Source organism: Carlito syrichta, unplaced genomic scaffold, assembly GCF_000164805.1.
Source record: "Carlito syrichta isolate Samal-C Ts95f unplaced genomic scaffold, Tarsius_syrichta-2.0.1 Scaffold304259, whole genome shotgun sequence".
Classification (NCBI taxonomy): domain Eukaryota; kingdom Metazoa; phylum Chordata; class Mammalia; order Primates; family Tarsiidae; genus Carlito; species Carlito syrichta.
Genome location: NW_007248355.1, coordinates 351,165 through 495,343, shown reverse-complemented (window position 1 = coordinate 495,343; position 144,179 = coordinate 351,165). Strand labels below are relative to the sequence as shown.

Here is a 144,179-nt window from a genome sequence, read left to right as displayed (position 1 = left end):
CCCACACAGGCTTATGAGTAGACCAATCATTTCACAGGTAGTAAAATAGAATTTCAAATGTTGTACATTATTGGTTTGACACACACCAAGTATGAATTCCACATTTAAAGTTTCTGGCTTTGCCTATGAAAGAAGATGTCATTCGTTGCTGGGTCTTGACCTGTGACCTCTTGATTTTCCCTAACAGCCGCTAAGCAGGATCACAAATCCAGAACCCCTGGCTCAGAAGCTCCAGTTCAGATAAAGATAAAGTAGCCGGAATCAGACTAGCCTCCAACATGACAAATTATTTAAAACCACTATGTGAAAGCAATAGAGAGGCACCAGAAACCAAAGAAGGGAGATGTACTTGGTGACATCATCTTTACACTTTTTAAAACATTGTATTGTATTTTATTATCAGAGGGTACATGTGGATTTGTTCCATGGTATATTGTGTGAAGTTGAGGATTGGGCTTCTGATGAACCCACTACTCCCCGCCACACCAGGTTGTGCATGGTACCTGATGAGTGATTTTGCATCCCTTGTTCCCCCTTCCTACCTCCCCACATTAGCAGCACCCAGTATCTGTTGTTCCCATCCTTGTGCCCAGTGTTTAGTACCTGTTGTGAATGAGAATATGCGGTATTCAGTTTCCTGTTTCTGTGATAATTCTCTTAGATAATGGCCTCCAGTCATGGCCATGTTGCTGCAGATGCCATGATTTTATTCTTTTTTATGGCTGCATAGCATTCCATTGTGTATATGTAACACATTTATTTAGTCCACTGTTTGTGGGCACCTGAGTTTGCTTTATGTTCTTGTTATTATGGTTAGTGCTGTGATAAACATACAAGTGCAAATGTCTTTTTGGTAGAACAATGTATTCTCTTTTGGATATATTCTCAATAGTGGGATTGTTGGGTCAAATGGTAGATCTATGTTTTTCTCCCTCGGGGAGATGTTTATCTAACAGCATAGTGACAACCAGCTAGAACCCAGGCAGAGAGCAGCAGCCTTCTGGATGAGATGTCAGAGGCAGAGTTCAATGAAATGTATACTGTTTTATGTAAATAGTGTGGAAATAAAAAATATTTATACATTTGTCCTGTTAATTGGAATCATATGCCATATGGAAGCATGATCTTTTTATTGTTGACATATCTTTCTTTTTGAATACTGAAAATAGTTAAGAATTATATAGAATATATTTAATTTGTAAATTCAGCTAAATGTATTAGAAGGTGTTTGCTAGCTAACTAAATTTGAAATAATACCAAATATTATTCCTAAAGTACTTTAAAATAATGGTTAAAAGTGGCTAGACTTTAAAATTCCAATAGTAAAATTTGTCAGCTAAAAATCAGAACTTACACTTAAGGAAAAACTAAGTTTTTGAGAAAAATAAATTCTAATTATTGAGCCCCAAATAAACCTCTGCATAGTTTTTCTTTGCAAAAACTCACAAACAAAGAAAAGAAAAGAAGAATCTTCAAAGATACCAGAGATCTACACTGTAAGGGACAAGAGTGTGACTACTACAAAAGGGGACAGGACAGGAGGTTCATGGTGGGCCAGTCAGGGGGTCAGAAGGTCCTGAGGAACCCAGAGAATGAATCTAAATATAGCAATGCAGGAAAGGCCTTCTGAAGTCACCCTTTGTTTTAGCCAGCAAACATAAATATGTGAATGTGTATACATATAGATGAGAGAGAGAAAGAGATAGAGAGTGAGAAAGACAAAGGAAGAGAGAGAGACAGACAGAGAGAAAGAGGGAGAGACTGAGAGAGACAGAGACACAAAGAAAAAGAAAGACAAAGAGAAACAGAGCGAGAGGGAAAGAGGGACAGAAAGACAAAAAGAGAGAGACACAGAGAGAGAGAGACAAAGAGAGGCAGAGTGAGACAGAGCAGAGAGACAGAAAAAGACAGAGAGAGAGAGAGAGAGAGGGAGAGAGAGAATGAGATTGATTCTCTGTGTAGATTTAGATACTTGGGGGAGGAGGCAGTAGCCTGCCCTGTTCTCCTTCTCATGCACAGAAATGTGTAGGGCCCTACAATCTCTCAGCTCATAAAAGAAAGTAGAGGCCACAGGAAAAACTGCACAGGAGTAAGTTGTTAAATCCCTGCAGACCTGGCATCATTCATTCTTAGAAATCAACTATTTCTGTTCCACAGTATAACATTAACCAGAGTTCAGATGATAAAATGAACTCTAAAGTGAAAAAGTGAATACTAGCAATAAGGAGAACCAGGCAACCTACTCAAAAACTTTCCTTGAAAGCCAGGACTCCCAGAACCACTTAGTGTACATGTCTACAAAACACCTCTTCCCCAGAAAGCAGAATCCCCTCTTCTGTTTTGCCATCTCTGACTTCACTGTTTATCCCCAACTCACCCACGCAAAGGAATATAGGTGAGAACCCACTGCAGTAACAGACATGTTTGTTTTAAATCCACCCTGATGTAAAATTTACATTTTTTGCCAAATAATATGGATAATTGAACAATAGATACCTTACTTAAATTATTTTTATCTCAATCTTGAAATAGGTTTCTCTTTACTTTAAAATTTAATTGTTCACCAAGGTGTTTTAGAATTTTCTCAGCTTAATGGAAACTAAAAGAAGACAGATGTGGATTTGCTTTTTCTGATTCCCTTGCACTGCTTGATAAGGCTGGACACTAGGAAGTTCTGGCTTGTCCAAATGATGATGCTTCTGCATCATGGAGTTTCATTCAGGCCCTTCATGATTAACAAAAAGTCAAATGATATTGTCCAGTGGGTCTCAAATGTTTTCTTTCCCTGCACTCCTGAGATGTGTGATACATTCCTATCAGGACCAGGACTCACTATGGCTAAATGAGATGAGGTCAGAATAGATAGATTTAGAAAAGGTATAAAAGTCTTCTAACATTACCCTTTACTCCCCAGTTCCTGAGAATAATCTGTATAGATGTTACTATGGTCTAAATGTGTCCCAAAATATTCAAATTTCATTGGAGACCTAATGCCAATGCAACAGTGTTGGGAGGTGGGGGCTTGCAGAAAATGCTTAGGTTTAAGGGCTTCATTCTCATGAATATATTAATGCCATTATAAAAGGAATTCATAGATGACCTTCAGTCCCTTTTTTTTTTTTTCATTTTTTTCATTCTTTTGCCACGTGAGGATACAGTGGTTCTCCCCTGCAGAGGATGCAGCACCAAGGCATTGTCTTAAAAGCAAAGAGAAGCCCTCACCAAAGAGTCAAACCTGTAGGAGCCTTGGTCTTAAATTTTCCAGACTCCAGAACTATGAGAAATAAACTCTGTTCTTTGTAAATTACCCAGACCCAAGTATTTTTATAAAGCAGCACAAAATGAACTCAGACAAATAAAAAGCAATTTAGGTAAAGAATTCATTTTTAGAAAACAAACCTTCATAGAAACATAAAATAATTCTATTTTTGTCATGAATTCTTCTGATAATGTAGTAAGAACTTGCACTCTTAAGCCAGAATGAAATGTTCTAATCTGGTTGCCACCACTTCTGAGGTGTCTGACATCGAGCCAACTGCTTAAACTCTTCTTCATTGCATAATGCAGAGAAAAACATAATGGTATCAACCTAATAATCTTTGAGGATTCAGTGGGTCAATATCAGCACAGAAATAGAGATTGTTCCTGACAAAAAGAATTCAGTCAGTGTAACTGGTATTGTTTTGGCGGTTAAGAAAATGTAGCCCATTTTAAAAATTATTTTATATGCCTGAAAGCAATAAAGATGTATATTTATGTAATATATATTAGTCTGCTCAGGCTACCATAACAAAATACCAAAGACTGGGTGACTGAAACAACAGAAATTAATTTTCTCACAGTTCTAAAGGCTTGAAGTCCAAGATCAAGATGCTAGCATGTTGAATTTTGGTAAGGGCTTTCTTTCTGGTTTGCAGATGGTACCATCTTACTGTGACCTCACATGGCCTGTCTTCTGTGTACACGCAGAAGGAGATAGAGAGAGAGAGCGAGAGAGATCCCTAGTGTCTCTTCTCCTTATAAAGTCACCAATCCTATCAGATTGGCGCCGCCTCCTTATAATCACATTAAATCTTAATCACCCCTTAAACCCCCTGTCTCTAAGTACACTCACATTGGTGCTTCAACTTCTGAAAATTGGGGAAACACAACTCAATCTAAAACAATATATAATTCAGATTTACTTAACAATTTTAATCAATGTCACCACAATATCCCTCTACCAATTAGTCCACATTAGTTTGACTGAATTAACTCATTAGAAGAACAACTGAATGGCACTTTGAAAAATGCCTAATTCCCAAATCTCTCTAAAAATAACATTTTCGGGTAGAGCCAAATTATTGGAAACTCAAACCCAGTATTTTGCCTCTATCCTAACAATGTGTTTCTCAAGGGAGGGTGAAAGGATGTAGATGGGGACAGAGGTGGGGAACGGTTCTGAGACGGTGTATCATCATTAAATCAGGATTATCACAGGGTGCTTTCTTGAAATATCTGTGCCTTTCTCACATTGTGATTTCCAACCCTGCAAAGCTGCTGTGGGCATCTTTAGGTCCTATTTAAAAATCCCCCCAGATTTCTTCCATGCCTTTCCTCTCTTTTCAGAGGAAAATTATACAACGATTTCCCTGCCAGACCTCTTGGCTGCCAGAGCAGTCAGCCCCCACTTCTCAGTACATATCAAGCACAGTTATTTAGAGCTTTCTAGCAATTGAGCCAGATACCTTTTTATCCTCCATGTCTATGAACCAAATTATTTTGCAAAAAAGAATAAAAATAACTCAGATGGTATCTGATCTATTGATGCAATTTTATTTTAGAAATACTTTCTAAAAATAACTTTAACTTATTTCGTCTTGAGATTATTATTAGTTTTCCATTACTAGTATAAGGTCTCTTTGTTCCTTTTCAAAGCACATTAAGGAAGTGTAATTCTAGAAAAGCAATTTGAATGAAAAGTGCATTGACCATGTTAGCAGATCAAAATTATAATGATTCAAAAAGAAAAAAAAATACATGGACCTATGAGTATTAACTGAGGCTGAGAGAGGACACTATGTACTATGTACTGTTCAATATAACAAGCAGGTTACAAAGGAAACTTTGAGAAAATAGGCATAAATAATAGTGTGTATATATATATATATACATATATATATATATATATAATTAGTGGTGCTGGATGGTATTGGTTTACAAGAACTGATTTATTACAATTTTAAAGTATCTTCTAACTATTTTTTAGACCATGGGTAGCCTGAGATTAACCAACATGGAAGTGTTTCACATCACAGAAATCAGCAAATTCTGTAAATCAGGACTTATTCCCAAAGTGCTGGTTGTTAAACATTTACCAACATACAATTCAATGCAACTTACTCATCCACATGGTTGACTTTAATGATAAACAGGGTACGATGTGAATACCAGACATGTTTCCTGTATCCTCCTCACCTATTTATTCCCAGTTCATTCTAGTTTGTCCATATAGAACTGTTTGAATATTTTTTAAAAGAAAGAAAAAGCTAAACGAAAAGCATACTGGCTTAGTAGGTATATGTTTATTTTGAAGGAGCAACATTATTTCCATCTTCTTTCTATGAGAAGAGGTATACATGCACTGGATCTCTACATCTTAAAATCTGCATCCATAGTTTCTTTGTATAGACAAACTCCTACATGTTTGCAAGCCAGTGCTGTACATAGCACGTGGTATTCTGTAAGTCAATGACTCTTAAGCAGTAATCATCCTAGGAATGACTTGAGTGACCATAAAAACGTCAGATTCTGCCATCTTACTCTCAGAGATAACAAGACCATCAACCTAGGGTAGAACACAGACATCTAATGCTTTAGAGGATGTCAGTGGTTCTGGTGCAAGTGTCCGTGCCCAACACCTGGAAGCATTGTCATGAGGTAGTGTGCAGAATGTCTTCGGTAGTGAGAAGAGTGTCTTCGGCTTTTTACTACCCTGCCCAAAATTATTTTCAACCTCTTTACTCTAAGGAGCTGTGTTTATTTGCTCAATCTCCTCAGGTCACACTTGTATCTCAATGTCCACCTCTTCCAGGAACACTGATCAAATGAATTCATCTTCCAATTTCTCCAGGTAATTCTATCCCAACCCTTTTTTCTCTCTGAAATGTATATTGGACTTGCTAGTTGATAGGGCCTAAACTACAACTGTTGATTTTCTTGGCTAGTGATCAAATTTTTTGTCTAACTTCTAAGTTAAATCGGGGTTTTTCTGACTTGGGATTTTCTCAAACACACTTCCGTAAAAAGTCATAATTCCCAGTTTTCACCCTATTCTTTGGTGCTCCTCAGAAATACCCAACCAGAAACGGTAAGGCTTTTGTTTTTTGTTTTCCTTCTTCTTATTATTTTTTGAGTTGGAGTCTCACCCTGTCACCCAGGCTAGAGTGCAGTAGTACACTCACAGCCACCACAGCCTCGACCTGCTGTGCTCAGGCGATCCTTCTGCCTCAGTCTTCCAAGTAGCTGAAACCACAGGCATACGCCATCCAGCCTAATTTTTTATTTATTGGAGAGACAAGATCTCACCAAGTTGCCCAGGCTGGACTCAAACCCCTGGACTCAGGCAATCCTCTTGTCTCTGCCTCTCAAAGCGCTGTGATTACAGGCATGAGCCACCATGCCTAGTCACAGCGAGGCTTTTGAAAATGCACAAGGGCCTCCTCAAGTCTCCCCCAATGAGTAGGAAAAAAATGTAAACTTTTTACTTCCAATTCGTTATCTTAGGAGTCGTTATTTGCCTCGCAACTCTTAAGAGAGTGACTAGCCCAGCTCATCTATACTTATTTCTGAAATCCTACTGGAACATTGTCTATTGCCATTTTTTAAATATGAATCCTTCATTCAGTTAAACTAAGTGACTTTTGTACCAGTCACTATCATAGGTGTTTCCAGAATGTTTTTTGCAAATGATTTCCATTCACATAGTAACACAATATTTTTATATTTTCCTCTCTGTTTTTGCCTATAAACATACCCTCTCTGAACATGTTTGTGCTCCTAGAAACCTCTTCCTCACCCCAAGACTGCACAGAGACAGGCAGACATGAATCATCTACTACAGAAACATAAGCTCTGAGAACAGTACACAAGAAAGAGAGAAATCAGGAGGCTGTGGCAGAGGAAGTGCTCAATTGGCAGAGTCTATAGAGCAACCAGTGTGGAAGAAGAAATGAGAGAAATGGAGAGACATTATGGGGAAAGAAGAAAATAGTGGAGAATGCACAGGCCCCTGGAAGTTAACTTATTAGTTTGCAGGTATTGTTCACTTTGGTGGTCAGCCAATCTTCCATGTTTCTTTTGGTTTGCATTGACTCTGGTCTAGACAACAGAGGGCACCCAGAGTGAAATCTAGCTCTCTCCTCCCATGTCTCAATCTGCTACCTATTGACAACCCAGAGACAGAATAATCAGGATACTTGAAAGCTTCAAGAAGACAGGGTAAAGAGCTAAGCATCTAATATACTTAGAAAACATGACATGAAATTGTCAGCCCCTGACCAAGAGCACAAGACTAAAAGTACCATGGTTTTGTATTAATTACAGAAAATGCCCCCTCTGAGTGAACAAATATAAAAAGACTTCATTTGTCGACAGAGAAATTATAGAAAGGTGACTTCTGTTGGCAAAGGAATTGCAAAGAGGTACTTAAGGAGTCAGAGCAGCTGGGCTGGACTTCAGAGCCCACCAGTCCCGTGCCAGCTAGCCAGTCATGGTGGAACTAGAAACAACCCGAAACTGTGCATGTCTTTCTGACTGTCCAAATTATCCCCTGCTTACTTTTGATCTTTGAAAATTCCATTCGGACATCACTATAACTACCAAAAATCATCAGTACCCTGTTCTTCAAATACACTTGAATGGTTCTGCCCTCATACTGATGTTAAACGATTATCTTGAAATGACTTCTTTGTTGATCAATTTCTCACTCTAAATTGTAAGTTCAACTAAGGCAAATCACATCACGTTCATCTCAGGGCCCCCAGTGCGTGGCACAGTGCCTGCTATATAGCAGAATCTTCATGAATGTCTATTTAACTGGCTTCCCCTCACAAAGCCATGGCATATTTACAATGGCATTTACTCTTCTGTTAAACATTTCCAAAGAGAAGAGAAAAGCTAACGGTGCAGAGATTTTAGTAACACACACTCCATTCCTCTCTAGATTCAGCCAAGAGTCCTTTTTTAATTAGGCAAGTATAAACGTAGCATTTTGAATTATTAATGCACTATGTCTTTCCTTTAACCTATGCACATATTCAGGTAGCTTCTTAAAAATTATCTTCTCCAAACTTAACCCATCTTATGAAGCTGTGTGTTTCAATGTATTATTTGCAAATAATATGAAGGATAGTAGCTAACTAGCTAACAGTGATTATTTTTAACGTCTACATTTAGAATGCCCATGCAGAGTCTCTGATCATTTTATTCTTAAGTACACAAAATACCATCATTATGATCAGTGGAATGGTATTTCAGTTATGGTGACAGTAATCTTGCATATTAAATGCTTCAATTTATAATTTAGAATACAGTAGTCAATAAACTGCATATTTGAAAAAGTCATTATCATTCTTTGTTCCAAAATGATATGTGTTAAGAATTCCTAGTGAAGCATACTTTGCAACTTCAAGATCTGTAGAAGTCTATAAACCCAGGGATGTGTAGAACCCAGGTCTGTTCTGACATTTGCATGGTGTTTTCAGTTTTTGTAAGTAGTCATTTACATCAAAGGTAATAAAGGATAAAAGCCGTGCAGCGGGCAGCGGTTTCATAAAACTGCCTTAACAATAAAATTAGTAATCTCCTGCACTGTTTGGTGGCATGTCTTTTGCAGATGTTATCTAAATGCAACTTTCAAAACCCTGGGGAAAAAGACATTACATTTTAATTTTACGGGTGAACTGCAGTAGGTTCGGTTGACATTAATTGAAATTCCTGTGAGCTTGGTCAACAAGAGAGCCAATGATTATCCACACTCAAATTTTTTTAACTTGTCTTTGTTTTTTCCTTATACACCAAGGAGAAAAAGAGTGGAAACATTAAGTGTGTGAACAGAAACCTACCTATTAGGACAATCATCAGATTATTGCTTATGTAAGAAAAATGAAAAATATCATACATGCCCTGCAAGAGGACATAGGTTACATAAATTATGGTACAACCATATAATGCAATATACTCTGCAGTCATAAAACAAATACTGCTAAATATATTTATCATCTTAAAGTAGTGTAGTGATGTATTGCTCAGTTTAAAAAACTGGTTTAAGAATATGGGTATTGTAAACTTTGAAAATGTAAAAAAGATTGCAATATGCCTTACAAAAATAGGGCAAAGTTGATTAACAAGAAGCAGGAAAATGTATGTGCACTGACTCCTAATTTTTTACAGCAGTTTTTTTTTTTTTCAGTAAATTTATTTGTCTTAGTAAATTTTTTTAAGTCAAGTCTCATTCTGTTGCTCAAGCTGGAGTATAGTGGCAGGATCATGTCTCACTACAGCCTCAACTTTCTGGACTTAGGCAATCTTCCTACCTCAGCCTTCCGAGTAGCTGGGAAAATAGGCATGCTAATTTTTTTTTTTTTTTAATGGGAAGAGAGACAGAAGGAGACTCACTATGTTGCTCAGGTTGGTCTCAAACTCCTGGGCTAAAGTGACCCTCATGCCTTTGCCTCCCAAAGGGGTAGGATTACAGTTGTGAGCCACCATGCCCAGCCTATTTATCTTAGTAATTCTTAAAATAACTTTAAGGGAAAACTTAATAAGCCTGATTTTTAAATTTTATTTTGTAAAGCAGTTAAAAATAATGATCAGAAAATATGGAATTAATTATGTAAATTTCTCATTTAGGTCTCATGATTATTTAATAGATTTTTTAAGTTAAAGTTTTATGAATGGCATTGTTTGGAAGATATTTCACTTTTATTTTAGAAATCGTGGGCAAAATTTTGCAGGAACAAACTGCATAAAATTTTCTTTTATTAATCCCTTGCTGAAATATTGCCTATTTTTATACTCAAGTCTTTTAAAATCAGGTTTTCTTCTAATGTTTGTAATTCAACTTAAGGTAACATTGTACTGACATGCTGATACACAACGCTTGCTAAAGCAATTAAAGGGATCACAAGATATAATAATTAAACAAATGCACTGTAGAGCATGCGTAAATAGACAGAACTTCAAACTTAACATAAATGAAGAGTTTCACAAAAAGATGGGACCTGAAGTCCTGAGAACAGAGAAGTTTGAAGTCTGTTTAGTTAAGAGGTAGGGGAATCCAGAAATAACTCTGCTAGCAGGAGCCAAATGTTTCTGCCTTTCACTGGAGTAAGAAATGCCTTGATTCATGGATTCTGCCCTTGCTTGGGCTGGAGAAATAAAAAATAGTCTGCAGAGTATGAGCGAGAGATCAGAGATGAAGGAAAGGTAAATCTGGGAAATAAACAGATAAATACATGGAAACAGAATTCTACATCATTTTCATTCAAGGAAAAGTACATGGAGCAATTTCACTGGCACTAAGCATTAATGCCAAACTGTAGAGAGAACTATAAATGGAAAGGAAAATTGGGGTTAGATTATAGCAGAAAAGGAAAGCTAAGTACAGAGGTAGACTTTAACCAGTATGAATAACCTACTAATTTCTAAACTAGACATTGAAAAGTTTTAGATAGTGTAAAATGAACTAGAAGTACAAAAGAGAGAATGAAAAAGCAACCTTTCAAAACAGCCTATGACATTCCAGGCACAGTGCTCAGTCATTTTTCATCTAATATTTATAACAACCTCATGAGACATATATTATAGTTTTCATTTTATAGACGAGGAAATTAGAGCTCAGAGCTGTTAAGTCACATGTCTGTCCATGGTAGGGAAGGAAGGAGACAAGTAAAAGACTGTTCATGAGGCAGGCTTCTGGAATGAGAGCCCTCCAAAAATCCACTCCTCCATAAAAGTTATAAAAACACTGAAAAAATTGTCAAAGTCACCTTTTTCAGAACTCTGGAAATTAACTAAAAGATTGCAAGAATTCAAGGAATGTTTATTTAAGAAAAATGCCTAAATTTTGGTGAGGACAGCAAGCTTCTGCAATGTCTTAGCATACCTTTTTCCCATCCCTTCCTCCCCAATTCTACAGTAGCCATGAAAACCAGCAGCATTGTAACCATGGCAACTGTGAAAAACAGGAGCCTAGCAGCAACTAGGTTTGGAGCACCTTAAAGAGACTCATCCCTTAAGAACTGTTGCTATTTATTCTGTCTGCCATCTCCCTGGAAAATCTCTATTCATAGGGTTTGTCATTATTTGACTTGACTCAAAATTCCTTCAATAGGAAAATCCCTATCCACAGAGCCTTTGTCAAAAGTAATTAGGCACAGTTGCTAACAGTGCAACTGCCTTAAGTGGCAATATCAGTTGGAGAAAAGAGGAAGGCCACAAAACTTAAAAGGAGTATCTGGGGAATTAGATGCCCATAGGAAACTCAGACATATTCCAATATGTTCCTGGGGATGTAAAAGGCCATGTGCACAAGCAAGGAAGGCTGCATACCCAGGAAAAACCCAGAACAGCCCTTATCTGTCACCACTGGCTAATCTTGAGGTCCTGAACAAGAAGGAAGTGAAGACTAAGGCAGAGTTGTAAACTGCCAAAGCACTGAAGGTGCACCCCAACTCAGACAGAGCCCCTTGGCAAAAAGTGAAACTTAGAGGCTAAAGGCACTTGAGAAAATTTCTGTATAATCACTAGCTGACCCTTAAGCAAACTTGGCAATGATTTCAGTAACTGAAGTTGATAGAGAATAAAGAACTGTCCAAGAAAGGCATTTAAAAAAAAAAAAGATCTGGGCTTGGTGGCTCAGCCTGTAATCCCGCGCCTTTGGAAGGATGAGGTGAGTGGATTGCCTGAGCCCGCGGGTTCGAGACCCGCCTGGGCAGTGAGACCTCATCTCTACAATAAATCAAAAAATCAGCCGGGCGTTGGTAGCACATGCCTGTAATTCCGGCTACTCGGAGGGCTGAGGCGGAAGGATCGCCGGATCCCAGCAGGCGAGGCTGTGGTGGCCGGGAGTGGCCACTGCACTCCAGTCTGGGTGACCGAGTGAGACTCCAACTCAAAAAAAAACAGGACCCCTATCTATCCCCATGCACAAAGGTTAACTCCAAATGGATCAGAGACCTAAATGTAAAACCTCAAACCATAAGAACCTTAGAAAATGAAGGAAATACCCTCATGGAAATCGGAACTGGCATCCAATTCCTGAACAAAACCCAAAACCCACAGGTCATAAGAGAGAAGATAGACAAGTGGGACCATATTAAACTGACAAGCTTCTGCAAAGCCAAAGAAACCATCAAGAGAGCAGGAAGACAGCCTACAGACTGGGAAAAAGTATTTGCCAACACCAGGTCAGACAAAGGCTTAACGTCTTTGATATACAAGGAACTCAAACGTGCTGAAAAGAAAAAAAACAAACAACCCCATTATAAAATGGGTAAAAGACATGAACAGACATTTCACAAAGGAAGACATCCGAGCAGCCAACAGACACATGAAGAAATGTTCAACCTTACTAATCATCAGGGAGATGCAAGTCAAAACCACACTGAGATACCACCTAACTCCAGTCAGAATGGCAATTATCAACAACTCAAAGAATAACAGCTGCTGGAGATCAGGTATGGAGAAAGGGAACACTTCTACACTGTTGGTGGGAGTGTAAACTAGTGCAAACTCTGTGGCAAGCAGTGTGGCAATTCCTAAAAGCTTTAAATATCAACCTTCCATACAATTCCGCAATCCCCCTACTGGGAATATATCTGGAAGAACTCAAATCACTCTATAAAAAAGATACCTGCACACGTATGTTTATCGCAGCATTGTTCACAATAGCAAGAACCTGGAAGCAACCATGCTGCCCATCAAAAGAGGACTGGATTTAAAAAATGTGGTACATATACACGATGGAATACTACACAGTCATAATAAAGAACAAAATCATGAATTTCGCAGCAACCTGGATGGAACTAGAGTCTATAGTACTGAGTGACCTCTCACAGAAACAAAGATCCTAGTATCACATGTTCTCACTCATATAATGGACCTTGAACATCCAATGTAATACTATAAGAAAATGACTGACAGTACTGGAAAACTATGGGGTGGGGGAGATGGGATTAACAGTAGCAAATATCTGTCTGGGGACCGGAAACACCTCTGATCAACAGGGTGCCTGAATGGAACGTAATTGTATACCTAACCCTCAACTGTACCCCACAACATCATAATAAAAAATATTAAAAAAAAAAAAAAAAAGAATAAGAACAACAGCAACAACTTTAGTAAACTAGATGATAAGTCAATAGAAATTATCCTGTCTAAGGAATGGGAAAAAATGAATCAAACTTCAGAGATCTATGAGACATCATCTAGCATAGCAAAATGGTCAAAATGGAAGTCTAAGAAGAAAATGAGAGAAAGAGACAGAAAGGATTATTGAAGAAAATAATGGCCAAAAACTTTATGGCCATATGTCAGAAATCAGTTTGCTGAAAAACATCAATCAAAATATTCAAGAAGTTCTACAAACTCTAGTAAAATAAACTACAAAATGCCCAAAAACCAAAGATAAGAGAATATTGAGAACAACTAGAGGAAAATTAAAATCATAGCCAAAGGATCTAAAATAAGTTAAGGAGATGAGTTCTTATCAGAAACCATAGAGAAGAGAAGGAAGTGAGATGACATATTCAAAGTGCTGAAAGAAAAAATATGCCAGCCAAGAATTCCATATGCCTTAAAAGTGACAGAGAAATGGAGATATTGCTAGATAAACAAAAATTGAAAGAATTGTCACTAACATTGCTGTCCCACAAGAAATAATAAAGGGAGTCCTTCAGAATGCAATGAAAGGATCCCAGATGACAACTCAAATCTTCATGAAGAAGTAAAAAGAACCAGTAAAGATAGCTACACAGGTAAATATAAAGGTATTATAACTGTACTCTTGTTTTAATGCTCCTCCATCTATCATCTGTATCTAACTGACTTAAAAGATAACTGCAAACAGAAGTATTTGTAAAGTTATTTTGATAAGCTTGCAATGGATAAAGATGCAATTTTATAACTGTAAAAGCAAAAAGGATTGGAGAGGGAATGAAGCTATATTGGAGCTTTTTTATACTATCAAAATAAGCTGACATCAAACCAAACTGGATTACTTTAAGCTAAGGTGCCAATTCGAAAATCTCTTGACAATCACTAAAAAACAGCTAAAATGACAGTTAACAAGAAAATTAAGCTGATATACTAGAAAATATCTATTTAACACAAAAGAAAATAATAAAGGAGTAAAGAAACAAACAAAAATAAGACAAATAGAAAGTAAATAACAAAATGACCAGTATAAACCCTAGTTTATCAGTAATTGCATTATACTTAAATAGATTGAACTTACCAATTAAAAAAGATCCAATCAAAAGGCAGAGAATGGAAGAATGAATAATGTCCCACCTATAAGGAGCACTTATAGAAACACATTTTACATTTAAATATATAGATTGAAGTGAAAAAATGGAAAAATATTTATTACACAAACAATAACAAAAGAAGAACTGGTGTGGCTATACCAAAATCAGACAAAATAAGAGACAAAAAGGACATTTTATAGTGTTGAATTATCAATCCATTAAAAAGCCATAATAATTATAAATAAATATGTATCTAAAAACAGTGTCCCAAAATAGATGGGAATAAGATTGGCAGCAATTTTTTAAAAATGGGAAGAGAAGAAAAGAAGAAATAGAAAATTTAACAATAAGAGTTGGAAACTCTAATATACCACTTTAAATGCATAGAACATCTCGCAAAAGACTGAAAACAAATAGAAAACTTTAACAACTGTTAAACAAGCTAACTAAATGTAACAGATAGCTATAAAACACTCTCCCAAACAACACTTTCTCCTCAGGTGAACATGGGACATTCTCTAGGATAGATTATACACTGGACCATGAAGCAAGTCTTAATAAATATGCTAGGATTGAAATTTTAAAGATTTTTTTTAGCCTTATTAGAATTAATTTAGAAATAAATAATAGAATTAAATTTAGGGAATTCACAAATATGTGAAAATTAAACCACACAGTACTGTATACGAGTCAAAGATGAAACCACATGGGAAATTTCACTAAAGATGAATAAAAACAAAACCCCAAATACTAAAACATATGATGCAACTAAAGCAGTGTGTAGAGGGAAATTTAATACTACATCTACATTTAAAAATAAAAAAGATCTGTAGATCTCCAATTAATAACCTAATTGTTCATCTTAAGAAACTACAAAAAGCATGGTAAACTAAGCCTGAAACCAAACAGAAGGAAGAAAATAATGAAGAGATCAAAATAAATAAAATAGGCAATAGAGAACATTACAAAAAATAAAGAAAATCAAAAGTCAAGTCTTTGAAAAGATCAGCAAATTTGATAAATTTTTAGTTAGAATAGCCAATAAAAAAGAAAGAAGATTCAAATGACTAAACCAGGATGAAAGAGAAAACATGATTATTAACCTTACAAAAATAAAAGGAATTACAAGCAAACATAGTAAATTATATACCAACAAATTAGATAACTTCCTTTAATTTTTTTAAATTTATTTTAATATAGTCGGGTACAGTTAAGGGTTAGGTATACAAATATTCACTGTGAAGTTACCTTTGTTGATGAGGTGTGCCCCCCCTTTCCCAGGCAGATATCGACTACCATTAATCCCGACTCTCCCCCCAATCCCATAGTTTCCTGTCACTGTCAGTCCTTTTCCTATGGTATTACAGTAATTGTTCAAGGTCCACTTATGAGTGAGAACATGCTATACTCAGGTCTTTGTTTCTGTGAAAGATCACTCAGTATTATAAACTCTAATTCCATCCAGTTTTCTGTGAAATTCATGATTTTGTTCTTCTTTACGGCTGTGTAATATTCCGTGGTGTATATATACCACATTTTTTTTATCCAGTCCTCTTTTGATAGGCATCACAGTTGGTTCCATGGTCTTGCTATTGTGAACAATGCTGCAATAAACATACGTGTCCAGGTATCTTGTTTTATAGAGTGATTTGAGTTCTTCCAGGTATATTCCCAGTAGGGGTATTACGAAGTCATATGGAAGGTCATTTTTAGAACTTTTAGGAATTGCAACACTGATTTCCACAGACGCTGTACTAATTTATACTCCCACCAACAGTGTAGAAGTGCTCCCTTTTCGCCACATCCTCTCCAGCAGCTGTTATTTTTTGAGTTATTGATGATGGCCATTCTGACTAGAGTTAGGGTGGTATCTCAGTGTAGTTTTAATTTGCATCTCCTTGATGACTAGTGAGGCTGAACATTTTTTCATGTAGATAACTTCCTTTAAATGGATAAATTCTGAAAAGACACAAACTATCAAAACTGATTCCAGAAGAAATAGATCAGAATCAACCTATAACAAGTAAATAATTTAAATGGCTAATTTAGAAACCTTCTACAATGAAAATTCTGGGTCTGCATGGCCTCACTGGTAAATTCTACCAAACATGTGAAGAATTAATAAAATATTTCAAAACTCTTCAAAAAAAATTGAAGAGGAGGAAATACTTCCCAACTCATTTTATGAGGCCAATATTACCATAATATCAAAACCAGGTAAAGACTCATAAGGAAAAAAATATAGAAAAGATCCCTTATAAATATAGACCAAAAAATCTCAATGTAATACTAGCAAACTGAATCCAACAACACATAAAAGGGATTATACACCATGACTATTTGGAATTTATCCTGGGAGTAAAAGGTAGGCTTAACATCACAAAATCAATTAATGTTCTACAACATATTGACAGACTAAACAGTAAAACTATATGATCATTTCCATCAATTCAGAAACATCATTTGACAAACTCCAGCACCCTTTTATTAATAAAAACATTCAACAGACTACAAATAGAAGGAAACTTCCTATCTAATAAAAGGAATCTAGGAAAAACCCAAAGCTAACAACATACTTAATGGTGAAAGACTAAAGCTTCCCCCCTAAGTTCAGGAAGATGAAAAGAATATCTGCTCTTGTCACTTCTACTTGACATGTACTGGAGAGCCGAGCCAGGGAAATTAGGCAAGAAAAAAGAATAAAACACATCCAGATTGGAAAGAAAAAAAGTATAACTATCTCTACTAGCAGATGAAGGGATCTTAGCTTGTTGTGGTGGTCGGTGTACAGTTCCATTCAGTTATAGGATGGAGTTTTTTTTTTGCTGGCTTCCATCTGGGGACTGGTTTCACCTCCTCTCATCCCTTGCCACAGGGTTCTCTCCATCTTCAAGCCAACAACAGCATATCAAATCCCCCTCACTCTTGAATCTCTTGACTTCTCCTGTGACAAGCTGAACACAAACTCTGCTTTTAGAAGAGCTCCGGAGAGGAGGTTGGGCCCAACAAGATAATTTTCCTATTTTGAGGTCAACTAACTTGGGATTTTATTGACATCAGTAAAACCCTTCACAGCAGTACCTCGATTTGTGTCTGACCAACTGGAAGAAGGTGTGCATATACCAAGGGCCAGTAATCTGGGGAAGGGAACATCTTAGAATTCTTCCTGGCACATTATGCTTTCAACAAACAGGCTAAACTGTGATATTATTTGACAAATCTGTGTTTAAGAAATTGATCAGGCCGGGCTCGGTGGCTCAGCCTGTAATCCCGCGCCTTTGGGAGGCTGAGGTGAGTGGATTGCCTGAACCCGCGGGTTCGAGACCCGCCTGGGCAGTGAGACCTCATCTCTACAATAAATCAAAAAATCAGCTGGGCATGGTAGCGCATGCCTGTAATTCCAGCTACTTGGAAGGCTGAGACGGAAGGATCGCCGGAGCCCAGCAGGTCGAGGCTGCAGTGGCCGGGAGCGGCCACTGCGCTCCAGTCTGGGCAACAGAGTGAGACTCCAACTCAAAAAAAAAAAAAAAAAGAAAAAGAAAAAAGAAATTGATCAGTAAAAGAACAGAGACAATGAATGCCAAACTGCATAGTGGACATACAAAGATAAAGAACTGATGGCTGTGACAGTATGTCGTATGTGGCTGGAGTATAGCATAAGCAGAATGTGGCTAGAATACAATGTGGAGTGAAAGAGAACAAGCGAAGCCACACAGGTGAATGCCAGACTCCTGAGCTTTATTAAAGAGATTCCACTCCCTTCTGCTGGCAATGGGCAGCAGGAAACAACATCAGTGAGTGCATTGCATGCAGATTACACTGGGAAGAGTAAGGAAGATGAACTCTGTACCCAACAGCCTGGGCTTACATTTCGCCTCTGTTTATTACGAGCTCTGTGATCCTGGGCAAGATATTTAACTTCTCTGCGCTTCAACTCTCTCACACATAAAAAGCAGATAATAAGGTCGCCTGCTATATGGGATTGTCTTGGGAATGATGTGCTTATGGGTAAAGCACAGACAGAGACTGGCTCATGGGACATGCTGCTGAAAAGTCTGCATGTCATTACCATTGAAAGATTGAGATTAGAGATGGGAGAGCACTTGGAAGGCTGTTGCAATAATGCAGACTTGATGAAAGAGCAGTAGTGAAGGCCCAAGCACTCAGAGCAGATGGAGAAACATTAAACGGTAAGCTCGACTGGACTTTGCAATGAAGAATGAGACAAGAGAGGCAGAAATATCTCCAGGCTCCCTGGTTCAGGTGAAGGGGCAAATGTTGTTCTATGAGCCACAGTGGAATAAAAGAAGAACCTATTTGTGACAGGGCTGATGGGGGTGGAGATGAAATCTGAAGGTACAGTTTTAGGAGGCACTGATGTCCATATAGACAGTGGATATATGAGACCATCTAGGAAGAATACAGAACAAGGAATGAGCCCCAGATCAAGGGTGGAAGTTTGGACAGCATTAATGGGATAACAGAAAAGGGAAAACCTACAAAACAAGAGATGGTGGTCAGAGATGTATAGAAACAAGGAGAGGATATTCTCATGAAAGCCAAGGGATTGTGATTTAAACACTTAAAGTGGGCAGCAGTAACAGCAGTCGTGGATGTGGACTACAGTGGCCATGTTTTGAGAGCTGACACTCTTGGTGTCGTCAGCAACCCTGGTGATATCACTAAGGTGGACAGGGAACGAAGCCACTAGCTTAAGTGATGGAACATTAAAATGGTACTTCTGTAGGAAGATTCTAGGGTAAAATCTAAAACCATGACAGACTTTAGACCAAAAAAAGAAAAAAAGAAAGAGAAAGAAAAAGAGCTGTCCTTTGTGTAAGAAAGGAAGTTCAAAAGGTGGGTATTTAATTTGTCTGCCCACTGTAACTTGTCTGCTATGTGAATTATCTAGCATGTAGTACTTAAGACACTCCACAATTACAGTTCAAAGCATTTCTCTAATAACTGAGCATTAACTTCGTGTGAAACACAACCGACCTATCATTCAGATCTACTAGAAGGAAAACAGGCTCAAAAACATAACACTTTTGTCCTAGATCAAAGATTTTTTTTTCTAATATATTTGTTTTGCCCGCGCATGAAACGAATGCTTCCTGCAGCAGTTGGGTGTATCAGAGATTTTTCCTTTGTACAATTACCCCTGGTGCCAAAACTGCTCCAAATATACCTCAAGAATGCTTGGCTCCAACATCATTCCTGCTTGTTCAAGCTAGGAGAGTGTCCCCCGAGGAGTAAAATCTGACGATTATTGGACAGCATATCTACATGGTCTGGACTACCTGCTCTTCATGCATTTGTTCATTGAAGCTTCACGTACCTCAACTGTCAGGAACAATTATTATCTTGATTTGTAGGTGCAGTTTCCATTTAGAGTGGCTAAATAACCTCACTAAGGATACAACTAGGGAGAGGGGTGCCCAGACTGAAGTAGAAATAGTCAATCTGTACAGGATGGTTTGTTCACCCTGGGTTCTTCTCCATGGGCCCACCCTTCATTTACTCTACCAATTTAAGGTTTGGTTAAGAAAATAAATAGATGGTGTTGATAACAGGGTACAAATTTTCAGTCATACAAGAGAAGTCCTGCGATCTACCTTAGAGTATAGTGCCTAGAGCTAACAACGCTGTACTGCAGGCATGTTTAACCCATGGCCCATGGCCACAAATGGCCCAGGACAGCTAATAATGTGGCCCCACAAAATCTTTTAATATCACGTGCTTTTTAGCATTTATTTTTTTCCTGACCTCTATGCATAGTTCTGTTTTTGAAGTTCACAGTCATGTCTTATTCTTGACATCGCTTTTTGGTAACTCATACATTTGTGAGCAGCTATGTTCAATTATGAAGCACACGAAGAGCAACATTTGAACAAACATTTCTGATGAGTACTTTGAGAACTCGCTTTCATTGAACCAGACACTGATAGATTTGTTTTACAAAAACAGAGTCAAATTTCCCACTACTTTTATAGTGTTCTCATTTCTCTAAACTTTATAGTAAAAATTCTTTTAAAAATAAAAGGAGTATTATTATGTATATATACTAACTATACCAGGGTTGCCAAATATATGTGTGTGTGTGTGTGTGTGTGTGTGTGTGTGTGTGTGTGTGTGTACACACACACACACATCCTAAGAGTCGTCATCTATGTACTACTCTTAGTTTGCCATAATCAGAAGTGGCTGGACATCGATGGCAACCATTTGAGCACCTCTTGTAATTGCAGAAGTCAAACTTGACTTGCATTCATCTTTTGTTATCAGTGTGTAGTGAGCATTACAATTTTAATACAGTTTTTTCCTTTCTTAAATGTGTATACATTTTTTGGCACCCTCTGTATTATATAATTTGTGTGTATTAGGAGAATTAATCAAGTCTCTTACTTTCTTTTCTTCCCTCCTGATTATGCCTGCTAGTCACTGCAGGACACATTGATCACCTTTGCCAAATAAAAAAGCAGAAAACAGAAAATGTACACTCAAAGTAGCAAAGTCAGCCTTAAGGAAAACGAAAAAACATGTGTCATCTGTGCTGCCCCAGCCCCTCTCCCCTCTGCCCTCTGTCTGAAGGGAGGAGCAGACAGTGGTTCCCTAAGCCAAGACATCTCTGAGACAGGTCTCGTGGCTTTGATGGCCTTGGGGTTGCTGGGCGAGGCTCCTTCCTCCTCCCAGATTTGTCTCATGCACCTAGCCCGTCGTCATAATCATTCCATCACCAGAACATATGCACAATGCATTGAGTTTCCATGTCCCAAGGGGTTCTTCCATATTCGTGTTTTTTCTTAAACTTTACATATGTATTCTAATAGCTGATATTGTTTAATCCTTTACCCTCTTGTCCTCCGTAGAGGAGTACCTAATCCTTACCTAAGGCTTTGTAGAGGTTTAAAAAAAATTTTTTCTCTCTCTCAAATTTTCAGGTTAAAAATCTCAGCCTATTCAACAAAATAGTAGCACACTGTGTGTCATTTTACAACCGCTAATCACACATACTGCCCCAGAGAGGAGGTGCTAAGTCAGTGTCTTTTTACAACTACCAGAATAAATAAGTTTAAAACACACCTTCCAACGTTGCTTCTAACAACGACAACAAAATGGCCTCTGGAAGGGGGATTTTAAGTCCGGCACAGTCAGGTGGGAGCTATTCCTGAGCAGCTAGGTCTCTTGTGATTCCTCAAATTATACCACGGATGTTGGCTCCTGCCCTGTTTACAAGTGGGGTCATCCCAGCTCAAGCTAAGTCAGTCCTATTTCTTATGAATAACTCTAGAAAGATATTTGTGAGGAGAAATGGATAAATTGGACTGGAAAACACTTTTCCCTCAAATGTCAATGCCATGCAAAAATTCCATCAAGGACATCCTGGACATGAAATCCCATTTTAATTTGGGAGGTATAGCTTTCTGAATTTTTATTTTTTACTTTTAAAATAAAGTTTTATTTTTAAAAAATTTCCAAATATTCATCAAGAAGTCATCACACCCTAGGCACCAGAGACAAAACAGTGAATAAGGAATTTACTTGCTTAATCTCTACCAAGAAAGACAGATATCAAACAAATCATGAAATGCAATGTAAAGAAGTTCAAACTCCTTCAGGAGGAGAGGACAGGAAATCTGAGATTATATTAATGAAGAGGAAAAATTTAGATACTGTTTACTTCTAAATCTACTACATTTTCCATAGTTTATTATTCCTTATATGAAAAATACTACAATAAAATTAATGGGAGTAAAGGAGAACTTAACTGAGGGCTTTTTCTGATTCTTATTTATTTGTAACTACAATTTTAATTATTGAAAATGATTAGAATGTGGGAGTAAGCTTATATATTATATATATAAAAGATTAATCCAGTTTATAATTTTATAGAGACTGAAGTTCAAAGACAGCATAAGTAAAGGTTTTTCAGTATCTTGATAGATCAAGTGGATGATTTTCTCCAAGGCTAGTTCTTAAGTACAAATAAAAGCAGAAGTGATGTTAACTCCTTTTGCCTATGTGCTGGGAAACACTTCTAGAAAGAGAGACACAAATGATGTCTGAGAAAAACCAATAAAAATGTGTCTGGCAAGGCAATTAGGACTCCAAAATTGCTGCCCCATTGTAACTTTTCCAAGCATTGGTGATTCATGGATATAAACCTTTCCATGAAACAATATGTGAGTGATTGAACAGGAAGATACAAAGACCTCTACAGAGAATGGTTTTTACCATTATATAAAAGCGCATGCACGCGCGCACGCACACGAGCACACATATTCCAATTATTTCCCGTCTCCTGTTCATGACAAAGAATAAGTAAACTAAATAATTCTGTGATTCTGTAATAATTCTGTAATTCTGTAATAAATATTTTGATACAGGACCACAGCTAAATGACTTAAAGCACTCAGAAAAGACTATCATTTGTTTTGTGGATCAGTCAATTGTGGCTGTCCAATCTATGGTTTGGGTAAAATCTATTTTCATTTTGGAATGAAAACAACAAAAACCTTACCCAAAACAGTCATCTCATCAAAACAGCCGCCAAGGATTATATCAAGTTACTTCCTTCCTAGAGGTCAAGAAAAAGAAAAGAAAGAAAAGTACTGCCACGGGCCTATTATTTTTCTTTTTCTTTGATAATATCACCAATAAAAAGAGTATAGGCCTTAAAATTAAGTATTTTATTATTTAAGAGTCTTCTTTTATTCTCTAAACCCTAAGGGAAAAAGATCTTTTGACAGCCAGAACTTTGGAAACTCAGTGTAACAGACTATGCTTCAAGCTTAATTATTATTTTTTTTAATGTTTGTGGAAAGAAGTCATTTTCATGGTTAATTTCTAAAAGAGTGATCACAATATGACAGACATTTTTATTGAAATGAAAATAATGCTATGAACATTATAATCATTATAAATAATGCATGATTTAATAGCAAAATTACAAAATAGAAAATAATTCCATCATAAAGACACAAAGGAGGTTAACTCATAGATATCAGTGGTGTGAAGCAGCCTGCACAGTCATCCACAAAACAGAAAGAAAGCTTTATTCTTCAAGGTGCCAGAAGTATACCCCTAATGCACTGAATCACTTTATCTCAAAACTTTTATTTCTCCTCCTTTCTGTGGAGCTGTAAGAAAGCTAGAGAATACACTTGAACATTTTTAGAACTAAAAGATGTGTATAAAAAGCTCCCAAAGTTGCGCTTGTTTGTGCTTTTTAAGTGTCTGCTAGGACTCTGAATGTTCATTTGGGATGGGATTTCGTGAAAATTAATCATAGCTTTGTTAGTTACCTGGTGGTATTTAAAATGAAAACTCACTGGGGCAATGTACACATTTTGGGCTTTTTATGAGATTCCAGTTGAGGAGGGGAGCTTCTGAACTCACTGTACACTCCTCTAATACTAGTATTCAAATAATAAGAAATACTCAAATAACACTAAGCCTAACAGCTATAAGGAAATTCACAAAGTGATCAAACCCTCGTGCCAAAGTTTCAAGTGTATATTTTTTGCTCTGCGAATATTTGTCTATCACTTTATGAGTCTAGATATACAAGAATGAAGCTTAGTGACTGTCTATGAAGCTGGAATACAAAACTCCATTCAGCAGAGAACTATTTATTTAAGACAGTTTCATGCATAGTAATTTAGGCCATCAAAAAATGTATTTTAGGAGTTCCCAGAGTTGGATGAACTACTATATTCAATCACCTTGATGCAAAGATAGTTTCTACAGCCTCTGTACAACTTAATTCAGAAAGCGAAGAATGCTACTCTTAGGCCAAATATAGCCAAGTTGTGTAGACTTTAACATCTAGGTCTCAAAACCAAATACACATCTCAGGTTTTTTGAGTTCAGCTCTCCAGAAAGCTTTGTCAAACAAGTTTTTGATGAAGGAAATGCTATGTTCAAAGCTGTAACAGAATGAAATAGCGCTATGGGCATGTGGATGCAGAGGGAAAGGCCAGGGAAAACAGCCAGGAAGTTCTCTAAAAGAGTGGGGGCTCAAACAAGAACAGAAAAGCAGGATATTTAAATAAAAAACAGGATATTCCAGATATCCTTCTGGAGGCAGAATCCTTCTGGTCATTTCCAAGTATAGGAGAGGCCAAGCATTTACAATAGTGAAGCATTTTGTTGCTGAAGACACTGAGAGGGATGAGGAAAGGACCAATGGCCCATAAAATGAGTGCAACAGAGTCCCAGATCAAAACATACAGCTGTTCCTTATAGGTGAGAAACCTGGAAATCTGACTTGAAATCCCCTTCCAATTTCTTCCCGCTAACATATATATTTTACAGTTTTAGCATGATTCAACTCAACAAACTTTTCTCTGCCCCATGTGTATAAGACACTGTGTACAGAATGGGATGGGAGGCAGTGTTAGAAGACTTGAGAATGAAATAGACCTGAACAAGCAATGTGCTCACAGTATAATTAGAGAGATGAATATCTACCTAATAAATTGAACCACGCTGAGTTCCATAATAGAGATATAAGAGACCATAATCCCAGCATTTGGGGAGGCCAAGGTGGTAGAATCACTTGAGGCCAACCAGGAGTGTAAGACCACCCTGGACAATATAGCCAGAAACTATCTCTACAAAATACACTTTAAAAAATTAGCCAGGCATGATGGTGTATGCATTTAGTTCCAACTATTCAAGAGGCTATGGTGGGAGGATCGCTTGAACTCAGAAATTTGAGGCTGCAGTGAGCTATGATCATGCCACCGCATTCCAGCATGGGTGACAAAGTGTGACTCTGTCTAAAAAATATTGATAATAATAAAATAAAAGTGATATAAGGCAATGAGCTTAGTAGTAGAAAAATTAATTCCCAACTATATTCTCAAAGAAATTCATTAATTACAACTCTATTCTAAATATCCCAAGATGTAGAAACGGATGACTATAAAAATTCACAGACTTATCAGGATACCAGAGTGACTCTGGGATAGTTCCTTAATCTTACTGGATTCAGTTTATTTGTCCAAAAAGTACAGTACCTACTTATATCATCTTAGCTAACTTTTAATTCTAAGACACTTATACTTCTATTTAAGTGCTGTCAGAAGGGAGAAAAGGAGAGCTTGGAGTAAAAACCAGCAATAGGGAAAAACTTCATAGAGATCCCAGATTCTAAAGCTAAGGACAATTGGTTCTATGCATGGATTGATAGAAAATCACTCCAACTCTGCAGCATTTCAGTATGTGTCATGTTTTTCAGGTTATCTACCTTTAAGCTCAAAAGAGACACAACAGGTACTTGCACCAACAACCATTCTCTGGCTGGCATTTAGGTCAGCCTTACGGAAGAGTCACTGTGTACTCAGTGATGAGATGTTAGTAACGGCACAGATGGAGAGATACACTTCCTCTTCCTGGTTACTGATGGACTTCCTTCCGGTTAGCCTTTCATGCCTTAATTTAGCTTACGTTGGAAAAACTAGATTGTAACTTAAAAAGAACCACAGATTTCCTATTTACAGTAGAATCAATTGGTTGGACATGCCTGTGAAAGGAAGTATCCAAGATAAATGTGTGTCAGGCTAGTCCTACAAGCACTGATCTAAGGCTCCTCCAAAATCCTCTGACTTTGTCAGTGCTTAAAATAAACGGGAAGTGAGCTTTCTGATGACCTTAAATGCAAAAAAAGAAATATACGTGTATCAAATATTCACACACACACACACACACACACACACACACACACACATGTATAGATAGGTACCTTAGCTGTTCTTTAAAAACTAACCAACCTCTGCCTAAAACTTGGATGTGGGGAGAAAATTCTGTATTATGGAGCTAATAGGAAAAATTAGATTTTACCTATAAGTTAAACACATGTAAAATTTCAAAAGTATCCAGATGTTTATTCCAAACCACTTAAGTCAAAATTGCTAAGAGGCATGTTGTTTTAAGTGTCTTTTAGTAGGAATGTTCCTAAACTTTACTGATCTCTCCCTTTCAAAATTCTTCTTCGTGGGCTTCTGATACATTATATTTCTATCTTTCTCTCTGTCTTCTAACACTCTAGACTATTTTTCTGCACTTCCAAATAATCAAAGCCCTGCACTCCAAGCTTTTGGAGCAGTCCTGCCCTATGCCAACCTTGATGCATTAGCTAATTCACCCATTTACCCTGAGAAGGTCTATCTATAAATCACTCCAGCACAATTAGACTTGACAACCTTTTCTCTGAAGGTTATAAGAAAAAAGAGCAGGAACTAAATGCAATGGGCACTACATTCACTGATAGCTATAATTGGCTTAAATTCAGAGGAACTATATAAATGTATGTGAAAAAAATCAATATCCAAGTGGCTGATATCGTAATTCTAAGACAATAAGCCTATTTTGTCATGTACCACAACCTAGTTTCTTAAAAAAGTAAAACATTTTACCTTTGTTAACATTTAAACAATCACTCACCAGTCAAGCATAGAAGAAAATATGTGTTATATTTCTTTCAATCCTTTGAGTTCAATATCAATGATAAAATTATTAATCAACCTTTGATGGTATACTATTTATGCCTATGGCCATTAGATACAAAACACTCTGAACTAGCTTGCTCAATAATTAGCTTTCCTCATTTATTTTTATTTTCTCTCCTGAATATAAAGAATCTCATCATCATCTTCAGTAATAGCAATAAATATTTTTTGATCAGCTTCTAACAGCAAAGCTGTGCATTAGAAACTGAAGATGTAAAGATACAATATCTGCCTTCAGAGAGTTTATTTACCTCGAAGAGAACTAAATACATGAAAATACAAATAAAAATGCAAGGCAGTATAAAAACAGCAAATGGGTGTTCTCTATGGTAATATGGAATTGTGAGGTGAAAGAAGATTCCTAATATTAGGACAACAGAAGACAGCAAGGTATAAGAGAGTGGATTTTAAATGCTCTCATCACAGACAAGTGTTTACAGAGGTAGTACATGTGCTAACTGGCTTGATTTGGCCATTCCACAGTGTTGACATATGTGTAGATATCATCTTGTATACTATGAGTATATACAATCTTTGTCAGTTAAAAACTAAATTTTAAAAATTAAGAACTTTTAGAAAGTATTACACAATTTAGTACAAATTGATATAGATTCAAATATTTAATACTCTTATTCAAAGGCTAACTCTCCTGGAGCATGAGATGTGGTTCATGATGACATAGGTGCTTCGTTCTTATATAGACAGTAGTTCTTTCTGACATACTCTTATCCAAAGATCTCCTTGGTGAGTCATTAAGAAGATCAATAAACTAGTGATGGCTGCAGGGAAGAGATCTTGTAAAACACTCATTTAGAAATCACAGAAAGACATTTGTGAAACCAAAGAATGCATAGACCAAAGTGATCACTGGCTCTTCCAAACTAGCCTATAACTGTAATGACACAATCTAATCAAGGGAGGGGTCAGAAAAAGACTAGGACAGGAATGAGAAAATGCAAGTACATTTTTTTTAACTTTAGATGAGATTTAGAAACAATAGGAATGGTGACAGGAGAAAAACATTTATGCAAATTTTAGAAATTCTTTGAGTTTTACTTTCTTCCCTTCCACTAGTTTCAGTAAAATTTTATATTTTTTAGTAAAAACCCAATATCTCTAAAAGCAAAAACATAAACAAAGACCTCCTGACAAAGAAGATGGGACTGAATCCAGCTCCCACTACAAAAGGAGTTAAATCTGGATAACAATGAAATACACATCAATTTACTCAAGAAATGAAGGAAGAGTCTGAGTGTTCTGGACAAAAGAAACACACCGAGAGAGGGACAGGTTATAAGAAAAGCAGTGGATGGTGTGGGAAACCAAAAAACAATCCAACAGCCAGACAAAGCTACTGTGGGCCCTTCTCAGGATCCCTGGGTGTTTATCGCCGGGTATGATATTCACTTGGCCCCACTGGCTTCTGGAACAGCTCTGCTCTTAACATTTGAACAATTTATTGCCTAATTATAGAGTTTGCCCTTTTGAAGAGTCTGTCTGCAGGACACTTTTTGAAAGTGAGTACAGAAAGAGGCCCCTTGGAAAGCCATCCCCCCACTGCATTAAAAGCAAAATAACCTTTTATCAAATGCTTCGTGACCATTTGGAATATTGAATTTGTATTTTAATCATCGAGTTCAACAGGAATATAGCCAGTGGGAAGGACTTAATTACAAATGATGTCTTTCTCATGGTTGTGCCTGCAATCCCAAGGGGTGCTTTAATGACGTTCTGAGCCCTCAGACAAGAAAGGTCAAATGCCTTTCTCCCCCTGCACCTCAGAAAAGCTGATAGATGCACCTTTGTCCTAGCAGATGTTCAACCAGGTATAATATTAGCCTGAGGCAAAAATTCCAGGAACCAAGAGCTCAGAAGGAAGTAATTCTCTGGAATTTGGTGGATAATACAGCAGCTTCTTTTGGAGTTTGAAAAGGAGATGAATTTAGATCATCTCTTTTTGAATATAAATGTATATTTCATTAGGAATGTAATATGCCAGGAGGAATACCATTCTGCCTGGAAATTTATTGTGAGTTAAAGATTCATGATATTTTAGATCGATAGTTTTTAAATGTTGAAAATGTTCCTGCTACATTTATACCAGTTGAAATTGCTCTTTTCGGAAGGTCAAAAAAGGTTGAATATTCTATTTTATCTGGTTCAATGTAATTACTCAATTTGTCTTACAATTACCAAAATTATGCAGTTACATTTCTTAATACTATTTTGGCCTATTTTCATTCTTATAAAATGCTTTTGTTTTATGCTAAACAAGAGCATTTCAAAATGTGCTGATTGATACACATAAGCTCTAAATTTGTGTCTGCTTTTCCAGACATAAATTATTTTAAAAATAAATATAGAAGAAACTTTGGCCTTTCTTGAAACTTAAAAAAGCTGCCTTTCTGGTCTTCCTTCCCAAATTAAAAAACCAACAAAACAAAACAAACCTCAATTTGTAATGAAAGATATCAGTTTCTACATGACTTACTAATGTTAATAAATAGAAGGGATCTTCAAATACAGAATGCTTTTTTGCTATGGTTTGCCTTGAAAAGATACTTGAGTCTTCCGGGTTTTTTTTTTTCTTTTTTACAACTCATAACTTTGAAAAATATTTAAAGGCATGAAAATAGATTCATATTTATTTATTAACTTACTTGATTTTTTTACCCTAGTTTATTATAATGCCTGCTCCCTGATGAAAAATTATGATGGCCAATCAAAGTAATATATACCTCTCTCTATATAGCTGAATATTAATTAGCTAAACACTAAAATCTTTCTTAAAGACCCTTAGTGCTAATTCCGATGTAAATTTCAAATAATTAGTAAACCATGTAAACCCAAAAATGGTTGGAAAATGCATATAATGTTGATTAAATTAAGCATGAATAACACTTAAAACACACACTATTGGCAGGTTAAATATCTGTGATGAAAAGACTGGGATCTGTTAACAAAGACTAGTAACTAGGCAACTGGATGGAGGCTGAAAAGCGGAGGGGAGGAGTGAGAGTGAGAGAGGAGGGAAAGAGTGAGGGAGGAACTCCTCAGGAGCAGCAGAGGTAGGCGGATGTCATTATTCCTGGACTCTATCTCAGGGGCGGGGGCCATGCCTGAAACTGAACAAAATCCTAGTGGCACTCACCGTGGTGTGACTAAGTGGCAAGACAGATTGCCTTGGGTGGCTAATCAATACGTTCTGAAGAGACTATGTTGAAGTCTCTCAAATTCTCTGCTGAAATAGGTGACAGCGCACACCACAAAGAAGGGACGGGAAGGGACGCGTGCCTGCCATGACCGGCTGACCTGAGGGACTCTCAGGTCACCCCAGAAGGGCTTGAGCTGTCTTGAAGGGGGTTTGGAGCCACCAGCAGCAGCCTTGTCCCCAGTATGGCACTCTAGGATACAAATTCTATTTATGTTCGTTGTTTTTGCGTCTAATTCCTTTATGTTCTTTAAAATACACACCACCTCTGAACCTTTACAAGAAACAGCATAAAAACTCTCTCCAGAGTTGAAAAGTAGAGATGAGATGTGCCTTGTTTTTACTGACGATTAAGGTGGCCTACCTACCAGCTGCCTCAATAGCAAGCAATCAACACCACCAAACTGCAAGCTCTGTCGCCTGTTCCCTGCATGGAGAAAACGAGAATTAGGCAGGGGGTGGCGCGCGGGACCTGGGAGCTCCAGCAGGGACTGCACTGCCGGGAGTCCCTTCTCCTTCATGTCCAGCGCGCTGTCCTCTTCAGGGAGGTGCGAGCGTCCAGCTGGTCTCTGGAGCCAAATCTTCCCAAGGTGCGCATGTTCATGTCCCCAAGAAGGAGAGGCACCGCCAGGAAGCAGGAACTTGATGACAGGGGAGGCAGGATGACAGGGGAGGCGGGAAGAAGGACCGGCTGGGCTTTTCCCGGGCTCTCCGGCCACCCCTCCTAGGTCTAGGAGGACGCGGCCGACGCACAGGCTCAGTCTCCAGGACCACGGCGCCGTCGCCGCCCGCGGTCCCCGCCCCACCAGCCACAAGTCATCTGCCCACCAGGCCCCCTTCCCCTTCACCCCTGCCCACGGAAATCCCTGCCTCACCAGCTCATCTGCTCACGATCACCTGCGCACCCAGTCCCCTGACCCTCGTGAGTCAGTCACTAACCCCACCCGCCCCACGGAAGTCCCTGCCCCACCAGCTCATAAGCCCACAACTCCCCTGCCACAGGACGCCCCCCCCCCCGCCCGGGCTCGAGAGGCCGGGTCCTGACGACCCCTAGGCCCCCCGCGGCCCCCGCGCCCACCTCCCGAAGCGGGTGTGCCCACCCCAGCCCAGCCCCGCTCCTCCCTCCTCCCTCCTCCCTCTCATTCCCCTCCTCCACCTCCCCAAAACCCCGCAGCGCCCCTCTCCGCTCCATCAAAGGCGCCTCTGTAGCTGAAACGCGAAGCTACTTCCTCTCCAAACCGCTGGTTACCCAAGGCGGGTCCGCGCCGGGCTCTCCCCCCGTTATAAACACACGTCTGTTTGTCCAAGAGGCGTTCGCCCGCGGGTCCCCTGGTTATTTTGGCAGTGTGTGCGTGTGAGTGTGTATGTGTATATGTGTGCGAATGTGCATGTGTGTGCGCACATTTACATGTGTGTATACGTGTGTGTATGTGTGTCTATATGTGTGAAGTTACGTGTGTATGTGTGTATGTGCGTGTTTGTGTGTATGTATATGTGCGCGTGCGTGTTTATGTGTGTATATGTGTGCCTGTGTGCGCGCTATGTGTGTGTATGTGGGCACGCGTGTGTGTGCGTGTTTTATGTTTGTGCACACACGTGTGTTTATGTGTGAGCATATCTGTGTGTGCCTGCGCGTGTGCATGTGTGTTTATCTTTTGCGTCTGTGTGTGCGTGTGTGCATGCGTGTTTGCGCGCACGTGTGCATATGTGTGTGTGTGTGTGTGTGTGTGTACGCGCGCGCGCGTGCGCGCGCCCTGTGCCATCTGTTTCCAATCCTGGTGTGCATCCACGACCCCACCCAGCCCGCCGCCCTCGCATTCCTCAGTCCATAAATAAATCCAGGTTCCCTAAACTCTGTCATCCAGGATAGAACAACTGCTGTTTGTTAACTCAGATCTAAAACAACACCAATTCTGACCCAGTAAACCAGGAAATCGCTTCTGGCATTTTGGCGGGAAGGACGTCCCCAGTTCGGGCACTGTGTGTGCCCTTATCACCACGTCTGTCTGTTTATCCTGGGAGGGGAAGGCGGCAGAGGCAGGCTCTGTCCTACCCTGGGGTCTTTCCTTTAAGCGGAGGCTCATGTCGTGAGGGGTCTGCTTCCCAGGGAGCGCCCAGATCAGTCCACAGACCCCGACCCGTGCCCTCTGGACGCGCCAGGCGTGACCGGGGTGCTGGGTGGGGCGGGGGCTGTGGCTTGAGCTGTTTTCCCGATCCCGGGACGGTGGGATCGAGCAGAAGGGAAAGCCATCCAAGAGGCTGCTGTTCTCAGGCCGGGCGGGCCCTGCCGCTCCCTTCCTCCTGAAGTTTGCATGAAGCGCACGTTAGGTTGTAATTAGGGGATCTGGGAGGAGAGCTTTCCTGGGGACGCTCTGCTTTTCTTCTACTCTTGGTGAGAAAGTGCCTCCTTCTTCCCAGGATCAGGACCTCTGCCATCCCGCGCCACAAAGAGACCTTCTGCGCGCGCGCGCGCGCACACACACACACACACACACACACACACACACACACACACACTCACCCAGAGACAAACTTAAGGTGAGGAGAAGTCGCCCTGCCTCACTTGGTCTCCAGCCTCCACCTTCAGCAGGACTCCAACGTTTCAACTTCTGGATTTCAGGACAAGGTAAAACTTTCATACTTTTTTCCCCTTCCTCTTTCCGTCATACTTTGGTGCCTTTAAAGAGTTTGGAGAGCAATGCATAGGTAACATGTGTAGACATTAACCGCACTTCTGATTCTCTGAGTTTTTATTTGAGTTCAACATGACATCTCAACTTTTTTTTTAAAGGTTCTTCTTGTCAGATAAAATGTTGCCTTGCAATAAACAAGCTCAGTCTAGCGCTGAGGAGAGAATTAACTCTGGTCTGCCTTTTGCTAGTGGTGCTCTAAATCTGGTGGACTCGTGGATCCAGGTGGTGACTCTGCCATCTGTCTTAGGACCAGCATTTTATAGCACCTGAGATGAGAAAAAAGATAGTTTAGGCTGAAGGAAGTACTGAGAAGTATGAGTGTCCACCCGGATTTATGAGTTTTGTTTTGGGTTTCTGTGAAAAAGAAAGTTACTTTAGTCAGAGTTGATACCTGTTAGATTAATAATCTTTGAAATGTCGCCATTTTGAGCCCAAGCTTCTCTGGCTAATTAGGAAATTAAGATCGTAGAATTTTGATATCGTTCATATTTGGAATGATGTTGATGGATAATTTCAATATGCTGAAAAAAATTAAAGTCATAGCTAAGATTACTTTTAAATGTTGTTTAAAGGAATTATTTATATGTTACCACCTAAAGTAGAATTGAACTCTTTAGGGCTTAGGTTAAGTAGTTTCCTTCCGTTGAATATGACTCTTGTGTTCAAAATAAGATGGTTTATTAATATGAAAATATGTTGTTTTATTTTCATTTATCCCTGGAAAAATACACACGATGGCCAGTACATTTGGGAATTTTTAGGGTGGAAAGTGTTCCTGTACTTGTTCCAGTGTGATGTCATAAAATTAAACATACTGGCTGACTTCTTGGAAGCTAACGGTCCTTAGGAAATGAAGGCTATGAATTAATTTATAAGTGAATGTAATATTCATTCAGTACCAATGTAGTTTCTGGTAACAATTTGTATTTATTTCTGTGTATGAAGTTTGCAGTAATTTTATACACATTTCAATGACTTCTATGCTTTGATGAAGTGGAAATATTGTTCTATCAAAAAGATATCATGGTAGCTCTTGTTGGCTAACTTTTAATGTTATGTTTCTTAATTCTTACATTAGCTATTAACTCAAATTCCATTTATTTAAATGAATGAAAGAAATTTTTCTTTCCATTCAGTAAAATAGAGCGTGTGCCAAAGGACTATTGAACATGTAAGCACCAATCTTTCATCACTTTCATACTATCTGTTGTTAAAATTTTAATTGTTTCAGCTAAGAGAATGAGTTTACATTTTTTTGGTGACCTCCTCACTAAGTTGGAAACAGCTGAGAAATAGGAGAACTAGATAAGTAATTTTATTTAAAGCTTATTAAATGAGCAAGAGAGAAAAGCAGCAACCTCAGCAGTAGACCACTGGTTGCAGGAGGAATGGACCCAGAGGCCAGATTCCAGACCAGAGTGCTGGGGGCCTGGCCTCTCCGTGAGGAACCAGAACCATTATGTTCTTATTTATGAAGTGAGCTATTTACTTTCAGCAGTGCCCTGTCTCTCAGAGGAATGACTGACACTGTAATTTAGAAGTACTGAAGGGACTTTTACAGAGAAGAATCAATTCATTATATCCCTAGTGGTTTCACTTCCTTTTCCTTCCGTTGGGAACAAGTAACACATCCAGGATAAATACATTCAGAGGATGCAGAAAGATACTTTACGAGTGAAGAGTCTACTTAACAATCCTTCCTTTTAGCATCTTGGGTGTAGTAGAGTATTGGTATTTTTCTGAGGCGTTGAAGTCGTTTGAATCATAAGGCAGCACTGCCCTTGTTCGTCTTGTAAAGATGAACAAGAGTTATATTCAGCAAATGACTTCCCTCTTTAGAAAATAGCCCATTTCTTTTAATTTCTTTTTCCCATGTGCACATTTTATTATCCAGGTTACATTTTTAGGGTAATGATATCTCACTAGTTAAAATTTCAACAAGACGCAAGACAAATTTGAAAGTAACTTTATAGAATAGTCTTTTTTTTCTTGCTTCAGATTAATTTTCTGACACCCTGAGTGGTTATTAGTAACAAAAGTCCTCAGTCGACGTCATGTGAATGTATGTAGTCTGTCATTTACAGGGAACAAAATGCTGCTGAGGAAAGGAGGGAAGGATGGAGACCCGAACATACTTAGCATTTTAATCAATAGTGTTTAAGGAGGATTAGAGGAAACAGCTGGTTAAACAATCATTAGGTGTAGAGAAGACGAGATGGTATAAATTAATAATGCATCTCTTTATTTGCACTATGAATGGGAGGGCTGTGGCAGTTGGTGTGCAGCGCAGTCCCTGGGTGCCACCTAGTGGACATATCCGAGAAGGCGTTATCAACAGCCTCAGTACATCCTGAGACTCACTGGTGGTCATTCCTTGAACACTGACTAACGCCAGATGCTGGGGTAGGTACTGAGAGAAGAAAATAAAGCAAGTGACTTTTATGTAACTTAAAAATCAAGGCACAACTTGACAACCGACTAAATTCCCTATGGTCGTATTTAAAATCACTTGACTCTTTATTGGGTACTTTATCATGACTTTTTTTCCTCCACGAGGATGTAGTTTAATAACCACAACTCGCTTCTAATGTAGGAGTTGTTTGTTACAGACATGTCATGGTGTCATTTAAGGAAGAGTGCGGAGAGTTTGACTATCTTGGATTCATCTGGTTCTCAAGCAGAAATAAATTTCTTGAAATTTATTGTTACCGAGTTTAGTTGGGCAGATAACAAATCGTAAAAAGTTAGCACATGGATACACATTTTGTTACTTTGTCTTTAATTTTTCATTAGAAAAAGGATAATAGTAAAGATTCTTTTGGGGTAGTGAGGTGTGCTTTATAAAATATTGCTCTCAAACACTAACACAGCATATATGACAGTTTCATCTGCACCTGGGTTTGTACAGATTTTGAAGCAGGAAGCTGGCTTTCATTAAGTTGACATAATAGAAGAAAATCCTAGTCAAGAACAATTACATGGAAGACCATCGCTTGAAAGAAGCATTGGGATATCCCCAAAGATTCATCTGTACAAGTATTGCCCTGAGAGTTACAAAGAACTTTTCTCTAGGAGCTATATAAATTATTACTCATTCGACTCATTGCGAGCTATATGCCTTAATTGCAACATGTTCAGCATATCAGCATGAATCAAGACAGGTTGTGAAATTCGGATAGGATGGAGTATGCCTTCGTAGAAAAACAAAATGATGAATGTGTCACTTGCACTAAACTAAGGAGTGTAATCCTCAGATCGAATGAGGCCTGCTATTGCGGAATGGAAGATTCCCATGTAGATGCCTTTGGTATTTGGTCCAGCAGCAAAACCTACCCAGTAAAGAAGGAGGGCAGCTCATTAAGTCCGTTTTCATTAATGTCACAAAATTACAGTCTGTGTTGATTGGAGGTGCCGACTGGAATCAACTCCATCAATCATGTAAAATAAGGCAGATTATCGCAATCCTTATTTCCAATAGATCTTTACCTACCAAGAGAAGAGCCGCACTCTGTTAATAATTTCATCTGATCCTCCTGTGGTTCAGACTGTACCACATAGCTAGAAGGGAGAGCTGGAGGAAACCTGCCGAGAGTCGAAGGTTAGTCAGGGACCAGAAAACTGTGTCACAAGAAGTTTTAATGATTTCAGATATCTTCATGGTACTACTAGACAAGAGCAGACTCAGAGAGAAGCCCAGCCAAGTTCTCTGAGATGGTCTGGTGCTACTGGAATCTTGGTCATATTGTCTTATCGCCACATGGCGGCTTCTCCCACCGTGGAGACAGGAAAGGGCATTGCTGGTATTAAGAGTTCTTGACTACTTCCTCAGAGAAAGCCAGAGTTTTTACAAAAAGTATCAAATGTTGCTGGACTGTTTAAAGACTCTATTCTTTGTTTTATAGTTTAACAATGGTTATTTCACACCTAAGATGAGGGTATTGTCAGAAGGCCAGGGGACCATTTACAAAATACAAACAAATATTCACCGAGTAGAAATAATTTAGAAAACTTAAAGTTCAAGAAATTGTTCTCAGTCTGGTCAAGACAAGAGAAACTACCCTTTCTGTTCACCCTAAGAATCTAAATAGAACACAGTTTACTTGATAGATTTCTAAATTCCAATTACTATGAAATCCAATGACATCAATTAATATTCAAATTATTTTTAAGGTCAATCTGGACTTTCCTAAGCTTTTCACAAAGTTGTATGGATAATATCTTGGTTTAGTCTTCATTCATGCTCTGCAAATTTTTAAATGTTTACTGTTACTCTAAATTTGCAGAAATCACTTCATTTAATCACTCATTTGTTCATTCAGCACAAACGTATGGAGGGCTGGATATTTGCCGGGCACTGTGCTAGGGCTGTGTGCTGATCTTTCATGTCTACCATAAACATACATTCTAAAATAATAAGACAGGCTGACCAACATAGTGAGTCCCCATCTCTACAAAAAAAAATAAAATTAGCCAGGTGTGGTGGTGCATGCTGTAGTCCCCGCAGTTTGGAGATCACTTGAACCCAGGAGTTCAAGGTTGCAGTGAGCTATGATTATGCCTCTGCACTCCAGCCTGGACTCTAAAAATATAAACTAATCAGAAAGTCGAATGGATGATAATGGACCTTAAATATTTCCAGATCTTGAAGTACTTTTTGTAACAGAAGCAACCACAAAGTTACCGCCTCATGGTTTTTGTATTAAGATAATTTTTTATCGTGCATTTTAGAAATGATTTTCCCTTGTTTGCCATCGCCTAGCTGAGTGGATAAGAGCTGTGTTTCATGCTTGTGTGGGCACGGATGGGCCTGGGAAGGCAGCGCTGAAACTCTAAAACCCCAGGAGAGCTGGGTGGGGGCGGGTATCCAATAATGTCTTCCTGAATGGACTGGAAAAACAGACATGCATTTGCACCCAGCTGACATCCACCAGTTTGCAAGTGAAATTCAAGTGCAGCAAGTACTGAGTGTTTGCACCAGGCAGGCACCAGGCCAGGTGCAGCACAGTTCTTGGCTCAAGGGCTTACCACCCAGTGGAGGAGACAGAGGCACATGCGATGTGAGTCGCTAATAAGGCTGCTGAGTAGGTGGACACGCCTTGCTCACCTGGGGTCTCCCTGCCTTACCCTCATCCAACCCTTCCCGCCCTCTGCCTCATCAGCTCTCCACCTCTGCACCCCAGAGGGTCTGATGCTTCTCTGGTTTATGGACTTCTTGAGCACATTTCAGCGGGAATGAGGCCTTTTATCTCTTTAAAGTAGATGTTTTGTTTTCTGTAAAAATAATTTGAAACATCTGGGTGTGCTCCCATCTTTACACCAAAGGGCGTCATTAAGCCTAACTCCATTCCTCCAGGTCAACAATCAGTCAGTGATCTCCACCCTTGGCGAGAACAGAGGGCTTCCTCCTGCCAGCTGCCAGAGACTTGAAGGTAGTAGGGTCCTGGTGACTTCTGGCTTCCTTCAGTGGAGCCTGCACAACCTGTTTCCACACCTTCCCATTGCCCTGAGGAGCACCCAGTGCCCATCTATGGGAATATCCCAGCTTGCTCTGCCATAACCCATGTTCCAAGTCCTCTGCCCTTCATGACTGCGCTTCCACAGTGACCCCTGGGCAGGGCAGGAGTACCCATAGCCTCTTCTCGTCTACAGTTTTGAGCTTGCACGTCCCTCCAGATGTCCAGGTCTAAGGGGCGGGAGCAGTGAGGATCCGTATTGAGTCCAAGAACTTCTCAAAGTCATGGACCTGAAGGAAGAAGAAAGATGGGTATAGGAAGAACACGAGATTGGCCACCATCTGGACAAAATGGGTCAATGCCAGCATCTTCTGAAAATACACTCTCAGGTCCTCAAGTTCATTCATACAGTTTGTTTCATAGAAGTTTGGACATGTATGCAAATTTGGATTCTGGAAAACTGTGGGGAAAAAAACAGTGAAAATGCTGCTTTGGCCTTATTAACCAATCATTTGCTTAAATTCTTTCTCATTTCATGCTTAATAGACATGTGGCATAATGATAGTCATATTTTATTAGGTATTCCATTAATTTCTGTAGTTTTTTTAAAAAATTAGATTATGCCACCATAGTTTGGTGCTCTGGTAAGATTCTGCCCTGACCTCAGGGCGTAAGGATGTACTCACAACTTAGTCAATTTCCAGGACTCGTGACCCTAACTTAGAGCAGATTTCTTTCCGTCTTTCTGAAGCCTTGGCTGGGAGACGTGAACTCCTGATATTCAGCAGGTGCCCTATAAGTGTTTACCTCTATTGCTGTCAGCACTCAGCACAATGTAGAACCTGGGCTCCAGGGTCTCCAGCCTCCTACCCCAAGTACCGGTGTTTCCTATGTCTGATGGCTCCCAAGCCCAGGCCATCCCTGGCTTTATCTTGGCTTCCTCCTCAGTCTTCTTCCTACCCATCACTGTTGTTAAAGTTATACACTCTTCTAAGATTTAATTGATAACCATTGTAGCACAAAATTAGTTACACAAATAAAATAGTTAATTTAAATAAATGTCTACATTTAAGGAAAGCAAAACTCGAGGCAGGAAAGTAGCCTGGGGCCTTTGAGATGGTGTGGGCGGGATCTGACAAGGGTGCTTCCACTGGATGTGGAAAAGCAGACAAGCACGGTGACTGCTTCAAAGGGTGAGGGGTTGCGTGATTACAGGAGGTGGATGCAGTTGACAAAGATTGGGAATACTGGGTGAGTCGACGTTTCAGGGAGCAAATGATGAGTCTAAGTTAGGTGGTACCCAGAGTACAGCCAAGAACCCCAGAAGCTGGGAGTCCGTGTGTTAGCACAGGGGAGGAGTCATGGCTGGAAACAGAGACCTGGAAGTCTCTGGCATGAAAATGATCATTGACAGACCCTCATCTGGAAGAAAGGAGATCATCCCAAGGAAAAAGCAAAGGGAGAAACAGTTGACCAAGAGCTGAAACCCAGAGGGTGAAAGGGGTAGGAAGGAGTTTTGCCATCATTTGTACATGATTTTAATCTTTATTTTATCAGCTGTAAATGTTTATTGAGTTGGATAACAGCAATGTTTTATTGATCTTTGTGTCTCACAGTCCCAGACAGTCCTCTGCATATAGAAGGTGCTAGACATGTTTGTTGAATTAACTGAAATTAAAATGGTATTTCCGAGCCTTGATGCGCTAATGACAGATTTTCATAATGATAACCCTGGGTAAGACCCCAGAATGTCTGAATTGCAGCTATTTATTCAATTTTATCCAATACCATGCTAACCTTTAAATATATGTTGTTGCAGTTTGTTGTTTAAAAATCGGTAATCAATGTGTGGTATAGATGGTAATTCAACAGAGTACTTGATTAACCCATGTTGTTTAGCTTAACATATAAATGAGTTCGCCGCAGAATGTAGACTAATTCAAGTCATTCATGATTATTTCCCTAGTTCTTTGATTCTGAAGACTTCTAAATCTTAAGTCAGATTTGGAGTCTGTAATCCTGAAATTCTCTTGTCTTCTTGGCTACTTGCTTTTTTTTTTTTTTTTCTTTCAGGTTCTCCCTCTTCCCCACAATAAGATTTCCAGATAAAGTACAAAAGTTGCATAATTTTAGTATAAATATGTCCCCAATACTTCATAATTATACCAGTAAAATTCTTCTTTATCTAAAGTTCAAACTTGTAGGAATTTTGAACTTTGTATTGGCTAAATTTGGCAACCCTACCTCTTACTTGAACTCACTGTAACTAGATTATGACAAGCAAAAATCTCTTCATGAGATTTCTGAACAGTCTTTTTCTAAAGGTTAATGAATAAAGTTACAGATTTTATTTTAACTAGTAACTTAAATATATTAAAAATATGGTCTGAATAAAATTGTCTAGCTAAAATATGTTAATCAAGATGTATGTATAGAGTATGTATACCTATTGTATTATATACTCTAGTAGTTATCCTAAGAATCCTAATAGTTGTCCTAAGAATTCATTAGTGTATATTTACAATCATGTTTTTATATTCTTGCTAAAACATTTGGAAATAATGTACATATCAGAAAATTAAAACTTTTAAAATCTCCATTTGCAAGTTGGCAATAATGATAAAACAAAAAATAATCATTTTCAAATGATGAACCATATATTCAGAAAAAATATATAATGTACCAGGTAGAAGTTCAAAGTGCAGAATAGCTGAAAGGGATATTGTCCTTTAATTACGTTATATTGTGGTTGCGCTGCCACCTTGTGGCACTTTGAAGAATTACCCAATATAACTCAATATATTAATATGTCCAACCTGACCACTTGGCCAACGGTAAAATTTTTAAACACGTGATTAATATTTTCATTCTACCCCAAGTTCCTTATACTTTAACATTGAAAGAGTACTGCCAAGCAGGCAATGCAAATATTTTCTGAGTTCATTTGTCCGCAAATCAGTACACTGTTCTTAAGACAATCGCTAAAGTATAAATTATCCAGTCCCAGGTGAAATTATGTTTGATGGATGACCTTGATTGCAACAGTATGCGTGTTCAGGTTACTTGACCTTTCACCTGAATTTTTCATAAGCTTCATGAACTTACATTTCTGAAACTGAACTCAATATTTTCCTTCAACCAGGGCTGTTCATGTCATCTGTCTCCGTATCAAGGCCGTATATTTCATTAGTCAACCAGGACGCTAATGAGAGGAGGAGGGGGACCTGACTAATTACGATAACCAAAAAGATATAAACAAAGACTGTCCCAAACAAACCGGTCACTTATGTAAAAGTTACAAGTCATCATAATCCCAAACTAAAATGTGTGTGGTGCTCAAATGCTGGTGGAGGGAGCTGATCTGGGGTCTCCAGTGAGACTTTCTACCTTCCTCCTTCGTGGTCATTCCTTTCTGTCTCCTCTTCCTTCTCCATTGTCCATCCTGCCTGCCAACATTCTCAATGTTGTCCTTGTTAGCAAAGGGATCCACCAGACAAATCCTGTAAAGCTAACTGCCTACTCCCTCTACACTTGCTGTCATCTCTGGAAATCAGGGGAAGGATTCACATCACCCCATGGGACGGGGCAACCACACAATTTTAGGGATCCGACGTCAGCTGGTCTTCAGCTGTGTGGTAGTTCTGCCTTGTTTTTTCAAAGTCCTTTGCTTTTCACACTCCTTGTTGTGGATATCCACACCATGGTAATTCAGACACTGAGCGTGGATGCCGCCTGCGGGACCCTCTCTGTGCTGCCACCACCATTGGCCTTGGGCCTGTACCCCATGTCCTCTCTCTCTTTCTTTCAGTTAGGGTAATACTTTTTAAAAATTCTCCTTTACCTCTGAGAGCCTAGGGCAGATGTTGTGCCCTGAACTCTGGATTCTGTGTCCTCATCGTCCCAGAGAACTCCCTGCTTATTGGGCTATTTTTCTCTCATGCATTCCACTCTCCCACTCTGGCCATTTCTTCCTGTTGGCATTTAGTCACGACCGAATCTTTCTGGCCTTGAAAATGTAACCCTTACCCTCGTCTGGCTTGCATCCTGCCATCCATCTCCTCTTCCCCTGGAAGTCACCCCCATGACTCTCGGGTCCCTCTGCCCCTTCCCCCTCCTATCCTCTGTCACTGTCATGTGCTTTTCCCCACAGTGGCTCCGCCCAAGTGATCCTCAGCAAGGCCACCAGTGACGTGTCTTCTGTGGGTCCTTAGTAGCATTTATTACCAATGACTGTGTTCCCGTCTCACACTCTCCCTTCCTGGCTTGGTGGCACACACTTTTCTGGATTTCCAGACTTGGTCGGTGATTCTATCCCTGCCTCCATTCAGGCTTCTAAGACAAGTCCACCTGTCCCGTGGCTGTCTTTGTTCCAGTGGCTTCTGCCCATGACGTGTGTCCTCCCTCTGCGTGTCCTCCCTGCCCACCTCTGTCTACTCTGTGCACTACACCATGCTCAGCCACGTGCTGGTGCCTCCCTGATCTTCCTGTCTATCCAGGTGTTCCTTGTGAGTGTCTACACCACCTCCACAAGGAGCACTCACAAACATCTCAAAGTCCACAAGTCCATAATGTACTCTTTTTCCTTCTCCCCAGTTGAACCTTCCTCAGATTTATCTAGTTTAGTAAATGGCACTTTTTCCTTACTCAGTTTTCAAAAAACAGAAACATGGGAGTCATCCTCTGAATTCTGTCCATAAATCTCTCTTTAGTAGACCCACCGTCTTCTGTCTCCATTGGTATAAATCTTACCCCTCATCATGATCCTCTCTGGCTGGGATTCCTGTAAACCTCACCCGTTGGCCTCTGTCTCCAGTCTTGTTCCTCCCAATGCCTTCCCTCATATAGAGGCTAGAGTTATCCTTCTAAGGTAAAAATATGAAAATATTTCCCCTCTTAAAGCTCTTCAGTGCCTTTCCATTGAGGGGACAATGAGATCCAAATTATGTAACATGATTTGCAAGGTTCTCAGATTCTCAGTGACCTGACTCTCTCTTACCTATCCAACCTCATCTAAAATGACTCAGCACACCAACTGACATGATTGGATGCCCAAAAAGTCAAGATATAGGAATAGATTAGTAGAGATCTAAATGTTAGTTATCAGACATAGATTTTAGTGATAAATATGTTTCATAAATTAGATATTAAGATAGATAATTTGGGCCCCGGCACAGTGGTTCGTGCCTATAATCCCAGCACTTCTGAAGGCCAGGGTGGGAGGATGGCTTGAGCCCAGGAGTTTGAGACCAGCCTAGGCACATAGTGAAACCTCATCACTACCAAAAAAAAAAAAAATCCAAAAATGAGCCAGGCATGGTGGCATGTGCCTGCACTCGCAGCTGATCAAGAGGATCACTTTAGTCCAGGAGGTCAAGGGTTTGGTGAGCCATAAAAATGCCAATGGCCCAGCCTGGGTGGCAGAGTGAAACTCTGATTTAAAAAGAAAAAAGTAAAAAAATTTTTAAGTTAGTTTAGCTACTTTTATTGAATTCACAATTTAGGAAATTCACTATGCAACCATGCAGGATGCCCAAGAGAACCACTCAGCCAGCACCATGTACTTATTTATTTTTTATTTTAAAGATGCGGGGTACAAGTCAGGATTGGATCCTGGTTTACACAGAGGTGAAGCTTGGACCTCCCGCTGGACCTCACTTCGCCTGGATTAGGATCAGTCACCCTTATGTGCCCCCTCCTGGCAGTGTCCCGCTACTGCCCATTCCTTTCTTGCAGTATTATTATGTTAGATGTTCAGGGTCCACTAATGAGTGAACACATGTGGTATTCAGTTATTGGTTTCTGTGACAGATCACTGAGTATGACAGACTCTAAATCCACCCAAGTTGCTGAAAACTCCATAATTTTGTCCTTCTTTCTGGCTGCATAATATTCCATTGTGTATATGTATCACTTTTTTTTTTTTTAATCCAGTTCACTTTTGATGGACAGCACGATTGGTTCCATGTTTTTGCTATTGTGAATAGTGCTGCAATAAACATGAGGACACAGGTATCTTTTTTGTAGAATGATTTGAGCTCCTCCGAGTACATTCCCAGAACAGGATTGCTGGTTTGTATGGAAGGTCAATTTCTAGTTCTTTTAGAAATCAACACTCTGTTCTCCATCGAAGTTGAACTAGCTTTCATTCCCACCAACAGTGTAGAAGCATTTCCTTTTATCTGCATCTTCTCCAGCATCTGTTGTCTTTTGTTTTATTAATGATGGCCTTCCTGACTGGAGTTAGGTGGTAACTCAGTGTGGTTTTGATTTGCATTTCAAAAGAAAGGATGTTAACAAAGAACCAAAAACTACCCAAAAATGATTCAAATACAAATTCTAGGCCTAAAAAAAAGTCATGACTATAATTAAAAATTCAATACACAAGTTTAGAAAAACTTAAATGGATTGAGAAGGTAATTAGTAAACTGGAAAAGACATCAGAAAAAAATAACCAGACTGAAACCTTAGAGAAAATGATGAACGTTCTTGGTGGCAGGTGGAGTGGGTAGTAAAAGACATGCGGGATATAGACATTGGCATCTCAAAAAAAGAAAAAGCAAATAGGACAGAGCCGATCTTTTGGAAATAATGACTGTGGCTGCCCAACAAGTCACAGATTCTAGAAAGATTGCAACACCCCAGGAGGATAAACACGAGAAAGAAAAAAACTCCACACAGGCATGACATAGGAAAACTGTTCACAAAAAAACAAAGAGAGAATATTAAAGACACTAGACAGACTAATGAGTAGCAAAATTAGTTAGTTGGGAAATGTGTTTTTCTTTCTACTTTAGGAAATGCCAGAATTCAGAGGGTGACTTGACTGCATTCTGGGAAGCTCTAGGCGGCTTGGTTGGCTTTCTGGAGAGAACAGAGTCTTCCCGCCTAGCGGCATATCAGTGAGCCTTGCTCCCTAAGGGTGCTGGCTGAGACACATTTTAGGGGTGACTGTGTCCTTGCAATCTCTTTTCAGATGCTGTACAGTCTTGTGGCTAGCTAGAGAATATTGTGGAAGCAGTTTCAGATGTTCATATCCATCTTTATCCCTATCTGGTGTATTTTAAACTGCAAAGAGAAAATAAATAAAAGGATTGAGAAGTTTATGTTACACCTATTTGTTTAAGTCACTGAAAGGCAGGTCTTGGTGACCAAAGTCAATGCAAATTTAGTACAAACATTCCAAAAATTAAAATCTCTCGGAATATCTGTCTTCTCTTCCCAAACATGCATGCGGTTCTCCTCCTCAGCTTCTCTCAAGTAGGGCTTCCTTCCCACTTCATCCCTGGCACCCAGAGCACAGGTCCCAGCAGGATCCTGAATCTAACACTCCCTCCAGCAACCTAGTATAGTGCCATCGGTTAGAATTAGCCACGTCTTCCTCAGTTCTCGCTTCCTGTTTTATTTGTACCACCATTACTTCATGCACTTTTCTATGTGCTGTCCTGTACTCGACTGCAGGAATGTCTTTCTTTTATTAATTTATCGTGTCCTTGCTAGTGGGTTGTTTTATCCATCCTTATGTCCTTCAAGATTCTGAGCTGAAAGGTAGGATTTGAAATTATAGAGTGCAAAGAACCTAGTGTGCTCCCACCCACAATGGAACCCCCTGGGTACTACAGGTGACAGATGTTTGTTGATCGGCTTAACACCTGCAGAGGCGGAAAGCTGGATGCATTCCACAGGGCAGTTTATTTCACTGTCAGATGGCTTGCCAGGAAGCTCCTCCTGACAATGTGCAAGATCAGATTCCCAGACTCCCTCCACTTGGTCCAGTTCTGCTTTGTGAAGCTACGTGAAAGGAGTATAATTTTTTTCCCATATTTGGGCAATTTATTTCTAAATGCAAAGTGTTTTTTTCTGTCAAATTTTGTTATCTGGGGCACATCGCTTCAAATTCTGCAGATGGTTCTATTTCTCCTAGCATTCAAGTCACGTTGCAATTATTCTAGTATTAACTCAACAGCCCATCTATAAGCTTTGCACCTTAAAACTATGAAACTAAAAAAAATTATCATTTATATTAACATCACTTGAAAAGCAAACTTCTTGAATGATCATGTAACAGAATTATGGAAATGAATAAGATAAATGTCCTTGTCACTGGAAAGGTCTCCTTTTATTAAACAAATAGCAAGTGAGGCAAAGAAATGGAAGATAAATGTCAGTGCAGAGTTGAAAACCTCTATTTTGAAAATAGAAGGTATTGATGGTCTGCACTCTTTTATTGTGTCCTTATTTCATTTTGTATGGTTACTATTTCAGACTAGAATAATCTTCAGAAAACAGAATGAGAAGGGCCTTGCACTGTCATTCAGTGCCTGCATTCTTAGACTGACGGGTCATAAGGAAAATGGAAATCTGGCTTGATCTAATAGTTGTTATGAATGGTAATGCATTGACTGCCTAAGGGCAAAGCAAAATTGTGTGAAGAGTTGGAGATCTAAGCAGTAAAAGAAAACACCGATCTGCTGTAACTGATGTAAAGCAAAACATGATCTTCATCTACATTACTATACATTCTTTGCAAATATGCATCTCTCCCCGCCCCCTTCATCCCTCCCTGCCTGTCATGACACTATCCACACTGAGGATGGGGGGAGCAGTATGTGCTTTCTGCATGGTCACATCCTAAATTCTGAATGGTGCTGGTGTTGTTATAGACCAGTAAGTCACCTCAAACCCATGGGCACGAAGAGAGTCTTTCAGGATGAGACATCGGCAGTAATTAGAATGCCATGGTTTCTATTTTTAAAGTCTTGATTCCTAAGCAGTATAGACAGTAGATGAGTAAGTTTTAAATAAAACCTTTGTTTCAACCTACTAGAAAGGGGTGCTTCAGCATCCTGCTCTTAATATTAAAGTAGAAGCGGCCAGGAGCAGTGACTCAAGCCTGTAATCCCAGCACATTGGGACAAGAGGATTGCCTGAGCCTGGGACTTTGAGACCAACCTGGGCAACTTGGTGAGACCTCGTCTCTACAATATATCAAAAAATCAGCTGGGCATGGCAGCACGTGCCTGTAGTTCCAGCTACGCTGGGGTGACCGTGAGCATGCCACTGCACTCCAGCCTGGGCAACAGAGTGAGACTCCTTCTCAAAAAAAAAGTAGAAGCGTCCTGAGCTTCATGCTCTCATTAGTATCAACATTTTAATTGGTTGTTAATAAGTTGTGTGATCAGAAACTATGGAACAAGATGGTTGAATATTAAATATATCAGAAATCAGTTATTTCTGTGTTTACATGTTTCATTAATGTAACAGAATGTTCCCATGAATCACAAATCTGAATTTTGGGTGAATGTGTGAACAGGTCAGAAAGCTTAAGTATGAATGGGCAGTAAAAATATGCTTCATCATCTGGGCCCTGATACATAACTGAAAAAAATATCCAAGCATATGTAAAATGCCTTACAATATAAACACTGCAAATTGTAAATCTTAACATAATACACTCATGCTCTGGGAAATGTTTATAAGTCTTTGATTAAGACTCTCAGAAGCAGAGCAGCTCTCTACCTAACCCATCAGATTTCTGCCAGAAGTAAAACAAAGGCATCCTGGGGTTCGATAATTTTCAAACTGAAATGTACATTTGCTTCCTAAGGACATCTACTGGAGAATTGTCATTCAGCGGCAGCAGTGTCTATGCAAGTTGCATAAGAGAGTCTCTATATAGTTTTAACAAAATTTGTGGACACATCTAATAAAAAATAATCTCCTTCAGTAGTTGATTGATGGCAAAGGACATTGCATTGAATGTTTTACATTTGTTTGGTGATTTAATAGTTTTCAAAATCTCCTTATTTTACATACTCTCTGACTGACAAAGTTTACTTTTTACTGACTTAGCACTTTAAAAAAAAATCAGTGGTCAATAATTTATATACAACAGTGAATTTGATTCTTTATGTCTAGTATAACATGGGAATTGAAATTTTATTTACTAAATTTTTAAAATTTGAAGTAGCATATTCTCAGCTAAAATATCATATTTCCACTTAATCAAGAAGTGAACATCATGTATGAGGTACTTTGTTAGAAAAGTTTTGGGAAAACCTTTTATATTCATGCTGATGAAATTCACATTTAATTCAATTATTTTAGAGCTTAAGCTATGGAGTCAGGTAGACCTGGATTTAAAGCCCAATTAAGATTTTTGCTATGAACCAGTTCTGTACCTTGTGCAAATTACTTAATCTCTGAATTTCATTATTTATTATAAAATTTAATTATTGATGGTATTTGCTTCACAGTGTCTGTAGTTCTAAGAATCTACCGAGATAGTATATGTAACGCACCATAAAAAGTAGTGAAAAATTGGTAGCTATTTATAGTAGTTTAAACTACTAAAGGAACTATAGGTGAATATTTATATAATAATAATGGTAGAAATCATTGAGAAAACACTGATAATTTAGTTACATAAGTATTCACAAATTTTATACATTAAAAAAACTGTTAACCAAAATAAAGGCAAATTTTTTCAGTGTATACCTCAGACAAAAAAGCAGTATTCTTAATATGCATAGAGTTCTTAAAAACCAATAGCAGATTTTTGACGTGTACCAAGAAAATTCAATGGAGAAAGCATACTTTTTCAACAAAAGATGCTGGAGCAACTGAGTAACTATATACATAGAATGAAGTCAGATCCTACATCATTCCATACATATAAATTAAATCAAAATGGGTCAAAGATATAAATGTAAGAGCTAAAACTATAAAACTCTTATAAGAAAACACAAGTATAAATATTCACAACCTTAAATTAGGCAATCATTTCCTAGATATGACTTCAAAAACCAAGCAACCAAAAAAATGATAAATTAGACTTCATCAGAGCTTTAGAGGTCAATATCAAGAAAAAAATTTTTAAATCCCACAAGCTGGGAAAAAAATATTTGCAAATCATATACTAATAAGTGTCTGGTATCCAGAATATATAAAGAACTCTTATCACTCAACAACTAAAAATAAATAACCCAACTACAAAAGGGACAAAAATCTGAATAGACATTTCTCCCAAAAAGGTATACAAATGGTCAATAAGCACATCAAAAGATGCTCAACCTTATTTTGTTACTAGGGAGATGATATATTACTCAAAGTAATATATCACTTTACGCTCATTAGGATGGCTATAATGAAAAAGATGTATAATAGCAAGTGCTGGGGAAGTCATGGAGAAATCAGAACCCTCACACATGGTTGCATGGAAGTAAAACAGAACTTTGGTAAACAGTTTGGCAGTCTCTAAAATTTAGTATACAGTTAGCACAGGATTCAGAAATTCCATTGCTAGATACATACTCCCACCAATTCAAAAAATATGTTCACACAAATACTTGTACATGGATGTTCATAGCATCTTACTATTACAGCCAAAAAAGTGAGAATGATACAATTGTCTGTTAACTGATAAATGGATTTTATACACACACACATGTGCACGAGCACACACACACACACACACACACACACACACACACACACAAACACACAAATATATATATATTTCTATCCACACAATGTAAAGTATTCAGTCATAAAAAGAATGAGTTCTGATACATGCTACAGATTAAACCTTGAAAACATTATGCTAGCCGGGCTCGGTGGCTCAGTCTGTAATCCCGCGCCTTTGGGAGGCTGAGGTGAGTGGATTGCCTGAGCCCGCGGGTTCGAGACCCGCCTGGGCAGCAAGACCTCATCTCTACAATAAATCAAAAAATCAGCCGGGCGTGGTAGCACGTGCCTGTAATTCCGGCTACTCGGAAGGCTGAAGCGGAAGGATCGCTGGAGCCCAGCAGGTCGAGGTTGCGGTGGCCGGGAGCGGCCACTGCACTCCAATCTGGGCGACAGAGTGAGACTCCAACTCAAAAAAAAAAAAAAAAAAAAGAAAGAAAGAAAACATTATGCTAAGTGAAAGAAGTCAGGCATAAAAGGACCACATATTGCATAATTTTGCTTATATGAAATGTCTAGAACAAGCAAATCTATAGAAATAGAAAGTAGATTAGTTGTTGCTTAGAGGGAGGACAGAATGGGGAGCAACCATTCATTTTATAGGATTATTACCCCTAATTAAACAGGATTTATGTAAAATAAATAAATGACTATTTAGGGGATGATGGAAATTTTCTAGAATTAGACAGTGGTAGGGGTTGAACAACTTTGTAAATATAGTAAAAAAAAAAACAAGCCCACTGAATTGTTTGCTTAAAAGCGTGAATTTTATGGTATATAAATTACATTGACTTTTAAATGTTTAAAAGCTCAAAAGCAACTAATGGGCAGGGGTTAAAACATGGCAATTCACAAAAGGAGAGCTTTATATATGTATCTGTTAATTTTATGTATTTATTTTGAGTCAGGGGTCTCACTTTATTACCTAGGCTGGAAAGCAGTGGCACAATCATGGCTTACCACATCCTCGACCTCCTGGGCCCAGACAATCCTCCTACCTCAGTCTCCCAGGTAGCTGGGACTTCAGAAGAGCACCATTATGCCTGGCTAATTTTTTTATTTTTATTTTTTATAGTGACTAGTTCTTGCTATATTTGTCTAGGCTGGTCTCAAACTCCTGGGCTCACCAGTCCTCCTGCCGCCATCTCTCAAAGGGATTACAGGCGTGAGCCACTGTGCCTGGCCAAGGGAGAAATTTAAATGGCTGGTAAGCATAGGCAAAAATTTTTTCTGTCATTTGTAATTAGAGAAAAGCAAATGAATACAAGCATTAGCTTCCTAACTTTTTTGTCTATCAAATATATTTTTAATAAAATTATACATGTCAGGCAGGAGTAAAAAATGGGAAAATTTTGAAGAGCAATTTAGCCAGATATACCAAATACTTTAAAAAATTGTATATCTGAAGCCGGGCTTGATGGCTCAGCCTGTAATCCCGCGCCTTTGGGAGGCTGAGGTGAGTGGATTGCCTGAGCCCGTGGGTTCGAGACCCTCCTGGGCAGTGAGAGCTCATCTCCACAATAAATCAAAAAATCAGCCGGGCGTGGTAGCGCGTGCCTGTAATTCTGGCTACTTGGAAGGCTGAGGCAGAAGGATCACCAGAGCCCAGCAGGTCGAGGCTGCAGTGGTCGGCAGCAGCCACTGCACTCCAGTCTGGGCGACAGAGTGAGACTCCAACTCAAAAAAAAAAAAAATTGTATATCTGATCTATTTGTCTATCCCAATGCAAATATCATCTTTTTGTTTGTTTTGCTTTGTTTTGTTTGAATTGAAGTCTTACTCTGCCTGCCGCCTAGAGTACAGTAGCATTCTCACAGCCACTGTAGTCTCGAACTCCTGGGTTCAGGCAAACTTTCCACCTCAGCCTTCTAAATTATATCACTGTTCTTAATTACTAAACCTTTATAAAAATCTTACTCCTCCAACTTTGTTCTTTCTTTTCTAAATTTTTTGTCTACTCCAGGTAAGTTGCATTTCCATATGAATTTTAGAGTCACCATGTACATTTTCACACAACACACAAAAATGTGAGCTAGGATTTTGATCGGAATGCATTGAATCGATAGATCAATTTGGGGAGAATTAATCTTGTCATGATATTGTGTCTTCTGTGCCATGAACGCACCATGTCTTGCCATTTATTTCTCAATTTATCAGAACAATGGTTAGTATTTTCAGACTGAAAGTTTTGCATATCTGTTGGATATTTCTTCCTAAGTGCTTTGATGCTATGGTAAATGATATTCTTTACTTTTTAATTTTGGATTATTCATTGCCAGAATATAGAAATAGAATCGATGTTTACACACGGATCTCATATCCAGCAACCTTTCTAAACTCAGTTATATGTTATAGTTTTTTTTTGTAGAGTTTGTATACTTTCTCAGTGTTCATAATCATGTGGTCTGTAAATAAAGTTTTAATGATTCCTTTCCAATCCATAAATCTTCTATTTCTTTTACTTGCCTTAATTCACTCTCTGGAAACCTTCAGAACAATATTTAAAGTAAGTGGAAAAACATAAATGATTGCCTTATTTCTGATTTTAGAAATAAAAGAATTATCTATCACCATTAAGTATAATGTTAGCTGTGAGTTGTACATAGATACCCTTTATCAGATTGAGGAAGTTCCTTTCTAGTGCTTGTTTGTTGAGAGTTTTTAGTAGGAATGGATATCGGATTTCTTCAAATGCTTTTCCTGTGTCTGTTGAGATAATTATATATTTATATATCTACATATATACGACGGGGGACCCAGAAAAGCCAGAATTTATTTATAAAAAATTGTGTATTTATTTGTGCATGTTTAAACTTCACATGTTTGAACTTCAGTCACTCTCAAAGTACTGGATGCAATATACTTATCGAGATGCTTTTTCCACTAATCAAAACAGTTTTTGAACTTGTCAATTTTGGTGCCTTTTAGTGCTTCTGCCATTTTTTGTTTCACCTCTTCCCCATCGACAAAATGCTTCCCTTTGAGCACTTTTTTCATTGGGGAAACAAACAAACAAAAAGTCACTTGGAGTAAGATCCGGTGAATAGGGAGGGTGAGGCATGGGGGTTATGCTGTTTTGGGTCAAAAACTGCTGAACACTCAGTGTAGCGTGGGCAGGTGCACTCATAAAACACCCATCATTAAATGAGCGAACAAGTTAAAAGAATCTCAAAAAAAAAAAAATGCCACTGAAGCTGAGCGCAACATCTCACAACAATGCTAGCAGGTGCATGAATGCCAATGGGTTCCTAAAACACTCATCTAGCAGGGAAAGCCTGTACTACAAGGGGTCTGCCCTCAAGATAATTCTGGGTTTTGGGAAGTCCTCCTCTTATATCTGTATATTTATTTATCTATCTATCATCTAGCTATCTATCAATCAGCTGTCTGTTAATATAGTGAATTGCATTGGTTGACTTTCTAATGTAAAATAAACCTTGAATTTCTGGAATAAATCCTATCTTGTATATTCATTTTATAGATTGTTGGGTTAGATTTACTACAATTTTCAGATTGTTTGCATCTATATTCATGAAGAGTAGCTGCTCTATAATTTACTTTTCCTGTAATGCTTTTGTCCAATTTTGGTATTAGAGTAATACTGGCCTCATAAAATGAACTGGGAAGTGTATCTCCTTCAGTTTTTTCCAAATTTTACAGTTTTGTGTAAAGTTTTTTTTGTGTGTGTTTTTTTTTAAATGATTGGTGGAATTCACTGGTGATGGCACCTGGGCCAGGCACTGGCTTTTTTGGTTTGTTTTTGTTGTTCTTCCTGGGAATGCGTTTGACTACAAATTTTTTGTTTTTAATAGATACGATTCAGTTATTTATCCTTTTTTCTTGTGTGACCTTTGGCAATTTGTAGCTTTCAAGGAATCTGATTCTTTTATTTAATGCATTGAATTTATTAGAACACAATTTCATAATATTTCCTTATCTTGTTTATGCCTATGGAATTGGCAGATATATTACCCCTTTCATTTATGATATTGATTATTTATATATTTTATCCTTTATCAGATTACCCTACAGAGTTTTATCAATTTTATTAATTTTTTTCACAGAACCATCTTTTGTATTCATTGGTTTCTATTTTTATATTATTTTCTTTCTTCTGCTTACATTGAGTTTCAACTGATCTTCTTCTTCTAGTTTCTCACGGTGGAATCTGAAGTGAATAATTTGAAACTCTTCTTTTTTTCTAATATTTGCTTAGGGGTATCCTTTTTAAAGCAAATACTACTTCACTGCATCTCAAAAATTTTGAAAGCTATATTTTTATTTGTATTCGGTTTCAAAACAATTTTAATGATCCTTTTGATTTCTTCTTTGACCTTTTATTTATTTAGAATTTTGTGGTTTCGTTTCCTAATGGGTAGAGATATTCCTCATATCTTTTTGTTACTGATTTCCAACTTAATTCTGTAGTCAGAGAATGTAATTTGCATGACTTAAATCCCTTTATCCTCACTGAAAACTGTTTTAAGACCCAGAATATATTTATCATGGCAAATGGTGATGTGCATTGGAAAAAAATGTATATTTGTTCTTGTCAGATAGAATGTTCTAAAAAATATCAGTTAGGTGAGGTTGGTTTATAGTATTCAATTATTCTTATATTTATTGATTTTTCTTTGTATTTGTTTTATCAATTCCTGATAAGGAGTGTTCTTAATATTTTCTTATGTCTATCATTTTTACTTCATTTATTTTGAACCTCTACTATTAGGAGCACACATTTTTAACACTGTAATGTTCTCTTAATGATTTGACCACTTTATCATAATACCATTTTTTTCTTTGCCATTATTTTTTGTTCTAAAATCTACTGTGTTTGATTTTGATCTAGTCCCTCCATCTTCCTTTTGATTAGTGTAATATGTTATATATTTTACTGTGCTTTTACTTATAGCTTCATGCCTTTTTAAATTTAAACTAAATATATTTTATTAAGCTACATGTATTTGGGGTTTTTCTTTCAAATCCAATCTGACAATGTCTGCCTTTCAATTGGAGTTTATGGATGATTCACATGTAATGTAAATATGATATGGTTGGTTCTGAATCTATCATCTTGCTAACTGTCTTATTTGACTCTTTTTCATTCCCTTCCTTCCTCTTTGTCTATATTTTTTCTGATAATTTGAGTATTTTTGAAAGGTTCTTTCTAGCTCCTTGTTGACTTATTAGCCTTGGATAATTTTTCTTGTTGCTTTAGTGTTTGAGGATACACTTTCATTTATCACAATCTACTTGATATTATACCACATCATTCCCCCTTTGTGTGCTATTTCACTTTCGGTCAACCTCAGTCAGCCATGTTTCAAAAATAGGTGAGTATAGTACAATACAATTTTTTGAGAGATAGAGAGTTAGCTTGAGAGAGATCATATTCATATAATTTTTAGTAGTGTATTATTATAATTGTTCTATTTTATTATCATTGCTAATCTCTTACTGTGCCTAATTTATAAATTAAACTTTATCATTGGTATGTATAGGAGAAAACCAAGTATGAATAGGGTTCAGTACTATCATCTGTTTTGGGTTATCCACTGAGGGTCTTGGAACAAATGCTTCACAGATAGGAGGGGACTACTGTACTTCAAGTAGAGTATAAGATCCTGGCAATTATATATTTTTAGATACCTGGAACTGGTCTTTGTACAAATGTTATCATGCATCTTACTTCTATGTGTTTAAAACCTCACCATACATTGATGTCATTTTTGCACCAATTATCTTTTGAAAACATTTGCATAATAAGGAAAACATCTTTATGTAGTTACATTTTCAGTGCACTTTATTCTTTGTGTAGATTCAGATTACCATCTGATGTCATCTTTCCTCTGCCTGAAGAACTTCTTTAAATATTTATTGTTGTGTAGACTGTTGATGATTTATTTTAGCTTTGTATTTCTGACAGCCTTTGTTTTGCCTTTGTTTGTTTTTGACAGCTATTTTGGCAGGGTAACGAATTCTAGATTGACAGCTACTTTGTTTCAATTCTCTAAAGACCATGTTCCACACTTCTTGCTTGCTTTGTCTCAGACAAGAAATCTGCCTTTATCTTTACCTTTATTCCTCTGTAAATAATATGTCTTTTTCCCCTGTGTTTCAGATTTTCTGTTTTTCGCTGGTTTTAAGAAATGTGATTATTATATGTCCTGGTTTAATTTTCTTTATGTTTCTGGTGCTTGGAATTTGCTGAGCTTCTTGACTTTATAAGTTTATAGTTTTTACCAAACTTGAATTTTTCAGTCATTACTCTACATTTTTGTGGGTTTCTTTTTTTTCCCTCCTTCTCCTCTTTCCTTTTGAGACTCCAATTACATATTTATTTGGTCACTTAAGTTTTTTCACAGTTTAGCAATGCTCTTTTTCTTTTTCTTTTTGTGTCTTTTTTTAAATCTCTGTTGCATTTTGGACAGTTTTGATTGCAACATATTCAATGTCACTAATATTTTATCCGGAATTTTTTAACCTGCCATTAATCTCATTCAGTAAAATACTTTCATCTCAGACATTGTCATTTCAACTCTAAATGTTTTATATGGATCTTTTGTAAATGTATTTTCCATGCTTCTATTTAACATGTTCAACAATTCTTCTAGCATCTTGAGCATTTGGAATATAAACACAATAGCATTTTAATGTTCTTATCTTTTATTTCTATCATCTATAACTACTAATTCTATCATCTGTGTCTTTTCTGAGTCAGTTCATTGACTAACTTTTGTCTTCTTTATCTTGTATTTTCCTGCTTCTGTGCATGACTAGTAGCTTTCTATTGGCTGCCATAAATTTTGAATTCTACCTTATGTAAGGCTAGATACTTTTTATTCCTACAAATAGTACTATACATTGCTCAGAGATAGTCTTAAGGTACCTAGAAACTGATTCTTTCAGGTCACTCTTTCAAGCTTTGTTAGGTGTTCTTAGAGCTGAGTTGAATTTAGTTTAGTATAACTTCCCACTCCTTCCCTTCCACCTCACCCTTTCCCTCTGCTATTGAATAGAAATTCTTCTAAAAATTCTAAATCAATTCCCCAGGAATTTTGAGGCTTTCACTCTGCCTATTGGTACTATTGTTAGTGCTGTGTGATGGCTAATCCTGTAGGATATTTTTTATTTCCTGGACTTAGGTAAATTAATCATACTTATACACTGATCAGTCCTCAACAAAATACTCCAAAGGAAAACTCTCTAAATATCCCAGCTTCTCTCTGTGTGTCACTCTCTCCTCTTCACTCATCTCCCTTCTTCTACCTTGTGATACCCAGCAGTCTTGGGCTTCCAGAACTCCTAGTTCCATTCCTCATCTCAAGTTGTCCAATGGGCTCTGAGTATGGTCCTTCTTCCTGTACTGAGAAACGTCCTTTAGGCAATGAACTGGGAGAACTGTGTGACTCACCTCATTTATTTCCTATTGATCAGAAGTTACTATTCTTTGTTTGGTGCTCAATATTTTGAGTGTTGTTTTTTTTCCTATATTTTGTTCATTTTCATTTTAGTTGTTTTAGACAGGAGAGAAAATCCTACCTCTCTTACTCCATTGTGATCAAAAGCAAAAGTCATGGGTGGTTTTATTTGCATATTTTTTGCTTTTCTTCATTTTTCTAGTTTATCTAAAATAATACACACATGCATATAAAACTTGTGATAATAAAAATATGTGGCTTATTCTAATAAAATAGGTAAGATAGTATTAAAAGACTTCATTTGGTAATTAATCATAATAGCATGCCCAAATAGTTATTAAATAGTTATATAAATAATTTTCAACTTCTTTATCAGCATTCAAATTGTATCATATATTTTTCCCTAAAGTGTAGAAAGTCAGGGGCACACAAATGTCATAATTTAACAGATAAAAATGGAAAGGCCTCATTTGAAAAGAAAGATGTGTGACTATTCAAATCTATAAAACTCGTATATAAAACTCATATTAATAAACCCCAGCATGTCACAATGAAACCTGTCAAAATTGCATTACCAAGACTCTAAATAGAAATTACCCCAAATCTTACTTATTCTAGATTCCAATGTATTTCTCAAACATTTGCTCATAAAACCATTTAGTCCCATTTACAGATGTTTCTTCCATGACCAGATAGCTGATGAGAATTCCATGGCATAAATACTCCACTCTGAATAACATTTTACACTTTGTCTAGACTCAGATTCATCCCATGACTGAAAACCTGTTTCTACATCTGTAAATTTGGCTTTTATGATCTCCTTGGGTGGCTTGTTTCCTCCTGGAGCTTCCAAACCCCAGATTATGAAGCAATCTCTCCGAAAGAGGTATCAGAAGTTCTTAACTATTTTTTTTACTTTGATTGTTTCAGGGGAAAAAAGAAAAGCCCAGAGTACTTTCAGTATTTAAGGTTGTCCCTTACAGCATATACTGCACAAACAATATGGTAGAGTGCTGATGCCAGTAATGTGTCCTGTACAACCCTTCCATCTAAGTAAGCTGAAGATTGCTTCCTCAATTAGTTGTAACTTCTGGGTGGTCTTTTGAAAAATAGCTCTTTGAGAAAAGCAGTGTACTAATAATACTGTAAATGTAAAATAACATTAATTCTTTAGCTCTGAGGCTAAGAAAGAATGAATAATAATTCAGAATTTTTGTTTATTCCTTTAGAATTTCCTATCTCTGACTTTTAAGAGGGAAAAATTGTATATAAATCCAATGGGAAAAAAATTTTAAGTGTATACATTTAGGCTTAGAATTAGCCAAGTTTAATTAATTTAGAGTGTGTATAAACTACCTGATTTGTTTACTTTTATATGTAAATAGATGCATACACACACATACTACCTTCTATATTGAAATCACTGTATAATAGATTTGAAGTATCTCGGGGTATGTAGTAAATAAAAAACTCTCTCTATGTCTGAGAAAGTTGGCCGTTTCTTAGCCTAGTCTGCACATTTGATTTCACTTTCAGGCTTAAAATCACTCCTGTGTGTTCTCTTGATGTTAGCACTACACTGCAGCTTGCCTCAAGCAAAATACCAACATTGCTGAAGTTAGTTTTGTGGGAACTCCAGTCCCTCCCAGAGACTCCTTTTTCCCTTTTACTTTTCTTGCCTGGGCAGTGAAAAAAAAAATGTCACTTGTTTATGAGGCCTTTTGTTGCCCTGAAAATGTTTATTTAGGCAGCTGTCCATTCCAGGGAAACATAGGACAAGCTGGCCATGTTGGTAATCTTCATTTCACAAATGTCTATAACTGTAATTTTTATTCATACACTGCCTTTGTGTATGTAGCAGTGCGATAGTCAGCATTTAGATGCTCAGAATGTTCAGTTTTGGTCTCAATAAATCCATTGGTCCCTAACCCTCCCCACTCCACTCTTCCAAATAGGAAGCTGTCACAGTAATTTGTCATAAAAAAAAAATCTCCTACAAATAGAGGCCTAAAAATTGGGATTTATTGGCCAGTGAACTGAGCAAATTTAAGTAAGGCAGATTATGTACTGACTGTTGACATTGCAAATCCTCTAGGCAACTTCATTCTCAATGGCATATGTTGACTGTGTAGACACAATGCCTGTGCTAAGAATTGTCCTTGAGTCGCCTGCACGGAGCGTGCATTTAAGTTCCCTTCATCCCAATGAATCAAACGTACATTGTTGGCAAATGAATATTGCATGGCCTTCAGCTTAGTTTTCTCTGTTTGTGGTTTTATTAGGAAAATTATTATTAGCTATTTCTCACTGTACATAAGCAGCGAGTGATAGAAGAAGTTTCCTCTTCTGTCTGCCTTTCTCTGAATGCATCATTTTCTAACGTCATTGTCTCCTCTCTCCTCTGTCTATATTAATGTCTCCCATTTAAATAAGTGTTCCTCAAATACTCATTCTCCAAAGGGGAAAAAAAGACTCAAAGTTGCATTTGGCAAATACGAGCACAGGAAATTTTCCAAAATTGTGAATGCCCACAAAAGAGGTCAACATCCATTTGCTTTTCATGTGCATTTCATTATTGGAGAGAATTTGGCTTGGCAATGATGCTAGTATTTTGAAGCAATTTCATTTTACAATTGAGAATGAGGACTTCTTAAAGTGGGAACTGTGCCAGTGAGCTCGTGCCAGATCTATTGTGGGTACTGAAAAGTTTAACTTGTTAGGAGAACTGAAGAGAGAATGGCAGACTCCCTGCCACTGCTCATGATGCATGTAGCCTGGTGCCTCGTGAGAGGCAGTGAAGAGGATGATGTGTTAGTGATCCCAAGGTGATGACTCCTTGGACAAAATCCCTCTCCCATGACCTAAAATGTTTACTATGGAAGACAAACCTTGAGATCAAAGGCAATTAGAGAAGCAAGAGATTAACAGAAGACTAAAGACAGAGGAAGTGTTGATTTTGATGGAAGAGGACCAGAGCCGCCATGGGGATCTGTAGTAATCCTGGAAGTGCAAATGCATTGCCAGAACCTCTCCAACACCAGATCTGGAGAGAGAAAGAAAAAGATGGAGACAAAGGAAGGCATAGGCGGACATGAAAGCTAATTTACTTCTTGTCACGTGGCCCATTTTGAGACATAGAAATTCTTGTCTGCCCATTGTCCTAAGAAAACCAAGGAGGTAAAAGCAGTCTTTTGATGTTTCAGCAACAGAACAAGAACTGGGAATGTTCTATATCCATGCATTTCCAGAATTTTAAAATTCTAACTCCAAACAGCAAAAATGAAAGAGATAATCAGTCTCCTTGATGCTGGCTTTTTTTCTTCCCACTAGATGTATGAAGGACTAGGATGGGTCAAAACATTGAAATCCACAGGTATAACTTGCAAAATAATCATGAGGACATTTTCCCAGCCTCCATGCTGTCAACACAAGGATTCTTGATACAATGTGGACTTTGCTTGGATCTAGGCAGTTGCATTCTAGTTAGTGGTCTCCTCTCTCCTCTGTCCAATAAAATCTGTTGGGAATTAAAGAGGTCATTGCTGGTTTAGATCTCATAGTGGTGAGAGATATTTGGGGATGTGGATCGTGATTTTTATACTTGCTCCTAAAATATTGTTGAATGAATGCTTTGAATAGGATGCCAGCAAGCAGCTATTTATTCCGTTTATGCACATGGCTGAACGGAAATGTATGTTCTTGCTGAGAGGATTTTTTGAAAAGATCTTTCTAAACTATCACTAGAATATGCAAATTGTGGTCAAGAGTGCAGGCTGTGTTGTTTTCCTCTGTTGAGGACCAGCAGGTGCAGCCTTGGGCCATTCACGACATATGGAGAGGATGCCACTTTTTGGCATTTCTTAAAATTGATTTTGACTACACCAGCATTGATGTTAGTTATTCAGATGAGATCATTTTATTTTTCTTTTTTCCTGTGGGTTTTTTGCTTTATGACCATCGGTTGCTTTTTTCTTATACCAGTTTTGTTGTACATATTTCTTAATTTTTAGGTGCATTTCCTTTTGGTTTATACTCCAAAATACCTGTCACCTTAACATTCAAACAGTCAACTTTACCTATTAGCCTCTTTTGTTGTTGTTTATTTTTAACAATTATGTTTTTACAGAATAAAATTCTTCCCTTGAAATCAGGAATGAGAAAAACAACACACCCTTCCAGATGTAGAGGAAATAAACCTTATCCTGCTCTTGAATGCCTTGGAATTTAAGTGACCTTCCTTTGTTTTCTGTCACTTTGACCCACCTGTTTTACTGTCCACTCCCACTCCTTGACCCAACAGGGTGGACTTAGAGAGCTTTCCTAAATAACTTGCTGGCTATCTCCAAAATGGCAGACAGTGGAGGATGGGGTGAAGTGAGGGAAGTGGGGCACTGGCTTGTGTTTGCGTTGAATCTGTCTGAGGTATCATGTTTTGGTCTACACTGGCAGAATGAAAATATGGCATGGTCTCTGAGTCAAATCACTGCTAGAACTTGCAATCTGAATTCCAACCATGCCTTCTCACCTGACTGTTGTTGTAACTGTTGCCAACCAGATGAAGACTGACCCCACATGGATTTCACTATCTGTATGTCTCAGCTGAGCCGAGGAAGGCTTCTCTAAGACTGGCTGGACAGGACAAGCGGAGGCCAGAAAGCCTTCTTGATGGGATTGTATTTGACAGATTGGTTGTTCCCTCCTCTACCTTTTCAACTAGCAACAGCTGTGTCTTTGTTTACCTGTCATGGTTTTCCCTTTCTAAGATGGAAGTCAGCTAATCATGCAAGGAGTGGATCAAAGGACACATTCTTTGAGCAGATTTTAAGTTAGAAGGTGGGAGGAAATGAGATGAATCATTTGGCTTCAAGTTGTGTCCTTTCCTTTTCTATTTCTTTCTTTTCTTTTTGGCTAAATTTTATATCTCTAATTTTCGTTTTCACTCTGTTATTGGTAGCAGTGCAATTCTACAATCTCCAGTGTGCAACGTATTCAGTGGAGAAGTGAGGCTGGTGGATGCTGGTGAAAATCCATCATACTCACATGAAGCATCCGATAGCTTGCATATTTTTTTTCTATCCATGTGAGACTATCCCACCAAGCTGGTGGACCTGGCCATAGAGGTAGTGGAATCAGCAACAAGAGCTCATGTAATCACTTTAAAAGCTCATGTGCCTTTTTTTCTTTAAGTCAGGGTCTCATTCTGCCACCCAAGTTGAAGAGCAGTGGCACGATCATGACAATCACAGCTCACTGTAGCTTTGACTCCTGGGCTCAGGCGATTCTTCCACCTCAGCCTTCCAAGTAACTGGGACTACAGGCATGCATCACCACTCCCAGATAATTTTTTTTTCATTTTTGTAGAGATGAGTTTTTGCTATGTTGCTCAAGCTATTCTCAAACTCCTAGACTCTAGCGATCCTCCCTCCTCAGCCTCCCCAAAGTGTTGGGATTATGGGCATGCACCATTATGCCCAGTCTCTTCCTTTGTGTTTCCTACAAACAAACTTCAAGAACTCATGTGGAAATGCTTTCAGGAAGGTACAGACAGTCATATGTTCTTGGCCAAAAAATAGCTCTTTTCTATCACTGTAGCTTATTCTCAAATGAGCAGCAAACCTTGGAAGATTTGCCTAAGCCAGGTTCAGGTGAGGCACCAACAGGCCAGAAAAGGTCACACCAGTCAACACCAATAAAAGTACTATTGGTGGGGATGCAAACTAGTGCAACTTCTTTGGAAAACAGTGTGGAGATTTCTAAAAGAAGCAGACATTGACCTTCCATATGACCCAACAATCCCCCTACTGGGAATATACCTGGAGGAACTCAAATCATTCTACAAAAAAGATACTTTCACACACATGTTTACTGTAGCACTATTCATAATAGCAAAAACATGGAACAAACCATGCTGCCCATCAAAATTGGACTGGATAAAAAAAATGTGGTATCACATTTGCACAATGGAATATCATGCAGCCATAAAGAAGCACAAACATATGGACTTCGCACCAACTTGGATAGATTTAGACTCTGTCATACTCAGTGATCTATCACAGAAACAAAGAACGAAGTACCACATGTTCTCATTCATAAGCAGACCCTGACCCTGAACATTTACCATAATACTATAAGAAAGGAATTAGCAATAGTGGGATACTTTCAGGGTGGGGAGGAGACACAACAACAATAAAGGTAACTGATCTCAAACCAGGTAAAGTGGGGACCAACGGGAGGCTCAAACTTTACCTGTACAATGATCACTTATATACCTAATCCTGAATTGTGCCCCACATCTTTAAAATAAATAAATAAATAAAAAGTTTGGGTGCTAAAAAGAAAAAAGAGAGAGAGAGAGTAACTAAGTCACTCTGGTAACTTCTTTAGTTCTCTCCAGGTAACCCTCAGAACCAGCTGTGTTCAGAAGTGCCAATCTCCTTTACTAACTGAATGCTTACTAAAAACTCAGAGGTAGAAAGCTAATAAAGCCAGGAATATAGAGACTAATACAATATGCTCCTTGTCTTCAGGAAGTTTACATTTTTGTAACATTAGCATTTAGTTAGCTACTTCATTCACAGTTTGAAAATATATGCTTGTTTTTTAACATTTGTGAGAAATGTGATGTACTCAATAAGCAAATTGTGTGGGGAGTGGGTGTGTGCTGTCTAATATCTGGAACATTGCAACATATGGTGGTGCAGGTTGTACACTGTACAATGCTGAGGACTGCTTCTCATCCTGCTGTGTGCAGTGCAAAGTCAGCAGAGCCGCCCACTGCACCACTGAGATGCTACTGCCGTCCTGGAACTCACATTCTAGTAGTTCATAAAGCAGGAGGCCAGATTCTGCTCTCAAATCCCTTAAGACATTCCTGCTACCACTTTAGAGGGTGTGACCTGACAATCTTTGATATAACCCAGCCAGTCCATGATGATGACCACTTTTGGTATGTTCCATGAAGACACTGATCGTGGAATTCATAACAACAGCTTGTTCGTCTGGCCTGGCTAAAGAGTAAGTGAGGAACCAGCAACTAAGGGTCAGCCCGTTGTCTTTGGAAGACTTTACATTTTATTCTTGTAGAAAGTTGGAAATTTTTAAAAGTGTGTTGTATGTGCATCATCCCTAGTAAGGGGGGTACACATTTCATGACTGAAAAGATCCCTCTTTTGTACAGTGCCTGCACAGTTATGCTTTGGGGTCTTCTTGGGAGATCTGAGGAGATATGATAGGTGACCTATAGTGGTGGTCACATGGCTTAGAGTACCCATGGATGTCAGGATGCATTCCCGTTAGCTTGATGGACAAGACTTCCTGTCCCTGGCCTAACAGCCTGTCACTCCTCACCTCCAACCAGGTCATGAAAATCACCCACTCTTCAGTCACAGGAGTAGGCCACCCTCCCCCACTGCTTGTGTCTCTGCATGTGACATTCCAGTAGGCAGCAGTGTCCCTTCCCCTTTTCTTTGTCTGTCTGTCTTCCTGTCCAACCAAGCAGTTATCTTCTTTGTGCCACCATCCCTGTTCCCTGTCAGTTGGGTAGATGCCTATCAAGGCTGCTGCTTCGCATAGCTCTGGAACAAGGCGGGGTGTGGGGGGAGTACTCCCACTGCATGCTGGGAGTCTCCTTTTTTCCAGGTCTCCTTTGTAGGTCTCCATGCCTCTGTCGTACTGTTCCATTGTCCTGCCTCACGGTCTCTCTTGAGGTGCTTGTTTTGGGACCTGGCACCAAGGCTTGTTTCTGTTTGCCTGCATTCTGTGGTTGTGCGGTAGATAATGATTTGAATGAATTGTGGCTTCAAGGGGCATCAAAACCCCTGAGAGGTAATGCTGGGAGGCAGCTCTCAGAATCAACCCAGATAACTATCTGGCCCAGCTGATAGTTTTCCCCCATGACAATGTCTGTCGTTCAAGTTGTTTCTCCCATTTCCAGTGGCCGTGCTGCTGGTCCTTTGTCAGGTTTCTACTAGCACTAAGCACGAGGCTACTCCTCTTCCTTGCTACTCCTCTCCCTTCCCCTCCTCCTCCACTTCCTCTTCCTCTTCCTCCTCCTCCTTCTTTGTCTCTCATTCCTTTCTGCTTGCTTCTCAGAGGTGGGGGCTTTGCTATGAAACAATTGCCCACTGAGAACACTTTTTCTTAGAAGTCACTCTCAAGTTGGTCACCTACATAACACTTCTCATGGCATTCGTCTCATTAGTTCTCTCTGTGTTTGCAGGACTGTGTGCACTAACCTGCTTTCCAGGTGTGCAGCTCCTGCCAGCCTCTGAGGCTCATGACTGATGACTGTGCCTGTGAGGGTTCTCTACAGTTTGGAGACAGCAGGGTTTTTTTGAAGATTTGTGCAGTGTTACCATGTCCCTTGCTCCCAGGCTCTGCATTCCCAGGATCACACTTCCTTCTGTAGTATATGCATGCACATATGCCAAGATATAAATGCATCTGTGTCCCCGCCACAGTCACCAAGACATGAGCACCTATTGAGAGATCAGCATAAGCAATCCTCAACTGGTATTCGCCCAACAGACTACTCTAGACTCCAAAGACATCATAGTGTCATAGTGTGTAGCTTTCTTTTATGAAAATCAGTGGCATTTAAGACTCATTTTAAATGAGTTGATGAGATTGTAGGTCTCTTATGTAAGTGTTCATAGAACTCCCCATTGCTTTCTATGAAGATTGTGAAAGACAGAAACATATTTCTTTGTGGTTGCCCTGTCTTCTTAGCTTTGTTTGTGCCCCCAGAACTTTGTGCCCCACACTGCTCTCACTACCAAAATATTTCACAAAACCATGACCATGTTTGAAATGGAAAAACACAGAGAACTTTGCATCAGTAACTCTACTGGTAAGAATTTAGAACCAGGTTGTGGGTAGGGGTTGTTAGAAGGTATTGGGCTGAGCCGGGCTCGGTAGCTCAGCCTGTAATCCCGCGCCTTTGGGAGGCTGAGGTGAGTGGATTGCCTGAGCCCGCAGGTTCGAGACCCGCCTGGGCAGCGAGACCTCATCTCTACAATAAATCAAAAAATCAGCCGGGCGTGGTAGCGCATGCCTGTAATTCCGGCTACTCGGAAGACTGAGGTGGAAAGATCGCCGGAGCCCAGCAGGTCGAGGCTGCGGTGGCTGGGAGCGGCCACTGCACTCCAGTCTGGGCGACAGAGTGAGACTCCAACTCAGAAAAAAAAAAAAAAAAGAAGGTATCGGGCTGGTAATTCCATAGTATCGAGAACATGGGAAAACCTTAGAGCAAGCGTGTCCAACCTGTGGCCCACAAGCTGCTTATGACCCAGGACAGCTAGTAATGTGGCCTCAAAAAATCTTTTAACATCATTTGTTTCTGTGTACTTATTTTCTTCTTGACCCCAAGAATATTTCCAATTCTGAAGTTTACAATCTCTCCTTATTCGTGGCATCACTTTTTGGCAGCATATATATGTGTGAGCTACTGTTTTCAACTATGAAGAACAAAATTTGAACAAACTTTTCTGATGAGCACCTTGAGAACTCACTAAGAATTGCAGCTACTTCCATCAAACCAGACACTGGTAGATTAGTTTTACACAAACAAGGTCAAATTTCCCACTAGTTTTATATTGTTCTTATTTTTCTAAACTTTATGATAAAAATATTTTAAAAGTATAGAAGTCTTAGTATATATGCACATTAACTATATTATATAATTTCTGTGCAGTCCAAGCCAATTCCTCTTTACTCACTGCAACCCAGGGAAGCCAAAAGGTTAGACACCACTGCCTTAGAGACAAGTGTACCCAACTTTAACTTCCCCATGTCTTAGGCTAATACTGCCCATATCATTGTGTGTTATACTCATTTACAATTATTTAGTTCTCAGTTGATGGCAAGTCTAATAATTACATGAGTTTTAAATGCCACTGATCTTCATAAAAGAAAGCTACACACTATGAAGATGTCTTTGGAACCTAGAGTAGTCAGTTCTAACTGACTATGCGTCAGTGCCAATAAAGAAAGTTGGTTAAGTAATTGTAGCTGTTTTCAGAATGAACAAATTCCTCAGCTAAAGAAGTTTTAAATGAGAATTACTTAATTTTAAAGGCTTAAAAAAACACCTTCAGAGATCACTATAACTTAAAAATCTGTTAAAATAAATTCTTGGGCTACCTCCTCCATTGCAAAACCTATTTGGAAGCTCAGTTTAATGTGCTTAGCTGTTAATATTTGTCAAGTTAATTGAAAAATGTTGTATTTTCCCTGTTCGGTGCTGTATAGACACAGTCTTTTTGGCTGGAACAGACTTTGTTACTTACAAACCAATGAACTGAATTCTGATGAGGTCATGTTTTGATGTAAGATGTGAACCAATAGTAAACCCATTCAGTGTCTTGGAAGATATCTTAAAAGTGGCAGCCAAAGTGAGGGGACTGACTGCACCAAGTGGCAGAGAGAAGAGAAGTTTCTTCCATTTATAGATTTATTTGTATTTTTATCATGACTTTGTATGATTAGATACCACAATAAATCATTGACCATACATTAATTGTATATAGTCAAAAGTCAGAACTGACTTGTTTTAAATCTTCTTACACCATCTCGGAGCCTGATCCTCATTTAAAAGTTGCCTGATTCCTGTTTGCCAACTACTGTAGAACTCTGTGTGGGAGGTAGTGATGAGCCCGGGGCTGGATTTTGCAATATGTAGAAAACTGTTACTGTCACATCTGTGATGGCACCAAAGCTGTCATGTAGACGATTTGCAGTTGTATTTTTTAATCCAGAGTTAATGCAATGTTTAACTGACAGTTATGAAAATGTTAAGCTTTTAAAGAGACGTTAAGATGCTAAATCAAATGGAGGCTTAAAATACTGTTTTCTAGCTCAATTGGAAACACTTTCAAAATGAATGTAGTTGAAAGTGATGCTATGATCAATTTTCTACCCATATAAACTCTACTTCTAAACATCTTATTTTAGAAACTTTTGTCTCAAACGATAAAACTTATAACTAAGAGGTTCGTATTCATTTAGTTGTATGGAGTCCTAAAACTTCTTAATTTTATTCATATTTGCACATTATAATATGAAGAGGAGATGTTTCCATGTTTTGGAAAAGACATAAAAGAGTAATTTAAAATGGAAGTTGGTTAGATTTTATTTGCTTTTGTCCATTTTGGATTTGTGTTTTATAGTTAGGAAACAATGAGACAGTAATCTAAGCTGTTAATAGTTTCTAGAACATTATTTTAGACTCTTTCAGAAAAAAAACTATCCATCGTTGGTTAAAAGGGGCCTTCTTGTTTCTTTAAAATGACTTTGTGTAAGTGCTATTGAAAATGCAGTTCATTAAGAAATAAGTCATGTCTACCTTTGTAAAGATCTTAATTTAGAGCTAAATTCTTTGTCAGTGTTCAAAAATCACTTACTATTCCTGATAATGATAATGAATCATTTGATCCTATATTTAAAAGAAATAGTTTTAAAGGCTATTTTTATATTATTCAACATAGTACTTTGTTGTTGATGCTACTGAGATTTTTTATCATAAGACCAACAACGAGTGAATCTATGGACCAATGCCTTTCCTGTAGTGGCCTCAGAAGCACATCTAGTAAAGGGTATTTATTATAAGGCCGATGTACCATAGCAGCATTTAGTACAGTAAACTACAAGAAGTTATGAGTTAGCCTAAGTGCAGCACTACTAGTTTATATTCAGACAGATTTAATTGTCTTTTAGGAATTTGTTCATGAGATGATTTGTTTTCTGATGACTGTATATGTAACAATAAAATATTAATGTTTTCTTCTGCAGCCTATGAAGGATGAATTTTGAATAACATTACAAAATAACACTCATATTGGTTGTTGTCTAGTTCTTTATGTTCTGTGGTAAAATTATGATTTCATAGCAGAACAAATAGGATAAATTTCCCAGAGATAAAAACAGGGGAAGATAAGAGGTTTATTTTCTTACAGTGACACTGTCGTCATCAACATGTATTGCTTAACATATGTTTACTGACTTCCTCTGCTAATAGTTCAAAACCAGACTATTAATGATGAAAACCAGACCCCAGTGAAACCTAGGAATCTCATATAACTGAAAAATGTTTGAGTAGACACTGAGAACCCCTGCAGATAGTATCTAACCAGAGCTCACAGAAACATGCCGGAGCTATGATAGTTACTTCTTATGTTCCTAGGGACCAGAATCTCCTGTCTACCAATGATAACATTGTTTCTCCAACAGATTGTGAATTCTCCCCTAGATGAACAGAGAATAATGAACCATATTGGGAACATCGCTAGAATTCCCTGTGCGTGACCTTGTTGACTGCCCAGGAAACATCTAGGGAAAAAGACATTTTAAGTTTCTAATGTGAGAATGAATTGGTGTTTCCGTGACATATGCCACCTCACCTCTGACATGTGGCAACACATGCAAAAGACACTAAGAACACAAATTGATCATAACATCCAATTTTGGTTTAGTCACAATTTGTAATCTTTCCTACCTATCATATGATTAGGATTTGACAACTACCTCTCCACTGGTATTGTCCCATTTCAAAAGCTTCCTGGTTGAAGAAAACACGCTGCAAAAAGTGGAGAGATGTCATTTTTTGTCCCTGTACCTTTCATACTAGAGAAATGAGTCAAATATGATATAAAATAAATATACATCACTATCTTCATTATATCTGTGAATTCCTTCCCCAACCTCAAGATGAATTGAGTTAGAGAATACAATTCCTACTTAAGGTATTGCATGCAAATAAACTTTGAATGAAATGTTCAAAACTTTTAGGAATCACTTTAGAAAAAGTTTAAAGTTTCACAGAGTTTATTACCTGACCACCAAAATCATGCTATATGTACTTCATTCATTGAGTCATTCATTCATTCAGCAATTCTAGACGTTTAGTTTCTCAGAAAGAAGAAAATGTGGTTCCTTCCCTTGTCTAAATACATACTGCTTCCCCACCTACCCTAAATATTCAAGAAAAGGTAGGCTTGAACATTACAAATACCAAATACAATCTGTGCTTTTATCCAGATAAGCCTATTATATTTGTTTTAAAAAATTTCTAAACAAAACCACTGTAGAACCCATTCAAAAAGCTGGTGTGGGAGATGTCTGGCCCCTACTTCAAGGGTCATGTAAAGCATCTTCTGATGGCCCATGAGCAGCTGGAGCAAATGTACTTGGATGAAGGGAAGGGTTGCTGAGTTTGTCCCAGCTCTGCCAATATTCTCTGAGACAGCTGGCCAAGAGCAGTCAGCCAAACACAGTGAGTAGACTGAATTGCTACTTAAACAAGCATTATTGAGACCATCCCTGTAAAATCCATGAATTTATTTGCTGATGAAAACAGTCCTAAAAAGCAATATGAGTAGAATGAAAGGTCTGATAGCCTCAGGAAGAAAAGAATAAATAATAACAACAAATATAGGCTTTGATATCAACTATTTCAATGGATGGAGAGAAAAACTTGCTTCTGAAACAGTTGAATGACTTTTTCAGCGGTCGTATAGCTGAAGAGAAGTAGAGCAGGAATGAAACTAACTTCTGCCCTTCCTCTACTGTGCCTACACCATGCCTCCCCATTTCCCCAGGACATCCCGAGGGACATGCTTTCATACTGCCCATATAGTTAGAAATGGTTCTGTTTGCTTTGTTCCTGGCTCAGATGGTATATAATTCTGTGACCATGTCAAATATCAAATGATGTAGTCATAAAAAACGTAGAAAAAGAGAAGAGATGATCTAAGAGTGAGTAGGAACAATTTGGAGGTGGTGAATAGAGAAATGTAAGGGAAAAAGTGAAACAGGAGAAAGGATCGAAAGACAGGAGAAATGTTAGGGAGAAAAACAAGATAGAAACAGGTTGATTTCAAATTACAGGAAAGGAAAAGAAAGAGATGATTCCTAAATTTTATTTTGTTATGTGAGGTCTCACTCTTTGAGTCAAAGTCTCGCTCAGTTGCCCAGGCTGGAGTGTAGTAGTAGGATTACAGCTCACCATAACCTCAACCTCCCGGGCTCAGGCAATCCTCCTTCCTCAGCCTTCCAAGCAGCTGGAACTACAGGTGTGCACCACCACACCTAGCTAATTTTCTGATTTCTTATAGAGATGAGGTCTTGCTATGTTGCCCAGGTTAGTCTCGAATTCCCAGGTTCAAGCAATCCACTCACCGTTGCCTCTCAAAGTGCTAGGATTACGGTGTGAGCCATTGCACTGGTCAATTTATAAATTTTTAAAATGCAAGTGTCCAAGTCATGGGTATCTGAGGTTCAACCTCCAATTTGTGTGGCACAAATCCATAATTCACTACTTCTGAGATCTTTAACTCGGAAAGACACCATAAGTAAATTGTGGAAACATCCAGAACTAAGTGATATTCAATAAAACAGACATTTTGAAATGATTTGCTCTAAACCTAAGCTGTTTCTCTGTAAGGGCTGAGGGGTGCTTAGATGTGCTCTTAGCAATAACTGCAGCCATTGACAAGTCTAATAACTACTAAATTGAAAAGTGTGGGCTTATATTATTCAAATATGTTGGTATATATCATTCAAATAGAACACTGGGAAGTCCGTGAACACCTTATTCACTTCTGTTTTTCACAGTGGATCATTTTCCTCCAACTTGACATTAAACTCTGTAAAAAATCTTGTCTTAGAGAAGCCATGTTGAGAAACTCTTAGATCTAGGAACTAGTTCAGGATGTATTTTGCTGTGACTTTTTATTTCCTTAAGCTTAGAGGCAGTGTATCAAATAGTCATCATGTCTTACTCCTCTGCTGTCTCTGGTGCCTTTCCTCTTGCTTTTGAGTGGACTTTCCCTTCCTCTTTCTCTTCCCATAATGTTCCCTCACAGCTTCCTCCTGTTTTCCGCTCCCTTTCTACCCACTTTCCATTGTTGGATATGAGCCTGCAAGAGCAGCCGTGTTGGCTTTGGAGAGGAGCACTGGGCCAGATGCTTTGAGGAAACTGCACCATCAGACCTGCTGAGGTACCCAGAGTCCCCAGCCAGACTGAGATGGGTCAGAGACTGCTTCGGTAAAATGAATATCAGTTATCCTCAGCTTCCAGAAGATAAACCTTGGCAAACAATACTTCTGCATGACACACATTTTTTAAATTGCTAAATATTTTTGAATGAGAATCTTTCCAAATTGATTATACAATTTTTGCCTTAATTTTTATAAACATAGCAACAATATAAATAGTTTGTGAAATAAGAAGAAAATACCCACTCATCGTCTGCAATTTTAAGATAATAATATGCTCTTTGTATTCCTTTCTAATGTTCTCAAGTAACACTTTTTATTTTTAAAAAAACGCACTGTAGAAAAAAAGAAAAGTGAGAAAAAGTAGAGAGAAAAATGAACATAGGCCCAGGTTTATTTCTGGAAACTGACAAGTCTCAGAAGCCCAACCTCCCCAGTTGAAGGACACCTGGTAAACTCACAAGCTTAGACAGGAGGTTTTCAAATCTGAGAATCACGCAAGGGGGCGGGGCTTGTGAAGCACTGCCCGCATGACCCACGAGTGTTTCTGCTTCAGTATATCCGGGTGGGAACCAAGAATTTGCGTTTCTAACAGTTTCCAGGGCTGCTGCTGCTGCTGGGGTTTGACTCCTGAACTTACTTTAAATAGTGGATTTACAGGAGGATTCATCCGCCCTGAGACAAAGATATCTTTGGTTTGCTATTTTCCTTGCATTCATCCATAAAAAGCAATCAAGTTTAAGGTAGGCCATACTGATTTGATACGGTAACAATACCTTAGTCTTTGTAGTTTCTGTACGTTTTTCTTCTTCCTTTTTTTTAGTTTTATTTTTTGAGTTGGAGTCTTACTCTGTCGCCCTAGCTGGAGTGCAGTGACCCGCTCATGGCCACCACAGCCTCGACCTGCTGCACTTAGGTGATCCTTTGGCTGGATCCTTTGGCTGGAACTACATATGCACACCACCATGCCTGGCTAGTTTGCGTGTGTGTGTGGGGGGGGTTTATTGTAGAGATGAGGTCTCACCAAGATGCCCAGGCTAGTCTCGAACCCCCGAGACTCAGGCAATCCTCTTGCCTCCCAAACTGCTGGGATTACAGGCTGAGCCACTGTGCCCAACCTACACTTTTTTCAAAAACGCTTTTCAACTGGGGAGAAGTTGTTTTATTCCTGTTTTGTGGGTGAAGAAACTGAGGCCTAACGTTATCAATATAAGACCTAGAACAGAGCTCACATTTTCTTCCTTCTGATCCATGGCTTTTTCCCATTCATCAGAGTGCCCAAGGACCATGCCAATGGTGAGGGAGCAACAGACTGCAGTGGTGGCATGGAAGGGTTACCATGGGGAGAGGGTTCATTCTGGGCATCTATTCTAGGGTGTCAGAAATGCTTTGTAGCTGCCTCGCACTTTCACGGAATTGTCGATATGTTAGGGAAATGCTCAGTTCACCTGCAAGTTTATCCAGGCTCACTCTCAGAGGGAGATATTATTGCTTAGTTGAATGAAGTGTTTTTTGTTTGTTTGTTGTTCCCTTTCACCCACTCTTGAACCTTGGATTTGTTCCATGCAGTTCTGCATTGTGTGCAGTAAATCTTGGGACTTAGATAAAAATCTTATTATTAGCCTTATGAACATTAGTTGTGGTTCCCTCCACACACTTGAGTCCATATGCGTTCCTACTCTGAGTCTGTCGGCCATTGCTGAAGCCAGTGGTCTAACATCTGAATCTCATATACTTCTAGTGTCTGAGCAGGAAACAGAACCCACCACCAATGAAACAGACAAGGGTTAGCATAAGGTTGCCATTTTTTAAAAAAAAGTTGCTAAATAAGAATGTTTTAAAATCTACACTTTGAAAAAATGTTTTACTTTGATTAGTGAAAGATTTACCTATATTTAAACATTAATACAAATGCCAGTAAAAACACTAATACTTTTATTTCCCCACCAAAAAATTTCATATTGCTGTTTTCTTAAAATATTTTTTTAATAATTTTAATAGTTATAATATTTTATTTAACATTTAACCCCATGAGAAATTCTTTCTAAATGAGAGAAATTTTCAAAACAAATTTTGTAAATCATTTATTTAAGAATTACAGTGTATACACCAAATATCAGAAAGCTGATTTAGATTTAATATTGCACCACTTCTCTTAAAATGAACTCTTGCAATTGAATGTTCTTGGTATTTCATTAGCATATGTGTTATATTTGCATACATTATGAACCACAGAATACAATAAGTTTTCTTTCAAACCGTGTATTTTTTTTAAATCAAGAACGAAAATAAAGTCTTTTATATTTAAAAAAAGAAAAGCCTAAAATGCCATGAAATGCCTAGAATTCCATGAACAGCAGAAAGATAAGAAAGGTTACTTCAGAAAAAAGAACAGTTTTTAAAAATGAATTAGCTTCACCTATTTTCTTTTTCATTTCAGTATCTAGCAACCTTTGCGTCAATTCCCATAACTTTAAAACCAAATTTCAAACGCTAAATAGAAGCCTGTTTTTTTAAAATATCTTCAATGGAGGAAATAAGTACTTTCTCACTCCCTTTCATTTAATGACACCTGTAAACTTCCTTTTTTTATTTTTTTAATCAATATTTTTTATTTTGATATTGTGGGGTACAGTTAAGGGTTAGGCATACAAATATGTTTCAGGCACCCTTGTTGATAAGGGGTGTCTCCCTGTCCCCAGACAGATATTGACTACCATTAATCCCACCTCCCTTCCCCTCCATAGTTTCCCACCACTGTCAGTCCTTTTCTTATAGTATTACATGGATGTTCAAGGTCCGCTATATGAGTGAAAACATGTGATTCTCAGATCTTTGTTTCTGTGAGAAGTCACTCAATATTATTGACTCTAGTTCCATCCAGATTGCTGCGAAGTTCATGATTTTGTTCTTTTTTATGGCTGCATAGTATTCCATCGTGTATATGTACCACATTTTTTTAATCCAGTCTTCTTTTGATGGACAGTATGGTTGATTCCAGGTTCTTGCTATTGTGAACAATGCTGCGATAAACATACTGTACCTGTAAACTTCTAAGCAGTGAGAAATGTCCCTTCTGTCCTAGCTCTTTTAGTACTTCTCACTGTTTTCTTGAAGTCCCTGCTTCCCATCTGTTCTGTCTCAGCACACAGCTCTGACACCAGGATGTGGTGAGAATATCAGACCTTAGAGGCGAATGTGGCACGTGCTGAACCCTGACCTTGTGAGAGGGAAGAGGATGGCATTCCAGCCTGAGAGAGAACTTAGATAGCTGTGAGACTAGCTGGGGCACAGCAAGGCCAGGCAGAACACCCCAGTGGTGGCTGAGAGAGCAGTACTTAGGGTCACTCTGCCAGACCCCAGCTCTTCCTGCATACGTGGGCACCTCCCCACTCTCTAAGACTCCACTTCCAGAACTAAAAGATGCGCCTAACAACACAATCTCAGTTAAATGTTTCTGAGAAATAGCAGCTACCTGGAAGAAACTCCAGGGACATGCCTGGCGTGTGATCATGGTTCAGGTGATATGTAGAGTTATCATATTTTATGTAGAGTCAGCAGTCTTCTGCTTGGTTTTATTTCCTACCTACCCAGTACAATAATGTTAATGCAGTTGGTGCTTAAGAAACAGCAATTTGGCCACTTTGGTATTAGACTGTTGGCATGAGTGTATCTCCAATTCTCTCAAACTATTGAGCTTTTACATTGGAGAGGGAATATAACTTCCAAGTCATGGTTTAGCAATCATTAGAGAGTCTGTAAAATGGCATTCCTCTTACCTACCTTTGACTAGGAACATTGACTTTTAGTCTAGAAGTGTCACGACAGCAAGGCTTGGCTGCCATGACAAGAGATGGTCTGTGTGTGAACCACAGATGAACCGGCAGTGCTAATTCTGGGTTGGCAATGGCTGGCTGAATAGAAGTCCTCAGATTGCCTAAACTTTTCTCATATCAGAAACATAAAAGTTTTGCCTCACATACTTGGACATTCAGAGGAAACATGATGACAGAATGCCAATAAGCAAAATGTAGACTCATTTGCCCCCAACCACTTGCCCATCCAAGGAGTGCCCTTCCCTGGGGACCAGCATACAGACGTGACACAGCCTCAGTCTGGTGTGCAGCACTATGTATCCCTCATCGTGTTGCTTGAAGGTTGTGTTACTAAAGTTTGCTTTTCCAGTTTTGCATCTGCCAGTGAGAGAGTTGTTTTCACCCCCTCCTGCCCTTGTTGCATTGATGGCAATGTGGGCAGCTCAGAGACTATGCTGTCCCGAGCCTCCATTCTCATCACGAGGTCCTGCAGAGTATGACAGACCAGGCTTTTCAAAGTAGGTATGTGTGTATCTTTGTGTGTATGTGTATACCTGTAGATGTCAGTGCACATGTGAGCCACTGAGGCAGGGTTCATGGGGGCAGGGCTATAAAAACGAATAAAATCATGTCCTCTGCAGCAACATGGATGGAGCTGGAGGCCATTATCCTAAGTGAACAGGCTCAGAAACAGAAACCCAAACACCATATGTTATCACATTAAGTGGGAGCTCACCGGCAGGTATATATGGACACACAGAGGGTCTGACAGGCACTGGGGACTTCAAAAGTGAGGAAGGAGGAAGTGGATGATGGCTGAGGGGTTGCCTGTTGGATACAGTGTTCCCCGTTTGAATGATGGGTACACTAGATGCCCAAATCCCACCAGCGCACAGTATATCCGTGTAACAAACCTGTGAATGTACCCCTTGAATTCATAAAAATAAAAACATTTAATTTAAAAAAATAAACAAGGCAGTGCAAATCATGTTAAGAAAAGTACCATTCAACTGCCTTCTCATATGTGAGCCTTGGAAAAGATGTTTATATTCACATATAACATGAGTCAAGGTTTTAAGATCACAGTCATTTTAAGTTAAGGAGCATGAATAAAAAAGATAACACAACAAACAACAAAGTAAATTTGCTTGAAAGCAAATTCAAATGTGGCTACTCATTGAGTGACCTTCAGCACAGTAACTGTCTCCTGGGAAATGGAAATCTGTCATGGAGACTGCTCGAGCCATTGTGTGACTCATTGTGTCTTGCTTAGCGTAAGCCTTGGCAGATAGTAGGCATTCAAATAACAGAAATTGTTGTTATTATTATGTATCCTACCCCACCACACACAGGATGTTTGCATTTTAAAATTGGATTGTTGGACAGTCAATTCCTTAATTCATCAGAGTGAACCTTTAGTGATATAATTTTAAATACTATGGTATGGTGTGGAATTAAAGAGCTATATAGACATGTGAGTAATGTATTTGTTTGGTTTTTTTTTTTTTTTTTTTTGAGTTGGAGTCTCACTCTGTCACCCAGACTGGAGTACAGTGGCCGCTCCCGGCCACTGCAGCCTCGACCTGCTGGGCTCCGGCGATCCTTCCGCCTCAGCCTTCCAAGTAGCCGGAATTACAGACATGCGCTACCACGCCCAGCCAATTTTTTGATTTATTGTAGAGATGAGGTCTCGCTGCCCAGGTGGGTATCGAACCTGCGGGCTCAGGCAATCCACTCACCTCAGCCTCCCAAAGGCACGGGATTACAGGCTGAGCCACCGAGCCCGGCTTGTGAGTAATGTATTTTAGGTAAAAAGTCAATGAAATTCAAGGTGATTTCAGGGGTGGGATACACAACTCTAACCTGTGTGCTTGTGTGTGTGTATGTGTGGACACAACTCCCTATAGTCATACTATAGTCATACTATGACCACACTAATGTGAAAACTAATGTAGCAAATTCTCTGCCTTTGCCCATTGTGTCCCCTTACTAGAATGTTCCTTTCTTGGTCTGTTGGGATTACCTGCTATCTTCATACCTTCTCCTCCACAGCGCCCCCCCACATCCCCCCCCCCGAGTCCTGCGACAGGCAGAGAGCACCTCACAATTCTGGTGTGTTTGCCTGTTGTTTGATGTTTGTGTGTATAATTAGTTCGTTCTATTCCAAATTCCAAAAGGTCACCTTCATATAGTTGTTCACCCAAATCACAGTTCTGGGCTGGAAATAGGTAATATTTGTTCACTGTCATCTTATGGACAAAAGTCTATGACTACAAAAAAATAATCATTTCAAAAAAGTCCTTAGAAGAACAAGCAGGTAAACATCTGAATACAAGATAGTTACGGCAGGCATAATTTTGAAGGTAACATTCTTAGTTTCCCTTGCAAGTCAGTTTCACAATTTCCTTGCCAATCCATCATCTTTTTTCTATGACATCATGAAGAAAAAGAAAAGGTTTCAAGCAAACAGGAGAGCCTGAACTCCTCAGCATCAGAGCAGTGCTGATTTTGAGGGGGCCAAGGGCAGAGATTTGCCAGTCCCAGGGGATGCTGGGAGCGTTGGATCTTAGTGAGCAGGCTCTGAAGTGAAGCCGGCCTGCGAGGGCCTCCAAGTTTAATAAGTATTCCAGGGAGTCAGGCTTTCTTGGAAAAAACAAATTAGTGTGAGAAACCAGTACTGTGCAATTTCAGTTTTAAAAATAGCCAATATTGTTAAGGCGGCCACATGCACCAGAGAAAAAGTCCTTGTCAGTGTGTGCCTGCGTTTTCGCATGGAAACAGGAGCCTTGCTGACTTTCTTGCCTGGCAGATACCGCAGAGGGCATGAGGTTGGTATCACTGAGGATTACTTTTGGTCCTTCCCAGGGTACACATGGTGGCTAGGAGGTTGTGCCCCCTTTTATCAAGTTGGTCTTTCTGTGGGGAACAAGTGAGCAGTGACTCTGCTCTGTGACTTGGGACCTGCCTCCCTGTCAGTTCAGCTCTTAATTTGGCTAATTACTCTGTGAGGCTGGCAGGGATGTCCCTGTCCCCTGCAACCATGGCTCTGCTGACTGCAGAGACCCTACCTGGCGCTCTGAGTGGGTGCGTCAGCATTTGAGGTGGAAATGAATGGAAAATCAATCAGGGTGACTGCAGTGGTGGCTGCACAAGCCCAGCCCAGTTTGTTGATAATTTTCCACATTTCCCACAGACCCAGGCAGTATTAAGATGGTAAGTGAATCTGTAACAAATGAGCTGCTTCTGCCTCACTGTGCACTTTTTCTGTGTCCTCTTTCCTATTTAGAACAAGCAAATCTAATCTGCTGAGGAAGCCGCATGTAAAATGAATGATGATGTCAAGTTTCGCACAAATATTCTTTATGTGCCCTGATTTTGGATTCAGTTCCTAATTAGATGGAGTGATGCCTATTCATATGTAGATATAGCACACTGCTGTTTTAGTAACTTACGCTCCAGAGTCAGAGGCTGAAAATGTTTTAAGGGTCTGTTTATGTCCTTGCTGCCTCTCTTTGTTACTTGCTGTAACTCTCTGTATCACAACTACAGTGTTTTAAGTCTCTAGGTTTACAATTCTGCAAAGATAGAGTTAAACACTGTTTGCACTCTGACTGGAATTGCTCAAAGCCGCCCGCTTCAGCTCTCAGAGACAGTCACAGTAACTTTCTGAACAGATTGGGTTAAATATTTTTACAGACCCACTCTGCAATGATAAGGCGGCAATAAGTTGTGCAGTGCAACACTCCAAAGGGTTCCCCATCTCATTAGCCTCTCTGTGTGTGATGCTTTCGCAGTGGAGAAGATTCCCTGGGCTATAAAGATGAAGAGTCTACTTCTTCTGGTGCTGATCTCAATCTGCTGGGCTGATCACCACTCAGAAAACTATCCTCTGGGTCATGACAGCGTTATCCACATCCAAGGTAAGGAGAGGCAGGCTCTCGGATGAAAGTCAAATTCATTGTAAGTTCCTTGGAGTTGCCAGGCTGAACTGATGTTTCTTAATTTTATTTCTGCAGCACTGACTTTTTCTTTCTCTTTCTGCTAATTGGTGAACATGCTTCCTGGCTTTTGAATTTTATTGCATGACAGGAGAATTAAGAACTTGGGACAAAGTTAAATGTGTTGAGAACAACCAACTGCAATGAGTTGATGTAAACCGGTCAGTGCTTTTTAGTGCAGTTGCTACCTTCAAGAAAAATGGAGGGCATAGAGTTAATTTCTATTCAAGGCAGAGGGAAGACATGGGAAGCAAAACTTCAGAGGTAAGGTCACCAGAGTAACTGTTTATTCATTGGGAGGAACAATGTAACTACAATGAACATTCATGGAACTATGGTCCAGGGAAAAGCAGCTTACCCCATGGTAACCTCCCTCAGTAAATCTCTGGTTCCTATGGACCAGCACATCGCCCTGCCTGTTTCTGTTCAACTCAGCTGAATCCTCAGCCCCAGAGCTGTGAAGGCTGCAGCACAATGCAGCTATTTCCTAGGTCCCAGCTCCGGATAAGGGCAGCCTGCGTTAGGAAAGACTTATGCAATAAGGAAAGATAGCGCTCACGGCTGCAGTTCCTCTCCTTTTCCTTACATGCTGAATAACTAAAGTAAGAATCATAGAATTTAACAGTTTAAACACATGATGATGTTCATTTTAGATAAACTCATTTGGGAGGGGACCAGAGTCATTATAAGTTTGCTAAAAGACATAAAATACCAAGTTACATCTTCAAGGTCAAAAATGTGGTCTCAGAAAATTGCATTCACTGTTGAAAAGTATGACTTGTGAAGGTCAAATGATAGTGTGAATCTGTCTGGAAGTGTTTTCCTGTGCGTATTATGACTGCCAAAATAGAATTCTGAATCTGTCTGTGTCTAGCTGTTTTAGACACATCTCTTTTGGTTTTATTTGCTTCCAACAGCTTTATTTATTTTTTTCACTGTTACACTGTGGAAAGAAATTACAGAATCATAAATTTCACTCTGCGAGTTGCTGACTCGGCTGTTTCTTTAATGTACATAGTAGAGCCAGAACAATTTCCCAAGGACTGTAAGGCATTTACACACAGAGGTTTCTGATGAGGAATAGCATTCTTTTAACTTCTAGTCACAGAATTCAATTTAGCTCAAATGGTAATGATTGGTCATTATTAATAACAACACTTTTAAGTCCAATGTAAAATAAACTTCAGCTGTGGTTTCAAGTTATTAGTAGACAGATACCCAAGTTACAGTCTAAACTACGTACCAAGCATTTAGTCTAAATTTCACTCAGAGTATGAAAATAGTATTTTTTAAATGTTAGTACATTTTAATTAATCCTGTAAGTCAGACTCAAGTTATCTCTGCAAGGAAAATGTCTCTTCTTCCAGCCTTCCCATTGCTGTCTCCTCTGCTGAAATTTAGTACAAAGGAATTCCTGGCCCAAGGCATCAGAATTTTCCAGATTATTTGCATATACTGTCCAATTTTTTTTAAAGCTTGATAGTCCACTTCATTTTACTTGTAAATTCATATTCTTAGAAAGTACAGACTTGCCTTCAACAGTTGCTAAAGAGCTTTCAAGTAATAGATCTACAAAGTCTATATTTGGCTTTGGAAATTAACGCTGAAATGTGATTTAGGTCATAGGATTAAAATGTTATGTACGTAAACCAGAATTTATTTTTAAAATTGTTCCAAATATCTGTTCTCATTACTTTTTTCTCAACAATGTGTTTTTAGTGATTGCGCTAATATTGAATTTTCAGATTTCATAGTCTTTCAGAGAAACTGCTTCTGAGTGATCTAGCAGGATTCCAGTTGTCTTTGACAATGCAAAATAAACCATATAGCACAGTAGAGAGTCAACAAAGCAGATTATGTACTTACTTCATTAATTCCTGAAAACTGTATATTTTCTCATATTCAAAACTTTTATTTATCAAACGTGACTCAGAAGGAATTCAGGGACGCTGAAACCCTCACAAAAATTCTTAGGAATTTTCAGTCAGATGATTGCATCTGCAATCTCAATCTCAAATTCTTGAATTGCACTGATAAACACCATGAGCCTCTGTCAGTGATAGAAAATAGTTCAAAACTCAACTTCCTGTAAAAACACCTTTCTTTTTTCTCCCATTTTAAAAATTGCATTTCTATTTTTTTTAATTCTTAAGTTCCCTGGGCCTAAATAATATTAACACACACCATCTTCAAATTCTTCTTGGCTGCCTTGATACAGATATCCAACATTTAAATAATAGTCATGAGTTCTAATTATTTTTCTGAAGGCTTCCTCTCAGTTCTGTTGGAGGAGATTTTATGGAGATATGGATACAAAAGCATTTAATCTGGATTTTTTTTTAAAAGAAAAGACAGATGGTCAAGAAAGAAAATGGCAAGTGGAGCCCCCTATGCAAAGTCCTAGTGAGGGACTTTTTTTTGGTTATGAAAAAGAAAACTCTCCCAGGTTCTCAAGGAGAAAGACATAACTTTAGATACAGTTTCACATTAACTAATTCATTTTCTTTAATTTTTCATTGAATTAATTTTGTTGCACAAGAAAGCAAACTCTACTTGTCCACAAAGTCTACCAAAAATGTGCAATCAATATATTAGTTTGTATGTAACAGACTGTCCTCGGGGTAGGGGACAGTAATTCTCTCAGATACTTCTTCAGGAAGAGGGTTTGCTGTTCCTATCATCTCTGTAATACTTGCAACTAAAGATTATATTCCTCACATCATGATGTACCTAGTCACACTACTTTTAAATCCTTTGAAACTTGAAATCATTAGGAAGAATTTTGTATGGAGTACCAAATCACACAAAAGAACCGTTTGAGACATGAAGAGAGGCACCCCAAAAAACAGAAGGTATTTATTTTTAAAATGTGTATTTATTCTTACATATTTAAACTTCAGTCACCTCCAAAGTACTCTCTGGTTATTGCAATGAATGGAGCTATCAAGACGCTTTTTCCACTGTTCAGAACAATTTTGAACTCGTCAATTTGGATGCCTTTTAGTGCTTCTGTCATTTTTGTTTCACTCTTCCACATTAGCAAAACATTTCCCTTTGAGGATTTTTTCATCTGGGGAAACAAAAAAAAAGTCACTCAGGGTAAGACTGGTTGAATAGGGCATGGAGGGCATGGAGGGCATGCCATTTTGGGTCAAAAACTGCTGAACAATTAGTGTGATATGTGCAGGTGTCCTCGTAAGTCATCCATTGTGAAATGGGCAAACACGTTAAAAGAATCTCAAAAAAAAAAAAATTCACTGAAGCCAAACACAACCTCTTACAACAACACTAGCTGGCACACTGATGCCTATGATTTCCTAAAACACTTACCTAGTGGAGAAAGCATGTACTACAAGAGGCCCACCCTCAAAAGATAATTCTGATTGGGAGGGGGTGTCCTCCCTTGTTTTTGTATCAGGTCCAAAACTCTTTGCAAAGACTTTCAATTACGAGTAGAATTTCAGAGATAATGAATATACTTTTTAAAATGCAGCTTTTAAGAAGACATTACATATATAACAGAGAAATGTTATGACCGTTTTCCCATTAACCAATGTAAAAAGCAAAACAGTTACAGTTAAACTATATACATAACTGCTTGACCTTATCAAGGTCATAGAGTCAGTGCTTCCTGCATCTAGTGTTCCAAATCTAGTGTTCAAAAGGTTTTTTGATGATAAGTTTGAGTCATTCCCCTAAACACCACTTACTAGCTCAGACCTTGGAAAATTTATTTAATCTTTCCAAGTCTCAGTTATTACATCTGTAAAACTGGGCCTAATCTGTCAGATGTATAGAGCTTTGTAAAATTTAAATGAGATAATACTTAGAAAAGAGCTTAGTACAGTACCGGCTCCCAGTAGTTATCCTGGTGGTTGTTACTGGTATGTCTATTTCTTTCTCTCTTTTAAATAGAAAATGGACCACAAATACTGGTGGGAAAAGTTCATGCTTTTCAAAACATGTTTATTAACAGAACCATAATTTCACCTCAATTCTAATGAAGTAAACACATTGCAAGTTGTCTGCTTTGCCCTCTTTAATTTCAGTTTAAAATTTCCCCAACAGTATTTAGCATTATTTGATCATTTTTGCTTTTCTTATAAAAATTGAAGCTTTTTTGGTAATACCCTCTCTTAATTTACTTATTATGTGAACACAGATAAAACTGCTTTATATTTGTAATAAAGAATGACAGGAGGAACTCTCAGAAATTAAAACTATCCCCTTCTACTTACTAAGTAAAAGTTGTCACCTTTCTCAAACGATAAAATAATTCAATTTTTCTAAAGAAGGAATTACTCAAAGTTCATCTCTGCAAGTAGCAAAAGTAATGTCTATCCGAAACCCGTGGAAGTGGATGCTCTGTATTGTTGGCTCCTCCTTCCTTTGAGCATCCTGATCATCACCTCACCTTCTTCCCACCTGGGCTCCATTCTCTCACAGCTTAGTGAGTGTCACTTTTTGCTAACATGCCCCCCTCCCTCATGAGACTGCCCCCCTTGTATCTCTAACTACATAGCAGAGTCCAGCACATAGTAGGTGCTTAACAGCTAGTTGAATGAATGCAATAAAATACTTCCAAATTGCCACTATCATAATTAGCATTTCTTAAGCACTGTGACATCCAAAGCACTTAGTGGTACATGATATGTCGTGTGAACTCAGTAAACATGAACTAGATGTCTGCCCTCACTCTGTCATGTTGACTTAAACTGAGCCACAGTGTGTGAAATTTAAGAATATGGAAGGACTTCTATAGACAGTCTACACCTATCTCCCAGTGTACAAATGAGGAAATCAAGACCCAGAGTCTTGGTGTGCTTGTTCCAGGTCTTCTGGATGATGAGGGGCAATTTATCTTGGCAAATCTCCTCCCCTTCTTCAACTCTGGGCTCATTCCTCACCTTTTTAATGAACTCATCCTGACTACTACACTCTGACTCCCTCAGCACCCTCATCTTTTCCTTTTCTCTGTGGAACTGGCTGTAGATTCTATTATTTGTATGTAATTGTTTGTCATCTGTCTTTGCCACAAGAACATACAACAGCTCTATAAGGTCAGGGCCCCTTGTCTGATGTGTCCCAGTCATCTACTCCCAATAATTCACAGGCGATCAGTGTGTTTGTTATATAAACCCAGAACCAAAATCCAGTTATATTTCTTAATCAAGTTCTAATCCAGTTTTTCTAAATCTCAGGGAAATCTTCTTAATTTGGGGAATGAAAAGCAGCAGAGGAACTAGAGGTTTATGAATGTGGGTGGCAAAGTCTGTCTTGTCGTGTGCGAGGCCCCTGCCCTGCACACAGCGTCTTCTACTCTGTAAGGGTCCACAAGAGGCCAGATGCAGCAAGACTCCCAACACATGGGTGCAGCTCGAAGAGTATTGGATTTACATCCAGTGTTCTGCAATGCTATCCTGTTCCTTATGTAATAACTGCAGAGTTGGGATCTGGTGGTACAGACTGGATCAGAAGCAGTGGGGTGACTTAATAATGTATGACCACAAACCATCTGCAGAGCCAAAGTTTAATGGGAGAACTAGGCAAGGGTTACTCTAGCTTAATGTCCTCTCTCTCAGCAAAAACTCATTTGAACTCTGAATCTGTTATAAAAATTTAGATAATTCACTTTTGTTTGGGACAGAGAGTAAGTTATTTGCAACCATAAATGCAAAATCTAAAAATACCAGCAATAATATCCATGATTATTTTCCAAATCACATTTAGATAAATATATACAGTGTTAATAATTCTATCTAGAAATTTGTAGGTATAAAATATCAGAAAAATCTCACCATAGAATTATGAAAGTTAGCACATCATCAATATTAGATGACTAATTCTAAGATTTCCTGTTTATAGAGCATGAAGCAAAAAATTATATTGAGAAGCTACTACATTAAACACAGGCTTGCCATTTGATCAAACTACAAATATTGTCATATTAATATAATAAATGGGCCCAAGAGAAAAGAACAAAAATGTATATATAGGAAAATGCATACATGTGTAAAAATACTCATATACCACACACATATGTATATATACCTGAAGACCACTCTTTTATCCAACAAATATATCGAACATCTACATATAGGCATTGGGGACACAATGATCAACAAAACACATGAACCCTGGCTTCATTGAGCTTATTAGTTTAGTAAGAGAGACAGTCATTACTATGAATGTAAAGTTGTTGTCTACAGTAACAGAAATATGTTTTCATACCAACTTTGCTTCTGCCAACATGGATAAGTGCTAGCCCATGACTGGTATCTTTTTGAGAAAATCTACTTTTCAAGTATTTGTCAAATATTGGTCTCCTTTGTGCAAAACACTGGGTTATCCTCAATGAGCTTACTGACAATAATATCAGGCTGTAGGCAAGAAAGAATGAATAAAATAAGTGTTCGATAAAGGTGGAAATGTAGACAAAAGAGTAACTAGTTACCAAAAGAAAGAGAGAGAGAGAGAGAGAGAGAGAGAGAGAAAGGGAGGAAGGGAGGGAGGGAGGGAGGAAGGAAGGAAGGAAGGAAGGAAGGAAGGAAGGAAGGAAGGAAGGAAGGAAGGAAAGAAGGAAGGAAGGAAGGAAATAGAACTTTGAACCATACTCATGAAAGTTTTTTATCACTTAGCGGAGTTAAATACATAAAAGACATTAAGAATACTTGAGAATACTTCTAAACTTGATGTTGAATAATCTAGAATGCTGAACTCTATGTTAATCTGTAAAGTATCTGTTAAAACAATACAGTTTAATGATATTTCCAAGTATAAAAGTTAATATTTAATAATCTTTTCAGGTAGCAGCAAATTCACACTGACCAGCCATTGCTTTCTCTGTTTCATCCTTGGTGCTGAAATGAGCAAACTGTATGGGAAGCCAGTAATTATTTAGAAACTCTCCCAAATACCAAAAAAAACCCCATTAAATAGTGAAGGCTTTCCCTTTGGTGGCAGCTCTGCAAGAATTCATGTTGACTCTGCTGAAATACTGACCTGTAGCTGTACGACTTCATGTTAATGTCATTAGGCATACTGGGTCGCCAATTTTACTAAATATTAATAAATAAAAGATTCAATTTTTTTTTTTTTGAGTTGGAGTCTCACTCTGTCACCCAGACTGGAGTGCAGTGTCCGTTCCCGGCCACCGCAGCCTCGACCTGCTGGGCTCCAGCGATCCTTCTGCCTCAGCCTTCCAAATAGCTGGAACTACAGGTGCACACTACCACGCCCGGCTGGTGGCTCAGCCTGTAATCCCAAGCCTTGGGAGGCTGAGGTAAGTAGGATTGCCTGAGCCCGCGTGTTCAAGACCCACCTGGGCAACTTGGCGAGACCTCATCTCTACAATAAATCAAAAAGACTCAACTTTTTAAATTGATTCATCTCCTTATTTAAATGCGAAGTGGAAAATCACCACTTTAAGAGAGTCTTTCAGAATACAAAAATCTACCAAAGCTGGGTGCAGTGACTCAAACCTGTAATCCCAGAACTTTGAGAGACCGAGGTGAGAGGATTGCCTAAGCTCAGGGGTTCAAGACCAGCCTGGTCAACTTGATGAGACTTCATCTCCACAATAAATAAAAAAATAAGCTGAGCATGGTAGCGCATGCCTGTAGTTCCAGCCACTTGGAAGGCTGAGGCAGAAGGATCGCCTTAACCCAGCAGGTCGAGGCTGAGGTGGCCGTGAGCATGCCACAGCACTCCAGCCTGGGCAATAGGGTGAGACTCTGACTCAATAAATAAAAATAAAAACTACCAAAATGCTAAGAAATTAAAATATTAAATCAAGAGTTTATCAAACTAATAGTATCTAGGGAAAACATGAAATCTTTATTATGGAAGTATTCTTATTTCAAAATGAAGACACCAAAAATATAAGAAACCTAATAGTTCCATAAGATTACTTCAAAAATATTCTGCGTATTTTGTGTTACTGCAATGTAGTGGCATAAACATGTCTTCCCTCAAGAATGGGCATCAAACAATCAGTAGAGATGGTGCTGTGTAACCCTTAGTTTAATTAAACATGTTGGTAACTTGACTTCATTGTTAGTGGCTTATCACCACATGTCTGAGCTATGCATGGTATGTTTTCACATGCTCAAGAGTTGTGCTGTGGAGTGTTGAACAAAATAATTTACATAAAAATAATCCCTACCTTTTCCAAACACTGTCTACTCAAAAGGGAACAGATATTATGGATGAAAAATTCAGACAGGCCATCATTTGTCACGTAAAAAACTGACAAGGTACGTTAGAACAAGCAGCATTTCACTGTCGTCTAGTGTGTAGATTAGGTGGAGGGGCTGGGAAGCAGCAAAGTACTATCTTGTTTCTAAAGAGTGATTAAAGTTTAAAATAAAGCCACTGTTGAAAACATACCCTTGCAGTGAGAGATTTCCACTTCTAGATAGACTGAGTGGAGACAAGTAGATTTGAGCTCTACCCTTTTACCACATCAAGGTACATTTCCAATCATTGAGGCGTGTGTGGATAATTACAGCCTAATGATGAAGAAGGATTCGTGTTAATGTTTTAATTTCTCCACATTCTTTGAAACAGATTATTACAGTTAAAACCCTGGAAAATATGCTTATATTAAGAATACCATTCAACATATTAATAAAACATTCCAATTGTATTTTTCTGTGTTCTTTAATTTGTCTATAATTATGATAACTTGCTTTTTTCTAAATCTAAAAGAATAAGAATTAAATGCTAGTTCTTGATCCATAAATCTTTGATAACATGAATAAATTTAAATTCTGAAAATTATTAACCAGAGCAGAGAACCCAAGTTGCCAAACTTACTAAGATTGTTTCTACTTAGAGAACAACTTACATGAGAATTAACACTTGCAAAATTAGTAATGAGTTAATATCAGCACTTAAAATCTCTTACTATGTGTGTTCCTCATAACAAAATGTCATTATCTGGGTCATGCCCTTGAATTCTTATCACAAAGCGTGTGAATATATTAAATCTCACTGAAGAGGGAAGTTAAGTAGTTTGATGCAGATCACATGATTGTGAAGCAGTAAGGCTGAGGTTAAACTCAGGCAGGCTGGTTCTTGTGCTCTAAACCCATAAACAAACCATACGCGGTTCATCAAAGCCTTTGTAGCACCACTTGGTGACAAATAGGGAAAAATTATCCCTGTTTTATTCTGTTTAATGTATGTAACAGTGTTCAGAAGAAATCAAATTGCTATGGAAAAAAAAATTGCTCTTGGGATTCAGAGAAACTTTTCCCATAGGCCATCATGGTGATTGGCTGCAAATATACTCATTCCATACTCACTCCAAGTAGATCCCTAGTGAAATAGAGAAGACCCCCCCAGGGAAATGGAGGAGGGGGCAGACAGAAATTGCATGATATAAATATAGAGGCCGGGTTCGGTGGCTCAACCTGTAACCCCAGCATTTTGGGAGGCCAAGGCAAGTAGATTGCCTGAACCTATGGGTTTAAGACCAGCTCAGACAACTTGGCAAGACTTTGACTCTACAATAAATCAAAAATTAGCCAGGTATGTGAGCACACACCTGTAGTTCCGGCTACTTGGAAGGCTTAGGCAGATGGATCGCCAGAGCCCAGCAGGTTGACGCTGGGGTGACTGTGAGCATGCCACTGCACTCTAGCCTGACAGACAGAGTGAGACTCCAACTCAAAATAAATAAATAAATATTCAAATACATAAAGATAGATATGGAAATTGATATAGATATGGACATAGATATATAGACATGGATACAGATATAAGCATAGACATAGACATGAATATAGACAGACATGGATATGGACATGGACATAGACATGCATATAGACATAGACATGGACATGGACATGGATATAGACATAGACATGGACATGTATGTAGACATGGACATAGACATAGACAAAGACATGAATATATACATAGATGTGGACATAGACATTGACATAGATATAGATACAGACATGGATATAGTCATAGACATAGGCATAGACATGGACATGGACATAGACATAGATATAAGCATAGACATAAACATAGGTACAAACAGGGATATACACATAGACACAGACATAGACATAAACGTAGACGTAAACATGGATAAAGACAGGCATAGACATGGACATTGGCATAGGCACAGACATAGACATGGACATAAATGTAGACATAGACAAGCTGTTATCCATACCTGGCACACTTTGGACATTCAGTGAATGTATGCTAGTGACAGTCAACATTAGCTGGGAACTCACTGTAGCAGACACAAGGCTCAAGTCTCAGTGTGTGTCGCCTCATTTAACCCTCACAAGAACATTGGGACAAAAATGACAACTCCATTTTACTGTTGAGGAAACTGAGGCACAGAAAGGTTAAGTGACACAATGTAAGAGGCATAGACTGTGTCCCTAGCCAATACCTTATAAATGCTTATCAGCAGATCAGAGCTAAACTCCCTTCTACCCTTCACTTCTTCCTAGTGGAAAAGGGTGAGGAAAAGGGAATTAGGAAGAGACAGAATATTTATCAGGATATTAACAGAGTTTCAAGGGTACATCTTGAACAGTGATTTTTTAAGTGTGTTCAGTTGACTCCCAGAGCTTCCTGGGATCTCTTAATGCCCATTCAAGCATAAAATCCCACCCTTATCAGATTTATATGGAAAAAGTTAATCTTAGACATCCTTTGGGTGTGAGAAGGGAATTTCACTGTCCTTGAGAAAAGCTTTTCTTTTTAATATTGTCATAGGAAAATCTCCAAGCTCCAAAATAGTGATAGAATTTATCCTTATGTTTTACTAAGACTCCTGGGTATAGCAATAACATAGTACTCATCCAAGATCAGCATCACCCAATTGGGTAGTTTCCCATTCCAAAATCAATTTAGCTGTAAGGAAAGGGACAGTGATGGATCTGGTCAATACCTGAGAGATGCTCTGTAGCACATCACCTCAGATAATACAGATCGCAACGGGAAGGATATATTCTGTATTAGTCCATTGCTGTAAAGGAATACCTGAAGCTGGTAATTTAAAAAGACAAGAGTTTTATTTTGGCTCATAGTTCTTCATGGTACCAGCATCTACTCAGCTTCTGATGAGGCCTCAGGAAGCGACAATCATGGCAGAAAGTAAAGGGGAGCCAGCGGGTCACATGGCGAGAAAGGAAGCAAGCGAGATGGGAAGAAGTGTCAACCTCTTTTAAACCACCAGCTCTCAGGCGAACTAATACAGTGAGAATTCACTCATTACCAAAAGAACAGCACCAAGTCACTCGTGCATTAGGATTTGGTGGAGATAAACATTCAAACTATATCATATGCCACTTGAGAAATTGTCAAAACACAATTCTAGGCAATTTAGTTTAGTTCTAGATGGGTGGGAAAGATCAAGACACAAAAAAATACACAGCAATTAGAGAGAAAGTAGCCCCTGGCAGGGCTGGGAGCCAGTCCAGAAGGGAAGAATAGGATCTTGTAAACCATAAGACTGAAAGGCAGGGTCACAAATGATGAAAAACCAATCACTTCATATAAAAGAACGATATTCACTTATATGATTTCCAAAATTATTTCCTTTAGAGTGCAAAGCTAGACCACAGTATCTTTGACAACATTATCTGTAAACAAAAAAGGAAAATTAGATTAAAACTTTCATGTTTTAAACACGTTTAAAGATAACATTTTTTATAGCAATACAGAGGACGACAGTACTGAGAAAAAGTAATCCTTCAATTGCAATAATAGACTACAGTGATGGCTACCAGCTTTTTGTGTGTATTTCCAGAGATTCTAGACAAAGTTTATTCTTGCTTATTTGTTGATCAATTTCCTTAAACTCTAAAATGTATCTGTATACCATTTTTACTTTGTTTGTGCATAGATGACATATCCATATGGTTCAACAAGTTTTCAATATGGAAGTGAACACAGCAAAACTCTCCTAAGCATTCCTCTACCCAGACTTCCACTATGACTTACACAGTCTGCCAAAGTTATTAGTTTCTTATGAATCCTTTCAGGTATAGTTTATACAAAATAATACAAACGTTTGAATTCTCACACATAGTAGGAAGCACGAGAACTCTCGCATATCTTTAGATCAAAATCTGAACTCCAGATGGAAGAAAAAATGGGTCAGGGAAAAATGCAAAAAGATTTCAAACTCAAATCAAGTAGGTGAGGGCATGGGACAGGAATGAGATCATTTTTTTACTGGCCTCTTCAGATCTGCCCTTCAACAGGCTCAAAATCCTTTGCATGGTGGCTCACATCTATAGTCCTGGGTATGGTGGCTCACATCTATGTAGTCCCAGCACTTTGGGAAGCCAAGGCGGGAGCGTGATTTGATGCCAGGAGTTCAAGACCAGTCTGGCCGACATAGCAAAACTCTATCTCTACAAAAAAAAATTTTTTAATCAGTCAGTTATGGTGTCTCATGCCTGTAGTCCCAGCTACTCAGGAAGCTGAGGCAGGAGGATCCCTTGAGTCCAGGAGTGCAAGGCTGCAGTAAGCCATGATCATACCACTGCACTCTAACCTGGGCAATAGAGTGAGACCCTCTCTAAAACAAAATTTTAAAAAATGAGTAGCTGGAGAAGCAAGATTAGACTTTGACTCTAACAAATTTAAGTAATACGCCCTCTGAGAGCGCAGTAAAGGTTGACTGGAGGGGATGAGGGGAGAGGGCCAGCAGGGATGGGGGACCTGGAAAAATTTCTGATGTCCTCAACTAGACACATCAAAATCATGACCTAAGGGTGGTTGCTTCTAACTCCTGGTGAGCAGTTTCAGGAAAGATTAGATTCATTCTGATCCAAAGGAAACAAAGTAATTATAAGCAATTCAAGGTTAATGAGTAGGGTATTTATTCTTTAACTTTCCTAAACTCTGTATTCTGTTCAGATGTAATGTGTAAGATCCAATGAGAAACAAATGTCTAAATCATGTATTCTACTTAAATATTGCGCTTTTAATGTATATAACTATTTTGATTAAAAATTTTCACTGTAGAGCTCTAGAAGGGTATAAAGCCAGCCCACTGTTTATGTCTACCACCATCACTACGCACAGGCACTAGGCATCACTAGGACACTTCCATCCATGTTTAGACACTGACTGTATGTCAGCCATGATGCTGATGCTGGAGAAACAACATAAATAGGACAGAGGGATAGCTTTCAATAGACCATAGTCAGCACGAAGATAAGGATACAAATACACCCTGTTCCTTCTTTGCTGTATGCTTTGGCTACCAGAGGAGAAATCACAGCTTCCATTGTGTCAGTCATTCTTACACATCCATATCTACTAAAGTGTTAGTTAACATGCGTCACAAAAGCAGGAAGTGTTTTTAAACCTTGTACATTGTTTTTTCAAATGACTTATTGTGGAGCTGACAATTGAGTCCATGTCTGTTGGTTTAGGATGTTAGGGAGAAATGATTTTTCTGCTTTGGGTGGTGAAAAGGTTTTCGAAAGAGCTGGTAGTGATGGCCGCACAACAACATTAAGGTAATTGATGACAATGAATTGGTTAAAATAGCAAATTGTTTAATATATACTGTACCACATAAAAAATTAAATGATGGGGGTAGAGCTTTTCCTAGGAGACATATTTTTAAATGTCCATATCTAGTACTTTATGTAGACATCTTACATTCCCCCGTTGAGTTTTCTTCATTATAATTATTGATCTAGAAGATCCAAAGGTCTTAAACCTCCTCCAACTATATACATCAATGGAGAAAGTAACTAACAACCAAGACTGATGATCTTACACGATCCACAGTTCACTTTGAAAAGACAGACTTTGGTCCATAGCAACTTCTTCTTTTTTCTGTTACCTAGGTTCTTTGGGTATGAACTGACCTCAAAAAAATACACTTTTAATAGAACTAAGAACAATTGGTAGTGGTCCAATACCATATTTCTAAGTTTCTTTTCTGCAATTGTTTTAGTCCTCTTGTTTGAAAGACTTTATCTGAATTTCATAGCAAGTACAGAGACCTGTTGTTTGGTCACACTACTGTGTTCACTGCTTGGTAAAACCAGACAACATCCTCCAGATCACAGCAGAACCTGTAAAGTAATAACAAGGCCCAGCGGTCCCCATTAGCATCTCTCCAGGCCCTGCTGTTTTCCCTGGAATCAACTCTGAGCTTTGAAGGGCATCCAATCTTTCAAGTCATTGTCACTGACCCTCATGGATACAAATGGGAAGTTTTTGTACTTGTAAATTGCTCTTTAAAAAAAATGTAGTCCTGGCCAGGCACAGTAGCTCATACCTGTAATCCCAGCACTTTGGGAGGTCGAGGCAGGAGGATTGCTTGAACCCAAGAGTTCCAGACCAGTCTGGGCAATATAGGGAGAACTTGTCTCCAAAAACAAAAAGAAAGAAAGAAAGAAAAGAAAAGATAAAGAAATCAAAAAATTAGCCACGTGTGGTAGCACACACTTGTAGTCCCAGCTACTCAGGATGCTGAGGTGGAAGGATCACCTAAGTCCAGGTGGTTGAGGCTGCAGTGAGCCATGATAGTGCCATGCACTCCAGCCTGGGCAACAGAGAAACACCTTGACTCAAAAAAAAAGAAAAGAAAACATCCCATCCCGCACTGGACATCTTCAACATCAGTTAGCCAAATGTTTTCAATATGCAGCTTGTGTGTAGACGCTGGACTGAGGTCTTCCAAAGTGTGCTCAGGGGTTCATGAGCATCTTTCACATGGGCAGGAAAAGGGGAATGAACACTGGTGTGCTGCCCAGTTTTATTTGTTCTTTCATGTTCTTTAAAAAGAAAAACAAGCAATACTAATCTTAATGATCAAGTCTTATTTTTATCACTTGCATTTTAATTGCTGTGCAGGAGCCCTGATGATCAAACAATTTTAAGCATTCATTTCAGACTCTCTCCAGGCAAGAGTGTGCAGGGTTTGTAGTCGGTGCTCATGGGTCCCTTTCTGTGGTCTTTGTCCCTTTCCTTTCCTCTGTGATATGGAGCCCAATAAGGATTGCAAGCGCAAGGGTCTCATGACGTGGACTTGTCAGAGCCCAACAGCTGAGACATGTGCTCAGGGATCCCAACTTGCTGGCCAGGGCTCACCCCTCCATATCTCACCTGTCCTGCAGCAGGCCACTCCCTACTGTAGCGCTTGGTGCTGTGTCATCCCCAGTGTAGATTTAAACACAAGCAAACAGACAAAATATGATTTCGAGGCCATGGTTGGGGGTTAGATCAGTGAATGTGAGTGGCCCTTGGTCTCCAGATGTGCTTCACGGCTTTCCAAGGGTTCTTTGAATTTCAGCTAGAGACTTCTGTCATCTATTACCTCGATATCTCCAACCCCAAATAAGAAATAAGAATGGTTAGAATTTTATACATTGCAGCAGGCTTGTTAGAAGAATTATTTTATGTAAAGTCAGTAGATTTTCTTTTCTTTTTTTTTTTTTTGAGTTGGAGTTTCACTCTGTCGCCCAGACTGCAGTGCAGTGGCCGCTTCCGACCACCGCAGCCTCGACCTGCTGGGCTCCAGCGATCCTTCCACCTCAGCCTTCCAAGTAGCTGGAACTACAAGCGTGCGCTACCATGCCTGGTTGATTTTTGATTTATTGTAGAGATGAGGTCTCGCCAAGTTGCCCAGGCGGGTCTCAAACCCGCGGGCTCAGGCAATCCTCTCGCCTCAGCCTTCTAAAGGCACGGGATTATAGGCTGAGCCACCGAGCCCGGCAGTCAGTGGATTTTCAATGACTGCTCAGTTTTCAATGTTATGCCACATGAGTTGTCCTCTACTCACGGTGCTGGAATAGAAGTCAAACAAAAACAAAAATCAGAAGCCTGCACTTCTTTTCCAAAATATGACAAGATAGTTTACAGTAAACCACAGAAAAGTTAAGGCTTTAATGCCTTAACTTATAAAACATTTGGATCCTGTTTTCATTCTGGAACAGTTTATGATTTACTGAACTGCACCAATTTGCAAGTCTCCTGTATGACACAGGTGGCATTTTGCATATTTACTTCTTACTCAACATGGTTCAAAATATTCTAAGTAAGTGAAACTATGGAAGATTAGTATATGGCGAGATTATGGTCAATATTGGGCAGTATCATATTTGAGAAATGCTGCATAAAATCTATACAGTAGGAACAGTTGACAGTGCACACTTACTAGTGGCCAGTGACTATTCTATGTGCTTTACGTGTATTCAGTTAATTTTAATACCGTAGGTATTACTATCCCTAATTCTACTGGACTTAGAGGTTGCATAACTTGCCCCAGGCTATAGAGCTAGTGAATTGAGGAGGTGAGGTTAGACCTAGGTCTATATTACATTAAAGCCCTCGTCCTTGACTACTGTCATATCTTCTCTCCCAGTACATGTTGGCATTAATTTTGACTTTAAACTAAACAACTTGAAAGAATCATGAATCTGAGACCTCATGCAGCAATGTCATATGTAAACACATGTCCCAGCATGGGAAGGCCATCTTCCAGGTGCCCTGTCACCCCAAGATACTGAGTAAGAAATATTCCCTGTGGCTCTTGGACACAAATGAGCACAATTATTCAACAGTACCTTTTCCTCCTCCCAGAAAGATGACACTAGAGATGCTTAGGTAGAACCAGGATGCAGTCATCAGGGAAAAAGTATGTGTAGGGTAGACTTGGATAGATTTATCTTTTCTCTGTTGAGATTCTATGGTACTAAATAAGAAGATAAAGACTGTACAGGAAATGTGTGATGAGCTAGATTTGTGATTTCACAAATATGGCAGGAAGCTGTTATCTTTTTGTTTCATTATCTGTTCAAAGGTGAGAGCATCAATGTCTTGGTTCAGCTTTTCAATTTTTGAGGCTTGGGCTCACTTATAAATGAAAGGATATACTCATTTTAAAATATTAGTTGATTGCTAAAAATATAAATACTGTGTCTATTTTTTGACACTTTCTATTTTAAAATCTGAATCCTATGTATGCCATTAAATAACTGTATCTCTAAGTAAGTAGCTACTCTTCCCGGTAATTTGTACACCTCAAATGATTCATGTTCAAGGACAATTCAATACCTACCTGCCCAGGGTGGGAGATCTGTAGACCCGCATGACAGTCAGCCCTGGCAGCTTTTGAAAGCTGTGTAAGAACACATAGGTATGTGTCCCCAAAAGTTTTTATATCACTTTCTCATTTCCAAAGTATTGCGCATCCTCATGAGACGTTGTCAAGGTGAAGAGCAGAATGTACTAACCTGGGGGAAACCCCAGAGAAAGCCAAGATCTGAAAATAACAGCTGGTCTCTAGAAGGCAACAGCCCTGCTGACTTGGCAGACTCAGGATATTGTGGTGTTCTTTGGAAGGCGATGCAGTCCTTGGCAGGGATGGGAGGAGATGAAAGGAAGGACAGGTAGAAGGGATAAGACAATCATAACACCAGACACAGCAGAAAGAAGTGAGTGGGAGGATATTTAAGGAAATAAAGAAGCAAATAGTATTCAGTTAATTAGAAAACAAGTCAATCTTTGGATACATTTTTAATATTCAAATTTGAGGAATATATTTCAAAATCTTCTGAAGTTTGTCAAAAAGCATTCACTGAAAATGCCTTTCTGAAATCTGGTTTGAGTGCAAATCTGAAATCTATACATGTTGTTTTGCATGCCTCAGGAGAGACTAGCACAGGCATATTTGAATAGAAGGCGAATGAAAAGGAGTTTTTGAGTTCTTGGGCCAGGACAGAACAAAGAGAGTGGATCATGTTGCTCCATATTTTGCCTGTAAGAGCTATGCAAAGATATGTAGTAGATAGCTGTGCTGGGCTTACCAGACCTTGAAAGGTTTTGGGTTACGCTTATGAATAGTCAGGGCACTCTGTCACTTCTCCTAGTCTTGTTTCTACATTTTGGCTATTTTAATGTAGAAGAAAATTGGAAACAGAAAAATAGATTCTATTGTTAAATCATTGACCTTCAAGTGACATTGGAGTCTTGGATCCAATATTTCTTATTAATTATAATGTACATTCTTCCCTCTGGAATTTAAGACTTGACTACCTTATAGATGCCTTCTAATTCCTAGAGCTGCCTACCTACTTGATTCAAAAAAGATTGTGTAAGGAGCAAATCACCCACAACTATTCTTCAACAGGCATCCAGTCTACGTAGCATATTCCATTTTACAACAAAGTTGAAAGCATATTAATGGCTATTATTTCTTTTTCAATTATAGCAGAAAATGGCCCCCGTCTACTCGTGGAAGCTGAACATGCCAAAGTATTCTCACACAGAGGTGGCAATGTCACACTGCCATGTAAATTTTACCGAGACCCTACAGCATTTGGCTCAGGAATCCACAAAATTCGAATTAAGTGGACCAAGCTAACTTCCGATTACCTCAAAGAAGTGGATGTCTTCGTTTCCATGGGCTACCACAAGAAGAGCTACGGAAGCTACCAGGGCAGAGTGTTCCTGAAGGGGGGTGGCGAGAACGACGCTTCCCTGATCATCACAGACCTCACCCTGGATGATTACGGGAGGTACAAGTGTGAGGTGATCGAAGGACTGGAAGACGACACTGCCGTGGTGGCACTAGATTTGCAAGGTAGGCATCTGTGGGCCACACTCAACTTGGAAATGATCATTAATCTTGGCTTTTTGTTTCCATGAGGAACCGTGCCTAGTGGTTACCATAGAAATGAAGTGAGAAACCCAAAGTCCATGCCTAGTGTGTTTTTATATTCCTTTGTACTTTGCAATGCTATTCAAAATTTAAATCCCATGATGCGGATATTGAGAAATTCAGATTGTATGCTTTTTCATTGTATGCTTCTAAAATTATCTCAGTTTCAAAATAATGGCAAGTTTTATAAAGGACATCTGCTAACTAAAATATGTCATTATATTCTGTAGAATGACTGCAAGAACTTAATTTGACAAAATGCAACCTCTAGATTTATTTAAAAATTCTTGTAAAGAAGCAGGTTTTTTTAATGGTCCAAAGTCTCCTTGGCATTGAATACCAAATGGCCAAGGAATTTGGGGGGTAATTGTTTTTTAAATATGTAAAGCAGTAGGTTCAAAAACCAACATATGTACAAAGCTAGACAACAAAAAGTGTCCTTGCCATCCCACCTCCCCCAATTCAATGTCTACCCTCCAGGGAATCTCCTCTCCTTAGTTCCTGACTTGTCACAGAACATCTTGTGTTTTGTAAATTTCAGTCTTACTCTACACTGAAGGGTGAATTTTGGCAGCATTGATAGAATTTTTCTTATTGCATGAAACTATAAGCATGTGGCTGCTGGAAGCTTCCTTTACCTCCTAAAACAGATTTTGAAAAGATATCTGTTTGTCCGCCAGCACATCACTGAGTATTTGACCTTCAGAGTCTCACGGAACCACACCTCATGTATGGAGATATTTTTTCATTGCACATCTAACAATTTGTACAGTGTTGTGAAGTGCATTTTGTGACCTTTCCTTGTCTATTGTAAAAAGTTCTTCACATAAAGCTACCTCGTGCTTTATGTTCTTATTGAGTCACATTAATATCCATGAAAATAGGCATTATTCAGGGTGGAAGAAGTAGTTGCCTTAGAGAAGATGGTCCAATATCAAATATTAAGAATTGATTTTCTTTATCAAAGGAGCATTAGAGGACGGACAGAGCCTTGAACTGGTGGTATCAGGAGGCTTATGTTATCCCAGTTCTGCCAGTATCAGTTTTGTGACAGGAGAAAGTCACTTATCTTTGCAGTACTCTGGCTTCTCTGTTTATGAGATAAGAATTTTAACTACATTATGTGTTAATTTTTCTTCTGAAACCCTATGTTTAAATGACACAATAATTCCTACAATTTAAGTAAATCACACGCACACTTACTCCCTATATTTATTTTACAAAATGAAATTTTAAATAATAAACCAGTAAAACTTGCCAGAAATAGGAGGAAGTCATAAAAATAAATACAATGAAAGTAAGATATTTCTAAATTCTACCTGGATATCACTGCTTGGTAGTGGCATTGAGCATGAAGCTTGCCTCCTCATTGTTTGAAAGGAGATTTAGCAAGTGTTGGCTCAAACCAAGACTTCATGGTCCAGATCAAGTGTCGTCAAGGCACGATTAAAGGTGCTGACAGGAGACTATAAAAAAAAAAAAACTTTCTTTCCTAGGCCTAGCACCATCTCAGATCTCTGAATTCTCCATGCTTTGGGGCACTTACCTACATAGAACACATTTGTGTATAAGCCAAGTAAATGTGGTCCAAGAAACCAATTTAGCTGACAAATGTGTTTACGTGCTGTTTTAGTGCCATGAAATACAAATAATTCCATGTCTTTCCTCTTTTCATTCAACAATCTTACAGTCTATTGAATATTCTAAGATTTTGTTTAATAATTTTTTTTTTATTTTGATTCAGGGGTTACCTGTGTAGGTTTGTTGCATGAGTTATGGTAAGGTCTGGACTTTGATTGAGCCCATCACCCAAATAGGTAGTTTTTCAACTCTTGTCCTTGCCTCCAACCCTATCCCCTTTATGAATCCCCAGTGTCTGTTGTTCACACCCTTATGCTCATGTGTACCCAGGGTTCAGCTCCCACTTAGAAGTGAAGACATGTGGTATTTGTTTTTCAGTTTCTGTAGTAACTTGCTTAGAAAATGGCCTCCACCTTCACCCATATTGCTGCAAAGGACATGATTTTGTTCTTTTTTATGGCTGCATAGTATTCCATGGCATATATGCACCGCATTTTCTTTGTCCAGTACACCATCGATGGGTACCTAAGCTGGTTCCATGTATTTGGTATCCTAAAAAATTTCATGAAATAAGGCAGAAGTCAGTAAAATAAGTAGGTGCAAACTAATTACTGTAATCATATGCACTGTTAGAGTGTGCCTGTTTTCAATAAATTCTCTTTATAGATGGAGCTTAAGAGTTTAGGACAATCACCTTTTTTAAGGTGATCACACGACTGGCTCTAGAAAGAGTTAGAGCTGGAAATTGAGTCTAAGGGCATTGGGAGAAGCTTTTGTTCTTATCCACTATGATCTGGGGGTCCCTAAAAGAGAGAAATTTCTGTTGGAGGAAGAAGAGAGGCTTTACAAAGGCAGCAGCATACAGAAACTTCAGGCTTCAGAAGATTCCTGAAAGCCTAACACTATTGGAGAGATACCCAAGGACTGTCCTGTGCTTGTGGTAGCTGTAAATTACCCCCCATGATGGTCTCATAGCACCTTATATAGACGTCCACTACATCCCTAATTCCGTTTTGTTTTGTAAATATTTACAAACTTGCCCATGTCCACCTGCTAACCATGATCTACTTGAAGACACTCAAGTGCCAAGAACAAAGTTAGTGCTCGGTACATAGTTCACAAGTGAGTAAATGTCTGACATGAAGAGGATAAACTTTCAAATAAAAAAAAAAATGTGCATGCAGTAGGGAGTTATGGGAAGAACTCTTAAGGAAAAGAGACTTGGTGTGGATCATGACCGGTGACCCTCTCAAAGGGTAGAGAGCATGGAAAAGCAGGAGCGGGGCAGCATGTGTGAGAGAGAGAAATTCCTCAAAACAAAAGTTTGAGTAGTAGATGCTACTACACACAGAAACCAGTCTGCCTGCGTGAGGCTCAGCATGGCGACTGGTAGGTTAAAATGTTCAATTTTTTACTGAGTTAGTTTCACATATTTGGAAAAGTAGAGTGACTACTATAATGAATCCTCAGATATCATCATCCAGCTTCAAAAAGTACCATGATTTAGCTAATCTTATTTTACCTTGCTTTCCTTTCTCCCACTGACCAATTTAAAAAAAAAAAAAAAACTCAGGATACAATTTAACCTAAATATGCTTCAGTATAAGGATGTATATCTTAAAGTAAAATTACAATAGCAACTTAAGACAACCACAAGAATAAAGTAAATTCCATAAAAATACAATTCGAGACAACTTGATTGACAAGCTGAGAGCAATTTCCACACGATTTGAATTAGATAAGCAAAGTTCAGCAGATTAGATGCACTGGCATTTGAAATTCATGGCAAACTATACATGGCAAGAAACATGGCTTGTGGTTATCATTACTGAGTTCTTGTTCCTGTTTCAGACCTCTTTGATTATCAATTACATGGGATCATATACCAATCAGCAAGTTTCACTCAGGTTTCCTCTCATCCTTGTAACCTTCATCCAATGGTGGGGGGTTGTGGGGAATACAAATCATTTCAGATGTCATGACTAGTTCTTCTCCAACTGTGATTATACGTTGTCTTTATGTTGGACCTTTATTGCCAGATTAAATGCTATTCTCACCAAAGAATTTTACCAATCAGACAAAAATTGTCTTCCATGATGCCTAAATTGTGTGGTTCCTTTTTGTATTACAAGCTATTGTTCTGCCCTGGTTTAAACCGTGTGTGTGTACATATATCCTATATACTTCCTGCATATGTATATGCATTCATATCCTATGTATACACACATATATACACACACATATACACACACACACACACACACTCACACATACACATCATACATATATATAGCCTGTCAAATTGTAGATTCTCTACAGGACATGACCATGCCCTTACCTGTATCCTGGACAACCAAGCACATGCCTTGCTCCCAGTTGTGGCTTAAGAACTCTTTGTAGAAACATATTGCACAAAGAAATGTGTGAGTCCTCATGAAAGACTCACTTCCATGTAACTTAGCATCAGCTGCAGAAACACAACTATTTTCTTATAGAATCTTGGATAGGATTAAGTCCTCTGAATGCTCCCAATTACCTACCTAGAAGTAGCATCCAACAAAGAAACAAACCTTATACAAATATAACAAAGAGAGTGTCACAAGAAATTGAGTAAACTGTTGGGCTACAGAATTCATCTCAGCAACTAATAGATATGCAAATAATAATATGAAAACACAACACTGAAGTTTCCATTGAGATAGTTTTCCATTGGTGAAAAGGGGAGTGAATATACAAAATTATAATCTGAGAACTTTCCAGTCAAATAATAATTTCAGACATGTGTATAGTACTAATGGGTATTATGAAAGGCACCACGAAGGTGAAATTATTTAAACATGGTCTGTGCCTGTTTACTCCCAGAAAAAATTAATTTATGTAGTTGTTGAAACTTCCTTTACCTTTTATAGGTACCAGAATATGAAAACCCTCCACATGTCTAACAAATTGATAATTGCCTACAGCTAAGATGAATTGGGTTGTGCAGTTATCAATCTTAAAGAATATATTTCAGCTGACAACTCCTTATACCATTTGCTATTTTCTCCATGTAATGTATCCTTCTTCTTCACCACTTTGTAATGATACATACCAACCCTTCATGGAAAAGTGAAGAGTTTTTTACTATATTTTGACATTTATTCCACATAAGGGATAAATGAGTCAGATATTCCCTGAAAAATAATCATACATCCTTCTTTTATGCCCGTAAAAGTTTAACTTTTCTATTTTGCAACACTGGATGAAAGCAACTATTTGCTCCATAATTCAGCTGTAGAAGTTGCAAGTTTTTCCACAGAACCAAGAAGGTTTCTATAATTGGATGTTGAAATCTTAACTGGCGAGAAGTATAATGAATAAATAAACAAAATACTAACAAATATGTAGTTTCAGAAATGCCCCTGCTTATAAGAAACATCTGATTGTTGAAATGTGTGCATGAAACATGTAGAATACAGTGAATTTTTGAAAACTCTGAGTAAGGCATAGAACTTGACTTTGCTTCACTTGGAATATGTTCTTTCCTGTACCACCAAACATTAATCAAAAATTTGTTCAGTAACTCTTTAGTTGATAAAACAGTAAGTTGACCGTTTATTCCTATGATTAAAAAATACTAAAATTTTTACATGTCACTTTGACTTTAAAAAATCTTATGAAATTATGTAAAATTTGAAAGCAACTCAAGTAAAAATACATTACACTGGGTTTGGAACTATATCCATCATATTTCAGCAACATTCAGTGTCTAATAAAGAATAAAATACTAGAGGAAAATTTGTCGTAATGTTTAGAAGAGTCCACCAAAATACTCTACAGTGAATTTAAACCTGAAGGGTTTTCCAGGTCTTTAAAATTACTATGCATTAAAATATCCCACATGCTTCACTATTGACAATCTTGAGCTGCTTGTGAAAATGGAAGTCAGCCCAACTGGTTTTTCTCGTCTCAGGTTGAGATACCTTGAGGATTTCTCTCTTTGAGATCTAGCTGCCAAGGGAATCTCTACTGACATGTTGAATATTTTCCTTTTCATCTGCATTTCCAGAGTTGTTGAGGAAAGAGGATAGAAGACACAAGGGACAGGGAGCACACTATAATAGTTCCTCACCCATGCTCACTGGGTCAGTCAAGTGCCTGGGCGGAACCCGCCTTAGACAAAACCATCTCCAGGCCTTCCCTCCAGCTCTCCACAGGAATCAGTGTAACCAAGAGAGGCTTTTCCTTCTTCCTTTTGGCCCTGATTCAGCCTATAGATCCCTCAGCCAAGAACCTGAGAAGGCAGAATGAGCTCAGGAAGCCTTCTTGGATTTCTGCCTTTTGTGGATGGTGCCAGCTGGACTGCCCTAGAGAGACAAATGTGTCCTACAGAGGCCTTCAGTGGACGTGACTTGATTTAAGGCCATTGAAATTTCTCCTTGTAAAGTTTCCTAGGACAACTTATAAAAGAAAATATTTCCTGTGCACTGGTTATGCTATTAGTGAATTGCACATCATCTTCAATAGGGTCTACAGTCTCATAAAACAGCACATGTGTTATAGCTCACCAAATTACTGTGTCAGTGGGACAATTGTTTGTATTCCATGTGCTAAAATACTAATAATTTCTAATTATATTAAAAAATTCAAGGGAAGTCCTTGACTAATCACTCTAAATTAGTTATGTTTGAATAACTATAAAAGAGATACTTTGACACAATGGTTTTTCTTAAAGTCCAGCAAATGATACAACTTTACTTTCCTATCTAGACATCTTTATCTATCTTTTAAAGAAACTGTGCAGAAGGTTGTAAGACAGCTCAATCACCTCCCATCATTATTTTACCAAAAGAAATGCTTTTGGGAAACCATTGCATCTTGCCAGGCAAAGTCAAGTGCCAAGTCACACTGTTGACATTTACTAAGGGATTTTTGTCCTCTAAAATATCTAACTTAATTCTTTGGCATTAATCAGTCAATCAACGGACGTCTATTCTGTACCTACCTTTTTTTTTTTTTTTTTGAGTTGAAGTCTTTCTGTCACCCAGACTGGAGTGCAGCGGCCACTCCCGGCCACCGCAGCCTCGATCTGCTGGGCTCCGGCAATCCTTTCGCTTCAGCCTTCCAAGTAGCCGGAATTACAGGCATGCGCTACCACACCCGGCTGATTTTTTGTTGTTGTTGTTATTGCAGAGATGAGGTCTTGCTGCCCAGGCGGGTCTCGAACCCGCAGGCTCAGGCAATCCACTCACCTCAGCCTCCCAAAGACGCGGGATTACAGGCTGAGCCACCGAGCCCAGCTCTGTACCTACCTTTTATTGGACATGCTTCGGGACATTTTTTTCCCCAATTTGTAATATAAATGTTTTTAAAAGCTTAGTTTCAGCTTGAGTACATAAATTTAGAAGTTGAAAATAATAATGGAAATATTGTCAAATGAAAGCTTCTGTTTCAGTTCTGCTATTCAAGGGCAGAAAAAAAGTAAGATTATAGACTCATTGAAAGTTGAAGCCGATAAGGGTACCACAGTGCTTTTATGGTGGTATACCTCAATGTACAGAATATGAAATGCAACTGTTTATTTAGGTTTTTGTTACATATGCCAAGGAATTCACTTTAGGGTTTCTCCAAATAAAAAACTCCTTAAATGAAAATGATTTATCTGCAAGTTATTAAGAGCACATATCAGAGCAGGAATATAGCTACATTTGAATCATGTGTTAACATATTTCTTTATACATGTGAAAGACTAAATACAACTAAATTGTAATTATAGAATCATTACTAAGTGAAATGTTGTGAATTTTGATAAATACAGTCTTTAAACACTACCTTCCTTACCAACATAGTATTCAATATTGACTATATCCACATCCCCTACCAACTCTTAGTATTCAACATTGACTATTTACACATCCTCTACAAACACTTAGTATTTAATGTTGACTATTTCCACATCCCCAGCCAACTCCTAGTATTCAACGTCAACTATTTCCACATCCCCAACTGACTCTTAGTATTCAATTTTGACTTTTCCATAAGTGAAAGTGCTTGGTAGTAATCTGTTACAGGGTTAGTGACCAGTAATGGAAGACAAGTTATCAGAGACAGCTATTTGGAAACTACAATCTGCAGACAGATATCTTTAGAAAGGAGAATTTTAAGGCATGCGCTGAACTGGTAACAAAAGAGGCAAATCCCTGAAGTCATCAAACAAAAAAACTAACTGGGAGGTACTGGGGATTGGGAGGCTGTTTAGGAGAAAGGGACCATGAAGAACTGCTGCTGGTTGACTAAAAGTCACTCCCTCCTCTCACGAGATGCTATGGTATGCTCTACCAGTCGAGTGGGCCATGCTCAGGTTTGATACCTTTGGTGTCTCAACTGACCCCTTGCCTCTCCTTGGACAGGTGTGGTGTTCCCTTACTTCCCACGCCTGGGGCGCTACAATCTCAACTTCCACGAGGCGCAGCAGGCCTGTCTGGACCAGGATGCGGTGATGGCCTCCTTTGAGCAGCTCTATGATGCCTGGCGGGGTGGCCTGGACTGGTGCAACGCAGGCTGGCTCAGCGATGGCTCTGTGCAGTACCCCATCACCAAGCCCAGAGAGCCCTGTGGGGGCCAGAACACTGTGCCCGGCGTCAGGAACTACGGGTTTTGGGATAAGGATAAGAGCAGATATGATGTTTTCTGTTTTACATCCAACTTCAATGGTAAGATGTAAACTGTGTTGCCTTCTTGCCATCCTGGAGACCAATCCACATATTTCATCACACTTGGCTTTTATCTTATCTACTTAAGGACACAAAAAGAGCTTTGAAATATTACTCTAGTTTAAGAAGATATACAGAGTTCTTGAATGTCATTATTTTTAAAATATCCACATAAGTCAAGCAATAGTGCATATTTGTAAGACTCCTGGGTTTTATTGCATCCAAGTTTTATCGTAAAATAGTTAACACGTCACGTGATAGGAAGTCTGTCTCTTATTGTTAAAGTTGGTGCTGCCACAGTGTGCCCTCTGTAGCATGTGACTCTCCCAAGTTCATGTCCAGATGTCTTTGATAGCACCCCAGCTCTCCCTCTCTCAACAACAATATGTGTTTATTCATATATGACCAGCATAGCTCAGGACAAAGGGAGACGTGAGTTAGAAATATAGAGTAGGACTAACACTGGAGGAAAATAGCAGAATGAAAGTTGGCATCAGTGATGGTAAGGATTTGTTGTGGCCTGACAACTCCCAGCCCTTCTCTTGCCCCATCATTTTTGGGGCCCAGGGAAAAATAAAAATGTGAGACTCCTTGTTCAAAAATGTTAAGAATATCAAAATGGCAACAGTAGAACCTTAAATCAAACAAGGGGCACTCTACATGTGGAGCCCTATTGCATCACACACCCATGATGCAAGCCCTTGGTTCATCTTTTTATAGTTTAGGTCCTTGGTGCTTTGGGGAAAGTAGAAAAAAGATCATGGGGCAACAACCTGTCTCTATAAAGGGCCAGAAAGTAGATATTTTGTACTCTGCCAGTCATGTGGTGTCTGTTGCAACTACTCCACATAGATGTGTATGTTGTAGCACAAAAACAACCATACTAGACATACCAAACAAATGGATATGACTGTATTCCAATAAAATGTCATTTACAAAAATAGGTAGGAGGCCAAATTTGACTCGTGCTGTAGTTTGCTGACCTCTGGTATAGATGCTAGAACCAACCCCCTAGTTAATGTTTCATGGCTTCCACCCTTTCTGTAAATGACATCATCTCAGTTAAGAAAGAACTGGCAAGCAGGTCAGCCTGGATAGCATAGCAAAATCTCATCTCTACCAAAAATACAAAAAACAGCTGGGTGTAGTGGCACATGCCTGTAGTCCCAACTAGTCCAGAGGCTGAAGCAGTACATAAAACTAAGGGGAATCACTTGAGCCCGGGAGTTCAAGACCAGCCTGAGCAACATAGAGAGACCTCATCCCTACAAAAAAACAAACAGATGAGTAAGTCAGGCATGGTGCTGCATACCTGTAGTCCCAGCTGCTCTGGAAGCTGAGGCAGGAGAATTGCTTGAGCACAGGAGGTTGAGGCTGCAGTGAGCTATGATTACACTACTGCACTCCAGCCTGGGTGACAGAGCAAGACCCCGTCTCGAAAATAAAGGAACCACCAAGCACTCATTTGTACTTCAGTAACCTCTAATTAATGGGGGTCAGGAGATACCACATCACAATATCTAATCCAATGAGGGAGTCTGATTAGTTCTACCTAAAACTCCAGGATGGCTGAGAAAATCTCCAGTCAGTGTGTATCACTTTCCACCATTTGATGTCATATTTTATGCATTTTATACATATTTAATACATGTTAAAGGAATCTCAGTAAGGAACACTATTCAATAAGCGGTTGGGACTAACTTGTCTTTCTCTGAAATGAAGAAATGGTCAGGTATTAAGCTCCAACAGATGGAAGTGGAAAAAAATAAACATTCATCTTAACTAGTGAGTGATCACAGACGAAGTTTATATTCCAAGTACGTATTATTTGTGGCAAGTGACTTCCTGTACTCTATGCATTTTCATACTGTAGTCTTTGAATGGGAATAATGTCTTATTGATACCTGTAATGAAAAGGACTTGAGGGCTTTTGATTTTCTTTAAATGGACTTTTATGTCAGGAATGGTTTTTGATCCTTTCACATTCAAATTTTGCCTCTCCAGAAACTTGTGCTGGAGTTCAGTCTTGCTACAGCTAGAATTTCAATAGCTCTTGCTTTTGACATGGAGTTCTGTCTTTGGTGCCACAGAAGGGCTCTTTTAGTCACTAATTAGCTAACAGAAACTGCATCTGTCACTTCCCTTTTCTGTTTAAGGCTACAAAAGGGCATGTCTGGACACGTATTAAGGGGCAAGGGAAAAACTGATTGAATGAAGAGCGATCTAGGGACCCTACATCTAACTGACAGTCCCGTCTTCCAGAAACCTCACAGACACAGCCCTCTCTCCCCTGTCCTTGAGAAACGCTCCTTCCCACTGTGGGTGGCTCAGAGGCAGACAGGCCCACTGACCCTGTGCCCCTCTCCCCGCAGGCCGCTTCTACTACCTGATCCACCCCACCAAGCTGACCTACGACGAAGCGGTGCAAGCCTGCCTCAACGACGGTGCTCAGATTGCCAAGGTGGGCCAGATATTTGTTGCCTGGAAGCTTCTGGGTTACGACCGATGCGACGCGGGCTGGCTGGCGGATGGCAGCGTGCGCTACCCCATCTCCAGGCCCCGGCGGCGCTGCAGCCCCACGGAGGCCGCTGTGCGCTTCGTGGGCTTCCCAGACAAGAAGCACAAGCTGTACGGGGTCTACTGCTTCAGGGCCTACAACTGAGGGCCCGGGCGGCGGTCTCCAGTCACTACGAACATGTGAAAGGTGGTTTTTCAATACGAACTCGCGCAAGTTACCAAAACTGTGATAACCCTTTTTTTACTTACTGTAAAGAGTCATTTTCATAAAGACCAATTCATTGATTTGTTTTTGTAAAGCTATCATTCAATAGATAATATAAATTAATATAATTTTAAGGAAAGCTCTACATCAAGGGGCTTTCGGGCCCAACCATTTAACTCTGTCAACCCAAGTACCTTTCCATGAACGGGCATGCCGTCATCGCTTGAGGATTGCTAGGACTAAATTCAGGAAAGTAAAGCTACTCAGAGCAGCAGCTTCTACAAGCACACGTTTTACACATTTGTACAATTTTGAAGTGCACTACAATAAGCCAATTAGAGCAACAGATTTGAAATACAGGCCTCTTCACAGAAACTGGGGGGTCAAACGAAACTCAGTTTCACAAGGGAACAATCTACACTTTTCTAAAAGTTAATATTTCAGGTCTCCAATAGACATACTATTTTACTCTTTAAAATTCTACCTTTTTGACCAAAAACAAAAAAATTCATACAGACTCGAGTGCATAGTAATAAGCACAGTGGAAACTCCTTAATAATCCCGTTTATATGAAGTATGAGACTTAAGTAAGCAGATAATATTTAACCGATGAAAAACTTCTACCTTCTTATAATCAAAATTACACATGTCTGAGAAGAACTGTTTTATCTTTTGAGTAGCTTTACTGAGTTATATTTAAATTCTAAGGGCCATTTGCTAAGCAGCATTTAGCATCTACTCAGGGCAGTTATATAGAGAAACTGCTGGACAGAAAAATTGTAAAATTTAGCAGCTTGATTTTATGTTAGCCTATGAAATGTTATTGTCCTATAAAATAACTTTAAACTATTTAATATTTTTCTTATTTACATTACATGAAAAATTGCTTCATAAAAGGAATAAATAACTATACATTTGCCTCACCAAGAAACAAAGACCTGACTTTCAAATTTCTTATTATTCCTATTTGTATATTCACTAGAAAGCCCACCTGGTGCCTGTGTTTGGGGAAAAAAAATCAATGATGTAGTTCCAAACCTTCTTCCAAATAGAAAATGTGGTCAGTAATGTCACTTCCCTTGCTGGTCCTCATTGGGATTAAATAAAATGCTGAAGCTGTCATCAAAGAGTTTACACTAAAATCTTCAGGGCTTTAAATGAAAGTTTAAATTCAATTACAAAAAACAACTTTGCACATTAGCAGTTCCAATCTTAAATAAAGCTCTGTTTTCCTATATTTTTATGACTGCTGAGACCCTACAGGGACCAATATTTGTATTCAAATTACATTTCATGGTTTCCCATTGTTTTGCAATGAGTTCTAATAAATGGGATTTATTTTAATAACCCAAGTATGACATAGCTGGTATGCTTTTATGAATGTTTTTATGTAGACTTTCCTCCCATGAACATGAGTAAATAAATCTGTTTCCTGAATTTATTGTGGTTGCATTTAAAGCTCTGTAATAAATCTAATAAATTTACTCTATAAATGTAGAGTTATGTGTGTGGAAGGTATAGAACAATTGGAAGTCCATGAAACCATAACTATATTCATATATTATCTAGACAAAATATTGTAAATAAAAGTAGAACCCTTCTTTCATCAAAACATACCTGGAAATTTTCAGATGCTTTAATATTAAAAGATGACAATGTATGCATGCACATTTCTAAGTTAGGATGGATATGCAAATTGTACAAAACTATAAATCCAAAGAGATTGTGAGGTTTAAACCCAAACACTGGTGGCATAAACAGAACTTGCACTTCTAAATTAATGAGACCCGAACGGCCTAGGATCATATGAATATGTTATTTAAAGAGGGGACTAGCTCCAAAATAATTCTAACACCTCAAATATGGGGGCTAGCTCACTGGAAGAAATCCATACTTGAACTGTTATTACCTATGTTACATGTATTTTTTTTGGAATTTTAAGTGGGAACATATTTCTATGGAAGCAGGAGTATAATTTTCAGTTACTATTGCAGAACTCTACCTTAATAATGTTAAACATGTAACGTTTCTTAACTTTTGAATACTTATTAGTATAGGAATTGGTGCTGATCAAAATCTCTGGAGTGACTGTTAGCTGATTAAAATCTGTATCAGTTACACACCATTTTTCCATTCTTGTAAAAAACAAAAACCTTAACACGATAAATACTGCTGAGCAGAATTTTTATCTTCTGACTTTGCCCAAAGGATCAGAATTTCCATGCCCTTTAGACTCCTACTTTAATGAGTCTTTTTACTGTTCTCATTTTGCTGTTTTTCCACCAAATGTCTATTTTCTACTTCATTCCCAAAGATATCTCACTGAGAATGTCTGAAAAAGGAAAGTTATTCTGGTACAATTCCTAACAGAAAGTTGATACAATACTGGCTAATTCAGAAATTTCTCCTCAGACTTGGATCCCAAAAGTATCAGAAGGAGAAAAGAGGCTGGACCAGGATATCTTGTTTTGATGATTTTGCCCATAATTAACACTTGTGACCATGTGAGAACAAAGTAGATCTGCAAACCTGACTGAAACACTTACATTTAAAAATCCAGACAAAAATAAATTAGTATAAAAAGACATCATAGGAATGAAAACAAGTTGGTCACATGAACACTGGAAGCCATCTTTGAATGATTGCTGCCATGGTTCATCACAGTAATTTCTAGCCAAATATGGTATTTGTCAATTTAAATTTTCTCTCATAGGAAGGGGGCCGGTACCTGTTAAGTATTATTTTATGCAATAATTTAGTTGCTTATTATTTTGGCAATTAGAAGTAGACTCAAAGGAGATTCCAATTTGGTTGCTGGCAGCCACACTGAGTTTCTCAATTTTAGCACTCCAAGCAATATGGTGGTCTAATGGAGTAGCTGACCACTGTATAGGGGAGGATTAAAAGGGAATCGCTTAGCAGTTTTTAGCATGGAATGCATAAAGAAAGATCAGTGGAGAACTGGCATAGTTTTGTTGAAAAGTTAATTCTATCATAGCTCATTACTGCCAAAGCAGCAATGTATGTACAACAAAAGAAATGGAAATGCAAAATAATTAAGCCACCTGATTAAAATAAAATCAATATTTAATAAATACTGAGTATAAATTTTGAGGAGAAGAACCAATCTGTATTACAAAAAAAAATGTTTTCATTTTCTGTAAGATACAATGAACTGGTAAACATTAAAAGCAATTTTATGTTATTGCAGTATCTTTTGATTCTTCTGAGTTATAGTGTAACAGCTATTTTTCTTTGTGTCAAACTCTGTAAATACATTATTTCAAAAAAAGACATTTCATCTATCCTTGTTCTGATACATTTAACTTCAAATTGTAAACACATAACAATTTCCACCTCGTAGTATTTTGGTAAAGTTAACAACAACAAAAAAAGTATCTATGGTATCACTAAATCAGCAATAGTACTATCCCAAATCTGTTGGCTTTTTCCTCTTTATATATGATTTAAAGCATAATTTATTTCGCTTACTAGGTTAGCAATCTCATAAATCTGTGATGCTGTTTATTAGAACAATACACTGGAAATGCTTGATGAGTTAATTATGAGTATGGAATTAAAAGAAAGGTTTTTATTTTCATAATTAAGTCCTTCTTTCTAACCCTTTACAGTTCAATAACAAGGAATTTTTTAATATTTTCATCCCTATCCTGAATTTTCAATATTAAAAACTTTTTTGGGATTTGTTCTGGTATATAGAAATAAACTATTGGGTGCAAGGGTCTACTGCTGGTGCCATGACTTAAATGGAAATACATTTAAATGAGTTTGAGTTATTGATATTTTAAAAAAAAAAAAAGGCAGCATACTTTTTTTCCATACAACTGGGTCCAGTCACTCACACCTACAACCCTAATATTTGGGAGGCCAACGCGGAAGGATCTCTTGAGACCAGAAGTCCAAGACCAGCCTGGGCAACATGGCAAGACCCTAGCTCTAAAAAAAAAAAAAAAAAAAAAAAAAAAAAAAGACTTTTTCCATACTTATTTGGAATACATTTAACAACTTTGGAAAAGATAAAAGTTCAAAGGATATGAAATTAAATCATCTTCTTTTTGTGTTTAAGTTCTTACACAAATGGAAGATATCATATTCACTTTGCCGATAGTTTTCATATGTGATTACAGCCTGGTCAGATGCAAAACCTTCTTGGCACTAATATTGAAGGGTCTTTCAGTGTTTCATAATGCTGAAATAACAAGCAAACTGCTAGGGTGTGATTCCTTAGTTTCCTCCCCAATGATAGGAATTAATATGAAGACTATTCTTGAGCTGAATGGCACTGTTCATGATGGTCAGATATGTAAGGAGAGTAATAACAGCAAAGGATTATTGAAGAGAAGCATGGGAAATACGTGAACCAAGCAGAAGCTGACACTAGAAGGGTACGAGCAGGGTATTTTCTTTCCTACCTCAATTTCTTGGGCCCTCTGTTTAGGATTATTTGCAGGCATGTCTTAAGATGGATCTGTGGTCTCTGCTTCTCACCAGGTGGAGCATTCTGGAAGCTCACAGCTTTGTGTCTCAGCCATGAAAAGATGGGTTTTTTTATTTAGTTGGTTCTGAGGGCAGCCTGAGCTGCATTTATTCAGAAGAGGTCCCCAGGGTTGAGAGAAAACTCACATTCTCCATGACTCAACAATGGAGGCATTGACTTTATCCTCAAATGTAAAATTCTTAGATGGCAACAGAGTTCTAAGAATATTGCATCCCTATATTTTTTCTTTCAAAGCAAGGAACCCAACAGCCAGCTCTTCATCCTGTTTGACATAGCTGGGGTTTTGAGGAGGAGGCACGTTTTAAAAATGTGTCTCTCTTTGATTTTAATCAATGAAAATTCTACCTGCCAAAAGTTATATACGTAAAAAGCAGAGAAAGATAAAAAGCAAGAGAGTCTGAGGTTTTGGAGGTATGAAAGCTCCTTCTTTGAAGATGCTGAGAATCTTACATATGAATCTAAAGACAAAACCACTATTTATTATTCTAATAAATAAACATGTCCTCCTGTAATGATTGCAGCAAGCCTGGAGAAAAGATAAATCATCTCCTCTGTGGTTCTTCCTGTGCTCAAGTTCTGCCAAATTGAGCATCCTTACTCCATGGGAGCCAAACTTCAGGTGACTGAGAAGCAGACTCTGCTCTTTTAATTGGAGGCTTTTGACAAGCCAAGCTTTCGGTTCAATGTAAATGAACATCCAGAAATCTGCTAAGGCAGTTGTACTCAGCATATTGGAATTATTTGAGGAACTGTAAAAAAAACACTGAGGCCCAAGTCTGTCCCCCACAGACTAAAACCAAGGATGTAGCCTGGATATCAGAATTTTTAACCAGTCTATCCCTCATTAATTATAATGTACAACCAGGGTTGAAAAGCACTGGTCTCGACAATTTAGAAGCGAAAATCAACGTCATTCTGTCAATATGTGATTAGGTAGATGTTTATAGGTCACAACTTTGAATACTTTTTTTTTTTTTTTTTTTAATTTGGAGTCTCACTCTGTTGCCCAGACTGGAGTACAGTGGCCGCTCCCGGCCACCGCAGCCTCAACCTGCTGGGCTCCAGAAATCCTTCCGGCTCAGCCTTCCAAGTAGCCGGAATTACAGGCATGCGCTACTACGTCCGGCTGATTTTTTTATTTATTGTAGAGATGAGGTCTTGCTGCCCAGGCGGGTCTCGAACCCGTGGGCTCAGGCAATCCACTCACCTCAGCCTTCCAAAGGCGCGGGGTTACAGGCTGAGCCACCGAGCCCGGCTTGAATATCTTTTTAAAACCATATAATTGGTGCCTTTGATTTGTTCTTTGTCTTCTAGTGATAGTTCCCATCACATTAGCAAATATATATCTAACAAGTCATCTGCCTGCTTTATTATGGTTATTCCTTCTATAAAAACTATTTTAAACTATTGATATATTATCCTGACATCAAACTTGTTCCCATCTAAAGTACCACAAGGACTAAAATAACAATTGTGTAAGATATTTTGGAGGAAAACAGAGAGAGAGAGGAGAGAAAGAATTCTACACTCACCCTCAGTAAGGATATAGGGTTAATTAAATTGGTTTGCCAAATATCAGAGACAACTTATACTAAAAATTCTAACAGTATATGTTAAAATAGAAAAGTGCTGCTGTTTTCCAAAGGCATAATATTTATTTGATGGTATCATGCATATTGAAAACGTGCACTCCTTATTAATTATCAGTAATCTACTCATAAAGTGAAAGATAATGAGCTGTTAATAATGGGAAGCACACTAGAGTGGTTCACAGGGTAGACACTAGAGCCATGATGCCACAGTTTAAAATGAGCTTTTCCACATACTGTCTTTGGGCAGATCATTTAGTATTTCTTGGCCTTGGTTTCTCCATCTAAAAGTAGAAATATTAATATTAATGATATCATTAATGCCTGCCTGACAGAATTATAAAATTTGAATGAGTTAATATATTTTGGTAATACCTAACACAATATGCCCCATTGTGCTAAATATTTTACATGTACAATTTATTTAATCCACTTAACACCCTGTATGATAGGTATTATACCTTTATTTTCTAAAAAAAAAAATTTCATGTTTAAATGAGAAAATCAAAGTCCAGTGAGATTAAATGACTTTCCCAAGGTCACACATCTTCTTGTAAGTAGCAAAAGGAAGATTTCAGTCAAGCAGAAGATTCAGAGGATGTTTCTCTGAACATCTACATCATATATAACCTCATGTAAAATCATGGAACAGTTCCTGGCACATAATAAACACTTTATAACTAGTTGTTTCATTATAATCTGAACACAGATTTGCAAATCAAACAGAAAAATGGGCCTCAGTTTTTTTATCCAAGCAAAAGGTACTAACAATACAAAATTTAATTTCTAATAATTAAATAAAATTATTTAAAGATGTAAAGTTCATTATCACTCATGATTTCATACTACACATTTTGTTTGATAATATCATATTTACTTATGTATGTAAATAGGTCATGGTTTTAAATGCAAATTAGATCATAATGCCAACAGTTCAATTATATTTTTATTAATGACATAGTTTTTTGCATTCTATGTTATCTAGAGTTGATTAATTAATGTAGCAAGTGTTGAATGAACCTTGGGTATGACATGGCTATCTGAGTCTGCCATAACTCATCTTGTTATGAGAGACATGAACCATGTGATCCAATCATAAACTAGCTTGAAATGTTGGACTATCCCACCAGGAGGGACAGCCTAGAATTGCCTCCTGCCATGCTGAACACCCTCATGCAGTGGCTCCCCAGACAGTACAGAGGCATAGGCATGGCCTGGAAATGGCACCAAGGGACCATTTCCCTTGGTCTGCCCCTTCCTACCCCTCCTTCTGAGTACACAGAGAAGATGGGTGGCCAAAGACACAGAAGCTTCCTACCAGCATGCCTCCCATGCAAAATAAGGAATAAAATTCTACTTTGTGTCTTCTCCACCAGAAAGAAGAATTCTAAATTCTAAAGAAAAGAATGATAACTCATTATCCAATGAAATTTAAAAAAATAAATATTAATTTAAAATGTGCACTAATACCATAGGCAACACTCATTTGTCACCAGATAGATACAGAAAACTGCCAGAGTGAGATAAATTCATGGAGAATGAACACCAATTCAAGGATAAGGCAAGAAAGCTCAGACATAAGGGTTTTGAAGGTTTGGAGGGAGAGCACTGCTCAGAATGTCTTTGGGAGGCCTGGTAGCATGTGGGTTGGGAAGCAGTCTAACAGAGCCTGGAGATGACTGCTGAACATTCTAGAAAGTCAAAACAGAGGAATCGTGAGAAGCTCAAGGGAAGAGACAACCAGGTCCACGCACTTCTGTGACATTCCTCAAGGTCAACCTTTTACTGATGCTATTCGAGTATAGAAGCCATGAGCTACATGGAATTCCCAAAGAAGCAATTCCCTCAGTTATTTCTGTTCACTCAGCAGTCAGAGCCAAGGGCACACAGGCCCAAGCCATGCCACTGTCAGTCAATATTACAAGTCATATATGAAAGTATACTTCATCAATATGTAACTGCTTTAGATTAAACATTCCACAACCAACAATGTGACACTGCACATCAAGAGAAAAAGGATAGGAGGAAGAGTGAACAAACCTGTCTAGGAAGGGTGATGTGGACAAAAGCAGCGCCCTGGCCTGGCCCAGAAGGTCCATCAGAGTCTTGCAAGAAAGAGTCTTTGATGTAGGCAGAGCCTTCAGTGGTAGATCCCAGGTGCTTATCATGAATAACAGTGAGACAGTGTGTGTTAAGGCAGCCGTGTGGAGCTGATGAAGTCCTGTCTTTTTACAACCACAGAGTCCCCTGATGAAGACTGGGAGAGGAAAGGCTTATGTTTGATTATGCCCTTTTCTGGTTGGCTGTAGTCTTTATTATGAGGCAAAACATCTGATCCCTTGGCACGGTGCCTTTTGAACTGTAAGATCGAGTCTTTTTCTAAGATGGAGTCACTTATGTCAAGGGGGCTCTCTACAGGCTATCTCTATGACAACCAGTTCATAGAAATATCAACATCTGATTCATGTAAGGGTGAAAAGTTGTGATACCTTTCTTCACCCATGATAAGGCTCGTGGCTGACATTCTTGTAACAAGAGGACAGCGTAATGACTTTGTTTAATCAAAGCTTTATGTGACATTAGAGCCTTCAGAAATGAAGACCCAAAGACCTAGGGAAAGCTGATTGCAAGCTTGGGTTTGGTAAAGAAGGGATGGCCATGTAGAAATGTGACTAGACAGAAGGCTATGTTCCAATGGGAATAGACTGAGGGAAACCCCCCAATGTCTGTCTGTCCAGATTCTTCTTGGTCTCTCCGTGCAGTACTCCTTATTACCAGGTATGAGCAGGACACTCCAGAATGAGGGTCTTTAGGGGAGAAGGAAAAGCATGATCATTCCAGGTTTTATAGCTTGCTTTGGGGGGAAGAAGTTCTATTTTCTATGAGATACCTTGCTAAAGAGGAATTTGGTTTCTATAACTTGCTTCAGAGGAGACAGGAAGGCAAGAAGAAAGGGACTTTGCTGCTGAGGCCCTCCAGCTTCCTCTAGTCCGAGTACTCAGCAGGCCAAAGTGCCACTCCATGGGGTATCATTTTTTAATCTCCAACATGAAATAAAGCATTACTTCACAAGTCAGTTCTAACACGTTGTATAAATAAACTCCCTCCGATCTTGTTTAGAATAATGCAAAGATAAATAGAACACTGAAAATATAATTAAAGCATATTTCTTTAAATATGTAAAGAGATGTAAATATTTAATGACTCTTTGCATCTAGAAACTTTAAAAAACTCCAAAATTTACAAGCATACAGTATTGACCCGAGGCTCTGAAAGATTCCATTCTAATGCAAATAATCAAAAATAGCAACTTAAAAATGGATGTTATAAAAAAAGTACATTGACTTTATGATTTCAATTCCATGCAATAAATTAATTAACATGTCTGGAAGGAAATGCATCCATGTATTTGTAGGGGTTCCCTTTTCTCCTCTACTTCTAAAGTTTCTAAAGAAGTATTAAACAATTATTTAACAAATTAATGCACCCCAATATTAGTACCTCCTCAACAAAGCCAAAATTTTTCAAACATGTGGGGAAAATATTCTAGATTTGAATCTATCAGTCCTTCCCCATGACATCATTCTCTGTTCCAACTCTATCATTGGGAAGCCACCCTAGAGTCACTTGGCAAGAGCCTGAATCGTCTTTAAGGTTTCTCAGGGAGAGCCATGAGCACCTCAGGTGGGGTGTTTCTCTACCAAGAGGGACTGTCTCAGTTTTCCAGACCCTCCACTTCCCTCACCCCTGTGACTGCTCCAGTGATTCTTCAATTCCTGTCACCATAACAACTCAAAACATACCACATGCCTTTCCTCACATCTCCGAGGTAGGAAACAAACTGATTCTGTCTAAATTTTTATCACTAGGTGAATGGTGAAAGGAACTGAAGAAGCCGTGATGCAACCTGGTAGAGTTTGTTAGTCTGCCGTGAGGTGTCCCCAACCAAGTTTCTGCCTTAACGTACCAGGGCTGCCTGGTGAACTCAGGGTTTCATCAAGGTAATCTCCAGGAAGTGCTTGGATACTCCAGCTAACTTTAATCTCTTAGTTATCTGCAGTCCTTTTATGAGTGCCAGGGATTAAGAGAAAAACCAGCTCATCTCAGCTACTACACTGGTTATTTGCTGATTAAATTCATTAACATGTGCAAATGCTTCTAAGAGTGCCTGGCATGTGGGTAAAGACTTCTATATATGCTGTTCATCAGCAAGCGTCAGTCATCGTCATCATAATCATTATAATCTTCATCACCTTCATTATTTGTTATTTCCTTTGCAATCACAGTATATCAGATAGGACTTTTGTCCCCAGCCCAAGGCTGGGAGCTTGTAATAATGATCCTTAAGTCTACCAAATATCATGCTCTGTGTAAAGCAAGGCATTCCTTCTTCAATATGGTGATCAGTTTCAAACCTAGACAGTTTTTGCTCAATGTCAACATTCGAGTTATTGTAAGTTGTACCCACAATTCTCCTAGGCACAATGATTATCTCCCTAGCAATACATTTTTCAAAAAAATGACCAAAATTGTTTTACAAGCACCTATTAAGTTGCAAAAGAAAATGCAATATAAATTTCATATCACATATGTTCCTTTGAAAATGTTCTGCCTTGGCTAGATTAGTTGACGTTTTTAAAAAATACAAGACCAGTAACATTTGAACTGAAAATATTTTCTTTCTGGTTTAGCAAATCCTCTTGTACCAATACCAGGTTGTTTGGATTATTGTAGCTTTATAATAATGTTTAAAGTCTGGGAGTGTGATACCTCCTGCTTTGTTTTTTGTTGTTGTTGTTTTTGTTTGTTTTTTGCTGAGGATTGTTTTGGCGATTCTTGGTTGTTTATATTTCCATATAAATTCCTATACTGTCATTTCCAGGTCTGAGAAGAATGCTGCTGATAATTTAATGGGTATTGCATTAAATCTGCCTTGGGTAGGATGGAAATTGACTATGTCATAAAAAAAACTACCTACAAATAAAAGCCCTAGACTTGATGGCTTTCCAGCAGATTCTACAAAACATACAAGGAAAAACTGATACCAATCCTATTGAAAGTATTAAGAAAAATGGAGCTCTCCCGAAATCATTTTATGAAGCTAACATCACATTGTTACCCAAGTCAAGTAAAGATCCAACATAGTAAGGGAACTGAGGCCAATATCCTTAATGAACATAGATGCTAAAGTTCTCAACAAGATCCTAGCAAACCATATTCAACAACACATATCAAAAATCATCCACCATGACCAAGTAGGCTTCATTCCCAGGATGCAAGACTGGTTCAAAATTCTTAAGACCATAAACGTAATTAAATAAATCAACAGACATAAAGACAAAAACTACATGATTATATCATCAGTGGCAGAAGAACCTTTTGATAAAATCCAGCACCCCTTCTTGATAAAAACCCTTGACCATCTAGGCATAAATGGAACATACCTCAAAATAGTAAGAACCATCTATAAGAAACCCACAGCCAGCATACTGCTAAACAGACAGCAATTTGAACTATTTCCCCTGAAAACTGGAATAAGACAAGGATGCTCACTCTCATCCCCTCCTGTTCAACATGGTTTTCGAAGTCCTAGCTAGAGCAATCAGACAAGAGAAGGCAATCAGGGGTATCCAAATAGGAAAGAGGAAATCATTATTCCTCTTTGCAGATGACATGATTCTATATATTGAAAACCCAAGAGAATCTGTCAAAAACCTCCTTGCACTGATAAAGGACATTGGCAAAGTCTCAGGGTATAAAATAAATGTACAAAAGACAATCGCATTTCTGTACACCAATAATAAACAAACAGAAACACAAATAAAAAGCACAATTCCATTCACAATAGCCACAAAAAAAAACAATGAAATACCTTGGTATCTTCTTAACCAGAGACGTGGAAAACCTTTACAATGAAAACTACAAAACACTGCTCCACGGAATCAAAGATGACACATCAAGTGGAAAAATATTACATGCTCATAGATTGGAAGAATCAACATTGTTAAGATTTCCATTCTACCTAAGGCAATCTGCAGATTTAACTCAATATCTATCAAATTACTAGCAACATTCTTCTCAGACCTAGAAACAACAATACAGGAATTCATATGGAAACATAAACGACCACGAATAGCCAAAATAATACTCAGCAAAAAAAAAAAAAAACAAAGCAGGAGTTATCATACTCCCAGACTTTAAACTTTATTATAAAGCTACAATAATCAAAACAACCTGGTATTGGTACAAGAACAGGCATATAGACCATATGGAATAGAATTGAGATTCCAAGCCGGGTTCGGTGACTCAGCCTATAATCCCGCGCCTTTGGGAGGCTGAGGTGAGTGGATTGCCTGAGCCCATGGGTTGGGGACCTACCTGGGCAGCAAGACCTCCTCTCTACAATAAATCAATAAATCAGCCGGGCGTGGTAGCACATGCCTGTAATTCCAGCTATTTGGAAGGCTGCAGGTCGAAGCTGCAGTGGCCAGGAGCGGCCACTGCACTCCAGTCTGGGCCACAGAGTGAGACTCCAACTCAAAAAAAAAAAAAAAAAAAGAATTGAGATTCCAGAAGCAAAACCTCAATTTCTCAACAAACTCATCTTCGACAAAGTCTCCACCACCAACCACCGGGGAGAGGAGAACCTATTCAGTAAATGGTGCTGGGAAAACTGGCTAAACACATGCAGAAGATTGAAACAGGATCCCTGCCTATCCCCATACACAAAAATCAACTCTAAATGGATCAGAGACCTAAACGTAAAACTCAAACTATAAGAACCTTAGAAAATGCAGGAGATACTCTTATGGAAATTGGAACTGGCAACCAATTTGATCAAAACCCCAAGTGCCCATGCCATAAAAGAAAAGATAGGCAAGTGGGACCTCATCAAACTGACAAGTTTCTGCAAAGCCAAAGAAACCATCAAGACAGCAGGGAGAAAGACTACAGATGGGAAAAAATATTTGCCAACTCTATCTGACAAAGGCCTAACATCTAGAATCTATAAGGAACTCAAATGTGCTGAAAAGACAAAAACAGTTTTTGCCCATTACAAAGTGGGCAACAGATATGAATAGGCACTTCTCAAAAGAAGACATACAAGCAGCCAACAGATTCATAAAAAAATGTTCAGCCTCACTAGTCATCAAAGAAATTCAAATTAAAACTACACTGAGATACCATCTAACTCTAGTCAGAATGGCCATCATCAATAATTCAAAAAATAATAGATACTGGAGAGGATGTGGTGAAAAGGGAACACTTCTACACTGTTGGTGGGAGTGTAAAACAGTGTGGCAAACAGTATGGAAAACAGTGTGGCAATTCCAAAAAGTTCTAAAAATCAACCTTCCATATGACCCCGCAATCCCCCTACTGGGAATATACCCGGAAGAACTCAAATAACTCTGTAAAAAAGATACCTGCACATGTATCTTTATTGCAGCATTGTTCACAATAGCGAGAACATGGAACCAACAGTACTGCCCATCAAAAGAGGACTGGATTTAAAAAAATGTGGTACATATACACAATAGAATATTACATAAAGAAGAACAAAATCATGAACTTCACCTCTACCTAGATGGACTTAGAGTCTATAATACTGAGTGCTCTTTCACAGAAACAAAGAACTGAGTATCACATGTTCCCATTCATAAGTGGACCTTGAACAACTATTGAAATACTATAAGAAAAGGATTGACAGTAGTAGGAAACTGTGGGAGTTGGATGGGGGGGTAGTTGGATTTTGCAGTAGTGGGAATCTGCCTGGGGAAGGGGAGGCACTCCTCATCAACAAGGTACCTGCACAATGAATATTTCCATACCTAAACCTGAATTGTACCCCACAATTTTAAAATAAAAAATTTAAAAGTTAAAAAAAATACAAGACCAGTAACATTTGATCTGAAAATATTCCTGGTTTAGCAAATCCTCTGGCAGCAAGTGAAGTTTTTTTTTTCCACCAATCTAAGGCCTTTTCCTTGAAATCCAAAATTAGAGTCAATATCTCACAATTATTCACTGTCAATTCATGTGAAGTGTTTGAGACCTCCTTGAATAATAATCCTGGAACACAGCACAAGCCTGCATTGGTATAGACTGCAGTCCCTTAGTGAAAGGGAATGCAGTTTTGGTAATTAATGAGGCAGTGGGGAAGGGGGGTGATATTCATATTAATAATTTAAACAACATCTAAAATTGGCATTTGCTGTACAACTGTCATAAACTGAAGGCCAGCTGTGTTCTAGCATAGGACTTTGTTGCCTGCATCCTGACTCATGACATCTCTGACATAGAAACATGCTAGTTTCTTGAGATCAAATATTGTACACAGTTCTCCATGTCCTGAGTAGTGCCAGCCACGTGCACTTCTGTTCATCCTGCTCTCAATCCTTCCGATAATAGCAGCCTAACAGCTGGACACATGTGTCTGCCAGGATGATCAAAATAACTCCACAAACAAAAATTAGGTTGGTCGATCTCTAGTGTTGAGTCCCTTTGCAGGAGCTTCCTTTACACAAGAATATCACCACTGATAACTTTTCCCTGCCAACTGGACAACAGAAAAATCACTCACAACGTATTTATTTTATTTTTATTTTATTTTTTGCTTTTTTTTTCTAACTAACTCGGACTGAAAGACTGTTTGGATTAATTAAAACATATTTTATGGATAGAAGGGAAAGCAGTTTTTATTCAGTAATTAAGAAATTTTGCATCCTTTTAGTTTTCTCTAAAAGAAAGTATTAAAAGTAATGTGGATCAAAAGGCTCAATGTAGATCTATTCATTAGCCTTTGCTGCATATCTGTGTATAGTTTGAGTTACCACATTTTATGTCCCAATTTAAAAGTCATTCAAGTCCACATTTTTATCAGCTGCAAATATGTCCAGGATCCCTGGGGAATTTGTAACTGAACCACATGGCTGGCAGACATGCAGAGTTCTACCTAATGTAACTTTTTAATCTTAAAATAGTTGAGTTTCTCCTCTTCACATAACCTTCGATGGAGTAAACTGTGTAGGGAGAAAACATTGTTGGTACTGGCTCATGAATTACTAGGTGATTTATTATGAGCCAGACTTGGTGAATATGACAGAAATTGGGGTCATAAGATAAATCTCCAGGTCCGCAAGGTATACCTTGCATAAATGGTTATTAAGTGGAACTTGGGTGAGCCCACAAAGTTTCCAGGTTTGACTGAATTATTTTCTGATTGGTCTAGTCAAGCAGTGTTGTATATTTCAGCAATTCTAAAACTATTTTCTGCCAATTCACAAACAACAAGCAATAAAGAGGTTCACAGTGTGGTGCAGTGATATTTTGAAGTGTCATTTTGCATCGTTCCTAAGAATGCTGAGTTTGTTCACCCATTCCCTGAGGGCATCCTCTCTTCTAAGAGCTCAAGGGCAGACATGAGTCACCCACGTGGAGCCTAAAAAGTAAAGCTAAGATGCTTACCTCTTCCACAGCTTCTAGTCTAACTGGAGGCTGAGCTTCAGATGCACGCCTGCAGAGGGTAACTACTGCTCTCCAGAACTAGCAAAACAATGTGTAGGTGAGAGCACAGAGAATAGGGCATGCCATATGGACAGGAGAGTGGAGGAGAGAGAACCAGGAAGGCTCTGCAAGTAGTCACCCCATCAGCACCAGGAAGTAGGTTGAGTGCTAAGTGTGGAATTGATGCTCTGTAAGGACCACCAACTGCCAGCATCAGCCCACTGCCTATTGTCAGGAGTGGCGTGGGGTCAGAGACAACCAGGTCCACGTACCTGGTTGTTAACCATAAAACCAAGTTTTAAACCATAAAAGCCTCAAGCTATGTGGGGTTGTCAAGGAGGCAATGGCCCTTGGCACTACCCATACACTCAACAGTCAGAGCCGCAGACACACAGACCCAAGCCATACTACAATTAGCCAGTATTCGAGCCATACATGATAGTATACCTGATAGCATACTTAGTCTATATATAAAGCTATAGATTAAACAATCCACAATAAACGAAGGACATTGACCATCAAGAAAAAAGGGATAGGAGGAAGGGTTAACAGGCCATCCAGAAAGAAGTGAGATGAGCAGTTTTCCTGGGCCATCTTAGACAGCATGTCAGAAGTCTTACAGGCCAGGAATAATAGCTAGTGCCTGTAGTCCCAGCAATTTGGAACACTGAGGTAGGAGGATTGCTTGAGTCCAGGAGTTCCAGACCAGCCTGGGCAACATAGCAAGACCTCATCTTTACAAAAAAAAGAAGAAAAAAATAGCCACATGTGGTGGTGCATACCTATTGTCCCAGTTACTCGGGAGGTTGAGGAAGGAGGATGACCTGAGTCCAAGGAGGTCGAGGCCACAATGAGCGGTGACCGTGCCACTGCACTGCAGTCTGAACAACAAAGTAAGACTCTGACTAAAAAAAAAATGTTTAAAAAGTTTTGCAAAGAAGAGTCTTTGATGTGGGCAAAGCCTCTGGTTGCTGATGCCAGGTGCTTATCATGAGTGACAGCAAGATGCTGTCTGTTAAGATGATGTTGAGCTTGTGAAATCCTGTCTTTCTATGGTCATAGAGTCCTCTCTTAAAGACTGAGCATAGAAGAATATGCTTGGTTATGTCCTTCTCTGGTTGGCTGCAGTCCTTATTGATGAGACAAAACATCTGGTCCCTGCTGGCATGATGGCTTTTGAAATATAAGATGGAGCTTTTTCTAAGATGGAGTCACTTATGTCAAGGGTGCTCTATATACTCTCTATCAACTATGGTTTGTAACCCAAGACTCTTCCCAGCCCCTGACCTGACTTATCCAGAACAGAGAGGACTTGTATGCTTTTTGGGAAGGGGGAAACACCCCTTCTCTGAGCAATAAGGGACTGAACAGAATTGGACTGTGAAGGAACACACAGCCCCATTTTACTCTCTCTCTCCATGTACACATGGAGTTAAAAACACACAGCAGAAGCTTATTCACCATGTGCCAGTTAGGAAGGCTTAGAATGTGATGACTGTGAATGATGCCCACTTTGGAATTCATGGAATTCTGCACACGTTTTGTTTTGTTTTGATTTTTTGCTTTTTGTTTTTTGTTTTTTACAAATTCAATCCAATCCAATTCAATTCAGTAAGCATCTTTGAGTTTCTACTATATGCCAACAGCCTAAGGATGCTACTGTAGTTATGATACCTGGAACAGAAACCCACTGCCACAGACTTCAACTGCCTTTCAGTCAATATTTATGAATATTAGTGATTAGAAACCGTGACACTGTCTCCAAAACTCTAAGTCTCCAAATGGTCCTTGTCAGCAGAAACACCCAAAGAATCAGAAAAATGACTCCTTCCCTACTTTCATCCTTCACATCTCTTCACTGAAACCTAAATCATGGAGCATAACTTCATGATATAGGGGTCTTGGAAATGTATCTTTAATAAAAAAAAAATCCTTCCAGCTTCTGCTATACATGAAGCAACACAGATGGCATTTGATGTCAGTAGTGAGTACCAACCCATCCCAGCCAAACTGACCTTCCTTTCTCCTACTCAACCTACACACATACGCTACTAATTCTATTTAGGCTTCTAAACGAATCCACAACATGCTCCCCCAGCAGCTCACTGGCCTGCAGCACCTTTCCATTCTCCTATCTCTTACTGGTCACGATTCACCCGATGAGGCATGAACAATCTGAGAAGTAGAAGTAGAAACTCATATTTCACTTTAGGAAGACTAAACTATCTTCTCATGCCCCGGCCTCTGAACTTCTACTACTCCATTGCAGTGGCAGGTCTCTGGTGTGTGTGTGTGTGTGTGTGTGTGTGTGTGTGTGTGTGTGTGTGTGTGTGTGTGTGTGTGTGTTTTACCCTCTGTTATGGAAGTTCCTTCCCAGGGGTCCGGCTCACCACAAATGCCCTGTGTTATGGCAAGGTAATCAATGTCTCTGTGGACTAGGATATGACACAAACCCAGACTACTGGATGTGGCCCTGACGTAAAGTGATGAAGACCCACAGTCTTTGTGAAATGAAAGCAGACTGCCCTGGCAAGCTCAGGTCAAAAGAAGTTGGGAGAAGGGCTGCTAACGTGATACATGCTTATCAGGTGTAGGCTTCTGTTGGTTATTCCAAGGAAGAAAGTACATTTGGAACATGAGCTTCATCTGAAGTCACCCATTTTATTAAGCTTTACAATAATGCTCTGCTATTTAACAAGAATCATCTGCAAGCTTAACGAGCTAAACAGGTAAGTTAAATAGGAATGCTGTAAGAACCACCATCTATAGAGCTTTCACACAACTAGAGTTTCCTCTGGAGCATTCCAGCTAGCATGTTTTCTGTCCTGTAGAGATGTAGTGTATCTTGTCTTCCTCTACCACCGGCCTCAGCGGTTCTGACATTTCCACTTTACTTGGTGTGGGCCATTACATTTTCCAAGCTTCCACGGGTTATCTGTAGAGAGTGTTGATGCCGTCTCCCAGGTCCTTGTCAGGGTGCTAAATCTTCTATCATGAGGAAATGTTCCCGTATTGAGAAATACTTACACAACTTCACATCCCACTCCCATTTTCCGGCACCCTCAGAATCTAATCCAATTCATCACCTCCCATTCTACTGGTATATGTTTGGCCAAATCCTACAGCTTCTTCAAGTCATGGAGTCTCTCCTCTCTTTGCGGACACAGCGTTTCCCTGTCCAGGTTATGTTTGACTCAGTTCTAGCATTCTATCTGGTTTCCTGTAGCAGAGGTGTGGTATAGCCTAAGTGAGGTGCTTGTTATTTTACAAGGCAGAGGTCTCTGTATCACCTGCAAAAAATAAAATTTTAAAAAGCAAGTATTAGAAGGAGGAGCAGGCCACTTCTGTTGGCTCAGAAGGCTCTGAGCTCCCAGGTTGTCAGTCCATCAAGCTCCACTCCTAAGACTCATGCTTCTCCGTTGTATCACAGACTTCAGCATACAGGCATGCTGGGGTGGGATTTCAATACCCTTTCTCTGGAGCTTGCTACTTTTCTGACCCTTGGCTTTTTCTGTCTTATAATAACAGAAGGTGAGAGTTTATTTACATGCTTCCAAGGACATCTCCTGAATCTCACACTTTACCTTTAACTAGTGACTAATCACCCTCAGCCCTTTTCTGTCTTTCTCTAATTCATCAATGGCCTCCACAGCAGCCATCTTTTTTCATAGTCCTCATAATTATTATTTCTCCCTGCATCTGAAAACCTTAAGCTATTGTACCCACCAGTGCATTTCCTTTACCAAAATCCATCACAGTTCACAATCAATGAAAGTCTTAACAATTGCAATACCCCAGCATGCCAGGGACCCCCCATCCTCTATGTACAATAGAGGGTTGCCAGCCGGCAGCAGCCAATTCAGCTCCAGTATTCCACCTTCAAGCCTGCTTCTGTGGATAAGTCTTAGGTCTACTTCCCCTGGAAACAGAGATGTAGACTTGCACACATGAAGTTTGTAGTGCTGTACTCTCAAGACTAATGTTTATGAGGGAGCAATAGAGATAGAATTGAGCAGAGATGGAAGTTGAACTGCGAGGCACTAGCAACAGAGGCTTCAGCCAATCCCACACTAGAGCTAGTATGAATCTTCAGGATTGTCCTGAACTAAGGGAAAGTGACAAGTTCTTTTGGTCCTTGGACTGACCGGTCTTTGGATGCAGCTGCTCGAAAGAACAATTTCTCCAGCAGAGGTCAGCTCCTAGTGAGGAGCTCAGAGGTGAGTTTTCAGCAGTGAATCTTCCCAGCAGCTAGGAGAATGTGTGCCTCTTCCTATAGTCATGGTCTTTCATCCCTCGTGGAGGGCCACTTGTATCAATTCCCGTGCTTACTTCTTTGAGTATATATTTCCTTAAAATTTTTATGTTGATGCCAGATGCAGTGGCTCATGCCTATAATCCCAGCACTTTGGGAAGCTGAGGCAGGAGGATTGCTTGAGCCCAGGAGTTCAAGACCAGCCTAGGTAACATAGTAAGACCTCGTCTCCATGAAAAATCAAAAAAATTAGCCGGGCATGGTGGTGCACACCTGTAATCCCAGCTAATCAAAAGGCTGAGGCAGAAGGATCACCTGAGCCCAAGAGGGCGAGGTTGCAGTGAGCTATGATCATACCACTACATTCTAGCCTGGGTGACAGAGGGAGACCCTAACTAAAAAAAAAAAAAAAATTGTACTGAGGTAATTACAGATTCATAGCAAATTGTAAACATAAATTAGAGGAAGTTGCAAACCTAGTGCAGAGGGATTCTATGTACCCTTTACCCAGTGTCCACTTATGTTTATATCCTATAAAATCATAGCACAATAAAATTTAGAATTTGACATTTGTACAACCTAGTCTATGTAATTTTATCATATGTATAAGTTCATGGGAAGATCATCACAGGCAAGATATAGAACCATTAACCTTTCATAGTCTCTACCCCAACCACTACCCCTGGCTCTTGCATCCACTGATCTGTCTTCTAGCTCATAATTTTGTCATGGTGAAATGTTATATAAATGGAACCATATATATGAGACTTTTTCTTCAATTTTTATTGTGATCAAGTATATGTAACATGTGTATACCGTCCTAACCATTTGAAGTGTACATTTTGGTGGTATTAAGTATATTCATAATGTTGTGCAAACATCGCCACCATCCTTCTCCATTTCGTCTTGTAAAACTTGAAACTCTACACCCATAAAACAATATTTCCTTCCCTCCTTTCCCCAGTCCCAGGCAACCACCATTCTACTTCCTGCCTCTATGATTTTGACTACTTAAGTACCTCATGTAAGTGAAATCAGACGTTCATCTTTTTGTGACTAAGTCCATTTTGTGATGCTATAATGGAGTACGTGAGATTGGGTAATCTATAAGGAACAGATATTTATTTCTCACAGTTCTGGAGAGAGAAGTCCACGGTCAAAGGTGTTGGCAGGTTTGGTGCCTGGTGAGGGCTTGGTCTCTGCTTCTAAAGTGATACCTTGAACGTTGCAACTTTCAAAGGGATAGGAATGCTATTCTTCACATGGCAGAAATGCAGAAGGGGCAAACCCACTCCCAAAAGCCTTTTTACTGTGGCATTCAGCCACTCATGAGGGCATAACCTTCATCATCTAAATAACTCGCACCAGGCCCACCTCCCAATACTGTTGCGTGGATGATTAAGATTCCAGCACATGAGTTTTAGAGGAGACATAGCACAGGCTTATTTCACTCAGCATAAAGTCCTCAAGGATCATCCATGCTGCAGCATGTGTAGAATCTTCTTCCTTCTTAAGGCTGAACACTATTCCATTGGTTGAAGAGATCACATTGTGCTTGCCATTCACCTTCGATGGATACGGGTTGCTTCCACATTTTAGCTTTGAGAATAATGCCCCTATGAACATGCATGTACAAATATCCCTTCGAGATTCTGCTTTCTTTTTTTCTTTCAGTTTGGGACTGCTGGTTCTATACCCAGAAGTCGAAAGGCTGGATCATACAGTAATTCCATTTTTAACTTTTTGAGGCACCGCAGCTTCACCATTACATTCCAACCAACAGTGCACAAGACTTCCAGTTTCTTCACATCCTCACCAACTCTTGCTGTTCTGTTTTTTCACACTAGTGAGTGTAGTGTAGTATCTAGCCCTTGGTTCTTTTTATTACATGGATTATCAAAATCTTTGCAAGGTTCTTTGTCACCATTCTCTTCTAAAGTCACATTTTTATATTTGTTCCTCTGGGGCTTGCTGGGACTTGACTCTAGTTACAGATTTGCATACAGGAGGAAAAAATATATATTTTCTCACCCACAGCAAGGTTCAAGGCTGACACTCCTATAACAAAAGACAGATGAACAAGAACAATGCATAACAAGTTTATTTAATTAAAGTTTTATGTGACAGAAAAACCTACAGATATGAAGACACCGGGGGTGGGGGGAGGACTATTTTTATGCTCTTGTTTGATAAAGAAGGGACATTCATGTAGAAGTGCAATTGAACTAAAAGAGGATAAGGCCTAATGGTAATCAGCTAGGGGGAACCTGGAAAGGCCTGTCATTCAGACTCTTCTTAGCCTCTGTGTGTGATATCCTTTCCTCCAGGTCCAAGGCAGGACATCTGGCAGAGAGGGTGGGGGAAAGTCAGAAGACATTTCTGCTTCTGCGGTTTTTTCAACTTCCTTTAGCTTAACATTCTCAGTAAGCCAAGGTGCCAGATTTGGGGGTGGTACCTCCTGTACCCCATCATAGAGAAGCAATGACAGGCTTCCCTGCTGCAGTACAGCTGTGTCGGGGGAGGTAGCTTCAAGCTTCCTGTCAGTAGGACCAGCTCACCCATCCAGCAAGTAGGTGTTTCTGCCCCTGGCGGAGGTGGTGCCATGGGGACTGGGTTTGGAACATGCAGCAGTCCCAAACCGAAATAAATGTTCTTCTCTACCCTGCACAGTTTTCCTTCTTCTCAGCCACAGAAGAGACCCAATGAGGCTATAAATCATCCAACTTCTTTAACCATCAGCACCTTCCAGGTCTTCCTTCAGCAATGACAGCCCTGTAGGTATCAGAGGTAACACATTATTCAAAGAAAATCCCAAGCCTCTTGCCCTTCCTTAAGCCAAAAATTAAAAATTCTCATTTGTAATTTTTTTTTCTGTGCAGCCCTGAAGAGTGCTCAGAAGTATCATTCCTATTACAAAGACTTCTGTACTATTCCTGCATGAGGGTCCAGGGAGCACATCTGCAGGTCACTCTTCAGAAAGACAGTGTTCCAGTGGGAACTTTGGGAATGCCATGACTCCTTTTATGGGTCAAATAACAGGTTTTCAAGATTTCAAAGCACATTACCCATGGAAATAAAATACTGTATATTTTAACACAACTTTTTAATGTGTTCTCTTTAAGCAGAAATCTAAAACTATGCAATTACACATATAGCTTTACAGAATGGTGACTGCCTTAAAGAAATAAGCACTTTAGGTAAACAATTTCATTGTGGATACTAAAGAGGAGCTAACTTTTTTTTTTTTACATGTCTACATGTTTTAAAGTATTGAGAGCAAAGATATTTCCTGAAATTACACATTATTTTTTTTTTCTGTTTTAAAGACATGGGGCACAATTCAAGGTTAGGAATATAAGTGATCATTATACAAGTAAATTTTAGGCCTCCCTTTGGTTCCCACCTCTCCTGGTTTGAGATCAGGTACCCTTATTGATGTTATGTGCCCCTCTCCCTTGGCAGTATCCCACTACTGCCAACCTCTTTCTTATAGTATTACAATAAATATTTAGGGTAGGCTGGGTGCAGTGGCTCACACCTATAAGGAGGCGGAAGTGAGAGAATTGCCTGAGCCCACGGGTTTGAGACTGGCCTGGGCAACTTGATGAGACCTCATCTCTACAATAAATCAAAAAATTAGCTGGGCATGGTGGCACACACCTATAGTTCCAGCTACTTGGAAGACTGAAGCAGAAGGATCACCTGAGCCCAGCAGGTCGAGGTTGCAGTGGTCATGGGCATGCCACTGCACTCTAGTCTAGGTGACAGAGTGAGACTCCAAGTCAAAAAAAAGAATATTCAGGATCTGCTTATAAGTGAGTACATGTGGTACTCACATCTTTCTGTCTATGATAGATCACTGAGTATTATAGACTCTAACACACATTAAATTCCAAACCTTCAGAATTGACAGCAACCCCATGACAACATAGGATAACTGCTCCTGAGTAAAATGCTGAAGAAATGGGCTTAAGGTTAGTAGAAACAGATACAGAACAAGCAGGCTGAAGCAGCTCAGGATTAGGCTAAGAAAGAAGGGAGCATCTTAAAAACTGATATGTACTAAGATGCATTGACCTAATTACATTTTATAATTTGTATATTTGAATAATTTTTATGTATTACAAATTATTTTATGTATTAGCCTATACCATCTTTTATTTTAGACACAGGATCTCACTCTGTCACCCAGCCTGGAGTGCAGTGACATAATCATATCTCACAGCAGCCTCAAACCAATGAACTCAAGCAATTCTCTTACCTTGGCCTCCTGTGTTGCTGGACCTGCAGGTGCCTGCCACTGTGCCCAGCTTTATACTATCTTTCTGCACAAGGTGTTTAGACATTGGGCACCACACATCAATGGCCTTACTAATCCTTTGAACTAACGCTAACAGAGTCTTTGCCTTTAGGAGAAAAATATTTCTAAACAAGCTGGTAGGTTTCTTCTAACATACAGGGCAATCGTTTTGCTCATACCAAATTTTGTTAGGGGAAGGATGGTAATATTTTAAAATGTATAATATTCTATAATTTCATGTGCTGAGATTCATCCACATTTAAAATAACTATTTCTAGATAAGTAACCCCTAGATGATAACGTAAGTTGCAATTTAAACAAGAGATTTAAGTAAGAAAAAACATTGTAAAAAATTAAATTGCCAACTGATGAAGTTTATGGATAAAAATTTTTTTAGCTAACAAAGTATATGTAAGGGATACGTATAGCTTTAAAATTAAAATAGAATACAAGTATACGAAGTCAATTGGTCATGACGATGTTGAGCTGGGCTAATAAACTGACTTTAAAATAGCAATAAAAACCTGCTGTATAAAAGATAGGCTCAAGAAACTTTAATCCACAATGCAAAGATATGTTTTAAATAATCTTGACAGAATGTCAAGTGAATTACCAAAAATGAAAATTTAAAAATCACAGTTGCAAACAACCTCTAAATGTCATTTTTTCTCTTATTTTTTATTTTAAAAATTCAGGATTAGGTATATACATGCTTATTGTACAGGTAAAGTGTGGATACCCTTATAAATGTCATGTGCCCCTCCCAGCAGTGTCTCACTACTGCCAAACCTTTTCTTATAGTATTATGATAAATGTTCAGGGTCTGCTTATGAGTGAGTACATATGGTACTCAGATCTTTGTTTCTGTGATAAATCTTTGAGAATTATAGACTCTGAATCCATCCAAGTTGCTGCGAAGTTCACTATTTTGTTCTTTATGTCTGCATAATATTCCACTGTGTGTGTGTACCACATTTTTTTAATGCAGTCCAGTTTTGATGGACAGCATGGTTGGTTCCATGTTTTTGCTATTGTGAATAGTGCTGCAATAAGTATGCATGTGCTGGTATCTTTTTTGTAGAATGATTTATGTTCCTCCAGGTATATTCCCAAAAGGGGAACTGCTGGGTCATATGGAAGGTCAATTTCTAGTTCTTTTATGAATCACCACACTGTTTTCCATAGAGGGTGAACTAGTTTGCATCCCCACCAACAGTGTAGAAGCATCCCTTTTTCTCTGCATCCTTGCCAGCATCTGTTGTTTTTGTTTTACTAATGATGGCCATTCTTTCTGGAGTTAGGTGGTATCTCAATGTGCTTTTGATTTGCATTTGTCTGATGATTAGAAAGGCTGAGGATTTTTTCATGTGTCTGTTGGCTGCTCGTATATCTTCTTCTGAGAAGTGTCTATTCATATCTTTTGCCCAATTTAATGGGGTTATTTGTTATTTTTCCTCTTAGCATGTTTGAATTCCTTGTAGATCCTGGCTGTTAGGCCTCTGTCAGATAAGCAGTTGGCAAATATTTTTTTCCCATTCTATGGTCTTTCTCCCCACTCTCTTGATGGTTTCTTTTGCTTTGCAGAAGGTTTTCAGATTCATGAAGTCCCACTTGTCAATCTTTTCTCTTATGACATGGGCTTTTGGGGTTTTGATCAGAAATTGGTTGCCTATTCAGATTTCCATAAGAGTGTCTCCTGCATTTTCTAAGATTTGTAATGTTTGATGTTTTGTGTATAGGTCTTTGATCCATTTGGAGTTGAATTTTGTGTATGGCGATAGGTAGGGATACTGTTTTGTTCTTCTGTAGGTGGTCGGTTTTCCCAGGATGATTTACTGAATAGGTTCTCCTCTCCCCAGTAGTTGGTAGAGGCTTTGTCAAAGATGAGTTGGTTGAGAAATAAAAGTTTTTTGCTTCCAGAATCTCTATCCTATTCCATTGGTCTATATGCCTGTTCTTGTACCAATACCAGGTTAGTTTGATTATTGTCGCCTTATAATAAAGTTTAAAGTCTGGATATGTGATACCTCCCATTTTGTTTCTTTTGCTAAGCAGTGTTTTGGCTATTTGTGGTCTTTTATGTTTCCATATGAATAACTGTGTTGTTGTTTCCAGATCTGAAAAGCATTATATTGGTAATTTAGTGGGTATAGCATTGAATCTATAGATTGCCTTTGGTAGGATGAGCATGGAATATTTTTCCATTTCTTCGTGTCATCTTTGAATTCTTTGAGCAGTATTTTGTAGTTTTCATTATAAAGATCTTTCATGTCTCAGGTTAGGAAGATGCCAAGGTATTTCATTTCTTTGTGGCTTTTGTGAATGAGACTGTGCTTTTTATTTGGTTCTCTGCCTGTTTGTAGTTGGTGCATAAGAAGGTAACTGTCTTTTGCACATTTATTTTGTACCCTGAGACTCTCCCAAAGTCCTTTATCAGTGCAAGGAAGTTTTTGACATATTCTTTTGGATTTTTGAGGTATAGGATCATATTGTCATCAAAGAGGGATAACTTGACTCTCTCTTTTCCTATTTGGATAACCATGATTTCATTCTCTTGTCTAATTGCTCTAGCTAGGACTTCCAACACTATGTTGAACAGGAAGGATGAGAGTGGGCAGCCTTTCCTTGTTCCGGTTTTCAGGGAAAATGGTCCAAATTTCTGTCCATTTAGCAATATGTTGGCTGTGGGTTTATCGTAGATGCTTTCACTATTTTGAGGTATGTTCCCTCTAGGGTGTTCAAAGTGTTCAAGGTTTTTTATCAAGAGGGGATGCTGGATTTTATCAAAAGTTTTTTCTACATCTAATGATATAATCATGTTGTTCTTGTTTTTACATCTGTTGATGTATTTAGCTACATTTATGATCTTGGGTATGTTGAACCAGCCCTATATCCTGAGGATGAAGTCTGCTTGGTCATGGTGGATAATTTTTGAGATGTGTTGTGGATCCAATTTGCTAGAATCTTGTTGAGTATTTTTGTGTCTGTGTTCATCAGGGATATTGACCTGTAGTTCTCTTTCTTTGTTGAATCTTTACCTAGTTTGAGTATCAATGTGATGTTAACTTCATAAAATTATTTGGAGAGCGTTCCATCTTTCTTGATTGCCTGGAATACTTTCAATAAGATTGTTATCAGCTCCTCCTTGTATGTTTTATAGAATTCTGCTGGAAATCCATCTGGTTCGTGGCTTTTTTTTTTTGGTGGATAGTTTGCTTATGACAAAATCAATTGTTTGTTATTGGTCTATTTATGATTTCAAACTTTCAAATTTCTTCTTTTTTCAAACTTGAGAGGTTGTGTGATATCAGAAAGTCCTCCATTTCATTTAGGTTATTGAGTTTGTTTCCATACAGGTGTGCACAGTAATCTCTGGTGATCTTTTTTATTTCTTTGGTGTCTGTTTGACTCAATATTTTGCATTTCTGATTGTGTTTATTTGGGCTTTTTCTCTCTTTTTTCTTGGTCATTCTGGCTAGGGGTCCATCAATTTTGTTTTCCCTTTCAAAGAGTCAGCTTGTTGTTTTGTTTTTTCTATAGTATTCTTATCTTCTATGTCCTATATTTGAGCTGTTACTTTGGTGACCTGGATTCTTCTGCTGAAATTAGTGTTTTTGTAGTCTTGCCTTTCCAGCCCCCTTAGATGATTTTTAGGCTATTGACTTGTTTTCTTTCTATTTTCTTGATGTGTGTTCATAGAGATATAAATTCCCCTCTCAGTATTGCTTTCATGACATCCCAGAGGTTTTGGTAAGATATTTCTCCATATTCATTTGTTTCTAGGAATCTTTTAATTTCTGTTTTGATTTCTGTGTTGACCCAGGAGTTGTTCAGCATCATACTGTTTAGTGTCCATGTCCTTGTGTATTTTGAGGTAATTTTGTTAGTTGTGATATTTATTTTTATTCCACTGTGGTCTGAGAGGTGCATGGCAGTATTTCAATCTTGTGAAATTTGTTTATGCTTGATTCATGGCCAAGGATGTGGTTGATCTTGGAGTATGTTCCATGTGGTGATTAATGTATAGTCTGTGGTTTTGGGTGGAGTATTCTGTAGGCATCTACTATGTCCAATTGGTCAAATGTCAAGTTGAGGTTTAAGATCTCTTTGTTGATTTTTTTCCTCAATGATCTATCTAGGGTTGTTAGTGGAGTATTTAAGTTTCCAGCTATGATAGTATTAGAGTCAATATCTTTTTTTAGTTTACTTAGTAGCTACTGTATAAAAGCTGGTGCTCCTGTGTTGGCTGCATGTATGTTTAGGATGGATACTTCTCATTAATGGATCAAATCTTTTATCATTATATAGTGTCCTTCCTTATCTTTTAAAATTTTTGATAACTATACCAGGCTCTAAGATCATGACTCCTGCCTTCCTCTGTGATCCATTCACCTGGAAATTTGTTTTCCACCCTCTAACTTTGAGTCTGTGGGCATCCTTTGTAGTGAGATGAGTTTCCTGGAAACAGCAAATTACTGAATCATGTGTTTTTATCCAGTTTGCCAACTTCTTCAAGTCGCAACCCAAGCAAAAATCTACAACCAGTATGTAGATTCACCTGATTCTATATAAATCCTCCACCCTTGGGCTTTAGCTATTCCTGTTTCTCTGGGTGATGTGTTTGGAGAAAGGTTCTGCCCAGGTTCTCCTGTGCCATGACTTCAAGTCTGTTTTTTCTGTTTCTCCTCATCTGTATTCCACATTTGCCTGTACCAAACATTTCACAACTTTGTGTCAGAGCCAATACACCAAATGTGGTGAAATCTCTGTTATTGTTAGCACAGTTTGGTTTTCCTGAAAAAAGTCTGCATCTAGAATGTCCAGAGCCCTTCAAAGGATAGACTCCAAGAGGGTCACTCTCTGCTCATTACTACCTTCAAGTGCTCTTCCTAGGGCTTCCAGAAGGCTCTTCTCTCTGTGGCTCTACTGGTCACCATTTATACAGACTACTGTCAGCTTTAGAAGGAGGAAAGCTACTCCCATGTGGATGCCTCCTCAAAACCACTCCCCATTTCTACCAAATCCTATCATTATGTAATAATGATAGACATAAAACATTATTATCATATGTCCTCCTGCCTGCCAGACCTTGAGGTTTCATGCTTAAAGCCTACACATCAGCCACATGCTTGGACAAAGGCATCCAGGTCATGATGGAAAATACCAGTATTGTGTCATCATGAAAGGTTACTAGTAGACATGACTTATCAGACAAAAAAGAAAACAAAGCAAACAAAATACCAGGCTATAAATTATTTTTATCTTTATCATGAAAGGGTGCTTAGATAAAACCCATTCACAGAGCAAAAATCTTTCCATAGTTATTCTGTCCACTAAATTTAATTCAATATTATTTTTTCAGCACCTCCTCAAAAATACTTTAGTTCTGCCAATGAAACAATGATTCCAATACAACCCCTTTAACTATGATAAGAGCCAAATTTAACTTGTTCCATTAACTAGTTTTCAAATCCTTACAACATCCTCCTCAGGTTCTGCTATGTACAGTAAATTGAAACCCCATTTAGGAACTCTATCTGACAGCTAAACTGCCTCTTGGAAGCCCTAATCAAAGGATACAAACACCAAGTTCTTCCACAGAGCACTGGAATGTATCAACCACTCACAATGGTTAGTGGTGTGTTCCTTGACCTATAGGATCTCCCAGCAGAACTGTGTTGATCAGCAATAGCATGATAGCCCTGTTCTCAAGACATGAAAGATGTACTCAGTATAAAGTGTCTATGACCATGCCATTTATGAAGATGCAAAGGAGTTACGTGAGAGTGACCATCTCATAACTAGTCATTGTACATGTGGTCTTTACCTACGAAGAGGAAGTTTCCACTGGGGCCGTCATTGTGTGACTTAATCCATGTGCACCCTATGTAATGCTCTTCACAAAATCCAGGAACCTTCCTGATAAAATAAGAAGAAAGAGCCTCATTTAAATAACAAGCTGAGAAGTGCTTAAGGTCTATCTTCATAATACCTCTAAAAATGTTCATAGAATTGAATCAGTACACAAATATTATATTGTATTATATAGATATTGCTATACATGAACAAATTTGGCATCTTTCCCCTCTGACAGATTAGGGTCCTTTCTCGTGTCTCAGGGAGTTGTCCCATCTCCAATCTGCACTTGGACCTGCAATTCTAGGCCTCAGTGCTGGACTACTCAGTCCCCAAATGATCTGTCTGATCTGTGCCTCTCTGCTGTCCTGACTCCCATAACTTTGGAATTGCTTGGCAGCTGAGCAGACTTCCACCCCAATCACATTTTTTTTCTGGACAGGCATACAGGTAAGAATGCACACACATATGCATACACACACACACATGTGCATACACACACACACATGTCCAGATATATACATATGTGAATTGACCTGAAATCTCTAGTCATTCCACTAGGGCCCTCCACCTGACTGCACCTGACCCTTCCTGACCTGTCCAGTCCCAAGTCCCACCACACGCACACTCACTCCAGACCCAGATACACCCTAACTAACTGTTGTTCCCATTTCTGCCAAGAGTACTCCTGTCTATCTATTTTCCTGTAGAAATCCCTAAGGCCTTCTGAAACACATTTGAATATAATCTATTTTAACAGGTTCTCCTAATTTCCAGATTTAGGGCCTCCTCCTTTATTAGTCCTCCCCACAGCCCTCCATATGTTTGGCTCTTCATTGCTGCTACTGCAGTGATATCCTTTTGCACACCTGTCTTCCTGGTGTGTTATAAACTCCTGGACAGCAGGCATCACGCCTCTCCCTCTCTTGTGTCACCACGTGTCTGCACTGTGGAAAACATCATGCAAAGTGAGATGCCCTCTCAGACAGCAGAATCCTCTCAGACAGCAGTGAAAGAATCCTCTCAGACAGCAGTGAAAGAACAAGAACTGTTTCTGCTCTATGTGGGATCTAATATGCTTATCTAGCACTATTGGTAAGTGCAACAAGAGAAGCAGGAAGAAAAGAGAAATCACTGTAATTAAGGTTCAGATGAACCATCAAAGTCCTGCAAAACATGACTGACTTTGGAAGGACGTTTGGGATTTTGCTGATAGATAAAATCCTCCTCCTAGAAAATGTGTCTGCTTGTGCGCATGGGTACACACACACACACACACACACACACACACACACACACACACACACACATACACACACACACACATTGTGCTACTATCCTTAGACTGTGTATTAAGAATGCTGGACCTTTGGAAATAGCATGAGGGAACAGAACCTGGCAACATACCAAGCAAAATGCAAGCCTTAGAAGAAAGTGAGAGGAAACCATGGGTCAGATGCATAGTGTCCCCTGGGACCACCATGGCTCAAAGAGCTTTTGTCCCCATGTTTTATTTATTCAAATTTTTATTTTAAGTGGCATCTGGCTTGTAATTACACTAGCTGTGGGGCGGTGTGGTTCTGTTGTTACTGCGATTGTTTCCTTATGAAACAAAAAGATTCATCTGCTGCAAGGCTCAACCCCACTCACCTCGGGAGGCGGAACAGCTGAGATGGCCAGGAGCAGCTGTTCCCAGAGAAATGTGGGAGGCATGGAGGAAAGAGTTGGAGGAAGAAAGGGTAACAGCCAACCAGGAGGGAAAGAAGGGTGAGATGTCCATCTTATTGTCATCACTAGGATTCAAGTGTGAAGCCGGGCTCGGTGGCTCAGCCTGTAATCCCAAGCTTTGGGAGGCTGAGGTGAATGGATTGCCTGAGCCCGAGGGTTCGAGACCCACCTAGGCAACTTGGCGAAACCTCATCTCTACAATAAATCAAAAAATTAGCCAGGTGTGGTAGCGCGCACCTGTAGTTCCAGCTACTTGGAAGGCTCAGGCGGAAGGATCGCCGGAGCCCAGCAGGTCGAGGCTGTGGTGGCCGGGAGCGGCCACTGCACTCCAGTCTGGGCGACTGAGTGAGACTCCAACTCAAAAAAAAAAAAAAGGATTCAAGTTGAGAAGATTTACAGTCTTCAAATATTTTTCATGGAAAGAGGATTGAGTAGAAGTAACACACAGCATGGGAAAAAACGTGAGCAAATGAGATGCAGAGAATGGTAAGATTATATGACAAGATTAACATAAGAAACTACTATTTAGGGGGAGTATGACATGTTAGCAATTAGAAATAAAAATGTGCGGTGTCTACAGAGGACAGGCACTGCGAGGAGCCAAAGGCTCTAATTCCAGCTGCTATAATCAGTGAGTGCTGGGGCTTCCTCTTGATCCCATGCAGTCTGCCAGGATACATGCTTCTTCTTGGAGACTTACAAGAGTTCTACTGGCTTTTCACCATCTAGCAACATAAGCAAGAGTAGGACATGATCACTGATGAAGCATGATCCCCGTGGCACCGAAGGCTGAGTGAGGGCTTTCTCCACATGTGGTTTCATGGAATCCTTGCAGCCCTTTCATGAGACACATGCTGTCATGACTCTAGTGTGCAGAATAAGAAATGGATGGTCTGAGGACCATAACTTTCTGAAGGTCAAAGCGTTGATGTACACAAAGATGAATGGATCCCTTCCTCTCCCAGGATGCATGCTGACCCGGAAGGCAGTTGCAGACCTTAACTAGCTGTTCAGCGACTGAAACCGAGACTTGGACTCTGGCATGTAAAGTGAATTTGCTAAGACTGTGGCAGACAAGGAAAATATAGTCTAGCAACCACAAGGAACTTCAGAGACTCAGTTTCTTTCTTTGAGCAATGCTTCCTAAAATCCCATTTCTCCCCTATCCATTGCCTTCTCACCAGTACTGCTCTGGGTCTTTCTCATCCTAAAATCTCCTTTCTCAGTCCCAACCATCCTCTCCTCAGATCCCTTCTCTTCTCTTGTCCAGACTTCTCACTGTTCTTCTGATTTTGAGTTACAAAAGCCAACTATGCAAGTCATCTGCGAGAGGATAAGTGTGTCATTCTAGTTGGGACATCATGTCCCGGCCCCTCGTGAACCCTACTTGACAGGCTGAGAAATGAGGCTCAGGCCACTCCCCCCTTGCTCCAGGTGCCTTGGGTAAGGTTTATTGGGCAGATTTAAGTTGACATCCTCTCCACTGATCAAGAGTCTCTAGTGATTTCATTATATTTCTCTTCCTGGTGCAGATTGAGAGGCACCCTAATAAATGGAGGATTGTGAACCCTCTTACAAAGGGGTAACTTTTCAGAGCTACTCCTCTGTCAGCTGTTTCTCAGAACAGCCAACTAAATATAACCCTTATGACAAAGAGGCATAGCAGGGGGTGCCAAATTCCGGTCTCCTACAGTCATATTTTGGGGTGGCATGTACCGAACGCTACAACCAGAAAAAAAGAGTTTTGTCTAATAAATATGTGGAAAACCAAAAGAGAATCAAATTTGAGGGGATCATAGTGGCACTGATTGGAGACATCAATTGAGCTTTAGGCCTGGAAGACTTTTATTATTTCTGTGCTAACCTGCTATTCCCAAATGTATATGAATAACCGAATTGCTATTTTTTATTTGTTCAACTAAATGTTATTGGTGTCTACTCTGAGCCAGGAACTATAATAGGGATCATACTTTTGAGGTTCAGAAGCCAATACTCCAAAATATGGCGTATTGACATGCTGAACTAAAGAAGAAGGCTCATGGTCTCTGGTCTTCCTACCACCACCTGCTCTCCCAAAGAAACTGAAGTACCTTTATCGGCCTAAGATCCAGACCCACCAAGGAGAACCATCCCTGTTATCTCATTCTCTATTGCAGAAAAGAAGACCAAGATATGACTGCGCTTGAGCAGACCTTGGAGACCCGTCTCCAAGGATCATCAAAATTCCAGAAAACCATTGACAAGTTGATCTCTGTTTCCCAGTCCAGTCAGTCTCCCTAGCAATCATTTGCTGCTCCTCAATAGAATTCCTATTCTTCCCCTTCCCATAAACTGTTTTACCAGGAGTCAAGTCCTCATGCTTTCTGGACCCTCAGGATGGTATAGAAGCTTCTGTAACTCAATGAAAAATTGAGTATTCATTCTGAAAGTTCCTGTGCATACACATTGAATTTAGTATGCCTTTCTTCTATTAATCAATCTTCTTCATGCCAGTGGTTTTTAGTGAAATTTGAGGGGGCAGTGAAAGCCTATGGCCTTTACAGTGCAAAGATGAAAAGAAGGGGACAAAGTTCAGTCATACTTAAATTTGACATGGAGAACACATAGTCTGTGAATAAATAGTATCATACAAGGGGATTGGTGCCATAATTAAGGTATACACTGAGTCATGGTACAACAGGTGGAAGGAGTGTGTG

The 144,179-nt window shown here is 38.9% G+C and overlaps 1 protein-coding gene across 1 annotated transcript; it reads left to right on the top strand.

Moving 5' to 3' along the window:
* Positions 1-32,566: 32,566 nt before the first annotated feature.
* Positions 32,567-111,223, top strand: HAPLN1 (hyaluronan and proteoglycan link protein 1). Its single transcript, XM_008059575.1, has 5 exons — positions 32,567-32,862; positions 79,867-79,992; positions 98,288-98,659; positions 106,708-107,010; positions 109,383-111,223. The coding sequence occupies exons 2-5, from the start codon at positions 79,893-79,895 to the stop codon at positions 109,670-109,672; spliced, it is 1,065 nt and encodes a 354-aa protein (XP_008057766.1). The 5' UTR covers positions 32,567-32,862; positions 79,867-79,892; the 3' UTR covers positions 109,673-111,223.
* Positions 111,224-144,179: the final 32,956 nt, after the last annotated feature.

Coding starts and splice junctions, on each gene's coding strand:
- HAPLN1 (XM_008059575.1), top strand. CDS start 79,893: ATGAAGAGTCTACTTCTTCTGGTGCTGATCTCAATCTGCTGGGCTGAT. Junction 98,660..106,707: donor GGTGGCACTAGATTTGCAAG/GTAGGCATCTGT, acceptor CTCCTTGGACAG/GTGTGGTGTTCCCTTACTTC. Junction 107,011..109,382: donor TTTTACATCCAACTTCAATG/GTAAGATGTAAA, acceptor CTCTCCCCGCAG/GCCGCTTCTACTACCTGATC.